This window comes from Dermacentor variabilis, chromosome 9, assembly GCF_050947875.1.
Source record: "Dermacentor variabilis isolate Ectoservices chromosome 9, ASM5094787v1, whole genome shotgun sequence".
NCBI lineage: Eukaryota > Metazoa > Arthropoda > Arachnida > Ixodida > Ixodidae > Dermacentor > Dermacentor variabilis.
In genome coordinates, this window is record NC_134576.1 from 104,460,535 (window position 1) to 104,604,713 (window position 144,179).

The 144,179-nt window shown below is 46.8% G+C and overlaps 1 protein-coding gene across 1 annotated transcript; it reads right to left on the minus strand.

Annotated features, from left to right (window-relative positions):
* Positions 1-16,945: 16,945 nt before the first annotated feature.
* On the minus strand, positions 16,946-107,388 carry LOC142557207 (uncharacterized). Its single transcript, XM_075668897.1, has 13 exons — positions 107,039-107,388; positions 82,360-82,539; positions 43,819-43,960; positions 41,723-41,973; positions 40,320-40,620; positions 39,449-39,627; positions 37,842-38,018; positions 36,908-37,087; positions 34,309-34,488; positions 29,048-29,180; positions 27,993-28,276; positions 21,646-21,727; positions 16,946-17,058 (listed from the first exon to the last, which is right to left on the minus strand). Exons 1-13 carry the CDS (start codon positions 107,127-107,129, stop codon positions 17,049-17,051), a joined length of 2,190 nt encoding a protein of 729 aa, XP_075525012.1. The 5' UTR covers positions 107,130-107,388; the 3' UTR covers positions 16,946-17,048.
* Between the last annotated feature and the right edge of the window lie 36,791 nt (positions 107,389-144,179).

Here is a 144,179-nt window from a genome sequence, read left to right on the forward strand (position 1 = left end):
TAAAAACTGTTGCGAGAATTATAGATACGTGCGCTGTTTCCCATATATTATTTACAGGAACGCTTGACGGGAGTGTTAAATAGTACACTAAATGGCGCTTTTGCAATAGCCGCACAACCGCTGCTACCGTGAAAAGGACTCGTGGTAAGTCAGTAATCCGGCATCCTGCAATATGCTACGGGCGATTGAAATAGTAATTGTTAATGCGGCAAAATAATCCCTATATAAAGGATCACGTGTGTTTGTAAGCTTGAGTTCCTGATTAGATGAGGCATGCTAAGTATTATTCCATTCTCGTAGCGCATTATTGTTAAACCACTTACTTCACTGTGTTCCATGCTCACTGTAATAGCGGCTTAAATGCGTTTCGTGTACATTACCCAATGACCGCACTCACCCAAGCCCTCACTTCATGATATTGCGTTATAAACGTACATCGACAACGCAACTTTTTCGCTGTACTTGATGCCTGCTGCTCCGAGCGTTGTTCCTCTCAGACTACTACGTGGACGCCGGACAGCGGATTAAGCGGGAATTATAGGGAATAGATTACCGACACATTTTCTACACCAAGGCACGCACGTCGTCAGAGGGACTATTTAACACCGCCCGTGAAGAGAACCGTGTATTCGGTATACCTAATGTAACCGGTAGTCTGTTGGCCCCTTCCAGCGCTGACTAACTATCCATTGAAAATTTAGCTTCAATGACATTTCTACCATCTTCGGAAACACGAGAAGCGTGCAGCTGCAGAACAAATTAGGAATTTTTGAAGGCTTCGGCAAGTTCAGTCAAGTTAACAAAATGTAAACTTCATGCGAAAATTATGTACAGGAAAGTATGACATAATGACTTCATGTTAGGCATACTTGGAAAGCACAGATTCAGTCACTTGAAATATATGTTTGCTCGTAAAACATTCTGACGCAGACCGAGATTAAACACTCCGACGTTTAGCTGTGAACTCGTTTTAGTATTGAAACACCTTGCACGTATTATGTTTAAACATACAGTAAAGGTCCAATCAGAAGTGTTTCAAATTGTTTGCGACATATTTTAAACGTTGTTGCCATCGCTGTTCTTGCTTTTACAAGCAAGGGAGCGTAAACGCAGTCTAGAATATCAGACAGTAGAGACTTTTAGCTTGTACGCTATTCCGGTAAACGGGAGCGGTTTGGGCGGATTACCGGATGGTCGGGGCGTAAACGTGAGCGGCCGGAGCGGTGAAGCCGCCTGGTGTTGTAGAGCTCAACCAGACAAACGCATAGCTAAAACTGCAGTAACTCGCCATATCCTGCTTCGCCACTCGTGCAAATTTTTGGCAGCGCCGTAATCGTGAACACGATTACGCCACTGTCGAAAATTTACGCCAGCAGCTAAGCAGAATATAGTAATTAGCTCTGTGTTTGTGTGGTTGAACTTTGCGCCACCAGCTGGCGCCACCAATCTGGCCACTCACGTTGACGCCCCCGATAAACCGGAAATCCGCCCGCGCTTGCCCGAATACCGGACACACTAAATGTCTCTAATTTTAGCTTGTCCGCAAACGTCTTACCGTTCGCGATTTACCGTGTCACCTGAGAGGTCTACGGCAGCAACAACATTAGTAGCTACGCCTTCTGGCGCGGAATTCAGCCATAATGTACACAACAGGCCTCCCAGATTGGGCAGCGCGTGACGCCAGATCACGGAGGCCATGCACGCAAAGTAGCTACAACCCATCAAATTCTACTTAACTGCTGGAGTAAAGTGTTGGTAGCGACATAGCAGTTAACATGCAGTCGTTTGTTTATGGTTTTGCTTCAGCAACACGCATGTGACAAAAAAAAATTTCATCATACACTGTTAAGGCCAGAATACATGGAGCGAATATGCGACGAATAGTCGGCGTTCGACGCCCGGCGGCGTACGCGCGACGCGCGGCGGCGGAGAAAACGTCGTTCGCCGCCGATCCAGCTGGCGCAGAAAAGTTCGTCAGGCGGCGACGATACCGGAAGCGGCAAACGAGCGGCGCCCCAAAGCGAGCCAATCAGGTCTCACTATCCGCCCCGACTTCCGGCTAGGCTTCCCCGCTTGTCCGTGTATCCCGATCCCGCTCTATCGTTCACGCCGGTCTCCCGCTTTTCGTATTCATGGCATCCAAAGCGGCGCGGCTGGAATTTAACAAGTTAATAACAGCCATGGTTAGACAAGCTCACGTGCGCTACTTTCGGGTCTGCTTGCTTCGGCCGCGCGCGCGTTGAGCCACAGAACAGAGCCGCGGAGTTGGAGGAGCCGAAAGTTGTTTACCCGCCCAGTGTTGCCACAACGCATAGCATCGCCGCTTTCTTTAAACTACATCGGCACATGAATGTCTCAAACACATAAAAAAGACTAGAAATCATTTCTAAACAAAGTTTTACGCGTTTTTAGAGTGTTCCGTAATTCAAAAGCGATAATAATTGTCGTTAAAGTTTTTTTTTTGTCAAGTGTTTCACGACAGCGCATTTGCCTCGTCTAGCCACACTGATAACAACGCAGCGACTCGCCGGCGGCGGCCGGCCTGTCTTCGCTCCATGTAGCGCAGCCCGACGAACATACGGCGTCGCGCCGCGGCAGACTTTGTGCCGCCCGAACTTCGTCGTGAAAGTTCGCTCCATGGATTCTGGCCTTTAGACGATGACCAAAACGTGGACAACGTGAATGCAGGAGCCAACGTTTCGACAAGTGGACTTGTCTTCTTCAAGGCGACGTACGCTTTCCTCGCCACAGTGTATGGCGAGGAAAGCGTACGTCGCCTTGAAGAAAAGTCCACTTGTCGAAACGTTGGCTCCTGCGTTTACCTATATACTGTGGCGAGGAAAGCGTACGTTGGCTCCTGCATTCACCTTGTTCACGTTTTGCTCATCGTCTTGAATTTCCATCTCCCGCATTCCCCGTCTTTTCCCTGGAATCATACACTTTGAGTAGGACAAAGCGTCACAAGGTGTTACCAGCATTGCTACTCGTGTCCGCGGCTCCGATAGCCCGGTAAACGTCAAACGGTAAGAAGATTGCGACAAGCTAAAAACTCTAATTAGGTGGTGTGATGAGATTAGGAAATATGTATGTCTATGGCGCTGTAAACTGGCACAAGACAGATATAATTGGATATCGCTGATGATGATGATGATGATGATAACGAAGCTGTTTTAAACGTACGGGCCCACACGCTTATCATAAAATGCGTGCCTCCGCTACCAAACGCACACAGCGTATTTTGAGGCGTAGAAGCGTAGAAGGGTGATAGTACGCATGCAAGTTTGCCCTAAGCACACTCTCTGTTGGATGCATTGATACCTTACTAACGACTTACCTATAGACAGCAGAGGTTGACAACAGCATAGACTGCCAACATTGACTCCAGATCCGTGACATCATCAGTGATTCCACCAGTAACGGCAATTTCGACTCCTTGATGAACTCGTCTGGGTAATCAGCTTGAAGCAGGTACTCCTTTTGTATACAGTGTGATCATTTTTAAGTTTTATGAAACTTTTTAAGATAGCCTTTTGCAGAAAACGGAATTCTAGCCCTTGAGCTTGATTATTCTGAGAGGCGGGCATTAGTTACTTGAGAAAACGCATTTTACGCTAATTAACAAAAACTCGCTACTTATATTTCGAATTCATTGCTTTACCGCACATATTGCAACTTAATTATCGTAGCCGTTGAGTTTGCAAGGCGTATCCACGTGTAATGAATTTCCAGAATGACCACGGTTTTGAGATATGCGCCATCAAATTATGCCCTAAGAAATGCATTGTTGCTCCACTTACATATATAGAAACTTTATTGAAGTGAAGGGCTCTATTAGGAGCAAGTGGCTGGTACCCTCAGTCCAGGGCTGTTGTTCCACTTAATTTCTTCAATACGACGCTCTTTCATGAATCGAAGCACAAAAGTAACTGGATGGGAAATATCTCGAAACTGGTGTCACCCTGTAAATTAATTTCGAGTGGATACGTCTTGGTAGCTCACCGGCTACAATTTGTAAATTGCAATATGGGTCTTAAAGTAATTAATTCACAAGTTAAATATTGAATTTTCCTTAATTATTTGAATATGTCTTTCGATTTCTCGTGCTAGTATTGTCGCCTCTTCGAATAAGGAAGCTGAAGAACAAGAATTAGGCTATCTAGCAGAGGCGATTTTTAAAATTTCAGCAGAACTTAAAAATGATCACCCCGTATAACATACTGCGCTTATACAGAGGGGTGCAGGTAGCCTGGCTACTCCCTTTTTGCTTGAATTTTGTTGCAATCATGCGTCGTCCCATCTTTCGACAGCTTCACAATTTCGTCAACAGAATTTAGTTTTCATAAGACTGGGTACAATATTCTTTCAGTCCTAGAAGGAGTCAAAATTTGTAAACATTACTAAAAGAGTGGGAGTAAGAAGGTATGCCGTAAAGTTCAGGGACCCTTGAATGCCGCACTTTACCTGCTTTGCGATGCACTGAAAAAAAGCAGGCCGCAAAAGAATGCGAGTTGTTCCAGTTAGGATACTGACCGGTGGCTTGTTTTTGTCGAGTTTCAAAGTGGCAAGTGGCGACAGGAATTATTGGATACTGCTTGCTTGTTTGGCTTGCTGAAGAAAGCATCGATTTGAATCAAAACAGGGGAACGAGCACTTGATAAATCTTTATGAGCGTCCGTTTGAAGTTGACCATACCGCTCAACAATGGCAGTTCCCACACGAATCCGGTGAAGTGTCACTTTTCGCATTTTCATAACGAATCATAGTGTTTCCAGCTCGCTAACATTAAAAATTGTAACCCGTACTAATGTAGCTGCGTCGAAACCAAGATGTTTCGTTGTTTTCTTAAGTCCTCCTTGGTGTCTCGTTTTCCGTACGAGCCAGACCAATGACGGACGTGTGAAACATTATCGCGAAATGTTCTTGCGTGCAAGCGACTATGCGTTTGCAGGCACAGAGCCATGTTTGAGGCCACTTGGCTCCTAAATTTGCTTTTTTTTCCGTTCGGCACTAGCAAAAAGCTAAGTTACCTGCTTCTTGTGTTTTGCATTCACATTTTATTTTGATTGTTTTTTCTCTCTTGTTGCGTCCAACACCCCTTTGATAGACTCAGCTCAACTCACCAACCTGGAAGTCGGATAATCGGGGTGGCAAACGCATTTTTGCCAAGCCAAAAAGTTGAACCGGCGCCCTTTCCACGTGTGTCATATATCGCAAGCTCACATCAGCCATTCTAAATGACTTTGACCAGTGTAGATGCCAGCGTGTGCTGTTGTCGCGAAATAAGACCGATGAGCGAAGAATGTGCTTGATCGAGACTTTGTGTATAATTGTGAATAACCCTGTTCTCGAATTGTGACATTGTTCGTAGAAGATTGCGTAAGCATGGGCTACGATAAGATGTATATATTTGCGAATCATACACAAAAAAAAACAAGAAACCCGTATAAAGAAAGCTAAAACAAAAACATCAGCCTGTTGCCTTTCTTTGATTCGAAGGTTTGTGTCCTTGAAAATCGCACAAAGGCCCTACAAATTTAACCCACTCAGCACCGCCTGTCTGCAAGCACATACTCTGGCCCCATCGAAATACACAAGGTGAGTGGCCTTTTAACTGACTTTTAAAAAAAACTCATTGACGACCTAAGTGCAATCCTGTCTCCACACAATGATGCTGTTCAGTGCTTATGTCATTGTATCCCAAGCATCAAGCCTCAAGCATGACACATATCGCATTCGAAATGCGAAATATGTCGCTAGCTCATTTCGGTGTCACTTCTCTTATCGCACAGTTCAATAGTGGGGGTAAAAATAAGAATAATGAACAAGCTGGTTGTTACTTGCGCATGTGCCACAAGTTGATGCAAGTTTTCTCGTCCGAACTGCTGCTGGCGCTCGTTAAAGTTAAAACCAGCGGAGGTCCACCTTTCACGGGTTCGACAGCCTCGAGGCACAGTGGAATGCTACGCTATAGGTAAGAAAACTTATTCTGAGCTTGTTGACGTTCACTTCCAAAGGCCGCCTGCATCCTGAGTGATCGTCGACGCTCCCCTCGAGAGAATGTGTAGCGAGCGCCGTATTTGGGCAACCATCTCCTTGCGTGTCCGTAAAAAAAAAAAAAAGAAAAAAAACAACTTCATTGTTCTATCCGGTGCATGTGTGTGCCTGTAAGGTTGGAAAAGCAAATGAGAACTTTTTTTTTTTCTTTGTCGATACGGGCTCGTTGGTTGAGACAGACGTGTTTTAAAGTTCGTAGCAGACACGTTTCGGTGTTCAAACTTTTCAAGTTCAATTATAACAACGGCTTTTCGCTGACCACTCTGCCCGCGCGAAATTTAAAAAAGAATACAATTGCGCGGTTCCCAAACATAGGCCAACGCACCACACTTTCGATCAGTCTCCGACCATTGTCACCCGTCTGCCTCAACCCATTAGTACTATTTGTCGCCCTTCGCGTGACCAGAATGCCCCAAACCGGCCTCCGTAATCCGCTTGCCGTTTCCGCGAGCCTGCAAACAAGCATGCCGCGTGCACCGGTTTGCTGCTGCCGCTAAATGCTGGCGGGCAGGGCCGCCGCCGCCGGCCAGAGATCAGCAGTCGATTGACCGGACAGCCATTACCGGCCTTGCATTTTATTTATTTTGCTCGTTCGTTTGTTTTTTGTCTTTTCGCCGGCTGGAAAACAGTCTCGCATCCCGAGCACGCCGCGGAGCGTCCTGTGGCCGCACGTTGTCCCTAACGGCCGTTCCGAGCAAAGAACGTCGGCTTGATAAAGAGAGCACTGGATGAGCAACCCTCTGCTGCGCAGGCATCGCGGACGCAGCGATAACAATGAACAACGGCGGTGCAGAAATGAGTTCGTTTTTTTCCTTATTTTTCGTCGAGTACGAGCTTTTGTTGCTAAATTGGTCGATTCTTCTTATTTTTCTTTTTTTTCTTTTTCGTATTGATGCAGCGAACCTATACTGAGGAAAGAAATAAGCACGCTGTTAATAGCGAAGTATGCAAAGCCATTGAAGGAATGAAATAAGCGATAGTAGCATGGAGCTACACATAGGCTTACCGTTTATGCATGCCGTGTTGAGCCTCGTTACAATCGGGGGGCATTCTTGCAGCTTTAGACTTGACGCCACGATGTCCGCACTACTGATTTTAAAGCGCTGCTTAATCGCCCAGCACACTCGCAGTATGTTGTGATCTCACTGCTGCACTGTTCAGCATTGCCCGTCATCGCGGTTTGATTGCAACATACTAGTACAAAAGTGAACAAACTTCTTCTTATTCGCATGTTCTTATATTCGCATGAAAGAAAACATCGTGAATGATGTTGAATTCTAAGAAGTCGAGTCACATCTGATTACAAGGCTGCGTACTTTGAGACGTAATACGGAAAGACAGATAATTTCTTTCTTTTCATCAGTTTTCCAACTGTTAAATGTATTTCACCTGCCCCTTGCGGCCTCCCAAGTTGGACGCCGAATCGCGGCGGCAGCGCAAAGACAAAAGGGCAGTATTCCAACAAGACATCTGCATTCCGTGCAGCGAGGCTTCGGCGTCGATTACCCGATGCGGCCAAGTCTGCAGCCTCTCTCTGCTGCCTGCTAATTAGTTGCAAAAGTTGTCAGCACTCTTATGCAATGCTGCATGTGAATCAATCTGCCGATATTCCCCGCACTGTCGCCAATGAGCATCGTCCGAAAGCACCAGTTCGCTGGATCGAATCCCGGCCACGGCGGCCGCGCATTTCGATGTGGGCGAAATGCGAAAACACCCGTGTACTTAGATTTAGGTGCACGGTGAAGAACCCCAGGTGTCCCAACTCTCCGGAATCCCCCGCTACGACGTGCCTCATAATCAGATAGTCGTGTTGGCACGTAAAACTCACTAATGTAATGTATATTTTTTTTGCGTCGTGTGCACAAGGACCCAGGTGAGCAAGGCCATTGCCGACCACGTGAGCCCACCGCCTTTTACCTGGTGTCCCACAGGAAGCCTTTTGGCAGGACAGATTTTGCGGCACTTAGTAAAGCCTATAGCATTGAGAGCGGATTTTTAATAATGGGATGCACCACGCACTTGACGGCTGCAAAAGTGCTGGTGCTTCGTGCACAAGGATGGTGCTCTTACCCTCCCTCCGACACATGGGCTTCAACCAGACGTTCTACTGTTACTTGCCACTGTGTCCTCGTGTATGTTATGTTTACTATTTATGAATAGGTCGTTTCATATGTAACCATGGTCATTTAGAGCAGCGTGCTAGACGCATTTTCAAGCAAACAGTTATAACATTCACTTATCTTTTAGTCCTTTCTCTTTTAAGAAAAGGATCGATAATTCCAGAATTTCATTCACGCGCTTTGATAACACCCCGGAATTCGGGTACATTGCGCATCGTTACTCAATGGTTAAAGCATAAAATGTAACAGGAAAATTGCAGCATAGAATTGCAGCACATAATGCTCCAAATGTATAACTTGTGTAGCCCTTCTAAATTTCTGTGCTATTTTCTGCTATTGATGCGCAAGGATGAATTTCTTCTTAGCTTTTTTTTTTTAAACTTACATGTTAACTTTGCAACTTGGATCCACCGTTGGTTCTGTTATTAATACAATGGTGAAAATCAGAGCGATTGTGTCTCAGGCATAATGAAAAAGGGGAACAGAGAAACGACAACAAACAATTAAATGGTTGTAAAAACAACTTCAAGAGGTTTCGGCTTCCGTACGGAAACCGAATCCTCTTTAGGTCTTTTGCCCTTTCATTCTGGTTCGGCGTTTCTCCTTTTTTCTTTTCATTATGCCTCCTCCTCACCAGACGAATTATCGTCGAACCATTGATGTCTCAAATATGCGGCCACGTACCGGCAGTCCGAGCGCAGATAGTTGTACTAATGAGTGATGACCCCGCTTTATTTTAGCGCTGTTCAATATAAAGACAAGAAAAGAAATTGAAGAGCATGCGAATAATTTCGGTACGTTGAGTCATTAGCGAGACATGTATGTGTGCAGCTATATATCACAACACGCGAGTCTGCAATATCTCTAAGTGTCACATTGTATTGTCAAATCTATGCAAACTCATGGTCGCTACTCACCGTTAGTGCTCGCTCGTTTTATTCAAGTCGCCAAGCATCTGTGGAGACAACACTGAGGAACATGCTTATATACGATTGACGAGCATGTGGCAGAATATTTTCTCCTTCTCGTCACCGTAGTCGACTCAAAGAGCACGTAGTTATGGCCAGAGCGTGAGTTGTTTCAGTATTGCACTTTATTCATCTCAACATCGCCAAATAGTTCATTGGTTTAGTGGTTTGTGAAGCGCAGTACTTCTATATGGCATACTATATACAATGAAATGTCACAATAATGTTCAATGGTTTATATACAAAGCTTTGCTTAGCCTTAAGGTATGTTGCGAAAGCGGCACTGAAATGTTACCCGATCTTGTTCTAGAGGCGGGACTTCTCAGCTTGCACGTGGTAATGCCGCTCGCTTCTGAAAGTGAAAACAAAGTTTGCATTACTACAAGAAAAAATAATTGCGCGTGCACTAAAAAAAGAGGGCCCGGCAGTAGCTAGCAAGAAGTATGCAGGATTTCACACACTTTCACGTGATAAAACCGGGCATGCTATAGAAATAATGGAAACAGGGATGAATTAATGATGCCACGAGCGTTAAATAGGAATGCACAATGGAAAGCACCACATATCGCGGGGTCACTCCAAACTGATTGAGGTGGCATTAGAGACTTTTGGCTTGTACGCTATTCCGGTAAACGGGAGCGGTTTGGGCGGATTACCGGATGGTCGGGGCGTAAACGTGAGCGGCCGGAGCGGTGAAGCCGCCTGGTGTTGTAGAGCTCAACCAGACAAACGCATAGCTAAAACTGCAGTAACTCACCATATCCTGCTTCGCCACTCGTGCAAATTTTTGGCAGCGGCGTAATTGTGAACACGATTACGCCACTGTCGAAAATTTTCGCCAGCAGCTAAGCAGAATATAGTAATTAGCTCTGTGTTTGTGTGGTTGAGCTTTGCGCCACCAGCTGGCGCCACCAATCGGGCCGCTCACGTTGACGACGCCGCTAAACCGGAAAACCGCCCACGCTTGCCCGAATACCGGACACGCTAAATGTCTCTATTGTAAAGGCGGGTGCTAAAACACACAAATACCACGTCGGAGATAGCTTCTTCAGCCTCAGATGGGTGTCGAAGGTAACATAAACGTGCTGGTAAACTGTGAATTGTGACACTCTTCGTTTATGTGGATAGCGAACTTCTTCGCCATGTCAGCAAGGCGTGCGCATGGTTTTGACAGTTTGTTAGTACGGTCTACGAACTTATCCTTATCCCTCATCATTCACGAAAAGCACACCAGCACTTCTGCAGTACTTAAGGCGACACGCTTGAGTACCCGACTGCGAACACAGTGCGCCTAGTCTAGTATGCATGGCCCGTATGAACTTAAATTTCTCTATTTCTCCCTCTTTCACTCTCCCTCTCCACGTGTGGTAGCAAACCCCTCAACGTCAAAGTCAACCTCCCTGTCGTTTCTTCCCCCTCCCTGTTGGACAAATTTCATTTTGTAGCCAAGATGTTCTTCTTTCGTTTGTGACATATAACGTCCAATACAGCAATTCCGGGGCTCCTAAGCAACAGGTCTGAGGTGCAGGTTCACCTCATCGTTTTCGGATATAGTCAGGACCCGGCTGTGGATGGTTGCGGGGTGAAATCCCGCACTGAGGCACTGAGGAACCGTGCGATTGTGCACAAACATTCACCGCAAGTAACTATTGCCTGAAACGAAGAGTGGTCATTCACAGCGGTCAGCTCGCTTTCCAACTCACAGTGGTGTTTGTTTCTTCTTGTCCTGCTACCATTGCGCCTGCAAAGCATAAAAGATGGCGTCCGTGCATTTATACGGTCACTTCCCCCTCTTGAAGTCTCTTTGCCTTGAAGTAATGATATGCGAAACTTGCATATCATTCAGTCATCGCCAAAACACATGTGGAACTATTCGCCACTTCTCTTTTTCGGGGTGCTCATGAAGAACGAGAAAAAGTGAGGTGATCCATAGCGCTATTTAAAAAAATAACATTTTTAAGCTTGATAAAACGCAGTTCAGGCTTTACACGAGCAAATACAACTACGTGCTTTGGTGCATCCGTAAATTATTACCACCCTTGCTGCATTTCGCCACAGCCTGTCTTTAGGCTGTAGTAACGTTCCGCGTATTATTTCACAAGGCATCGCTTCAATGTTTTAAATGCGGAAATGTAACTCAAGCATACATGGCCATTAGCAATTGGAAACAGTCTTCCCTTGTGATAAGTAGAGAAAGCATTGACTCACTGTGCCTCTGGTAAGGCTAAATCTTGCGTACGAATTTACTCATCGTGAATGGCAACACAATGCCCAAAGGTTTAACGTTACCAAAATTCGGAAGCGTGGCTTCATTCCCTAAATTCTGGTCGATAACTACGCAAGTTAAGGGGGGGGGGGGGGGAATGAGATGAAAGGTAACCGTGATCGGCGTGCACTCAAAAGTATACGTCCTCTTCAGGTGTTGCATACAGATTTGTCAAAATATAACCAAGTCAATAGCTGAAATTTCATAATAATCCGAATGGAACCCTGCAGGACAAGCCGCTGGGTGTCTGCGTGAAGACGATTAGCTTGATAAATTCGAAAAAGCACGAAGAAATTCGGAACAATCATGTCCAAATTATGTGCGTGAATGTGTAGTATAGTCGTGCTCCATAAATGTATTTCACATTAGCAATAACATTTTTCAGTGATCATTGGATACGCAACATTAATACTCTACCACAGAAGCGTCGAGTCCGTAGGCTGAAAATAACTTCATGAATGACCTCAACACTCAAATCGCTGCTGAATCACAAGTCGAAAAGACAATAGATGAAACTCGAATAAAAAGAATGCCTTCTACAGAAATCTTCAACATGAAAGAGCATGAGAATTGCGAACTCGGCTTCTTCATACATACTCGTCTTGCGCTAAGCATTCTGCGTGGCTGCATGCACTAAACACCAGCGGCTGTGATTCTGCTTTCCTAAAAAAAAAAAGGGGCCACCTTGTAACATCACCGTGTCATCGTCCGCTATCAGATTGCCCATGACGTCATTTTCATCGTTCTCCGTATTACGGACGTTGCGCGCAAGTTGGTCGTTTCACTTGTCCTTGGAATCTCTAAAAACGTCATTGCGCACTGCGTGCGATGGCTATCTGCTGTTCTTTTACAGTCGTTATACTTCGACAAGCATGTCATCCATGGAAGCCATAAGATTGCTTTCGTTTTGTGGCTGCCGAATTTCGAAGCAGGTTTTCACATGACAAGATGCGAAAATATGAAGGGCAGGAGTTGCCGCCCACGGAATGTAGTATCACGGCTGCTTTTTTTTCTGAACGTCACGCAGAGTCATTCCATAAATCAGTACAATATAGTATACTTGCTTTCAGAGTATAGATACGTTATCTGAAAGAAAGTGTTCTTTGAATACGCGCGCTCTTTTCCTTCATTTCTCGCAGAGCAGTGAGACGGCAGCACTGTCTATAGAGGGCGCGGCTTTTTCCTTCTTTTTTTTTTCTTTTACGATATTGATCTGGCTTGCATGAGCGGCGCTGGAGAATGTTGAACAGAAGCCTTCTCGCGCCATCTAGAACCAATTCCGAGAATGATGGATTAATGCGCAAATTATGAAACGCGTTCAGGATTTCTCAATTTAAAAAAAATAATATCATCGAACGAAATGTCAATGCAAGATAGGCTAGGCTTGTCGGTCATATTCTGTCGGCATCGTAGTCAAAGTGTCATTGGTGGCCTGCGTCAAAAGCACTGATTACACGGGTTCTTGTACGCAATGACATGCAAGGTAATGCGATCTATGCAAAAAAGAAAAAAAAAGCTCTTCCGTCAAAATTCAGGCATTATGTAGGGGCTCTATAGTAAAAAAAAAAAAAGAAGCACGAATGAATAGCTTTTTTTTTTTTTCAGGAAGGTATTACCATTTACAAATACTGCGGCGAGTGAATTTTCGACAGCCAAGAAAACGCAAAAATCCCAACATGGACTTGCATTCAGTGACGAAACAATTTTCTAGTCTTGGCTTTCTCTGAACACATCTTCATGCGTAATAATAGCGATTTAAAACACGTGCTTCTGCCTTGCCCATATGCATTTCTTATCAAAAGTACGAAGTAGACGCTGTTTACCTTTATTGCATGCCATGTTCGCGCTTTAGACAGTCAGATAAGAAAATGAATGCCACGTAGCTCCGGCATCAGTTAGCTTTAAATGCATACCTAGATGGCAAATGACAGACAACTTGTAGCACTCGTGTAGGAACTGAGCTTTATTACAAAACATAAATAAACGAAATACACAATTGTAACGCCAGCGCTGAAATACAACTGTACATACAGACAGAATTTATTACCTTTCTCATTAGGAACAAACGCCCAACGAATAAGAGGTTTTGTTTGCAAAACAAAAAAAAAACAAAAAATAAAGAAAGAAATCAGAGCAAATGCACTGATCCTAGCCGGACGGCTTAACCCGAAAGGAAGCTATGCTTTCGCAACTTTAGAGTGGCCAGCTTTACGCTAGTCAAGCAGAAGGACAGAATCCTTCACAATGGTTATCTGCAATGTTAGCAGTTGCTTCCAACAGTGCCCTGCTTTTGTTCCAGTCTAGATAAGAAAGGAGCATATTGAGCACTCGTTTACTATGTACACGCTCGAAACATTTTTGTCATATACACTTAAGGCTTGGTCAGTATGCGTATGATTGAAGCTGCAGTCGCTGCAGCAGGAAACTAAAACATTAGCGAAGTAAAAGCTTGAAAGGAAAGCAGCCCCAAGATAGATGTGTAGCTGCAGTGTGAGTCAATCACAAGAACTTGATATGTTTCTGAAGAATGCCCCCAATAAAGGAAATTCATTATTTCTATAAAAAAACGATGACATCACCCCAGTTTGTATTAAACTAAGAATATGGTAGCGCTAACATCCGTTCATTATATTCTATTCGAGGAAAGCTAGGAAACAGGAGGATTTTGAACGATGCTACAGCTCTCGAAGTTTGTCGAAATCTTGCTTTTTCTGATGCTGTTATGCCAAATAAACGATAGGCCAATCTAAATGTTTCCATTAATAAAAACTAACAAAATACAATGTGAAAAAAGGGGCGCATTCCCGCATTGTGTGTTTACGACTATTCTAAACGGCAGAATAATAAGGCCGCATGGTTCCGAGATCATTGCTCGTAAGCAAGGACACATCTTACAGACAGACTTACTCAGCGCCTGGAATAATGGCAAAACCTCGATGATAGAAGAATACGTGAGAATGGTGTATGACAGAATAAATACATGCGCGAATAAATAATACGAAGAAGACAAAGCCTCGTTAAGTAGGCATAAACATAGCGATGTGCTCACGCGACAAATACTAGAAGAAAAATAAGCATGGTGAAGTTTTTTGTTTTCGTTGTGTCCTTTTTAGATTCTGAACGCTTTCTACGAGTTGCCGTTGGCGTATGCAAAAAGATGATGAGCTTTTGTCAATGCCTACATCTAGGAGGCTGAAGATGCCTGTAGTTAGGCGACCATATGTCTGGTCCATTCATTGCTTCCGTTGCAGTAATTATTGGAAAGAAGTATAAGTTGGACAATGTTTCCTGCACATAGGGTCATGCCTCTCCTAACATGTTCATCAACTAATGACTCCAACAATAGTGACGGCAGGAACAGCCGCTCTTTTGTAACTCATTTCTGGAACTTTTCTCCCGGCGAGCTGGGAGAGACATCTTGAGCCTTGATGATTTCGGGTCATATTAATTCCTTTAGCATTTCTATCATAATGAAACATGGATCATTGACTGTCACGTGTCTTCCTGGCTACTTGAAATCTTGCTTTACATTTGCTATCATGTTAAGAAAAATGTCAATAATTGTATCCTCTCGCAACTAATTACTGTTACACTGACAACTCGTCAGTGTAACACGCATACCCGAACAACAAGGATATAATAAGCACTTTTAAGGCATGAGGACAAATACGGCATTGAGAAATTAAATACGCACACACGCACATGCACGCATCTACTTTCGTCCACAACACCAATACCACGCACGTCTTGTAAAATTACACATTTTCGGCACTTTCCATGCCTATGTCCAAACAAAAAAGAAAGGGTAGGAGAGTACATCTCACACATTCTTTGATTAGAGAACCTTCTAGACAGTACTTGATGTGTCAGAAAACAATACCACATTGGAGTTAATATAGTTCCTATGTTACTGTAAACTAAACAGCAAGTCACCAATATGTGACGTGAAAGCCGATCAGCGCGACATTCCGCTTCGCACATAAACGATCCTTCCACGTGAGATAACGTGCCTGTTGAACTGCCTGTTCCGACGCAAAAGAAGAAGAAGAACAAGAAGAACAACAAGAAGAAGAGGAACAAGGAGAAGAGGAACAAGGAGAAGAAACACCAGCACGTAAGAATTTGTTGACAGCCACTATATACTGCTTCTCAGAGGGTGTGTGCAGTGGAACTGTAATTCATTATACAAAAAGGAAACCCCTCTGCGACAACCTACAATGTAATGTACGTAGTCAGAAGGTCACGTTGCGCTTGAAACCGGCGAACTGCCACCAAGCACTCTAAATGAGCAGCTTAATAACACAAAACAATGCGAAGATCGCTTGCTATAGCTATAAACAGTTGTGAAATTGCATTTCACAATGGGCACATTAATTTGAAACGACGATTCAATAAATAAAAAAAACAAATCATTTTCGGTTCTCGGCTACAAAAACAAGTAACTTCATCCTCGTGCAACACGTACAGTTTTTTAAATAAATGTTACAGCATTTGTTTTACCTCTCGTTTCCGCTAAGAAGTGGTTTTGTAATTGACTCAGCTCACACGTCAGATGAAACGTGAGCCACCTCAACCCAACACACACATGCCGGGTTCTCTCTTGCCTTTGTTACGAAATCGACGACAGTGTTAACACTGCGCTCAAGCAACTTGCATGACGAGAGTCGACCGAGCCGCAATGTAATGAAGTTGAGTCACATACACGAAATTGAAATTTTCGAATAGCTGAGCTCAAGATTACGCTGCGATCTAACTAGTGTAATCAAAATTTCAGAGCATCAAAGAGCCTTTAGCTAAAAACGTAAGCTATTGCTCAACTTTTCGATAGTCCAGTCGCATGTGAGCCGAAGTAGTTCCGTTGTGAGAGGCAAAAGAACCTTCTGCGAACGACATTCAACACGCTCAGCATTCATTCAGCGACAAGTACCACAAGCTTGTTCCTTCTACGCGCAATGTGCTTCTTCGCCATAGTCATGGCGCTCTGTGTTTGAGAAACTGTCCTGATCCACTATTCTTTTTTTCTTTCTGAACCACCGCCAATGCACCGAGAAGCACAAGACCCGCACATCTCGGACACACACACACGGGATGCGCTTACAAAGGAGTGCTCGCAACACGTCTGCGCAAATTTCTAGGCTCGTGGCCGCCATTCGCGAAGCCCGTTCCACCACACAGAACGTCTCTGCCGAGAGTGAACGTCCCTAGTCCATCGGTCGTCGGCGGCCACAATCACCTCCGGTGCGGCCGACCGTACAGCGCGGCCACGTCGTTCACGGTGATCTCGTTGGCCTCTCGGTAGCCCTCGAGGGTGCGTGACGTCACGTGCGGGTGGTCTAGCGTCTCGATGCGCGGCGCCTTGTGGCCCGCGGCACCGGCGTCGTAGCGGAGGTTCTCCCACGCGCGCTTGTAGTGCCTCTGCAGACCGTGCTCGGCGTAGGCGCCCACGGGAGAATGTTCCAGCGACGAGCAGCCGCTCGAACCCCCGCCACCCGGCGGCATCTTGGAGCCGCGACAGCGGTCGACGCCGTCGCAGTCTCCTCGCCTCGCACTGTGGTGTGAAGGCGGCAAGATCGGCCCCGAGTTGGTTGGTTGCGTCGGTCGCGTGGTTGTGAGAACAGGGGGCGGGGGGTAAACACCGATCTACCGAGACCTGTTAGCGTGCGAAAGTGGAGAGGACGGGAAGGAGGAGGAGGAGGGCACACAGGCAAACCACGAAGGGTCAGTGAGGGTTAATAAACCTCGGCTACGCGGGGCTGGTAGTAATGCCTCTCTGGACGAAGCCAAACAACGCGCGCACCGTTCGTGGTTACACGAGAACGTGCCAGTTGACGCCTTTGCCAATCGGTAGTAATGAACGTCTACTATCCGCCATTGTCCGAAAACCTAGCGAATCATGCGACCCAACTAAGTAAAAGAAAGAACCCGCATTCGAGCTATCCAACAGTTGTGTATAGTTATCTTTATCATATGATGAACACAATGACGATGGACATATTGATAGCGTTTGAAGATACGTTATCAAAAATTTATTTAAAAATAGATCGAAGATGTTGCCATCCACAGCAAACAGAATCGCGTTCGTGTAGATGCTGTGCAGTCCTATACCGTAGTTCAACTCAAACTAAACTAACTTCAAACTAAATTTGGATGATAAGTGGAATGTGGAATCTTGTGGGTGAACAGGCTCAGTAAGCACCGACACAGGAAAGCAAACATTTTGTATCTGCTTGAGCTGAGAAAAAAAATATAGAAGACAAAACTTCTCTCTTCATTTTGCTGCAACGTTTTTTAAACATCTACCACCGAAAGTGCCCGGAGATCACCGCGTATCTGACTGAAGCAACATTTAGAGCCGAAAAATTTGAAATCCAAACTCAACATGGACGTGGCGCATTCTCGCAACCTATGTTCAGCATTTGTTCCCGATTTTTATCGAAGGCTTTTCAGACATTGTATCGAAGCTCGGTTGGTTATTTAAAACACGCATTCTAGATTCTTAGTCCCAGCGTTGTCATGCGAAGAATTTTGACCTGCAACACGTTGCCGTTAGAACAGTCACGAGCAGCCTCCCACTCGTTTCTCTACACTTACTCTTTCTGCGGTAAGCTGAACAAGTTTAGTACGTATACCATGCTTCAAACGTCTTATACCATAGAGCAAGTTTTCGAATATAATGTGATAGAAATCAGCGGCTCGGAATAAACGCAACTTTAGAAAGTTTATTATTGCCAGAGTTGCCCAGACAGCCTACATGGCATCGATCATCTTATCCAAGCGCTGTATCGAATTTGATTCACTGGCACCTACTCAAAAACTGGTGCTCTATCTGGCAAAGGACTTGAGCAAAAAGAGGGCCAATGAATCCCCATCAGGTAAAACGCGAACATTTTTTGATGAAACGGCCAGTGAACACTTTTCTTCCCTTTTGATGTTCTGTCATGTTCATACATCATAACCAGGTGTTCTAAGAAGCCTTCAGTACAAGCTTCTACAGAAGCACAAACACTACGATGCATATGAGCTGGTTTCTTAGAGCAGTGTTCTCTAAATGCAACGCACAACAGCAGCAAACTGTACTTGTCAATGTTTTTTATGAAACAATTTTTCCCGGAACCCCTTCCACTTCTACCCCTCCAAACACTCAAACGTTCTCTTTGCTGTTGCTTCAAAAATACCATATGTCAAAGGCTGAACGATGCAGATAAAGGGTGTGCTATTGGGTTCAGTGACAGCTCTACAGAGCTAGTATGACATTATTTGAGCTCTCATGGTCTCTTTCAAGCTTTCGAACAAATCTTCTGACAACGATGGCGGATGTAGGTATGTATCGCCGCTTTGGAGCAATAGTGCACAAAAATTAAGAGAATCGACATTGTTTGGCTTTGTGGCAAAATCACCCAAGTTATACACTGGCCATGTCGGCATTTAATCAATCTTAACTGTATATCTGTTTCCTGGTGCTGTGCTCTTTACACTATGATGCATGCCACTATGCAAAAGTATAGTATCTGCATCAATATTATGATAATGTAGAAAACATTCAGCAGCAGCTTTTTTTTATTCTTTGATGTACAGTGAATCTCTGCTGTTTGTTACAGCACTTCGAAAATCGAATTCGGCAGCTTCTAATTTTGTCATCATCAACATGAGATCAAGCGTTTTGCATTGTGTTAATCAACATAAAAACACTTCAAAAAGCAGTACTGTGCTTAGCACGTGTCAGTGTCTTTACTGCGTCACTAGAACAAAAAAAAACAGGCAACCGTGCTCAAGACAATCAACAAGGTTGTGCAGTGCCCTGTGTTAATGTTTCGTGTAGCCTGCCACCCATGCAAGAGGTTGCAACAGGGCATGCAATGTTCCCAGCAATGCCATTTTCAGGACAGACATCGTGCATCAGGTCATCGGCGTTTTCCCCAGCACATGCACACATATGCGAAAAAGTAATACTGTGGTCACGTATTCGGTTCCAGTGACTGTACAACGCCACCGCCGTTTAAACTCTCGAGGCATGGTCATGGTGACGATAAAGTGACACCACTGCCCCACGGAGTGCTGAAAAGTCTGCCTTGGCCTCGGGCAGTTCGCGATTTTGATCAGTTAAAGTCTTCGTTTACAGACAAATGCGTTTAAACAGTGGTAGCGTTTCCCAGCCACTAAAGCTGTTGTTTGGAAGAGATAGAAATTTGCTGTTCCTTGATGTACTAACATCCTGTGCAGTCAGCAAGTAAAAGACGTAATAAATAATCACAGTATAGCCAAAGTACCTTACGTCAGGGTCACGTTATCTAAATCGCTTAAGTTTTTAGCGGCAGCGGCAGTACGAGTGTTTGATGGCTTCCACGAATGCGTCGCGTGATAGTGATTGAGCTGCGGCAAACTTTATGCTGCAGGGCCAACAAATAGCATTCTCCGAAAATTTCTAGTTTCGGTTTGCCGCACCATGTGTTACAAACTAGTCATAAAGCACTAAAATGCAAACATCATGCAAGAACACTTCGTTTTTCTATACTTTCCATATGAACTAGTTGTATTAGTTTTCATTGGAGATTGCTGCAAACTTAACTTTTTACATATAGTCGCCGCGGTGACACAGTTACTTTACTGCCGCTAAGCACGCGGGGGCTGTTTTTGATTTGCGTCCGTGTGGTCGGGTGCTTATGAATGCCAATGGCGAAAACACTCATGCACGGAGATATCAGAGCATGCTAACGCCCGACAGGGGGTCAAAATTTAGCTCTTCTATCTCCGCTATGGCGTCTGTAATACACGCGGTGTTCCTCGTAGACGTTAAAACCCCGTTAATTAAATTTTGAATGCCACGAAAAGATGTACTTTCTGAATGTTCCATAACACTTCTCAGAAAAACGTTTCACCGCAATTTCGCCGTCAGAATGAGAAATATTATGACCGCAGTACAACACTTTTTTCTTCTTCGTTTTTTATTGCGTGTCTCTATGGTTTGTGCAAGTGCGCTTACGTCAGTGTGACGAGACCTTTCTTTCATGGGCAAAATATAAAAAAAGAGAGGACTTTGATTCACTTCTAGGTTTCCGGCTGCACTCTAGCGTAATCGGGTCGCGTAGCATCCAAGTTGCCGAGCGCGTGCCATAGAAGCCGAGTGGACCATACACACTCCGGCATTCAAAGCTGGAGAGGACATGAAGTTCCACGCCTCCCCGTTTCCTTTGACTGACTCACGCTGCTACGAGTAGCCTGGCACACGTCATGGTATCGGGTCTCGCGCAGCCATTGAGACCCGTCTCTCGTCACCGCGCACTCGGATCCGAATCCGCAAGAGCCACCCACGTAGAGCGCAGATCCTCTTTCTATCTCCAAGCGTAAAATCCGGATAGTTTTGTGCATCCGAAGGAACGAGAGCGTTTCACTGCTGACACTGGCTCATCCTGATAGATCGCACCTAGTGCAGATCTCTCCCTCACTTGCAGCCAGCTACTATCATTACCGCCAGGGGAGCGTCGCCGCCCATTCAACATACTGATAGAATATTAATTCGTAGCTGTTACGCCGCACACCTTTTCGGAGACGTGGACATCGGCCACTGACCGGCACTACGGGTGATTTTCTCGTTCACTCCATGCTTATCTCGTTCACGAAACTATCGACCTAACCTCTTTCTCCTTCACTGTCACCCGAAATGATAGTTCGTTTTCTTTCTTTCGAGTTGTCGTTTACGACTTTCCGTGTACTTATTTCGATAACCATGCTAAAATATACATTGGCTGAGGAAGTAAGTAACTCATAACGAACTAATTTATACCTATACATGAGCGTATTCTTCCCTTTAATGAGCCGTATCGGTGCTTACGTTTTCTACGAAAGTACACACTGGTCCGAGCAACATGCTACGTGGCACCGGTGGGTGGATTGACCTTTTCTACAGAGCTTACGTTTTTAACAGAAGTAAAAGCATATTATTCAAATAGTATTAGGTTCTGACATTTCACGCGGCCTTGTACAACCTCAACAGCTATCTAATTACGTCTTAAACCTGGACATATGCCAGTTATATCTTGGCAACGTATGCACAATCTCCTCAGTTCACTCAAAACACCATGCATCTGCCCTGATTCCACGGCAGTATGTAGGGCAGTTCTACTTTTGCTGAGTTCTCGCAAAGTGCAACTGTGCAGTGAAGCGTGCCGTGAACCAGGTTCTTGTCGAGTGGAAACTGGTAATGAAAGTGCAAAATTCTAGTGCTGGCCATTCTACTTACCGTCGTATGACGATGACGACGATGGTGATGACTGCAGCGAGGACGACAAATCCTCCAAAGACACCCAACGCTATGAATCCCCCTGAAACAAAATACAACAGAATAATTTAATACGGCAACAGCATGCAAAGAAAGGCCTGATTGGATCAGCGCTTGTTGATATCCCTTCGAAAACTCCACGATTATGTGCAGTATGACCCAGTCTCAAAACGCACACCAGAGCGGTAACCACGCAGGCACAGCAATCACACTTGTCCAACATTACCAGAAAAAGAAAAGAAAATAGAGTCTCATATGAAGCGTCAGTCAGAAGTTTGAATTAGTTCGATGTTCGTTTTAAGATAGCGCGGTACTATACACTTTCTCGGCGTAGGATCGATTATTGGAACTGGAACCACGACCCTTAAGACGTCGTGTTGTCACAGATGTTGCATATTTTACTCTTTCCTTTTCGGCGCAGAAGTTCCCCATAAGGCTGCTAATATTTTAAAAGCCACCATTTCACTAAATTTGAGGAGACGCTGCCAATACTTGCCACACCGGCGAGTGTTGATGCCAAATTTCCAGTGCATCGTCAATGAGTGTGATTTTTGTGTCCTTTCTCACATAGTGAAATACTGCTCGCGCTAGGACTTATCTATATTTATGACCAAAGAAATGCAATCTGCGAAAGGCCTAATTGACTACATTCGCCAGTAGAGACCCTTTAAAATTGTTCAGAAAAAAAAATGTTACCCACATTTTCTTCTATGCAACGTATGACTTGAAGGAGCTTTCTTAGAGCACGACACAGCAAGCTGTCCACAGACAGGGTGTGTTTTCAATTTTGTCGGTACTCGTGTTTTCTTCATTTAGTTTATTTTTGTTCTTGATGATTTTTTTTCAGTAAAAAGAGCACGCCTATCAATTTAAAAAAAAAAACACACAACCCCTTTGCTTCGAAGATGCTTTTTTTAATCTTCAACTAGTGGCTGTCCTAGACTACAGAAAAAGCCGCATATTACGCGATGGAGGAAGGAACGGAGAAAACAGAATCCAGAGTACTACAATTATGGACATAGGCAAATTCCACTATCACATCAAAATTCACCGTATTGTTGGCTCTAATTGGCCGAAAGGTCTACTATGGCCTCTTCGATTGGCTCCAAATGCTGCCATTATATGATTCAGCAACGTTGCCGAACTTCGCTTTGTCTAGAATAACCCCTTCGGCCGAAAGTGCCGTTTGCGCTGATTTGGTAACATTTTGCGCTCTTCGCCTTCTGAACTACAGGCACACCGAAACATCGCAGGAAACGGTCAGGTAATATCCTCGCATGCGGGAATCAGTGGTGGAAAAAAAGGGGATATACGGCTGTGTCAGTGCGCAACTAGAATATGCTGACGCCATCCGGTGGAGCTTCCGCCGTAACTGTCATGACATTTTTTGAAAGATAACGGCAGCGTTCTTGTGTCAACGCTTGCCTTATCATGATGCGCCAAGGCAGGCTCACGCGGTTCATAATCGCTGACAAGGAAATTTATTCACCCGCAGGCACGCTTACAACTGTGGTATGAACGAAAAGTACAATATAAGGTACAGCACATGTAATACATCATACTTGATGTAAACAAAACAGATTAGCAAACGAAATACTAAATGGTGTCTGCTTGACACTAGCTTTGCCACACAACAACAACAACAACAACAAAACTCATTACATCGTCCACGCAAAAGCATTATTGCCAGCCTCGAATTTATTAAAGGTACCCGGGGCACATACAGATACAGTCTGAACTCGGGCAACATAATTGAGCATTATTCTGGCTGTAGAAAGATTTCGCCTCGGGAGACAGTTATGTACCGCGTAGACCAGCGGCGAAGAAACTCGGCTTCACCGAGTTTGAACAACTGTTCTTCAAGATGACCCCATACTATCACCCGTAGTTTCCGCATTCTGGGGTACATTGCTCTATTTGACTGCAGAGATCGTTCGGCGATGTTGCGGAAGCACCACAAAACGTAGCTAGCGCTGTAGTAGACGAGACTCGCAAACCGATCTTGGCGCTGTGGTGGTCGCGCGCTGGATATTCCGAACATTCTTGCAACTAGCTTCCAGAAGGTGCGTGCTACAACGCAGTCCTTCACTACATGCGCGTTGGTCTCTGTTTGTGCGCAATATGTGCATTTATCATTCGCTACCATATGCCAGCGTTCAAGCCTGTCTGATATTGCCAATGAAAATCCTTCACTTGAGAGGGCAAATCAGGTGAAAGCACGGCTCTCCATGTTTGTGTAGTAGCTGTCCGTGGAGGTACAGCTGTCTCACACAACATTTCACAAAGCCTGGAAACTGGTGTCACACGCCACTTTGTAAGTCTTAGTTGTACAAGCTGGCTTTGCAAGCGAGCAACGGCCGCATACTGCGGTGCTGGCGTCACCGCCGTCGGAAGCAAGTTGCCTGTACACTGCGGCATAAGCGTTCGACGGTAATGGCCCAGCAAATAAAGGAGCAGTGGCCTACCAGGGTACTCATCGTCATCAAGTAGATCACATGTACTCTTAGTGTACAAAAGCCTACCGAATGTAACTATGTACGGCAAGCTCCATCCTCCGCTGGATTTCGGCAGACGCAAAAATTGCTGCGCTACGTATTGCGACTTGTTTAGCCAGAACCATGAGAAAATAAATGAGTTTACTACTCGTACTGTTGGTGACGGTGGGAGAGCTACCCTTGCAGCAAACCACAGTTTACTGCACAATACGTTCTTAATGAAGAAAGCGCTTTCTGCCAGCGGCAGTGGCGACGCAGCCACTGCTTCCGACTGTTCTTTAATGGAGCTGACAATGTCTCGCCACGTGTGAGGTGAAACACCACTTGCACAAAATTTGGTACCTAGTATTTGCATATGCTCGGTCCGTTTAATGTCCCCTGGTAGCGTAATTTCGGCGCGGCCTAAATTTAATGCTTCAGATTTCCTCATATTCATTTTGCCCCCTGACATAGAAGCATATTGATTATAAATACGAAATACCTCTACAAGACTGTCCCCATCCTGTAAAAACAAAGTGATGTCATCCGCATACGCTGATACTTTTATGCACCCGGTTCCCGGCATAGGAAGACCTCTTACGAGCGGGCTCTCGCTAAACCGCCTTAACAACGGGTCAATCGCAAGCACAAACAATATGGGTGACAAAGGACAACCCTGCCGCACTCCCCTTGTCACATCAAATCTAGGTGTTAAAATGTTATGTAGTAGCTCAGCTGTTGTTCGCGAATACAACATCCGCAGGATGTCTACAAACTCTTCAGGGAAGTTATAGCATCGTAAAACCGCAAATAAGTACTGGTGTTCTAAGCGGTCGAACGCTTTGGCTTGGTCCAAGCTAACTAATACTCCTGAAGCTTTACGCGCTGTTATGTATTGTAAGATAGCACGTGTTAAGTTGAGAGACGAAAATATACTCCGACCCGGCACGGAACATGTTTGATGTACACTGACTATTTTCGGCAATCATACCTTCATGCGATTTAGAAGAAGGGTTGTCAATATTTTATAGTCTGTGTTGAGCAGCGTTGTAGGCCTCCAGGATGAGGGTTCTGCAAGGTTGGAGTCTGGCTTTGGCAAGAGCATTACGCGGCCCCGATTAAACGATTTAGGAATACCTTCCCGTGCAATAATGCCGTTAAGGAGCGACACTAAGGCAGTGCCTACTTCCTCCCAGCAAGAACGGTAAAATTCGACTGGTAAGCCATCTGGACCGGGTGTTGATCCGCTGTTCATAGATCGTATAACATCAAAAACTTCTTGCAAATTTGTTGGAGACAATAAGTTCTGGCCTTCTGTATCTTCCACTTGAGGTAGGTTAGCACAAAAGTCCGACATTTCTTCACTCAAGAGCTCTGCATTGTAAATCTTTTCCGATGAAAATGCATCTGAGAACCAGTCCCAAAAAATTTTTTTCGATACCTCGCCTCGCACCGCTCTCTGTGCCATCTTCTATTATAACCCTTTCAATGAAAGAGCTGCCATTTTGCCTCTTGCTGGACGCACGAGCCAGCCGCAGTACCGCGCGCACGAAAAAAGAACGCATGCGCGCCATCCTTCAAGTACGCCGGGGCTCGGTTAATTCAGAAACTTGACACCGCCCCCCAATGTGTGAGCGGTGAATTCGCCGTTGCGAAACAGCAGCGTACGCTACCGTGGACACCTTTCGCCTCGCTCTAGACTGTGTTATGGCATTGCTGTTGTTTGCATGCAATCTTTCAACGCTGCGTCGTTTCTGCCCGGCAACACCACTCGAATTCGACAGTTGTTGCTTCTTCCTCTTACGTGTTCCAGGTATGTTCGACTTTCCGCTACACGGCAGCGTACCATTTCGTTTTGCGAGTGAAGTTATTTCTGAGTGCGGCCGTTTTCTGTCTGCTACCCGCAACACGAGACTGAACGATTCCAACGTGTAACGTAAGTTCGTTTTCTAGCAGTCAGAAAGTTAGAGCGCAGCTCAAGACATGTTAATGTCTTGTGTTATGACATGTGTTAATGAGCACGCGAGACGTTGCCTGGTTCAGGGATAGAAACGCTTACGCATACCTGAATAGTTGGGTGCGCACATGTAAACGATACCCTATATTATACACATAAGTGTCCAGATTACGCACGTAGGAAGCGAAACATCGTAACCGCGCCCGCGTCTACTCCAGTCACTCAATTTCTTCCGCGAAGGCAACGCTGCAGAAACTGTCAAAGCACGACACGGAACGTTGAGAGCTAACGCGCCAGACGCCAAGCTAGACCGAGGGTTCCCTTATTTGCATCCATTTCACTTAGAGCGCATACAAATTGGCGAGAGCTGTACTTACTTAGCACAGCCACAGACCGCATACATTTACCGAGCACTGCACCTAGTTTTTCAGTAATTACGCATGCATCGTTACGAGGACAGAGCCTCCCCGGAGCATTCAGCTAGTTTTTTTTTATTTGCCCTTAACAATAGTTACTTCAAATTTTATCCTCCATTTACAACGGATGTGTAAATCCGGCAAGTGCGCTTCCCCGCAGACCTCTCTTGGCCTAACCAAGATGGCGGACATCGAGCTGGAATCGCAGTAGGTGATTTCTAAAGTGTGGTGGCCATGAAGTTTCTTTTTTGTTTTTTCAGCTCGGCAAAAAAAGTTCTGGTGAATGTAGTCCACAAAACCATAGCCCTTGGGATCGTTTTCAGTTAATCAGAGGCAGCCGTTGCTGGGGCCTGGATCCGGACGTGGTATTACGGGGCTAACGTGCCAGCCCATGACATCATTGCAGCCGCTCCGTGTTCTCGCATCATCTAAGCTGTCAAACCTCGTGTCTCAGTTGTAACATTGCGACGGGAGGGGGTGAGGGAAATTTTGGTTAAGGCTAGTAAATTTAGACGTTTGAGAAAGCCTGCTTACGGCAGTTTTCGATATTGACCAACTACTTTCAGACCCACCCGTATCTCTTGTCAAAAGGAAGACTGAAACTACATGTGTATATAGTGTTGAAAGTTATCTCTTTTGAATAACCATTCCAAAACATGTTTTTTTTTTCTTGCTGATACAGCATGTTACAAACAGTGCTTGCTTTCGCAGTGCTGGTTTGGATGATCTGTGAAAATGATCATTCACTTTACAGCGTTTTTTCATTTATCCAAAGTTTTAAACAGCTGCTAGTGTTGTTTTTTTCCGCAGGGGCTCTGTTGCTGTTATTTCCAATTTACTGAAAAAAGAAACTGCAACACCGAAACTTGCGTCTAGAAAGCACACTATCTTAAAATCGTAGCGAAGAATTGCAGATCTTAAAAAAGACATTAAAAAAATTTGCAACATTTCACATTGGTAATTGAAAAATAAATCACTTTAAATGGCCGAAAAGGTGAACGAAGAAAAAAAAACGGGAACTTAGATATACACGAAGCCATACAACAAGTGTTTGGCTCGCCAATAGAATGAGTAAGTCTAATGAAATTCTGTGTTAGCGCTAACTACTGTATTGGTATGCTTGCCGCGGTTTTACCTTCCCCCTTGAATCATCTTCCTGTGACAGTCGAGTAGCACGCCGCTCATGCGGCAAAAATATTCAGTTCGCTTCAGTGACAATCTTCGCAATTCTGTCGATGAGAAATTCCTTCAAGGAGCGCTCGGGACTCGTCCGTTTGCGTAGAAACTCGTTGCTTATAATGTGCTGAGTAGTGGCGCAGCGTTCAACTTAGGATAAAGGCATAGAGTGTCGAGCTGAAACACGCTCGTATACATGCGGCAGAACGCGCGTATTTTTTTTTTTCAGCATTGCGAAAATGCTTCGCAAGTGCTTGAACGCACCGATTACGCAAACGGCCTTACCCATGTTGAGCTTAGCTCCCGCGCGTGCGGCCGAGTCCTCGCCAAAGCCACTGTGGAGGTCCGGCGGCGCCAGCACGGTCCGGTGTCCCGACGAGCCGGCCACGTCGTGGTCGGCCGGCCGGAATGCCGGCCTGCGCGGCGGTTGCGAGGGCGTCGTGGGCTGAGGTCGCGGACGCTGCGTCGCCCGGACAGTGGCCGTGGCCGTGGGCCGAGGTGAGGCCACTGTGGTGGTCACGAACGTGGGCCGCTGATCGGGACGGTCGGGCATGAAGTCTGGATGGAACCTGTGGAACCGAATGAAAAAAAAAAAACAGACGGGGGTTGTTTTAATCACGTGTCCTGCGGCTAGGTATTTCGGCATTATTCACACGGTGATTGGGGCAAACTTTTGCGTTGTTTTCGACACTCCGTTGTGCCGGACCACAAGAATAAGCGCGCAGCCAGGTGCTTTTCCCGTATGGCGATACTGTGTGTTTAAAGTTCTGCAGCAGTTCAGCTGCAACCTTTGAAAGAGACCGCTTAACGACGTCCGTGACACTAGCCCCTGTCCGCAAGGTCGATACGACTCCGCTCAATGTCATCGTATGTGTAATCCACATTTGAACGGGTTGTTCTTGTAGCACACATATATTCAACCCGTTAAGCGAAAGAGAGCAAAATAGGAAATCTGCTTTTGGGAGCAAACAAGTGTTCGCAAACGCTTTGAAAATTGTGGCAGGCGCTACCTGACCGCATCGCTTGTGTCCATGAACAAATGCGATCTGGGAAACAATACTTCAAGAAGTCGTATCATGAAGTGATTGGCAACTCACATCGGCTCATTGTCTGGTGGACAGCATTTCCATATGAGTGCTCGCGATACGAGTTCTACCAGGTGTTCGACGCCATGTGCGTTTATTCTGCCACCGTCACCTTTCTTCTCCCTCTTCCCTGCTCCCTCTTATGTTCTGACATCATCAGTACAGTGTAGTGTAGCAGCCGAAGTAAAGGCTGATCCATAAAGTAAGTTTCACTCTGAGACAAAAAAAAGAAACACCTGGCCGATGACTCCCTACCTTGTCGGCACGATCATGGGGCCCTCGCTGCCACCTGCACTGTGGCCGTTGATGGAAGGTGACGGTGGCGGCTCCTCGGTAGTCGTTGTGGTCGTGGTCGTTGTCGTCACAACAGGTCGTGGCGTCGTTGGCCCTGCGCCGTCGAGTGAGTGACACATTAAGCAGAGCCCTATAGTATATAAGTCGTCGCAATAAATCTACTTGTCATAGCCTTGTCGTGACGAAGCGTCAGGCTTCTCACAGGGATTTACGTCTCAACAACAAATAATTCACACTTTGCTCTAGCATGAAGAGTAACTCAAAGTCCACGATAACGAAAGCCCGAGATGGCGAAATTCTCACTACGAGGAAATATTTCCGTATCCCCGCAAATACCCGTAGGATTGAATGGATTTCCCACTTCTCGGCAACGAAGCATCACCATTACCTCATGCCGCATTAAAGAAAATTTTGCGTAACATTAGTTATAATGTTATTTACCTCTGTAACACTAGCAGAGTTCTCAAAATTGATGAAATTCACTTTCTGTCCACTTTAATTGCGTAAAATATTGCTACAGCAGGCTTGCATGGCTACCGTCAGTTTTGTTTACAAGAGTATCAAGGCGCCGGAAGCGATTTAAGACACTGGAAACACGTCGTGGCCGACATCTTGCTTATCGATTGCCCGTTTCAAATGAAATGGCCTCATCGCCACTAATCTTTACTGACATGTGAGAACAATTATAGTGTGCCATGCGTACGTATAGCACGTGGCTTTGTATGCGTTGAAGTCAATCTTTGGTGTGCAGAAAAAAAATGCAGCAAAAATAGATTCCACGTCCCGCCAACGTGGACTCCTTTTCGGCGCTTTAGATAGTGGCTGCCGCATGGCCTGCCACACGAATGACTGAGATCTGGGACCGTCCGATGATACGGCCCCTGATTCAAGCCCGCGGGTTTCGGTACCATTCAGGAGGCATTGCGTGAGCAGTTAGCGTCGCCAAATGGAGACTTGCCGAAAGAGGTTCGCATTCTCGATCAATAAACCTTGGGGGTACGATCACTTTGGCGAGATGTTGTGGGACTCGATATCGGACGCGTCGACATCTACGGGGGACAGTGTTCCCAGCACACGGGCGACAGGGTTCCTCAAGCACCGCGCCCATACAGAACGCTTGCCACGGAAGGAACGCTGTTTCTCCTAGATGCCGACGCGTCTGGTGCCGAGTCACACGCAAGATCTGCATCCACGAAAGTGATCGAGGACGCTGCTTTACGGTGGTGCCACCATGGCTCACGACGGATGAGGCGCGCACTCATATGCTGTCGGCGGTGCGGTTCTGGGTGGCCTCTAGCAAGGCTTGCAAAAGTACGGTTACGTAATTTTGACGGTAATCTTTCCTCTTTTAAGCGCTGTGCCTGTATGTACCGTATCAGTTCGCAACAACACAATTCTCTGGAAAGCACAATTTTTTCCCCTTTACCATCGGTTTTGTTATTGCAGGATTTGTTGCCAGTTAAATGCGTAAGCATTTCTATGCCCACCGAACGAGGAAAATCGTCCTTCCGTCAGTCACGTGAGATGATCGTTATCAAGATGGAGCCCGCCGAAGCGAGCGAATTGACCTTCGTGCTGCCTCTCGATTCAACGCGAACTAAGCGACGAGAACACAGCGCACACGAGGCTATCAGCGCTCGGTGCACTCTTCCCCCTTCGCAGATCGCTTTCAAGATAAGTGTCGCGCGGCCGGCCACGCCATACACAGCCGGGGTACGGTTCAACACGGTTGATAAGGGTTCGACGCAGATGGATAAGGCGCGAAAGAGCGATAACGATTCATAATGGTCGGAACATCATCAGCACACCTGGAGCCGGCGCCTGCACTGATTTGCTTGCGTCATCAATTGACCTTGCGCCGCCGTCCGCAGCAGTTCGTGTCGCCGCAAAACTGCCGTTTATACTGGTCGGATAAAGTTACATAACATTGATGACACCGAGATGCGTGGAGATAAGCATTGTGTCACCGGCTCACGCATACTTAGACAACTCCCAGAAGAGTTTCTGCGTTAATTTTTTCGGTATAGGTTCCATGAGAGTTTCTCAATTGAGCGAAAGCATTTGTTGTAGATTTTTTTTGCAGGTGTCCGTTACATAACCGAAAGAGTGGACGTTTGTTTTGTTGTATATGTTTCGCTAAAGATAAAAGGACGAATTTGGCTGAAGTCAAAAATGAATTAGCACCACCGCCTCTATTGAATAAGGACGGAGAGACTTCAAAGAGGAAAAGCGTAACAATTTCGAAGGTTTTAAACCGATGGAAAGTGATTTCAAGAGCCAGCGGCATCATAAGATAGTTTTTCTGTCGCTCCAAAGGTCGCACCTGTGGGAAGGAAGAAAGAATGCACGCAACAACGCGCATTTTTCCAATTACGTGTTCACCTATGATGTGTGCGTCAACATGCATATCCCATATTCACGACATCAACAACTGCGATCGTACCACTTTGCACTCCTCCACGACCTCATTAATTCTTCATTCTCCTTCGTTCTCCTTCGTTCTCACGACCTTCATTCTCCAAGTCTTACGGGGGCCAAACAAAAGGAAACTGCAGCTTGCCGGAAGGTAATTAGCATATGGTGGACTCGTAGTCTACAGCAACACATAAAATTTCAAGTACCCCGTCGTATTCGCACTTGCCTACTCTCGAATTAAATCAGGCCGACTATTGATTCTGGCAAACGCGAAAGGCGCTTTGTAGACTTTTGATTCGTTAATATCTTATCATGGAGGGAAAAAAGTGTTGCTGTCACAGACAGCCTGTATGCATACGTCTCACCGTTTTCATGCAACTGCACGTGCTCTTCTCACTTTGAAACTTCCACGTCTTGTATGCTTTCTCGAAACAATGGAACTTGTTTTCGGTAGGGTGCTCGTCCCAGTTACCTAGGCGCTGTCTTCGTGTTTGACTTCGCTGTCAGTCGGAGGCGCGCTGCAATTTTTCACATAACTCCTTGCACTCGACTCCCGAGTGCTCCCTTTGTAAACAGAGCGCGAACTCCGCAAGTTTGCTGTAATCGTGGCCGCATGCAAGTTTTTCAGCGGGCAGGAAGAAGACTAGGCGAAAAAAAAAAAAAACTTCCCCAACACTTCAGGCACCGGCGATTGCCTTCGCTCTATCGTAAGGCTGGCGCGCGCATCTCCCTAAGCGCATTGTTCCTTGGAAGACGCTATAGCAACTCGCCTAACTTCTTAGTCAGCCCGGCCACGCAACCCAGAACACGGTTGCGGGGAGACTTTGTGTATATCTCCGACGCGGTGCAATGTGCGTTCTTTTTTTTTTTTTTTTGTATCTCGACGTCCCGCTCACGCGAGATTCAAATCAGGTCTCGTCTTTCTTCCTAACAACGCCCCACACCGGCTCGATGGGCGAGGGCTGAGAGGACGGCGAGAATGCGAGCCATCCCCGTTGGCCGGAAGGAAGCGGCCCGGGAGGCTGCAGAAAGCAGGCAGGAAAGGAATGACGGAAGCGGCCGGTGTTGCTCTCGCAAGCCGCTTGTCTTCGGCTCGAGTCCCATGGTCTGGTTCGCTGGCGCCTTCACTGGGCCACGGAGTGGCATTTAATAGCGGCGCCCAGAAGCGCCGAGCTTATCAGAGCGTCCCCGACCGCTGCCTCTTTTCAGACGACAGCGCCAGACCGTGGAGCGGTCCGACACCTGTCGCCTTGGGGGAGGTCCGTTGTGCAGAAAAGCTGCGCGGTGCCGTAAAGGCAAAGAGGAAACGAGAGACGGAAGATGTCCTTGTTCCGCGCGTGGAATATCTGGTGGTTGTAATGTCGTTCCCGTGGTCATTCTTACGCTCCAGTCGCACACACAAGCTCGAGAAAAAAAAGGTTTTAGCTTGTTTGTAGACGTATTAGCGTTCATGGAAGAGCAGGTTACCGAAGAAGCGTGAGGCAGTATTAACACTTGCAGTGACATCCTGTGACGCACGACATAAACATCACGACGTACAAAATAAACGCGTTAGAAACGTGTCTGTGTTGTGCTATATCGATATTACGCTGGAAAAGTTTGTTTAGGAAATGAACCAAATGTTGACGATTAGGCAGTTTTTACTCAACAAAGCAAGATATGGTTGGTCACTACAACACTGGCTTTTGTGTTCTCTGCGGTTACATTCTGCGTAACAAGATAGCGCTAGCAGCGCGGCTGCTCAAGTGCTCACTTGTTCACGAATTGCGTAGTTAGTAAACAATTGCTAGAATACCCACCGTTCCGGCGTACTGGCTATTGGCGTTGCGCTAACCCCGAGGGACGTGGGATCGAGTCCCGGCCACGGTGGCCGCACTTCCACGAGGGTGAAATAGAGAAACGCCCGTGTACCGTGCATTGGGTGGACGTTAAAAGAATCCCGGGTGTTCAAAATTAAACCCTAGCCCCCCTCCCCGCCAACCCCACCCTGCTACAGCGTGCCTGATAATTACATCGTTGTTTAGGCACATAAAGCCCCAGAGCTTAATTTTTAATTTAATTGTTAAAATGAACAACTACCCGCTCAAGATATTCTATTCACGTGCGTTTGCTTCTCTATCATTCCGTGATGAATAATAATAATAATATTTGGGGTTTTACGTGCCAAAACCACTTTCTGATTATGAGGCACGCCGTAGTGGAGGACTCCGGAAATTTTGACCACCTGGGGTTCTTTAACGTGCACCTAAATCTAAGCACACGGGTGTTTTCGCATTTCGCCCCCATCGGAATGCGGCCGCCGTGGCCGGGATTCGATCCCGCGACCTCGTGCTCAGCAGCCCAACACCATAGCCACTGAGCAACCACGGCGGGTATTCCGTGATGAGTGATGCGTATACGGACAAGCTTAAGCTCTTTTTCTGGCATTTTAAACGCTTTGTTTTCAACGATTATTTTTCTAGACCTTCCTTAAACGTTTCTTCCGACGTCGTGCACGAGTTCGCTGTGCCAAGAGTCACCAAATGTTCTCTTTTATTTGTTTGACGGCTTTTCTCTAGGCATCTGCTGCCGTCTGCAGCCGAATTGCCGTCGCTGTTGTAAGACCCCTCTGTTTGTAGCTAATAAGCCCGCATACACTTTTGCCGCCGGTGCAAAGCCGTCTGCAGTGCGCAACATGTAAAACCAGCACTTTACCATACATGCTATGGCACGAAACGCAATTGGAAATGGCTTATCATGTAAAACTACACCATTTGCCGACTGCTAGACAGTAAAGTTTACGCGGAGCTGCGGTGGAAGTGACTCACGGAGGCAGACGGCCACGTCTCCCTGCCAGAAGCCAGTGGGTCCGCAGAGCAGGTGTGGGTTGCCGCTGAGCTGGTAGCCCGGCTCGCAGTCGTACTCGGCCACCGTGCCAAAGACGGTCGAGGGGGCCGAGAGGCGAACCAGGGCGTGCGCAACGGCTGGCGGAGGTCGGCACATGACCGCTGCACAAGCGTTACAGTGGGATACAACTTTTTAAGAAAAAGCAGCTGGCAACCAAGGCACACGGACCGCGCAGTGTTGTGTTACTCCGTTAACCAATCGCAGAAGCAAAGTCGTCGCCGTGCGACGATTTCAAAATGGCTTCGTGCTTGATAACTCCGAAGCGTGTGCTGAAGAGCCTTTCACCTTCAAAAGTCCTCGGTACAGTTAGTTTCATTGCTGAGCCCGTTTTACTCGTGAACCTTCACTACCAACTTAAGTGGAACTTGACAGTAAATAGTTGCAGCGAAGCAAGCGTTTAATTTCAGGTCAATAAAGAGTTAGGCTTTCGCCATTCCACTCTAATAGACGGCTGAAAACGTATAAAATTACGCGCTTATAATCTTACTTTTGTGGTTACCGCCTTATTTATGTTACAGGAAAAGTTTGAATTACGAACTATTTGCAGCCTCGCGGAGGAATAGTAATGGGTATGAGGGCGTGGGCGGGGCATCACTGCAGAATTAAGTTGTATCCGACTATAGCGAGTATATTTTTTTATCGCAGCAGAGGCAAACTCCGTAGCATTTCCCAGAGGTGGCTTCAGTGAATCGGCTTGTTGGCTTGGGTGTTTTTATGCGCAGGGAGCATAAAGCATAAACAAAGTTTTCGTCAACTCTTTCCACGAGTCCCTCGGACAGGGAGACAGTTTTGCGAGCTTATGAACGCGCCTAATAGATGTGGACAAAGCAATTAACGAGGCACAATTTTTTTGTACACGTTTTTAAAGCGCGTTTACACGCTCGCAATGTTCAAGCAACTCTCCAAACTACATAGCTGTGTTGACAAAACAGTTTCCAAAACCAAAACACGCGATTCTGCGGAGCGTACGGTGTTGTGGAATGCTGCATGCTGGTTGCCAACATGGAAACTGTTATTGGGCCTATTTGTCAAGGTCAGCATTGTAGTGTCAAAACAAAACCACTACGGGCCATAGTTTCAGCGTGGTTCGGAGCGCATCACATCACCGACTAACCGAGACGTTTCTTTCATCTGGTTAATTGAATTGTTTTCTTTTTCTTGCAGTTCGTGTTGCATTGCTTTCCTTTTTTTTTTTGTAATTACACTGCCATGACGAGTGACGAATCTGCTGTGAAATGGCTTTTTGATTATGTGCATGTACAATTCATGATGTCATGGCCCGAAATATGCGATTTTTAGCGAAAAATGGCCAAGTGGTGATGAAGACGATATGCTGGGAACATTGTTTTTCTCTTTCCAATGTCCATATACGCCGCATTCACATATTTATTAAATTGCAGCTTTATCTCCTGCGGCAATGAGCCGATGATGTAAATTTGACCAAAACTTCCATTTCCTAAAGAAACATCAGCTATCAAGATTATGCTTTGCCTAGCAAAGCAGCTTTTTTCTTGCAACCAAAATGCTTCACTAATAAGCTATTTGTCATGTCTTTAGGAGTAGCGGCAAATGGAGGCGCATTTATCCTCCTTGGGATATAAAGGGGTTAGGTATTGCATTTAGCGTATGTGTCAAAGAATTTTGCACAGGAGCAATTTGCTGACCACTCAGTTCTCTAAAAACGTCACTATGACTCCAGAAAGGCAAAATTATCGTTAAGATGGCTAGAAACTCGCGAAATGTAGCGCCTTTCTCGCTACATTTCGCTACAACCCCGGTACTGCTGTGTAGGCGGATAAAAGGAGCCCCGTCAAGGACATAGCGACTTTTTCCATTCTCCTCAGCCGTGTGAAAATGAATACATGTCTGGAGTACAGACTCGGATACAGACATGATCCCACAGCTCTAAGTCAAATGATATTTGCGGGAATCTCGCGTTTAGTGCCTATCGCAGTTTGATTCGGCGAGCAGGCACGAAGGGAGTAGAACAAAAGAAAGCGGAGACGTGAATCTCGCAAGCGCTGTGGTCGTTCGCGCATGCTCGCGCGAGATCAACAAACAATTATATAAGCAATGACTTAGTGTAACACGAATGCTATGACACATACACAGCTAAAGACTTGTAGTATTCCGTTCTGATTACCTAAAGTCCCTAGAGGTAGGCCGCGGGATGGAATCCCGGCCACGGCGGCCGCATTTCGATGAGCGTGAAATGCGAAAACACTCGTGTACTTAGACTTAGGTACAGGTTAAAGGACCCCAGGTGGTCGAGATTTCCGGAGCCCTCCTCTACGGCGTGCCTCACGATCGGAAAGTGGTTTTGGCACGTAGAACTCCATAATTAAATAAAAGGTCCCTATATGTACCCTTTCATTTCTAAGGAAAGCTTATCTAGGAACTTGCAGGAATCCATGCTTTCTCATAATTAAACAGCGTGTCGGTTTTCCAGCTAGCTTTTCTGTTTTGCTGCACAGCGAGGTGCGCGAAAACAGGACATCGCCATCTGGGCTTCAAACGTACGTTCGCATCTGGGTGGCGGTCCGTTCCATCGCTGGTCGACGTCGCACACCAGCAGGCTTCGGCCAATCAGGACGAAGCCCTCGCGGCAGTGGTACTCGACGGTGCTCATGTAGTGCCGGGTGCCGTTGACGAGATTCAGAGAACCATTCGGGATGGGTGCCGGCGGTCCACATTCGAGGTCTGCGTGCATCGGCAACCGACATCGTCAATCACTCGTACGTTACCTCTTCTTCAATCACTTCCTCAATCAATCATTCGATGATTCATTAAAGAACTGGCTACTGATGACCACGATGCACGCAATGTAGCGGCGCATTCGTATATACGCTCCCTTTTTCTCACGAAGCTTCCGTAACATCAGCCTCCACAGTGGGTAGCTGAGCTACATCGGGATGTTTTTGTTTATGGCACTTATTGCGGCCTTACCGTATCCCGTTTAGGCTGGAAAGTAATTTTTATACATGCGCTCTTCCTTTGTTGCGTACTCGTGTTCTGATGCGTAGAGCGAATCATAATAAAATATAAGAAGATGCCACGCAAAGGAAAGCAGTTACTATGCACTCAGGATGCTCAGGGCCCTTTGGCTAGTGATACGCATCTGGGTTAGCATCCAGACTACAATCTCTAAACTAGGCGTACAACAAGTGCGAATAACCACCTCGCCCGCCGCACAATTCTGTCCTTCACTTCAATGCCTAAGGTCGTCGAAGATTACTGCATTGCTGTCTGTAACGAGATAACAAGTGCTAGTCATAGAGATCACCTATCATTTGTCGTTCGTGGTAGACATTACCCTCCGAAAATTTTGAGCGCTATAGCTATACAACCAACTTTTTTTCGCAGCGTCTTTTAAGCGTGCAACGCCACGTGGGCTTACTCCCCTGCGCAGTCCTTTGCATAACTGGGTATAGGGACACGTTTCTGTTGAACTCACATCTGCATTTCGGCGCAAACTCGCTGTAGAATCCGTTGCCCAAGCACGTCCTGATGTTAGGACCAACGAGAAGGTGTCCAGGCGCACAGCGGTACTCGATCACGGAGCCTACTTCGAAGTTCCGTGCTAGCACGGTTGAGTTGGGGGGACGCTGTGGCTTTCCGCACGTGGTAGGTCCTGAAAAAGGAAGTTTGCCCGCGGGTTACACACAACCGAGACACAGAAAAATATCAGCTCCTTTGCAAGAACGCCTGCGGTTAAGAGTAGTTTATCACATATGTGAGGCCAATGATTTAGCGGAAATTTCATAAGCTCCTTTTCTCCTACTTTCTAGGCTGTTTACATTGTCCTGCTTCATAACATACTATGATTTCGGCTTGAATTTTCTCCTCGTAATACTTGTGCAACAATAATTTCCTATTACCTCATACCGCATCATTATACTGGCAGTGAAAGTATATGCCAGGTCAGTCAAGTAAGCCACACTAAACAATTCAAGCATTATCCGTTTCAGTGCGTAGTACGGACTCTTTTCCCCGCTCTACCGTACTAAATTCAAGCAGCTGTGGTCTGAACCTCCACTGGAAGTTTTTCCCGCTCCTTAACATTTTAAAGCTAAGCTCTCTTCGCCTCTCCCTCCACCGCCCCTTGCGGCTGCTTACCGCTGTCTTGCACAATAGGCCGGCACCGAAAATAGTGAACACCGGCACAAAATACGGTGTAAACCGAGGTGTCCGGGTCGGCCGGTGACGTAGGTGAGCGCAGACGTGAGTTCTATGAGAAGCGCGCCGTAATCGTCATACTGGGGGTGTATTCTGGGGTAGTCCACCTAGTGGACTGTCCAGTTCGGCCACTGCTGATTGGATGCAGCTGTACAAGCGAGAAAGAGGAGACGAGCGGCCCCAGCCAATCAGCAGCGGCCGAAATTTACAGTCCATTAGCTGGACTCCTACAGAATACCCCCCCCCCCTGTAGTCGACATTCTGGCTCTTAATTTCGTCGCCTTCGTTGCTTAAGAGAAAGCTTTTGCTCGGGGCCATCTCCAATGCCGCCTATTCAAAAACATGTAAAGTGCAAAAACGTTTTTCTGAGATAACCCCAGGACCGTTTTTAATGAAAGTTGTTGCATTTGAGAGAGAAAGTGAAATTATAGCGACTATTGGAAGAGGAATTTCGATTTAGGTCCCGAGTTTCGTTGCAAGAATTTTCAAAATTCGATAGTTTGAAAAAAAAAATAGAAGCACGGAGTTTACAAGTTCATAGCTCTGCATCAAGAACAAATATCGCGCTCCAGTAAACGGCAGCCATTAGGCCATTGAAAGCGGACAAATTCGATATGTCATTTTATATCTTACATGAATTTGTTACATTGTTTACAAGCGTTCTGCAAAAGCTGCATTGCCATATTATTAATTTTTTTAAGATTCATGCGTGACATAAATTTTGTCCGCTTTAGATGTACTATTAGATATAATTCACAGAATTCACTTGGTAAGTAACTCTCGCAGTATATTCATAAAACGAGGCTCCAGGCTTTCGCTTAATTTCACTCTCCCGCCATCTCGCGTGATAAAGGTGTGAAAAACTTGATAAAGGTGTCAGCTTACTGTGTTGGCAGATAAAGTTCAGCGGCAGATCGCAGTTGGTGTTAGACCACAGCCATCCACGGTTGCCGTCGAAGCGAGAGCAGTTGTTCTCCAGGATGGAGTTGCTGGGAGAATTCCAGAAGGATATGGTCACCTCACGGCCGTTCAGCCAGCGCCAGCTGGTCGGATCATGTGGGTCTCTGCGTGTGTAACACAAGAGAACAAGATGCAAACAAGGCAGAGGTCTACTGGAATGCGGTGACGAAGTGGTCAACTGAACGAAGGCCTGAGCAGTAATGGCATCTGAAGATAACATCTTGCTCTCTTAGAGCGACCAACGGAGGTCGATCAAGAGATTGATTGATTGATTGATTTTATTTCTAGTAAACATCGCCAAAGGCTGAAGACGCCACAAGCTGGAGCCATGGCTGGCTTATGCTTGCGACATTCTTTGTTCTACTGCTGTTGGTCCCTTCCAAAAAAAAAAAAAAGACTGTCCTTTCCAGAAGAGTCTCCTCACAAACGACTTGAGACTGCAGTGACTAACAAGTCTTGTGCGCGGTTGGAGCTGCTGGAAGAAAATAACGCTGCGCCTGGAGGCCACACAGACACGACGTGCCAGCTCCATCCACAAAGCCGCACTGAACTTTGGCTCGCTGTCACCGATCTCGATGCTTTCCGAGACGCCTACATGAGACATCTACCTCCCTTATCAGGTCACGGAAATGGCATAACGCAATTGGCTGGCACATCTAAAGAAATATGTATTTGAGTTGAAAGGCTATGTATTCCACTGCATTCTTATGTTGTAGCCGACCATGCTACTTCAAGTAGTTCACGAGACACCTCTCTCCTTGTTCGTATTTGGCAAGGGTGAGCATCGGTTACCCACCTGTTGGCGCCCATCCAGTACTGGCCCGACTCGGTGTCGTGCCTGTGTCGCCGGTAGAGCTCCCAGCTGAGGAAACCTTGGAGCGCGGGGCTCGTCTCGTCCACGAGCGAGCCTCCCCGCTGCTCGCAGAACCGCCGTGCGGCTTCGAACGGCGCCGGCTGGTTGTTGTAGAAGGTGTAGCACTTGCCGTGGTACGTGGCCGCCGAGCCGAGCGGCTGGTCGCGAAAAGACGGACACCGCTCGACCGGCAGCGCCTGGTCCGTGTACACGAACACCTCGCACAGCGACAGCGGGCCCAAACCTGTCGAGTGAGCGAGCAGTTTGCAGGCGCGAAAACAGTCAGGCAAGTCTTGCGAGTTGGCAGGAGTTGTATAACTCCGCGTGTAACTCCGCGTATAGCTTCGCGGAGCTCGAAAACCCTGAAGAAACTGGAATAACTGTAGCGATCTTGCGCACGATCAGATGTGCACAATGAAGGTTTATTGTGTTGGGCTGCTAAGCACGAGGTCGCGAGATCAAATCCCGGCCACGGCGGCCGCATTTCGATGGGAGGGAAATGTGAAAACACCCGTGTACTTAAATTTAGGTGCATGTTAAAGAACCACGGGTGGTCCAAATTTTTGGAGTCCCCCGCTACGGCCCGCCTCATTATGAGATTCTGGTTTTGGCACGTAAACCCCATAATTAAATTTTTTGAATGGAGATTAAGAAAGCATAGGGCAACACAGAGATAATTGGGAATCATAGAGAGTTCTTCTTTCGGCAGTGAACGTAACATAGGTTGATGATGGTGATGGTTCTATTTAGTACACTGAAGACTGTGTGCGAAAAATACAGCAAAAGCCGGTGAATGTTTTAGTTTCGAGTTTTTCTTTCTTGCCTCCTTTTTGGTTTTGTTCAAAAAAAGAATTCTCATTAAAAAAAAAGTAAAGGCCGCGCGGATAGTTGTGACTAAATAATTGATTCCGGCACTTATAGGTGTCATCGCTCCTCTTAATAAGGAGCTGACTTGGGCTTGGAAATTAGGTTTTAAACCAAAGACAGGGCATAACAACTAGGACAAGTGGGAAGACTCGTCCTCAACGACGTTTCCAATATCAATCAGTACCTTTTATTTTCTTCCAACAGCTGCACGTCTGAACCACCAGGCTAGCCAGAGCTGTGTTCCCTGTTAGAATTTCAGCGCTACCGACAAGCACACGGCAAGCGTCTCGCGTTAATTGTGTGCCCTATATTTCGTCCTCGTTGATTCTTCACGCTGAAATTTCAGCACGAATACGTACGAACTCGCTCCGTTTACTCGTTTACTCTGTCAAATATCCCCTCCTTCACCTTCGTCAACACCAGGTGTCTCGGTCGCGAAACTCGAGCTGCTGAAAGCTCACTTGGTCAACGAGACTCACCTTCGAGATGTATGCTGACGAACGCGCCGGGCATGGGAGCCGCGCACGGCAGGAACAGCGGCCTGCCCTCCTCGAGCGAGCCCGTGAACCGGTTGCACACGGGGTTGGCACCCAGGTCTGGCCGGTTGTTGCCCACCCGCACCACCACGGTGTTGGCGCCGCCAGCCCCGTCGGGACCCGCGGGCGAGGAGCGACCCCAGTCGATGCGCACCAGTTGCACCACGTACGGCTCGAGGAGGTTCACGTACCACCTAGTTTAATGGAAAGGCGAAATACGCGATGCCTCAAGGTCAACGGCAACAACTCTTTGCTTTAGCTAAGTTGGTTATAAATGAGCAGTCTGTACTATTGAAACTATCTTAAAGCTGCAGGGGCCCTCGCATATCAACCCGTTCCCCCCCCCCCCCCCGCGCTGCGGTGGCTCAGTATAGCTATAGCATTCTGCTGCTGAGCAGGAAGTCGTGGGTTCGACTCCCTGGCATTAGTTAGCGCGTTTAAATAAGGACGAAAAGGAACAAAAAAACGCTCGTGTGTTACACATTTAGGTACGCGTTAAAGAGCTCAAGTTATTCAAATTTATTCCGAAGCCTTCCCCTACAAGATCTCTCGCAGCTCCTTTGTCGGTTTCAGACGTCTCTCTTTTCCTTCCTACGGCGTAGGGTAGCCAACTCCTTGCCTTTCCTCTCTCTCTCTCGTTCAAACGCAATAAAACATCAAGCAATGGTAAAGGAAAAGGTAAGCAAACGTAAGGGTAAGGTAAGCAAGTCAAGGGCTGATTATTGTTTATTTTCCACACTTCGCCTCCGAGGTTTTTCGGCGCGCCGGCCCGCCAAATCTCCTGGAGGCCATGCCGAGAAACCACGCTTTCTGGGTCATGCGTCACTTTCGACAAGCAGTAATGGCGCCGTTTTCTTTCTTTCTTTGGCTTTCTTTTTACACTTATCGAAAGCGCCTATTTTGGCAAGTCTTTCGGGGCGCATCCACTCGTGTTCAAAAAGTAAAGCTTTGGCATAAACGCCGTCCTACGCTTTATTCGGAACTAGGCTTCTTACGCTGACCAAAGATTTCGTTGCAATTAGTATTTGGCAGTAACAAGTATTAAAGAAAATGAGGAAGAGGCCGACGAAGGACACCAGCTTTCTCTATTACCGCGAAAACGTTAGGTGAGTTCACGAGTATCTTCTCGTAGTTCCTTGTTAGACACTGGTACACAAGTCAAGAAACGCAGTTGCACCTAACTCCCGCTGCTTATTGAGGTACAACAGGCATACTCCTATCAGAGTCCAGTCTCAACATGTGCCTCACGCAGTACATGGAAGACAATTACAGAATACGCGAATATGAAGTAATGGAGCAGTATGTGCGCTGCTTATTTCTGTAATGATAGACGCGTATGCTGTACAGCAGATATGGTGTATCCTTGTCTCATTCACTTAGTTATTGGGCATTTACATGCACGTTCAGTGCTAGCGGGTGGTGTACCAGCCGTCGCATGCGAGGAAGTATAGTCGCGCCTCATGCCCAATTCTATAAGCAAAATGCTTGGGGAAGAAAATGCCTGTACATAAATTACGCAGTTGTGTTCGATAAGTAAGATTAAATTTCGCACGAACAATGTCGGCCCTCTTGGTGTCCTTTGGTTGCATTGTTGGCATAATTGAATCAATTCAGTTATTGTTATTTTTCTTTTGTTATGAAAATAAGAATAGATGGTTTACACGTGTCGCAAGAAAGACCTTAGTTAAACTCTTTCTCTCCTTGCTTCTGTTTCTCTCGTCTTCTGCTGATGCACAATGTCCTTCTCACCTTTCGTTTTATGTTACCAGTTAATGCCAGCAGTTTTGAACTGGTGACAATAAGGGATATTGTAATTAAATATTTCTAGCACACTTGAGAAACAGAACCATGTAGCGTGAATACACTCGGTAGCCTGTCCACTGAAGCTAAAAACAAAGAAATCGTATCAGCGTCCTTCTAACGAACTCTATCACGTTGCACCAAGAGAAGAGATCCCACAGCTGATGCAAAGGAGAGTGATCCTGCTGGTGAGTGCACCCGAAAAATTGTCAAGCCCTTTGCGCAAGCTGGTCTCTTACCAGGGTGACCGTTCTGGTTCGGTAAGTGAGCAGGTGTCCGGTGTGAAGAAGGCACTGGTACTGCCGTCAACCGCCTTCTGGGGCACTCCGCCGGCCACCGTTGAAGATTGCAGGGGGGCCTTACCAGCGGCAACGTTCAGCACTGCGCGAGAAGCATGGGAAAATGTATTAGTCAAGTCCGTCGGCGTGGTTTTGAAAAGGCTCACTAGCAGAAAGACTGCACTAAATAGAAAACTCTTCGCACGCACAACCACACAACGATGCGCGGTGGCAGAAGAGACTTGTTATACGCTGTACCGAAGATGAAAAAGTTACCTATGATGGGTGCCCTAGCTAATTTCTGTTACCGAGAAATGTGCCGTTTCTGAATGAATCGAAAGGAAACGTTCAAAGACAGCGCGATTATTGCTCTACAGGCAAGAGTCACAGGTGTTGGCGTGCTGAAACCAAAGTAAACAAAGTTAAAAGAAATGACCACAGCAGCTGATGATTCGTCCGAACATTTAAAGAAATGGGATGCCATTAAGTGTGGTGAGATAAATCGCTGCGCCACGGTGTATTACGGCGAAATTCTTAAGTGGCTCCTTGCGATTGCTCATACCCGAAAAAAGCAGCGTCTAGTCTAGTGGGACAAAAAATATCAGCATCGGGAATCGCTCACGGACGGAGTTCACGGACGGAGCCGCTCTCACCACTGTAGCGTCGGGCGCACGGCCTGGAAATCGGGTCCGGCCCTTGAACGGTGCTTTTGGTGGAGCGAGTAATGTGAACATCATAACTGCATATTGGGTTTGGATTCTCAAACATCGCCCATATTTGCTAAATTTTTCGGCGTTACATCGGCTGTCGTAGCTGTGCTGTCCACTTCCAAGCTAGCTGTACGGTGATAGAGAAGCCGTGCCGCCGGAAACAAGTCGACGTGGTTGCCGATTCACATGCACAAACGTACTGCACGCCAAAGCACGTTTGTCGCCGTCAAAAGCAGCGTGGTTGTTGTGTGGTGTGTAGCGGAAGCGTGCGCGAATCGCAATCGCGAAAGCTGAAGTTAAGCGTCCGTCGACTTCGAGACCATCCGTCATTTCTGTGCCAAGACGCGGAAGTAGCGGAAAGCCAGCGTAAGTGCGGAAGCCACCTGGGCGTAATGACCGATTTCTCCGCACATCTAGCGAGTGTGAGCACATGCGTGCGTGTGAACCTGTCCGATCGCGAAAGCGACGTCGTCGTTTACGTGCCATCAGACCGCCTATTAGTAGTTTTGCTGAAGGCGTGGAGCGCGATAAGGGACCATCGTTGCGGCCGTTCCTATGGAGGCTGCTTGACCGGCTCCCCTCGCTTATTTTGACATCGCGGGCAGCGAAGTGCACGGTGTTTGACTGAGTAGCAAGAATGCGGATTGCATCCTAAACACCCTCCCATGCACTGTTTCACAATATAGAGCGTCGATTGGCCCGCAAACTTCTGACCGTTTACGGAGTACCGGGTTAGCGGAGGCGTAAACGTGAGATGATGATGTAGGCGATTTATTAGCATCGCCTTTGAATTTGGGTGGCGCCAATTAGACACCTAGGCTGCTTGGTTTAATCCCGTACGCTATACATGTTTCTTATTTTAAGGATTTTACCTTCTAATTACTTTCTTTCCATTTACGTAAATCTCCATGGTATGGTCTTTTATGTTTCCATTCTTTGCATCCAATTCGCTGTCTCTATTTCTAATAAAGATGTTTTATATATCTCTCTCACTTTCGTTCTGACGAGTCCTGGTTGTCTATTTACCCTGTACTTCGTTGCCAACTTTCTTGACGTCGTCCTGCATTTTCTGTCTACGTTTCTCAGGTACATATACTTGTGGACTCTAATCGACCATTTAATTTGGTCTATGTTCCTGAGTATTTCTTAAAACTTAACTTTTGTCTACACTTCTCTTGACTTCAATAGAGGCCCAACCCATGTCACGCTGCACCGCCTCATTTCTGGTTTTACCGTGGGCTTCTAGGGCCAACCAGCCTACCAATCTTTGGTTAATTTGCAACCCCGAAATGATATCCAATTTTAAGCACAGAATGAAATTTGCGAATGTTAGCGCTGGTACCATTACTCATTTCCAGATTCAACGCACCGCCTCATATATATTGTGGCCCCAGAGTGCTCTGTTTCATCATTGCTGCACTCCACTTCCGCTTTATATTCAGATTATCGTGGTGGGCGCATCAGTAAGTTTTTCCTTCGTTTATGCATAGGCCTAGGTGTTTATACTGTGACTATGGTTATGATTTGCTGTTGAATTGGCACCGCGTAGTTACACGTCTTTTCAATAACGTTTCTAATTCCCGACGCCTGTGTGCTGAACTTAAGGCCTAGAATTCGTGGGCGGTCGGCTTGGTGTCGCCGCCTAGGGGCGCAGATCCCAACCAGACAAACGCAGAGCTATATTGCAGTAACCACGTATATCCTGCTTCACTGATGGTGTAACTTTTCGGTAGTGCTAACACATTGGCTTCTGAATTATTTTTTTGTTGCCAAGAGCATTCAGGGAACACAAAAGCGTGCCTGTAAGGCATTGGGGTTCGATGAAGCGCCACAATACTTCGCTACAAGCCTTCGGTAGCCCGGTATTACGCGAACGCCATGGCGCATACCGGTATACCGGACACGCTAACGCGTTCTATAAACGTGAGCAGCCTAGAGGCACTGGAAGAGCGGCCGGGATGATGGCGCAGAGTTTAACCAGAGATGACATATAACTCTTATTGGAGTAACCCCGTATAATATACTGATCTGCCGGTATACAGTATCGGCAACTACGTAATTATTATTAGGAATACTTCAATATTTTTATTACTTTCATGTTTGGGGGTTTGACAAAGCGTCACAAGATGTCACTACCGGCGTTGTTGCGCAGTTCGTCTTTAGGCATCCTGTATCCTGTAAAGGTTCATCGGTTTATGTGCAAGCTAGAACTGTCCAATGACATCGCGTTGAAATCGAACCACCGCGCCACACTATGAATCTCAAAACGGCCAGTAGAGAAGGACTGGATATGGCCGAACGTTGTTTACGCGAATGATATATTTAACATTTGTGCCCCATTAAAGGGTACGAAGTTTCATGAGGGAGAAGCAGAGAAAATTTCCCTAAATGGCAAGTATCGGCGCACAAACCCGAACCCTTAGTAAACACGGAAGACAACACTAGCGCAGTCACGGGGTGGCACACCGGAAATCTGTCCTCCCGCCCCCAATATGTTTGTGTTAGAATGCGGCACGCCCCGGCCACGCCCCCTCCTTTCCCCTTCTATCCATCGATGGTCAAGTGCGTGTCGCTATCGCTACAAAAAATTGCTGGCTCCGCCCCAGGAGACAGTGCTGTTCGTAGACAAACGCTAGAATTACTGTATATGGCTTCCTATTTTGGTAGCGCATACACTAACTCTAACATATTGATGCACATAACTACCTACAGAAGTAATTGCACGAATCTCTTCACTTTAACTGCATGGAGCGATGCGCACAACCAAATTGACGCAATGCTCTATTAGAAGGAAGATATAAAGTAGTTAAGTAAAAAATATTCATATTGGCGGCATCGCGATAGAACGCCCTCCGATTCATGAAACATAGCGAAATCCATAGACAGGAAAAGTACAGCTGGTCGCGATACTGAGTGGCACTGTGTCTCACTAAAGTGCGCAGAACATGACCTCCGAGAGGGGGGCCACGCAGGTGCCTTTCTTTCCATGACAACGGAATTGACCGACTGTAATATGCCTATCCACGTAAGCGCGTCATACCCCACAAAATGTCCTTTCCTTGATAATTATTTTTCTTTGTATATGAAAAAATTGTCTTAGATAAGAACATTTCTGTTCTGTCATAGTTGGCCACATCGTGAATAGTGTCGCCACAAGTGCTGCTGCTTGCATCAACGTGATTTTCCCGTATTACAGTACGTGTACGTCTACACTACGAAAGTATTCCCCCTATGGAAGACTTTCCTGCTCCATATCTACCTTAAGTATAGCTCGAAGTGAAGAAAGAAACGGAATTATTGAGTTACGCACTAAATGTTTCAGTATCGGCCCTTCCTGTCCCACTATGCTCATTCCCAACGTAAGAAATCTTCGTTTACTTCCGAAGGACTCGTCGCTTACCTCTGCCCTTCAAGTATTCGCGCAGTATATTGCTACAAAATGGTTCTCTTTATTTATTTATATTTCCTTAAGTTTACCACGCTGCATGCTTGTTTACTTAGACGAACGCATGGAGGCCCTCCTCATGCATAAATTGCAGCAGAATCGTAATATTTACAAGTCTTACGCTTCCTGTCCCACACAACAGCTAGCTCGTGGAATCTGCAACGGCGCTACATAGACACTGTCTCCCTCGTGCTCTTCTTTTGATCAGTGCTCTTAACGATCGACACCGCGGGGTCGTATGCGGTTACGACAGCGTAATTTAAGTTGCCTTGGGGGTAACGACGACCTCGACTCGCTTTAATGTTTTTTTTTTTCTATTGCTGTCTCTATCTTTCTCCTCCAAACGACAGTGGCCGCGACCGCCAGCCTCACCTTCTTTCGTCTTGAGTGAAGACTGAGCAGAATTCCTACCCTGGCGAACGCACCAGGGAAAACGATCGAAGCGCCGCCAGGGGCTAGAAACATTACAACGAGGTCGCTGCGGGCCTCCCCCATAATTGGCATCGCGTTTCTTGTTTTCTTACTGCAGCCATCCCGCCCGGTCGAGTTGTATACGGGCCGCGTACAGGTCATCGCCGAGCGGCCCGGAGGGGTGTCGCGCGAGAAATTCGCGGCTTGGTGCATTGGCGTGTTGTTTTCTCGCCGCAGGGTGGCGTTCCAGTTGCGTGGTTTGAGGGTCAACGATGCGTTTCAGCCGCGCAGGCTCGTGCACTTATGGCTATGTTACTTTAAATGCTTGCAGTGCTTAATACAGTGGTTAGTGAAATAAACAAACATGTCATGCGATTCTGTTCGGTCTCTTAGTTACTTAGTTGAAGCTATCCGGCTAGAAAGATTTGTCTATAATTATTAAACAGCAATAGAATTATGAGCCATTCCCCTCTGCGAAGGTCATTGAGCAGCGAAGCTGTTTCATGTGTCATTATGTGACAATCAAAATTATGTGTCACGGAGCTGACACATAATATTAAACTAAGGTACGAAGTCATTTATTGTCTTGATCGGTGGTCATTATTTCACTCGCAGCTACGATCAGTCTTTGATGATGTCAAATCCATGCACGTACGGCGCTGGGAGGTCGATTGGGCCGGATTGGTGTGGCATCACCAGGAATGTCTGCAACACGGATCGCGTGCACCACTCTCTTTTCGGTAACGAGACATCCACATTGAAATCACCGACAACAGGGTTAGTGTCATCCTAGATAATTCACGCAAAGTGAGTAGCCATGAACCTTACCGAACTATGAGTCATTGCATTTTTGCTTGCTTGCTGGGGTATGAGCCATTGCTCACGGGGGTATGAGCCATTGATGATGGCTGTTTTCGACATGCTGTTCTGTAGGTTGTCTGCGTGCTTAGAAAGAATTTAAGCACTCTTCGCTTCACTTTGCTGAATGCTTGTCGCCTCTGTCTTACGGGGCTATGAGCCATTGCATTTTTTGCTTGCTTACGGGCGGTATCAGCCATTTATGATGGTAGTTTTCGTTCATGGAGAACAAAAATGCACGGATGCCTAGCCATATACACCTTCCTTGTAGAAATATAAGTGGCCTGGCTTGTGTGCAATTGCGTATGAGACCGCAAGAACCTTCATTTCATCGTTGATAAATTTTCATGAATGAATGAATGAATGAATGAATGAAACTATAAGTAGGCTGCCGTCAGAAGCAGCAATTGAAGCGGGAGGTAAGGCACCAAGGCAAGTATGTAAGCTCTCCCATGTAAGGAAGGACCTAATTATGAAGCGACAAAGAATGAAAGCGTCCCGCTCAAGAGATGAGATAAAATTCGCAGAAATCTGAAAACGGATCAACAAGGAGAAAGTAAGGTATATCGGAAATTATAGCGTGATAAAGACTAAAGAAGCCGTAAAAAATGGACGCAGCCTGAAATCAGCGAGAAGAAAACTGGGCATAGGACAAGCCAAGACGATGCACTGAAAGATAAGCAGGGTAATATCAGTAATTTCGAAGATGTAGTAAAAACAGCGGATGAATTTTAAACTGATCTGTATCGGTACCCAAAGCAGCCAAGAAACCTCCATTCGAAGTATTAATGGACAGGCTACAGAGGCTCCTTCCATGCCTAACGACGAAATTAGAAGAGCCTTGCAATACACGAAACGGAGAAAAGCGGCAGAAGATGCAATAAAAGTCAATTTAATCAAAGATGGAGGAGACATCATGCTTGAAAAGCTTGCGGCCCTTTATGTGAAACATCTCACGACTTCAAGGGTCCCAGAGAACTGGAAGAATGACAATATTGTACTAATCCAGAAAAAAGGAAGACGTTAAATAATTGAAAATTATAGGCCCATTAGCTTGCTTCCAGTACTGTATAAAATATTCACTAAGATAATTTCCAAGAGAATCAGGGCAACACTTGACTTTAGTCAACCAAGCGGACAGGCAAACTCCAGGAAGGGGTACTGTACAATGGATCCCATACATGTCATCAATAAGGTAATCGAGAAATCTGCAGAGCACGATCAGCCTCTCTCTATGGCTTTCTTAGATTACGAAAAGGCATTTGATTCAGCAGATACCAGCAGTCACAGAGGCATTACACATATATATTTCAGGCTTCTTGCAAACATTCCAAAGCTGTCTTAAGTCCCCACATGAAAAGTAGAAAGATACCTATAAAGAAAGGAGTCAGGCAAGGAGACACAAGCTCTCTAATATTGTTCACTGCATGCTTGGAAGAAGTATTCAAACCACTAAACTCGGAAGGCTTAAGAGTGAGGATCAACGGCGAATATCTCAGCAACCTTCGGTTTGCAAATGACATTGTCCTGTTCAGCAACACTGCGTACGAGTTACAACAAATTATTGAGGACATTAGCGAGAGTGTAAGAGTGAGGTTGAAGATTAATATGCAGAAGACAAAGATAATTATCAATAGCGGGGCAAGGGAACAAGAGTTCAGGATCGCCAGTCAGCCTCTAGAGTCTGTGTGCGTTTACCTAGGTCAATTGCTCACAGGGGACCCTGATCATGAGAAGGAAATTCACAGAAAGATAAAAATGGATTCGAGCGCATACGACAGACATTGTCAGCTCCTCACTGGAAGCTTACCATTATCTACCATTATCGTTGAAAAGGAAGGTGCACAATCAATGCATTCTACCAGTGCTGACATGTGGGGCAGAAACTTGGAGACTGACAAAGAAGCTCGAAAACAAGTTAAGGACCACTCAAAGCGGTATGGAACGAAGAGTGCTAGGCATAACGTTAAGAGACAGGAAGAGAGCGGTTTGGATCAGATAGCAAACGGGGACAGCCGGTATTCTGACATTCAGAGAAAAAAATAGAGCTGTGCAAGACATGTTATGCGCAGGTTAGATAACCGGTGGACCATTGTGGTAAGAGAATGGGTGCCAAGAGAAGTGAAGCGCAGTCGAGGACGGCAGAAGACTAGGTGGCGCGATGAAATTGGGAAATTCGCAGGCGCTGGTGGAAATCGGTTGGCGCAGGACAGGGGTAATTGCAGAACGCAGGGAGAGGCTTTCGTTCTGCAGTGGACGAAAGATAAGCTGATGATCATGACGATGATGATGAAAAATGCACAACAGCGCTGTAGTTTAGAGATGGCGTAAGTATTAGACAATGTTAACAGAATTCTCTCCTTCGGAGGCTGAGGTTTGCAATTGATTACGCCGCTAGAGACTGAAGTTATTGACGTCAGCTATACTGCTCGTTTCATGAAATTCAGTTTCATGAAGTTACCCTTCTTTCCAATCAGTTTTGTCAAAGGCCGTATCATCGAAAAAAAAGGTCGAACTCATATCTGACCAAGTTTTCTATAGTCGTGAACTCCTTGACATCAAGAACAGGATTTTTTTTAGAGAAAGTGTACGGTCTACATTTGGTCACGCGTCCCGTAATACTTAAGCGTACTACATATATGCCTTAGTAATAAAACAGCGGAAGAAGAGCGGAAAGTTGTATAGAATGGCAGAGAGAATAACCAGGTAGTTCTGGTCAACCGCCCAACTCAAGGCTAGCAAGAGGGACAGAAATAGGCCGAACCACAAACAAGAAAGTGCCTGTACAGATAGGGTCTCAATGCGAACAGCAGTATGTGCGTAGAAACAGGCCAGTGGTGGTTGTTCGTCACACACGACAATCTGACGTAAGGAAAAATATATTCGGGCGATGGTTGCGAACGTCTACTGCGAGAAACCGTCTTGCACATGCGGGAGCCTTCCTTCGGTTGTGGTATTAGGCCCGATTGACGCTCGAGCCGTCCATCACCGCAAGCCGCACCGCACGCGTGCGGTCGCGCAAAAGATTGCACGTATCGAACACTTGTGCACAAATTTCGGTTTACAATGTGTAAGGTATACACTGTGCACATAGTGTAAATGGTGATTTGTGCACAAGTGCTGGATACTTGCAATTTTTCGCGCGACCGCAAGCGTGCGGTGCGGCTTGCGGCGATGGGCGGCTCGAGCGTAAATCGGCCCTTACGGGACCTCCGTGCAAAGCCCACTACGCATGCACAATAGAGAATTTCAGTGCGTCCAGTATTCCGGCAAGCCCGGGCGGTTTGCCGGTTGAGCTGGGGCGTAAACGTGAGCGGCCAGATTGGTGGCGCCAGTTGGTGGTGCAAAGCTCAACCAGACAAACACAAAGCCAATGGCTATATACTGCTCAGCTGCTGGTGTAAATCTTTCACAGCGGCGTAATCTTATTCGCAATTGCGCCGCTCCCGAAAATTTGCACCTGCAGCGAAGCAGGATATAGTGGGTTACTGCAATTTTAGCTCTGTGTTTGTCTGGTTGGACTCTATGCCACCAGGCAGCTGCACCGCTCCGGCCCCTCACGTTTACGTCCCCGCCCATCCGGCAATCCGCCCCAAACCACCCCCGTTTGCCGGAATGGCGGACATGCTAAAAGTCTCTCTGCCCGATTCGTTGTTGCGGCCGAGGCACTCACTTCAGTCACTGGTGACGACTTCGCGAAATTCGGCCGCAGTTTTTGTGTGGTGCTAAACGATAATGAAGAGACTCAAGCCATGTCGAAAGTGCGCCTCATCTTAGAAGTGGCGCCCAGTAATAAGCAGCTGTTGTCATGGAGCATTTAGATTCGCAGACGGGCAGGGCGCAGCGACGTTCGTGAGTTTGCTCGCCTGGTTTACTCTGAACTAACGACGGTGGCGAAAATCCAAGTGTATACTTTCATTTAACCGAGACATTCGCTGACGGCCGCCGATAGCTGAGCGACGTAGGGGGTGGCGTTAGTGCTTCGCTTACTGCGACATTCGTGAAAAATAATTCATTACCTGAAGAAGCATTTCAAACGCTGCAACGGCGATCGGGAAATTTCCCACGGCGCGCACCATACGCCCACAACGTTGAACTTTCTCCGACACGTACCTCCTAAATCTGAGGATCTTCAACCCACTTTGTTTGCTGCGTCGAATGATTTCAGTAAAACGCACTGTACAGTCGTCCATATATCCGCCAAGGGCATTTGAGGAACATATTTTTTTATTTTGCTACTATAGGTACCTCATTATCCCATACCCACCTAGCATACACATCACCCTTCATACGCCCCACATCGCCTACAAATCTCATTGCACTGGCTTCACGGTGAGCGAGGAAGACAGATTCTTTCTGGCTTGCTTATCACCGCGCTCCTGTTAGCCTGCATTGTCTTTTTGGCTATCTCAACTGATCGTCTCGGATACGTTGTTTTGTATAGGCCGTTCGTCGAGGCAACCACAACCGAACCACGAATAGGCGCTTCGCTGCGGCAATAGCGAACGTGCAGCACCAAGATACTTCTAGTCGCGTGCCCTATGAGTCAACACTGGTTAAGGGGGAAAAAACATGCTTTCAAGTTGGTTCAATGTAGGGGATGTCCTGTTAAACCAACTTCCAGAATAGTGTTTGTAAAGCGGGGAACATTACTGAAATTCGGCGGGCTTCCCTTTTGATGAACCCTCGTCTTTCTTGCCAGGTAAGTTGACAAGGAAATTTATTCACCCGTAGGCACGCTTACAACTGTGGCATGAGCATAAAATAGAATATAAGGCAAGCGTGCGATCAATCTGTCGGAATCTGCTCAAAAATGGTGGACTGTTTATTCAGATGCAGCACGCCTTACAATGACGCCCGCATGAGATTTCGCGAAACATTCTTTGTGGCTCGAGCCTACAAGTGATGCTTTTGAGTGAATATCTTCCAAATTTTTTCGACCTCTAGATTCTGAAGAAGCTGTAAGAAGTTATTCTGCCCTACGCCTGTGTCTATTAATCTAATAGCTAAATTCTCGTTAGTGACGAGCAGACAAAAAGAAATCGGGACCTATCGCCGTACTCACCGAAACGCCAAGGAGCGATGTGATGGCGCATTGAGCACCCAGCCGCGTTTAGCAAACTTCTCGGGGCCTTGCGAATAGTGATTTTAGTGGCCGTATCGAATACAAGCTTATCCGTTCTGGACACTAATCGAATCAAATATCATGACTTTCAGATAGATTTCGATATGGAGCAGACCATGTTTACTTTAAATATAAAACGACCTTTACATCCTACAATATTCTCAACGTTAGCAAGTTTCCGCAGTTAGGTTACACTACGTAAATGGAATAGTGTTTTGTCAAATAGCACAAATGGAGCATTAGGAGCCAATAAGTGGTTACCGTATTTACTCGTGTAAAGCCTGCGCATCCACTTTGGAGTGCGAACATTTGTAAAAAAAAAGTTTCACTAAGTGTCACGCTCATACACCTACTCCAGTTAATTCCCGCAAGCCTAAATTGTTGAAGGCGCTCTCCAGAAAGAGCCCGAACTGTGCAGAAATGCACAACTTTTAAGGCATTTGATGCGGACGCTCGAGAAATGGTCATGACGCCGCCACACACTCATGTCCTCGAGCGAGCCGCATCTACTGCATACGACCACCGTTAAATGCAATAGCGCCATCCGATAAATAGAAATCGCACCATGTTCGGAGCCATGGTAGTATATTGCTAAGTCTCTAATGACCCGTTCACACTGCGTCGTCAGGTGGTTACGGCGAGAAAAGAATGTTTTGGATTTGGTGTTCTGGCATGATACGGAGGCGAAAGAAAATGAAGGAATACCAGAACAAGAAACAGCGTCACTCATAACTAAGCTTTCACCAACATTCCCGGCGACCATTGGCGATATGAAAGAAATGCTTTGTGAATTCAACCCCATAAGTGCCGTTGCCGTTGGCCGGATGTCTTCGACAATACATATATGCAAATCCAACGCCCACGTTGGAATCTTTGGTAAGCGAAGCTTTAGTGAGATGGTTAATTAAATCTTTACAGCTTACAGCGATGTGTTCAAGGTTGTTTCCTTTCATGCTGTGCAACGTGCGATTTCACTGTGGAATGTTTATATTTATTCACCACAAAGGTAACAGTTTCATCCTCAAGCAATTTTCACGCTTATGCACCGCATCGCTCGCAAGGCATAGGAAAAAGAAAGGAACACTGTGCGCTTCCACTCTGTGAAGAAGGATGACCAGCGAAGCTGCGTATGTGGGCACTTTACTGGCGAACTGCGCCGCCGCCACAGGTCGGCCCGGCATTGCACAATTTTCGGTATCGGCCCATGTATGGGCAGTGCTTAACGCCTATTTCACCTCCGCCGCTGGTCGACCCAGTATTGCACAATCTTCAGGATCATCCCACGTATGGGGAGTTTTGTGTCCACACACAGCCATGATCCGGGGGGAACAAGCCCCTAACAGCTTCGCTGCAATTCGCTGTAAAATGGGTTACGTCTTTGTGCTTCTTAATTAATTAAATAATTACGGCGGCAAACGCGGGAGCAGTGGCACAAGCGCGTTCGCGCTGAGAGGCGCCAACGAGCCAGCTGGGAAAGAAGACGACGACGCTGGAGCCAATCCCTGATGATGATAGTGTTGTGGCTACTTATGGACACGATCCTGGGGCAACTAGCCGTTAACAGCTTCGCTGTAAAAATGAAACTCCACAACAAGCGGATGCACAGAGGGAAACGTATCAGTAGTGATATCACACGGAAGAAAGCGATGTATGATGCTTGTCAAGGAAAAAGTGGGGATGGCAGGTGTGTGTGCAGAGAAGTACACGGTATCGAGCGAGATTCACAGATTCTGTTATATCGGGATTACGTAAACCACTTTGCGTATACTTTCATATAGTGTTTGCATAAATGTCGGCGAACATATCCGCCGAGATAGCAACCGACCGAACAGGCAGTCACGACAAACCCGGGGAAAGCAGGCGAAGAAAGTTTCGCTTTAAAGTCAGAACATTTGGGGAAAAAAGGGGAAGCGCGTACCCCAATTAGGGTTATGGTCCGGCCAGCCGTATCTTTGTGCGAAGCTACTGTAGAAGAAAGTCTGACAGCGTACTGTGTTGCGTGCAGGGTAAAAGTTGCGGCGCATACGGTGAGAAGCGTGGTTGACGTGCAGTAGGCCACAGCATTGGCGTCGACAAAAAAAATATATATAGGGCACCCGGTGGTCCATGCAGAAAGAGGAGATCGTAAGAACAAGAGGTGGCTACGGAAACAATGGCGTTCACATCGCTTTCTTTGTACGAAGAGATCAAGGCGATCCCACACGGCCGGAAAACTAGAACTCAAGAACACTTCGCCCCGTGTAAGGGCCGCACCTCTTCGAAATTGCGATAAAGCAGTGTGGTCCTTATTTGCACGAGTGTATGTTACGGTAATATATATTCGCGCAAGGGCGGCAGTATAACGCTCGTCTAACGGTGCGAATAATAAGGCACCCATTGTGATCGCGTGTTTGCGGCATTCCTGCGGGTGGGATCGGATGTTCGCCAAGAAAAGGACAAAAAAACAACAACGTGGACAAACGAATTAAAGATACATCTGGGGAGCTTTTTCCCTTCTTGAACACTCGGGTTTGCATCGGATGAAACGTTTCTTCACACGTGAAGATGCGCAGGAAAGAAATATTAGTCTACCTGGTAAGGCTTTCTACGGGAAGTAGAATTCACTTATGATAGCGAATAGCCTCCTTAGGCTCATTCGCTAGTTTTAATGGTCAGTGGTCGTTTAGGGACAAGCTAAAACTCTTGAATTTAGTATCACAGCGTGCGTCCTTTACTTATTAGCAGACTCGGTCAACTGATTATGCATTTGTTTATTTCCCGCTGTTATATACCGACCCTTTTCCTGGCATCACTCGAGTTCCCCTACCACATCCAATCGCCGTCGCATTCCAATCAAGGTACGCAGAAGCGTGTCTAACACGTTCCCGGTCCTGCCAGACGAGTTGGCGATCCCCATCTCGTGCGCGGCGCGTCAAGCTATTGTCTCCTCCCCTGCTTGACTCTTCCCGAAAGTGCAACGGGAGCCTGGCGTGGTTCCAGGTAGTTGATCTTGGTCCCGAAAAAAGCTCTTTTGCAGCTCTGAAAGGTCGTTCGAAGAACCACCCGACTCCTCCAGCTGAGCGCTTGCAGACCAGGAGGCAACGCCGGTGACATGTCACCCGTCCAACAGTGGAGCCCTTTGAGGAACCCCATCTGCTGAATGGGACGGCATTTGCACGGAGGCCTACCATTTGAGGAAAATGACGACACCTGAGCGGGCTCGACGATTGACCCAAAATAACGTGACCCCGAAGACCTAAGAGGTTAAAAGCGAGAGACGGGAAGCAGATGCATGCACTCCTTCATTAATGCATTTTTTCGTTTTTCTTGCCACGGGCCGCAGCGTCCAATCTGCAGCCGGCCGTCTGACTTTATGACTGTTAATTACTTTGTGTTATTAATGTAAATAATCTAAATAAACCTTCAGTTTCATCTCAAAATACTACTCGATGTCGGCCACCTCCCGCACTCAACTGCAAGATCCAATACTGCCCAGCTGGAATTTTGTACATTTATTAGACAAGACTCACCTACAGATTTCATTGCAGTATTACCTAGAGGGAAATTTGGCGCCACCGTCTAGAGGACTTTCTTAACGGACGTGTTGCCGCCTTGAAAATGTCGGGGTGGGGCTGCGCGAGGCTTTGTCTCGGAGGTGGCTTCGCACGGGAAAGGTTTCTTAATATAAAATCACCTTCACTAGAGGTTCTGATTCCGCCGTAATGCATCGTTCAATAAACTTTACTCATCTACAGTTTGCAAGCGCGGGTGCAACAGCAAGATCAGACGACAAACTGTCTCACAGCACAGCACAGTGAGCGCAGGCTTCGTCGTCTGTCCGCCATCTTTAGAGGTATGCCGGTGCTTTTCGCATTTTGTATAATTGTGCATCCAAATATAGGTTTTCATGATCGAGTATAAAGTGTTTTTGGCGTGTGCGTGTGTGCAATATTGTGGAGAAAAACACCAGTTTACGTAATGTTCTTGAAGAGGATCAACCATTGTGACACACGGAACGGTGGTAGCCAGGCACGCCATCAAGGTGTCTTTGCTTTCCGAAAACGTTGCCAATCCGAAGTCAACAAATCTAGGCGTATATCCATGCATGCAACAGCAGCGCAGCGCCACTCTGTTTTTTAGTATAAGAAACGCAGCATGGCCTTTGAGATCGGCTGCGGCTTAGACTATCGCGTCCAGTGCCCTGAATGCAGCTGTTTGCATTGTTTATAAGTTAGCACAACCTGGTCATTTGTGTGTTCTAACCTGCCGCGGCTACTTAGTGGCTATGGTGGTGGGCTACTAAGCACCAGGTCGCGGAACCGCATCCCACCCACGGCGGTTGCATTTCGATGGGGGCTGAACGTTGAAACACCGGTGTACTTCGATTCAGTTGCAGGTTAAAGAACCCCAGGTGGTCCAAACTTTGGAGTCCCCCACTACGGCGCTCTCCATAATCAGGTCGTGGTTTTGGCGCATAAAACCACACAATCTATATTTTTTAGTTTTATGTTTGACTCTAGTTAGCATCCATGTATGAGCGAATCTGCGCGGATTTCAATGTGTATATTACAGGTAAATGACTTTTGGTGGTTCAGTTGTGTTATAACGTGCCGGAAGAGCGACCACTCTCGCAAAATCATGGCGAGTGGTTAGAGTCAACGCTGTACCACTGTGCTGCACGAACATCGCGATGCCGTAATAAAACTCGTTGTCTCTATGACTGGTGCAATCTAACGATGTTTACATTGCATCAAACGAGGTCTATTGTCACAACGCAGCTACGCATAACGAGAAAACCGAGATTCGGCACGCCTAAGCAATAGCAATGCAAATGCGCGATGCCAATGTGAGAAGAACTAACACAAAAACATAACTGGCATCACGAACCACATGTGTTACCTAGAGCGCACAATATTGAGGCTGTGCTCCATTACTGCATCTCTTTTCTACTCGTGAACACAAGGACCGACGTTTAAAAGCATGCAGACTGAAATGCTATGCGCTCCAGGTATGGCGTGCGTAATAAGCTTTGCGCGAGCTTTCGTGCAGCCCGCTGTGCCGACGCGCACCGTGTATGTAGCGCTACAACCTGAAGAGGAAGCCGAAGTAAAGCGGAGACGGCAAACAGACCGACTCAGGAAGGAGATATCTTAATAGCCGGGAAAGAAGCCACAACCTTGCGACGTGCCTCGCGTGAGAATTCCGCGTATACCGCGGGAGGACAGGCCCCCGACGCTGCCCACCTTTAGATGAAACGTCGAGATTGCCGCAGTGTCAAGGCCAGACCAGATAGTGGAATCGGACTGCGGCGCAGACACTTCTTGCGCGGTGTGGATGTCGCTCTTGTCCTTTTTAGTTTCTTTTTTTCTTTCTCTCGCCGTTACGCGAACCGGAAAGAAACATAGAGGTCGTCGTTCTCTAACGGCCCGGCTGTTTCACTTTGTGATAGAAGTTAAAACATTCGGAACTCGTTTCAGTGTGTACCTGGCGACGATTAAAGCGGACCTGAGCGGAGGTTCAGAGGCGCGCTTGAAAAATATGCAAGTCCGGGAATCTGGCTTCTGCAGCAGCAGCAGGAGTCTGCCCAAACGCGGTCAGTGGGACACAGCCTAAGCACGTAGCAGCTTTTTTTTGACGAATGTTGACAGAAACGACATTGTCCACCTTCTGGCTGACGCGTATAGCCATGTTTTGAGGCACAAAGTTAATTTGTAGGTTACTGCGAGGAAGTGTGCATCCGAATGAAAACAGATAAATGCTTCAAAAAAATTTTACGGGTGCTTAAGCTTCGCCTTTAAGAGTGGAACGCGATAACATTCAAAAATCCGCATATGCTTGTCCCGGCAAAGGCAGCTTTCTTGCGCCTTCTGGATGATGTTGCAAGGAACCAAGCGGGCTGCGCCGCTCTGTGAATGGGAGAAACGCTGGTAAAAGCGTTTGTGTTTCTGCATAACAGAATTATGTTTTCTGGTGTTTTAAAGGTACAGTCCGACGCTATCACGTCTGTAGGGTGTGTTCAGGTCGTACTTTACGATTTTTCTACGCATTTTACTTCGAGGAATTCAATTAATTCAGTAACGCCTCTGCACCCCGCGGAGGGCCGGCGTGGTTGTCGTCTGGAATGATTTGTTCGTGAAACGACGTCCGACGCAAGACACCGACACTTTTGCACCGACTTCTTTTGCGACGCGAGGGGCCCTTAACGCTGTTGTGTTAATATGCGCAGTTTGTGAATGCAAACTTTCCTTCAATAAGCACGAGGGCCGTCTAAGGGAACGATAAGAAGAAACGAGAGGATTCTAATTACTCAGCTTATACCCCTCTCAAGCGGGCAAGTTAAGTGCACTTCCAAGGAGTGCACATCGGGCACTTCAGTGACACTTTAGGCTGCGCGGTGCTTAACGGAAAAACAGATGCACTCGCACTGAAAAAATGGCGACAGACTAAAAGCATGTTTTTTGAAGATGTGGATTAAGATAAAAAACATCTAAAAAGCGATTGTTTTAGTTTCATTGTAAATAAAAAAAAACAATTGTAATCTATATTTACTCAACAAAAAACGATAGTATTTTTATCATGAGTGTTGCAAGTCAAGGCCGACCAAGACGAATGCCTAGCCCATCCAGAACAAGATGGCGGCGTGCGACGAGGCGGCATTTGATCCTGCTGGAACAGAATATCAGCGACTTATGCTCTGATTATATCGTTAAAAGCTGTTCAACAGCTAGAATTAACGTATGTGCCCTTTTTCTATGCATTACATTTTGTACCGTCGAAACGGCTGGCGGCGAGGCTACGTACGTACTCGACCAGCGAAGTGCGTCTCGTGAACGCACTCCGACCGGAGTGCACTCTTCTGCGAGCACACTCAGCTTGCGACGTTTAGATTTGAAAAACCGCACTTAGAACCGAGTGCACTCTCCGTAAGTGCACTTAACTAGCCCGCTTGACAGGGGTATTGGACTAACCGCACCGGAGTTTACTCAGTACCAGAATACCAGGAACGTATACGCGGCGGCAACAGTGCTGGCAGCGACGTATTGTGACGCTGTTTTCAACATCAAAGCGTTGGAAGCGCCGTGGTGCTTCGTTTTTTTTTTTGGACTGTGTCCGTCGAATGGCTGCGTGCTTCACACTCCCAGCGATCGTGCCGTCAACTTCTCCCCTTGTTAAGAGGAAGCTTAAAGCTCGGGTGCTCCTATCTAAATACATGTAAAAGGAGAATTCATTTTTCTTGGCAACCACTGCACCAAATTTGACGAGGTTTGTTGCATTTAAAAGAAAAGCTTAAGATCTAGTGACTGCTGGTTTAGAATTGTTGAGTTAGGTTGTAAATATTTTTTTATAAAAAATTGGCAAAAATTGAAAATTTTCAGAAAGACCAAACTATCAAGTTTACAACTCTGTAACTCGACAACGAAAAGTGATAATACAAGTGCGTGAATTGCATTTAATAGTACATTTAAAGCGGACGAAATTGATATGTAACACATGAGTATCAAAAAATTTAATAATATGGAAATACAGCTTTTGCAGAACAACGTAACATATTCAAGTAAGATGTAAAATGACGTATGGAATTTGTCCATTTTGAATGATCTAATGGATGCCGTTTACAGAACTGCGATATCTGTTTTTTTGGTGCGGAGCTATGAATTTGTAAACTTCGTGCTTTTATTTTTCTCATACTGTCGAATATTTGAAAATGTTTTTAGCTAAACGGAACCAATAAATCAATATTCCGCTCCCAACAGTCACTAGAATTTAACGTTATCTACCAAATGCAACAAATTTCATTAAAATCGGCCCAGGCGCTATCTCAGAAAAACGTTTTTTTGCGTTTTACATGTATTTGAGTAGGCCGCGTCGGAGTTGGGCCCGAGCTAAAGCTTCCTCTTAAGCGTCGTGTGTTCGACGCGTGCGGGATATTTCTTTTTAGCTAAACCCACCGTGGTGGCATTGTCGTTTCGATGCCGAGCACGAGGTTCCTGGCTCGATTCCCGGCTGCATTTTGATGGGGGAGAAATGCTAAAAGCTCCAGCGTACTCTTATTCAGATGGTAGTTCAAAAAGGTTGTCAAAATAATCCAGTATCCCACTACGGCCAACTCTTAAAAAAAGAAATGCTGTCTCTTTTCAGTTACTACCTAGTTCTCACAGCATTCACTACCTTAGTACAATCGCACTTCGTAGCGGTGGAGCTAGTAAGTAGCACTATTGACTGAACAAGGTCAATTTTGCGGGCTTTCTTTGAGGCTTGGAAAAAATTGGAGCTTATGGAGCAACAGAAAGCTGGATCTGCAAATTTTCGATGGTCTACAATTTTCTCATTTGACGCTTTTGCTCTGAAGATAATTATTCAACAGCTGAGTATTAATCGATACCTAATCACGTAATTAGACGAAATACAAAAGAAAATGTTCGATTCGCTCCAAGCGAAGGCAAACATTACCTCGGTTCTGTACAGCTACGGGCACTTGCTTAGTTTTCAATTTTGGCTCAAGTTACGTGGGACGCACATTATATTCTAGGCTGCGTGCTTGTGCTCTTTGAGGACGCTCTCATACATATTAAAGGAAAACAAAAAGCAACATTGGGACAGATAATAGCAAGCCACCTGCGATTCAGCGAATGACGTCATAGTGCAGCCGCGCCGCAAGCCGCTAGATGTTCGTGTCGTCTGCTAAGGAGTATTTTTTGTAATTTGTATTGCTGCTTCTTCCTTTGATTCACAACGCTTTAAGTCGTCTGCTACCGACTACTCTTTTAACACAACATTTATATGAGTGCTCGCCTCATGTCCTTGCCGGAATTGCTTCTGTGTCATTTACTAATCGTTTTTAAGAGACGGAAACTAATATCTCATCAGATATCGCTGCAGTTGACATTTAAAAACATAACTAAGACGTGTCTGCGTCGATATTATTTCGCTTTGATTTCTGTTATTTTTGTTTCTTTCTTACTTTTTGCTTGTTTGCTGGCGTGAAAACTTCCTCGATCGATGCAAACACGGCGCCTGATGCGAGTGCAAGGACTGGCCATGGCGCTGTATGCACCAACTTTTCTCGCTGGAAGACACAGTCTGCAGTAGATCTTTGCCCTCTTGTCGCACAAAAGACGACTTCCGTCCTACAGCGAGAGGGTCAATGGCACGCGCAAATTGTTCTCGGCACATTGCCAGCTACGTCCGCTTCAAGCGATGCATGATTTCTCCCATCAGTCAGATACGTCATGACGAATCAGTGAAACGTGTTTTTCACTCAAACCAATCCTTCCGTTGGCATTAGAGTCGCCGAAGCAGTTCCGCCGTTCCATCGGTAGCGCGATTTTCACAACAAAAGTGCAAGAAATTTGTTTCAGTCATCTGGGGCAACACGTACTAATCTTGACGCGTGCCTAACGGCACAGTTACATTGATTGATTGAAAACTTTATTATTCCACCGAACTGGGGTGCCCGCCTCTTAACCTACACGCAGGTAGGGGGGGGGGGGGGGGCGAGGACGAAGCCGTCCATGCGCGTTGAGGACGGTGAGTCTACAAGGCCTCAACGGCCAGGCGGATTGCTCGACGCTGGTTTTCAGCCTCGCTCTGGAGCAAGGCCTCCAAGGATTCTCTACTGTCAATGTTCTCCTTGGCCCCTGGGGAGCCAGTACACTTCCATATTAAGGCTACAATATTTCTGCTACGTCAAATTACAAACGACAAAACAAACAAATAATACAGATTTATATCAAAAGAAAGAAAGAAAGAAAGAAAGACGGTTACCGTGGGGCGAAAGAGAAAACCAAATGGTACCGATCGTGGCTGAGCGTGCTGCTTGAAATTGTTCAGAAATTGTGGAGCCCTGATACAGCACGTATCCGCCATTGTAAGCTTACGTTCAGCTCAAAATAAACTCGCAGGTTCGATAGGAAGTGATTTAGATGTGAGTGGCGTTACCAGTAAAGCCACGAGTTCTTTTCTTGATTATTATTACCCAGCGTTATCACAGAGTCCTGCGCGACGTTCCTGTCGGCGAACGTTCTCCAAATGCACGACAAATAACTGTGTACTTGAATTTTTTACTCATACCTAAAAAAAAAAAAAAGATTCGCTTCTTTGTAACGAAATTTCCTGCGTTCTCAGCCTAAAGTTATTTCGCGAGAGCATTATTGCGTGCTACATTGAGTGCGGGTGTACAATCCGCAGTTCTTAAAGAGCGTGACCGTTGCAGAACTGCCAATACTTTATCATTTTCTTCCTGCGTTTGCTCGGGCGCATATTTCTGGAGGAACGCCAAGCACTCACAGCGTCGACGCAGCCAGAACGCCGTCAGCTTACGAAACTCCCGTTGCTGCGTCTGGTTTCACAGAATCGTACCAGCTCGGGTCCGCCACCACAATACCGCGGTATTTAAAAGCGTCGTTGCAAACCAGTGCTTTCCTGCTACGCTCCGGCATTCAAGTTCGCGCAAGCGCACTCCATATTCGATAAAGCACAAATATAGTATGCAACACAAATACGCTTTCCCACTGTGCCTTTGAGGCTGCCGGCATCGTCTGCGAATGTGAGCTGCCGAACAAGCAGCTCGAACTGCCCCGGCGCGCGATTTTCAAAAATAGTTTCGCGTGCCGCATTTCAATGCGGGTAGTCTGCATACCTTTATCTTCCAAAACACAATGCAGCTGAACGTGCATCAATGACTACAATGCCGCGCTATTCGCGTACGGTCAAGCTTTTCCCACTTCTTATAGAAACCCTGTCCTTGCGCTCTGGAGCACTATAACAATAGCCTGCAATTGAACAAAAAAAATTAAAATAATGAGGAACATCGCCAAATGTGGAAGCACACGCTTAACCTTGTATTTGTGCTCTGAAGCGGCCATCGTTTCGCATGACGTACTATAACAATGCCCGCAATTCTTCAAGAGAAAAAAAAATAACGAAAGGAATTCGAAACAATGTACAGTCCTCCGAAATGCGGCTAAGAAGTCACCGTTCTGTTGGGTTAGCGAATGCGGACCGAACAGCGACGATTAACAAGGCATAAAACGCGCATCCAGGACAAAGTAGGAAACGCGGGTTTATACGGTATACGTATACCTCCCCATTGCGTCAGGACGTGTTTGGGCGAGAATTCCCCGGCGGAACAGGTATTTCGTGCGGGGAGAAGAAACGCGGCGTCCGCAGGATAGGTAGTGATCGGGTAAGGGGGAGGGGCAGAGGGAGGGGGGGGGGGTTGAGCAGAGTAAACGAGACGAGCAAAACAAACACCCAAACAAAACAGCTCTCATATAAGCGGGCCGGCTTCTGCCGCCGTCTCGATGTATGTGACCCGGAACGCCGGTTGCTCGCTTCCTCCGGGCTATCTTCGTCCCGCTCATTTTGAAACCTCTCGCTCGCGTTTTGCTTCGGCGGCGCAGGTGCGCGTTCGCTTCTCCAACTTTACTCCGTTTATTTTATTTGTTTTTATATCTTCGTGTGGCTTCCACGCCGGGCGCTTGTCATTGTAGAGGTTGGTAAATCGTTTCCTGGGGGAGGCCGGGGTAGCTTGCTCGCCTCTGAACGGTTCACCAAAAAAGTAAGCTTTTTTTTTTTTTCCCCGTATATGTGAAATCTTAGGAAGCCATAGGCCTGGAACTCGGTGTTAAGAAGTCGAAGCAAGGGAAAAACAAATCGAAGGGTGCCTCTGTATAGGCCTAAGTTATCGCACCTCGAAAAAATGAAAAAAGAAATAAAGGAAAGAAAGCAGAAGTCTAGCATTGCTACAGGCAGACGAAACCGAGACAGACGATCAAACAGCGTTGCTGCGTCGTTTTTGGTGTTTTCTGTAACGCCTCTGCGCTCCTGCTTCGCCGCCATTTGTACTCCTGATGCTCTATTCTGCACTGCGTGCCAAGAGCCAAATAGAAAGCCGAATAGTCAAGCACGCGGTTTAGCGAGAAAAAAAAACCGTAATAAATGAAAAGAAAGCCTCAATGTGGCGCAACCCTACGAAGCGATTCCGAGTGTCGCCTTCCCCCCCCAAAAAAAAACACACACACCTCCATCCGCCCGCTCGCAACTCTTGTTGTCCCGCAGCTCCATTTTCGGTTTACCGGCCAACACGCAACGATGTATTGCAGCTGCTCTGGCCGAAGATAAAAGGGCAACTGCGAAGCGCAAAACTTTTTTTTTTCGCTCCTTTTGTGCGAAAAAAAAAAAAGGAATGGCAGCAAGTTTACAACTTGGTGGTTTTCGGTTTGCCATGACGGGCTCATGCCGCTTCAAAGCTACACGGCTTTGTGTGTGAAGGTTTTTCAGAAAAAAAAAAACAAGAATGGCGAGACACCAATGGGGTAAAATAGGCGAGCCGCGGCTCCTCTATCGTCTCTTTGCAGCACGGTTCTTGGTCGAGGCAAAACCGCTCCCTACGCAAAGCCTACTTTGCGTGTATTTGGCGGGCACCATTTTCAAGAATGTTTCTTATCGTGTTTCGGCGCTTAAGGTATCGCGGGAACGATCAACCTGCAATGGAAAGAGACGCTCTAAAATCGATTTTCATATGCGGATATCTCACTTCGAAAAGAACATGACAGTTTTTATATATGTAGCTATTAGCCTTGGGTCCTTGCAACGTTGTGTTTCATGAAACGTCAAGTGTTTGCATCTGGACTTGCGATATACAAGTTGTCTCCCAATCTGAGCTTGAAGGCGTGACCTGGACTGGGCTACATTCGAACCCGCATAAAGCGAACTATTCTCTGTGTCGAACATGCGGAACTGACTGAACGAAACTCGAGTGAAAATAACTCCCTCATAACGAACTGGACATTGTTTGGACGCTCTTTGTAAATGCAGCTGCGCCGGTGCTCTGCCTAAACCAAGGGAACTGGATTGGAACATGTCCACGCAATCTAGCTCATCAAGGATGCCGTTCTAAGTGAAGCTGAGAAACAGTTTTCGAAGCACTGTAAGGAATTACAACTTATACTACGTGTAGTTTGTTCTAAAGGAATTGTATTATGTACGTGAGTCTTTCTTCCAGCGGAGATAAAAAAAATCAGTGCATCACGAAAGTTCAAGTTCGTTAAAGGCGAGTTTCGTTATGTCGAACAACTACACGATATCTAAGACATCGTGTCGCACTCGACGCGCAAGCGTGTTCGTTATATAAGTGGTTTCGACGGCAGTGAGGTGAGCTTTTAAACGAATGCCCAAACCCACTTGATTCAACCCGGCAATTCCCACGACGGAATATACTAAGAGTGATTCTCAAGTCACCCACATGCAAAATACTGGATCACGACAGCCGAAGGAGACAAGAAACACAGGCTTGTCCAGTAGTTCTAACAACGGAAAGGATGACCACGCGACAAAGTATATAATACTACGTCATTACTGTGCCATCGTAGACGGCCTAGTATGATGAGCGCACAGCTTTTCAAGCTGGAACGGCAACGCAAAGCGTGAAGAATTTGTGCAGTTCCTATGGTGCGGTGTCATCTCAATCACGATGACATTTTACTGACAAAAAAAAAAATTGCGGCACGCTTAAGCTTCGCTTTTTAGAGTGTAACCCGGTGGCATTCAAAGATCGCTGACTGCTTCTCACGCTTCCTGGCAACTGCACATTATGTACCCGTAATGTTTACCGGAAAACGCTGGCTGAGAACGCTATTCACGGAGGCGAGCTTTTTCGAGAAACGCGGCCTCTTGCGTGGGCCGATCCCGCAGTTGGTGCACCGCCTCGCCGAACCTCAAGCAGTAGCTGGAAGAAGGGGTTTGTGTTCGAGTTTCCGCGTAACAGAATCACGTTTTCTCGTGTATCCAAATTAGAATTCGACGCTATCATGCCTGTAGGTTGTGTGTAAGTCTTAAGTTACGAATGTTCTGATGCAATTCATCTTGAGAAATCCCATGAGTCCAATAACGCCTATGCGCCACGTGGTTGGTCTACGTGGTTCGAGATTCTGCAAGTCCTAAGTTGATCCGGTACGCACAACGGACCGCTCCGACGGAGCGTGACGTCCAAGCGGCTCGTAAATACGGGCACGCGCAAGATCCAAGCCGCCACCAATACGGGAAGGCCCCCCTAAAGACTGAACCGTGAGCGCAACAATTCGTACAGGATATTGTTGCCCTGTCGCATGGCGCACGATCCTTCGAAGAAGCACACTCGACGAGTTGTTCTTGCATGCACGCAGAAAAGGAACGCCTAATGCACGTGCCCTCGTACAGTCATTCTGTTCTTGGCGTGCCCCATGTCACGCTGCCTTTATGCCTTTTTAGTCTTTTTTGCCCTCCCCCTCGACGTCATATGCGTACGTCTGTGCTCGGCGCTTAACAGCTTTGTTTGCCTGAGCTCGACCAGACGAGCGGAGTCTGCCGCCCCGGCGTCGTGAGGCTCAGTCAAGGGGAAAAACAGACGTTTCGCTCGACCACACGACAGACCACGCGCCGAGCGGTCCCTGTCCTGCTGCCGAAACGCTCGGATGCACCCCGGACGAAAGCCGTTTCCATATGGCGGCCACCAGACAATAAAAGAAAAGTGGTGGCAGCGCGAAATGTGCAAATCGAAAAAAAAAAAAGAAAACGAAAATTGGGCGACCTCCGTAGCATCAGCGCCGGTCAGAAGAGAGTCGTCGGACTACCTCTCCTCCCTTGTATTGCTTATTTTTGTTACGACGCTTCTCTCTGCCTCTCTCTCGCTGTCCGTCTCTCGCTGTGTTTTACTTCACCGGCCGACGTCCGTCTATTGCAGTACCTCGTTTCTCTGGACGTACTACATCGGCAATTTTCTTTCTTTCTCTCTCTTTTTTGTTTTGCTTCTTGAACGTCGCCTCGCTGTCACCGACGTAGGGCGTGCCATTGCGGTCGTGACTGCTTGGCGGAGGCGGAAGCAGCCGCTAGGCCGCTTCGTGGAGCGCTAGCGCAAGACCCTGCAAGGAACTGCGTCCATATGAGTACATTGCCATCCGGTCAGTGTCCATTACGGGCAGTCTGAATCTTTACATATATATATATATTAGTCTTGCAATTTCGGCCGTCTGGGCATGGGCAAGTTCAAGAACGTATCATTTTGGGCGAGGAGTTTGGACGAGAGGAAATTGAGAAGCAAATGTACTTTTCGCGATTCACCGTACAGTGCGGAAAACTACGCAGTAAAATGATACGGTTTGCGGTGAAAGTGGAGGTATGAGCCAAACAGATTTCATGTGTCGTGTTTCGTTTGTTTGCCAGTTGTCTTTCTTTTTCCACCAAATTTCTCAACGATAGTCGGTTGAACTGCGGCTTTCACGGCAACCACCCTATTTCCCGACAAGTTTTTACTTCTGCGTGAACGGAGCAGACGACAAGAATATATGCGAGCAGTCGTTTCAATTCACCCAACTGCCGTCGGGTGTAGATTGTATTGGACTATATTGCGGTCTCGCCGGGTTGCGAAAGCACAATGTCATCTTGTTTCTCTCTGTCACACTCTCTCTCTCTTTTCCAATCTTAATTGATACAATAACGTTTTGTATCTCTTACTCCGTCTTGCCATGGAGGACCGTATGTACGGTAACTGGCAGTTCTAAACCACACAAGTGTATCTGGTTACATCTCTTGGACGCCGTGAGTAACTTAAGATGGCACGATACACACTAAAGATGAATTGGTTAAATTGAATTAGTAAATTACATTTGCAACACAGGAAAAGGGAGTCTCGAGTTTAGCGGAGAATGCGCGAACAATAGTGACAAGAGCCGATGTCATCACGTAGTTTCCGCCACATGCAGTTCTCCGTGACGTCGTAAATTTCGGCAGCATCCATTCGGCACTATGGAACTGCTTAGTTGCGTACCAATACAGAAGGATGACAATGCCGTTTGGAGGAACTGAGAGTTCAACGTCGCAGCTTTTTTTAGGTGCAGCAGCTAGAAGGTTGAAGTAAGCGAAAGTACTTCGGCACTGAGAATACTACACAGGGGACTCAGCACTGAGACGCAAATTTACGAAAAAGAAATCCAAGCTCCCAACATAAAGCGACAGGAATGTGCGCGCAAGCAGATAAGCCTCCTGATGCTGTAGTTTTCTGCAAACCCTGTTACTCGATCAAGGGACACTCCGTCGAAAACACAAATATTCTTCACGTGCCTCGACTAGCGGAACCAGCCCATCCATCCGTAAGGTCACATTCGCTATGAACGTCGTCCTGTTAGCCAGTTCTTCCATCGAGACTATTCAAAACCAGAATGAGGTCACTGTAGCAGTACAGGTATGCACGCAAGGTCATCCCGCCCACGTTAGTCTTCAAAAGGCAACAATTTTTTATACATTTCGTTTGCGCATTCTTTTTGTTTAGTTTTATTCTAAAGGCTCCGGACGTATCTCGAACACTTCCGCGATTTTCCTGTGCCGAGAAGCTTGACGTTTAATTCGTCAACTTCCGACGGCTGCTCGCAACCGGGTCGAACGAAGGCCTTCGACTCGGAAGGACCGTGCGTCCGTGGTGCGCCGACCTGGCCGGTGCGTTGAGTGACAGCTGCTCGTCCTTGGCAATGAGTATCTCGAGAACGGCCGCCAAAGGCACTCCCCCACAGCCGCTCACAGAGCCACCTTGCGATCTTCGTAGGCAGGAAACTCGTTTCGCCTCGGTGAATGCCGGGCTAGACGCCGCAAGATGCGGAGTAAATTCGCTGAACATTTTTTTTTTTTTTGAAGCGAAGCTTTCTTTGCCACTCCCCCCCGTGTTTGGCGTTTCCGCCATCGCTCCCTGGTCGGCTACAGATGTGTACGTAGACAACTTGGGCTACTTGGTATGGGGCCCAATAGACAACTTTCCGTTAGCTGCTGTTTGGGCCAATCAAGCAACGTGACTACGATGGAAACCTATCCGTGCAGTCGACTTTGGCCCTGGGTATGTGCAGCTGGGTATGTGCAACTGAATATGGGCAGCTGGGTATGTGCCCATTCCTGGCCAGTTCGCAGAATGGATGTGCCGTGATGTGATACAAGAGACATGAAAGCCTTAGATGTATTCAGATACGTGTCATTTTTCTCTGTTTATACACCTATAAGCATTATTTTTTATTATTATTCTTCGCCCTGGCATCAAGTGCACTACAAAAATTACTAGATAATAATAATAATAATATTTGGGGTTTTACGTGCCAAAACCACTTTCTGATTATGAGGCACGCCGTAGTGGAGGACTCCGGAAATTTTGACCACCTGGGGTTCTTTAACGTGCACCTAAATCTAAGCACACGGGTGTTTTCGCATTTCGCCCCCATCGAAATGCGGCCGCCGTGGCCGGGATTCGATCCCGCGACCTCGTGCTCAGCAGCCCAACACCATAGCCACTGAGCAACCCCGGCGGGTAAAATTACTAGATAGAACTGTGGGTGGAGTGTCTAGTGGTGCTGCAAATAGGACGCGTTTCAGCCTGCAAGGAAGTGACTGGCATTTGCCCAAAACTTTGTCCATTTTCCCTCACACGACTTTGAATTTAATGAGAAGCTTTAAACAATCCGCAATCATTGGACATGTGCGCTGAGACTAATTGTGTCGCTTTGTTTATAAGAAAGCTGAGTGCCTTGAACTTCGTTAACGATAAAGTGTAACAAACAACAGCACACGAAAACTGGATGACTACAAGATGGCACAGAAAGTGCAGCCACCTTCGCGCAGACGCTTACAAAAATTAGGTACGAGAAGATGGCGAGAATACTGCCCGTCGTTGTCTCCGTTTACTCCAGTTCCCAGAATATGGTCAGTTGTCCGATCTTTTAGTGGTCCAGTTACCCAGAGCCATCCCTTCCGAGCCCTTGCCGTAGCTCGAAGCACTCCGGAAACATCTGTTGCTGACGAATTCTGTCAACCTATATCCAGACCAGGAATTCCGTTTACTTGCCTACAATTTGCAAGTTCGACAACACTAGCAGAACAGAAGGTTCGTGCGTGCTTTGTCACAGCATCCTCAACTTGACTGAGTTTAAATGAATTGAAATGTGCTCTTCTGTCGTGCCGTACAAAGACAATCGCAGGCCCAGAAAGTCCAGCAGGAAGAATGGCTCTCTTGGGGAGATTTAATGATATATGAATAAGAGAGACTTTTCTAGATTCATAGAAATTAGCTCGTGTAATTCCAGTACTGAAACCAGGAAAGACTCCCCTTTGTCTTGACTCCTACCGACCCGTCAATCTCACAAGCTGTTTTTCCAAACTGATGGAGAAGATGATAGACAGTAGACTGCAATGTTGGTGTGAACACAGATGTATTTTCCAACTACACGACCGGTTTTCGACAGATGCAGTATTAGACATTGTCACATGCGTCAAACATGAACGAATTGGTGGAAATGTAACAGTAGCGGTATTCTTAGACATTCAAAGAACACTCTACACTGTAAGTCACATACACGTCCTTGCTGGTATGTTAGAGCTTGGCCTACACGGTCGAACACTGCGATGGGTACCAAATTTCTTGAAAGAATGAGGGTTCAGTCTCTTCACTACTACAAGTTCATAACGCACTCATAAAACAAAAAATTGCTTACTCGGAACCTGTTCTCCATGGTTTATCGCAAATTTCTGAGCAATGTCTTCAACGTTTACTGACAAGGGGGCTGCGAGTGTGTCTTCGGGTTCCGCAGGCTACCTCGAGTTCTCTAGTAATTGCTGAAGCTCGTCACCCGCCATTTCCAATCATACGAAAGGTTGAAACATGCCGACATATTTATCGCACCTTCACCCAACAGAGAATCATCCATTAAACCTCGCGCGTATCGAAAAAAACAAAATCAAAATTCACGATGTTGTTTGAGAACATAAAGCATTAGTACCAAGATTTGAATTATGCAGAGTGGATGTTAGTTAGCCTCCCTTGATGTTAACATGTCCTAAAATAGAATTGTAGGTTGACGGGATTATATCTAAGAGAGACATGTTCACAGTAGCCACACAACAACTGGCACTCTTCCAAATTTACTCATTGTATCCTTAGTACATCCACGTGTAAACTCTAAATTAAATTAGAGAGAGTATCGCAGGAGTGAAGCGGCCGATTTACTCTTCAAAGCATTGTTTTACTCTCGCAAAATGTCGAGTGGAGTGAAATGTATTGTTCACTCCATCAGCAGAGAAAGAGTGAAATGTGCTTTTCACTATGTCCTTCTGAGAGAAAGAGTACAATGCCCGTTCTACTCTTGCGTCAATAGAGAACAAAACGTAGCGTAAGCTTCTGCTTCAACTGTAGGAGGCTGGCCCCGAACATGACGACGTATCACTACCGCACGCTGAGCAAAGAACACACCGTTTTGTTTCTAAGAGGACAAACAGCCACAGTTCAAAGGAACGTGGAGCGAGCACTCTACTTTTTCACCAGGAGTTGCTCCACCGCGTGCGTGCTCAACATCGCGGAACAGCACATCGCCGGAGTAAGGTGATCCGTCCAGCGAGCAGCAACGGAGGCCATCCAAGGGAGATCGTGGGTCAGCCATCTCGCGTCGCCGCGAAAACACGACAGTCGTTCATCATTCGTTGGATATAACAACAAATCATCCACGGTAAGTGAATTCTAACTTAGGTGCGCATTCTGCGTACATGACATTCTATCGCCAGGAAGTCGTCGCGGCGCTTGCCGACGCGACTGACAACGGACTAGGCATGCGCGCCGTGTCTCGATGTTAATCGAAAAAGCCAATCGCTGCGATAACTGCGTGTGATTTCATCACTTTCATCCGTAAGAGCTTCGAAAATCGCAAACGCTGCCAGAACCATCGTATGTGTAATAAGACGTGAGTCGAGAGGACGCTTAAAATGGTTTGTTCCACCAGCCCATGATTCCGAGCCTATGCGGAGCTTGCTTAGCGTGTGTTTTGTGTGTTTGAATTTATTCACTTTGGCGGTCTACTGTGTACGGAACGCTGTTGAAATAGGGAGTCACATAACAGAAGGCGTCATTTTGCTGGCGGCATGCTTTCGTTATAAATAAGCCGCGCGCTTGACGGTGCCTCGCCAATGGGTAATCTGCAGCCACTGAAGTTACGTGCAGCGCCAGTGCTAGACAGTAACTTTACCTCATGCATTCAGCTGCATGCTGCAAGAGGTCAGTTGGGCACGTTATCTTGAACTTACTGAAAACGCATGAGGAACTCATGTTTTATGCTGAATAAAGTATAAACCCCATATAAGCGATCTTGCGCACGACAGCTACACGCGATGCGATGGAAATGGCTGGCGCGTTCGCTCGTCGCCTACAAGTCGTACTCCGTGCGAGCGACGATATTGAGCGACGCCTCCCCGGTGTTGCCAGTATGAGGGTTGCAAATACGCGTCAAAACTAGCATGACGAGTGTTTTAGTAATTTATATTGATGTATTTTATTGTAAAAAGCAGCAAAAATATTTCGGAAGGTCTTGCAGTAGGTTCTTATCCTTGCACGTATAAAAATCAGATCGTTCGCTCGTTCCGCTTTGAATCGGTAGTATTTGAGCGATGCAGTTCCGGCTTTGCGCTATTGGCTAGTCGCGCGTAGCACTTCCGGGCGACGAGCGACGAATTCTAGATTTCCAGAACCGAGCGATATGTTCAAGCGACGGCCCGTTTTGTCATTCGTCGCCGTCGCGCACTAAATCTCCTTCATGGGGTTTAGCCCTAAGACTGAACTGTTTTTGTTCATGTATTGAAATGTGATTATATGTCTGATTTTATGTCTCCTGTTGCGGTTTTCGAGCACGGTGCGAATCTGAAAGGGTGCTTATGTCTACGAACTCGCTGAATTGTCAAGCAGCGAGATATGCATCGGCATCGAATATAACGGCTGCTGTGTTGAATTACAATTCCAGGGGCGCTTTGCATACGTTTGTTTTGGACATGCCTGTGCATTTGCTAATGTGAATTTACGTTTCAGAGTTGTCAAATGAACAGCTAAATCACCCTTCCTCTGGGGGATACAAGCACAATGTGCGCATCTTGCTATATACTGGATGGCAGATCAATATGTGTTTATTGCTTTAATATTTTTAGTGTAGAAATAAAGCCTTAAAATAAAACGTTGCTTTAATTCCGTGTTTACCAATCGTCTGTCGTACACAGAACAAAGAGTTGGTCTAATAAACTAATAACTGCGGTCTAACTGCAACTTTTACATGCCTTCAACAGTATAAAATGCTAGATTTGAAACTGCAGCATAGTCGAGTCTGTCAAAAATGAATTCCATTGCGCCCCTCATAAATGAAAATAAGCGCATGCCTTTTAGTAAGCTTAGGTGCAGGCCGCGGTGAACTGTCTTGTTAGTATTGAAATGTGGGTAAGCTTGCCATAACAAGCCTTGTTGTCCTTCCTTGTAGGCACATCCAGTCATATCTATTGAACTTGAGGACCATATTTTTATCCCTACTGAGCATCAAGTTCGAATTACGGCTTGAGCAGTGGCGCAGCCAGAGATGGTGCGGGGGGCACACTGGGCACGTGCTTGCGATGCGTCACAAGCGGTGTTTGCGACACACCAGACTAATGACAAACTTACGACATCTGACAATTACTAATATTCTATTTATTGGTAGGACTATTTTAACATTGGTGCTAAACGAAGTTGAACTGTCGGTTATTTATTTTTTATTCAAATCTAAAAATTTAAGTTAGTTTAGCAGTTGACTGTTGCAGTGATTTAGATGTTTCGCATGCATTTCAGTAGGAAGACTAAAAGCTAAGACTTCCTTTTAGTGCCATGACCTTACTTTTCGACTGTCTTGATGTTGTTTTATTTACACCGTGTCCTCGTGTTGAATTTTGTACACGATATTTTTCAGGCACCCGTTTTATATAACGCAAGAAGGCAGCTGCAAGGACACAAGGATGTCAGTCATCCCAGCGCGACTCCCCATAGTGCACAGGAGCGCACGCCGAAGAATCAAAATAAATTGCCAGGCAATTTGGACGAGAAAACTAGAATGTGGGTATATTGTACCATTTGACTCAACAAAACTTCAAGATACAGTATGTCACACCAAGATGAAAATATTTACGTGCTCTAGGGAGTCATCTTAATATGGTATATTTATGTAATGTCTCCGATGGGAAAGTCAAAATCAAGTATGCTCTCTGGAGTCAAACACATAGGAGCAAGTGTCATTGAAAAGTTAGAGATGGGTTTAAAGAAAGCTGATTAGTTTTGTGAGAAGTGACTGCTTTTTGTCTTGCCTCTCAACAGATATATCCATGTGATAAAAAATAGTGGTACGATGAAATTGCATATTTGTTTTTCGACATGATACATACTTGCAATGAGCACGGTGCCTGTGTTCACTATAAAAAGGAACAGCTCATGCGTGTTTAGGTGCTTGCATACATTTAACAGCTTTAATAGCTTGCAGTTAACAACATGTGAATGCAAGGTTGCAAATGCAAACCACTGTCATTCTGTATTTTAAATGCTGACATGAAGCAGACAGATTTTCATGCCTTAACTTTCATCTAATTTTACACCTAAATTTAGGAATATGGCTTCCTTTTAGGTTCCAGAAAGGGAAAGCGTTGGCTGAAGATTATCCCATGTTAAAGAAGCCATTATCGTTTACATGCATGCTCCTGAAACCAGTTCAACAGACCTGCTCATGCCTCCCGAAGTGAAATCAAGGAGCAATTAAAGCCTTTAACTGTACACCGTGGCGCACACCTTGTGTCTTAGAAGCTGGAGAGTCACTCGGAATTGAAAAAAAATGTAAAATTATGATTTCTCCTGTGAAATAGTCATACGATAGCTTCTGGCACTCATTTGGTATTTTGATTAGGGTGACTCAATGTACTTGCCAGCCAAGTATGCTAGTGGAGGAAGGGATGTGTTCAATGAAAAGAACTGAGAGCATCTAAGTAGAACACTTGTTCATCAATTGGTCGATGTGAACATATAGTGTTAAGCGAAAGCCCCTTAGTTTCATGGCTTCTTTAGACACAATTTTTATACGGCAAAATAAAATAAATAGAGCATTTTGCACATGGTAAATTTATGGACTTAAGATAGAGTGCACAGTGAGGCGATGTATTAATCTTCCCAGACACATATGTACTTGTTTTGAGACAGATTCTGTGAAGTGCTATAATTTTTCTTAGTTTAGCGCATCTTAACCACTTCTGTAGGAAAAACAGCTTTGGTTTCAGGTTGTTGGTTCATTGTGCAAGTATATGTATAGTCGCATGCAAAATCCACGTGCGTGGAAAGGATATGTGAAACAGGATAGTGCCTTTCTGAATTTATAATTTGCTTTATTTGTTCTTTTAATGGACTGCCCTGTCTGTACTTTTCTTACGTCGCCTTTGATGCATGGCATTCATCACATCTGATTTTTGATTCCCATCCGAAGCAATGCTGTACTTTAGTTAGATTGTATTTTCAACGAATCACAATATTTGATCATGTAATTATGCAAACTGCTCCTCAGAAGTATAGCATTCTTACCATAATGGAAATGGAAAGCTACTATATATGACAAAAAATTCAATGCGCAAGATTTTAATGCCAGTGCTCCTTGCAGTTCTATACTCATTTGCTACTCACTAGATAATATTTTAAATTTAACTATTATTTATTTGTGAGAAAGTGCAACGGATCAATCCTAACAGCACCAGGAAACTACTTTCGTGAGGAGGCCAACCAAATAGGAAATACGATACGCCTCTGTACTGCTTTGAGACCGGGCAGGATATTGCTGCAGAACCACGAGAAGACGTACTTAGAAACATTGTGGCTCAGCCCATACATGAATAACTTTATATAGTTTTATATAACTTTATTGCCTTCTGTATACTCGTGTGAGCATGTATATCTGCTTATTAAAGAAATAAACTGAAATTAAAAACGAACTCCACCTGAAATATATATAATTATTCATTATATATATATATATATATATATATATATATATATATATATATATATATATAAAGGCCTTCAGAAAGGAGCATTTCTTGCTCTGAAAAAGTTTTTAGATGGCACCAACAGTTTGGGAAAATATTAAGTGTCAGATGATCCTATTACGCTAAATGGGTAACATAAACGTTGTTTGGGGTTCAAAAGTGATTTATGTGGTGATCGCAGCTTTTACGCAATATGTATAATTATGCTCTGTACCTGCTGTGTATTACATGGGTTGTGTGTTTTGGCTGTTCAAAATATCTGACTTTATATATGCGTACGTGTACTGAACTCATACACAAAACTTTGCGATTCATGTACAGTTGAACTGTACATTTTTTAGTCATCCAGTGGTCTACTGAGTGTCATATGTTGTGTCACTAGTCTCCCTTCTTACGCAAATTTGTTTCCTTTGCCAAGTGACAAGGATCAGCCGGTGCCACCATAAAGGCGCCGACCTCACCTAATATTCATTTCAATAAAAAAAAGCGTGAACTGACAAGCACGAGGATTAGACAAATCCATGCAATAACCATTGCTGCCACTGTAGCTGAGTGATCAAAGTGCCAGATTTCTCTCTAGTGATTCTTGTAGGAAACTCTTTACTCCTGGCACTGGTTACGCATGCAACTCGGAAAATGCCAAGAAAAGGGCTCGCGTCCAACCTGTAGATCAAACTTACTTGGGGAGAAAACTTTTGATTGTCAATGGGAAGATCTTTTCTTCAGACTTCACCTTTAAAAATAACTGTGCTGAAACCTCAACGCTGGTTTGTCAGTGTGACGTCAAAAATGTCAGTCTTCCCTTGTATCTAAGCAGGTTTGGTGCAGGAAAATTTCTGCCAACTTCGTGAGGTTCAGTCTACGGTTGATTTACAACATTCAAGTACTCTGGCGATTAAGCGTTAACTGTACCCAAATAAGCACTGTCAAATCTAATAGTTCGCGGTGAGTCGGAGCCGTCAAACCGTCACATTTCATTGCGTCTTTTCTTGGCCAACCACTTTCTCGCGCGCTCAGAGAGTTCGCCGTCTCGCTATTCCAGGGCCGTAATTTACGAATTCAGCCTAATTTACTATATTCCGCTTGAGGTGTTATGCTACACTTGCATCAATGGTGAGAGAGAGAGAGAGAACAAGAGATGAAAGGCAGAGATAAACCAGACTAACTGTTCTGTTTGCTACTATGCGCTTCAATGAAGGGAAGATGGTAGAAAAGATTAGTAGAAAAGGAGAGAGTGCACGAGAAGAACATATCCGCACAAACAAAATACGATTAGTCTTTTACAGAGTCGCCATGCATTTACCAAAAGCAATTCGATCTGACCTCGGCTCGAACCAGGGTCCAATTATTCTACTTTTCGTATGTTGAAGGTCGTGTAGTTTGTCGAGCGCAGAGGGTTCTTTGTGCACTGAACCGAGATGATTCGGAAACAAGGTGCGTGATCAACTTTTTGTACCCGCAAACTCCACCATAAGCAGTACTGGCCATTCGGACGAGGAAGGACGAGGCATTCGCGAATGCTACTCCAAGCCACTTGTGGACACGCCGAGAGTTACGTCACGTCGTGGTAAGCGGTGCCGAAGGAGGAGCTTCAATTTCGTATCTATGGAATAAAGGCGTCGGTTTGCAGTCCATCGAATTCTACTGGGCCCTTGAAAGCCCTGGAGCAATCGTGCGGAGCTTTCCCGCTGCATCATCTCTCGACATCGTGACAACAGTGCCGTCGACACTGTCATGTGGCTGCATCTGCTTGGTCATTTCCTTATTGAACGCTGCAGTGACTTGACAGCCACTTAAATACGGCGATGTGTCCATTCGCCCCTGCGCAAAGGTAAAATGTGTCCGTGACAAGCTTCCAGCGGCATACACGGCGTGATGCAGAGAGTAAGCTCAGGAGGTTCTTTCTCCACGTGGAAAAAGACATGTAATAAACTGAAGGAACAAAACAGCCCCTGTCATAGCTCAGTCGTGAAAGTACTTGTCGCTGTACACGGGAAGAATGGATGTTTGTAAATGCGACTGGAAACCTGCCGTTTTCATTGAAACGAACTACGTTCAAAAGCTCGGAAACGGGCCGGCTGAGTACGTCAATCGGTTCGGTTACGCCGCTGCCCATCGACGTCATCGTTACAAAGCCGGAGTCGTCATGCCACCTCGCAACCGTTGGCTGACCTTCGACATATTCTGCGATTCGAAGCCGGCCTTACAATGTCTTCTGTCATCTTTTCGTCGCGGATCCTGTGAACAACTCGTGTCGGAGATACGAGAAATGCACTATCATATGATCGCGAAACGACACGACTTCGTGTTTCAGTGGCTGCCTGGCCAGTGCGGTATCTCCGGCAACGACCTCGCTGACTAAGCTGCTAGGAGAGCACACGAAGGAGCAACCCTTGTTTCTGTACCTTTATCGCGGACTGACGCAGCCCAACATTTAAGCAAGCTAGCGCACCGCATGACATTGAAGTGGCACACACCTGAATACACTCAAAATTGGTTGCATTCCTTCGATCCATCTATGCAACTGCGGCTGTTACGAGGGCTTCCGGGTAATAAGGAAATAATGTTGTTCCGCTTACGCTTGGGCGTCACATTCACCAATGTATATACTTTTTTGATTGGAATGGCTGACAGCGCCGAGTGCAATGCCTGTGGTGTCGAGGGAACTATAGAACGTCTACTGTGCTACTGCCTATCTTTTGAAAATGAAAGACATGACTCTGCACTGCTCTCAATCAGTTAGATAGAAATCCGTTCGCTTTGGGGGAACAAGATCTGTGGACCATGGCCTCGCATATCGGAGCTACAAAAGGCCACTAAAGCGCTGCTGCGATATCTAAAAGCTACCGGACTGAGTCAGGGTCTGTGATCCGGACTGAGTGACCGAATGATACACCCAGTGGACTTTCTCTTCTTTTAATCTTTCCGTCCCTTTTGCCCTTTCCACAGTGTAGGGTGGCCAACCTGGCTCAGTCCTGGTTAAACACCCTACCTTTTGTTTATCATTTGCTCTCTCTCTCTCTCTCGTCATAGGGCGCAGGAAAGCGGGATTTGGTCCTCACCACCACTGGGGGTTTGAACTACCGCCGTGACATGCGGCGGTGTGCAGGCGGCAGCTCGACGAGCTAATCGCTGCGCGATATTTTCATTTCATTTATTGACACTGTCAGCCCAACTTTGGGCTATTACAGGAGTGGTAGGTCACAATACAAGCAAATATATATATATATATATATATATATATATATATATATATATATATATATATATATATATGTTTACACGACAAATAAAATAAAGTATATTTTGGGGAATGCGCTGATAGTAGCACCATGCAAATACAGCATGTAATACAATACCCAGGTGTACACTATAACCATGAGGCCAAGTTATGGTATGCGTGCACATGTGCTTTTGACATATTCAAGAAAATCGCGTAACGATGACGTCCTTACTATTCAGTCTGATAATAGATTTCATTGTTTTATTGCTCTCGGAAAGAAGCTGTATTTAAAAAAATTATTGCCAGCAATTGGAGGAGGGATATACATACTGTGGCGATGACGAAAATAGTCACTAGGAGAGAAGTGAAAAGTCATCTTTATCAATTTTAACATGGCCATGAATAATAAGAAAAAGAAACTTCAAACGGGTCATACTCAGTTCTAGATTCTAGAGAAGGAAGTTCAGCAAGTTTACATAACTGGGTAGGAGAGCGCGTGTTTGACGACTGAGCGACTTCTTTCTAAGGGCTTCGCGCGACATGTTGACTCCGAGAGTCGTGGCGCCTGCGCATGTGATCTCGGTGGCCACAACATCCATCAACGTTAACTCTGTGCTATCAACAACAAAAAAAAAACTCCATCTTGAGATGGGGACGTTGTTGGCTGTAAGAGGGAGCTGCTCTCGCATTAAATTTTTTTTTTTCGATGTACGGAGGGATCGCTGGAATGCGCGTGCTCGCTCCCACCGCTTTCATTTTCAGTTTATTGTTATGATGAATTCACAGATAAATGTAAACTTAACCATGTTTTTTTAATGATTTGCATAGATTAACGCTTGTTCTTGTCGCTAAATGTATCGTTTTGAAATGCACAAGCACATTCACTCACCGCAGAAAGGCAGTCCGTCGGGAGCCCAGGTTCCATTGCCGGTGCAGACTTTACGGCCAGGTCCTAGGAGCTCGCATCCAGGGTCGCAGACGTACGTGGCCACTGTACCGGGGGCCATATCATCACGCGAGAAGGTGACAGTGGCGTGAGCAGGGCATCCTGGATAGCCGCAGGCAACATCTGCTGAAAAAAAAAAGAATTGCAAGACATTTTCGTTCATTAGCGTGTTACAGCCAGATATATTGGCGAATGAATGGAATCACACTTCTCGTTTACTGCAAGCTTTGCCAAACGGCATATCATAGAACTAACTTTGTTAACGCTAAAACATTCAAGATTTGTTTCGCGCCATTTAGTTACCACATGATCAATTGAACTTCTCAACGCGTGACGAAAATACAATATGGTTGACAAGCACGAGCGAATGCCCGTATTCGCGTATTGTATAGCCATTTCACATCTCATCGCAGATACAGGGGCAGCAATTTGTGCAGTTGATTGGATGCAGCCATGTGAGTCGAGTGCTCACCACCGTTGAAAGCTCGGTGTGCGCCAGATTCTTTTCCGACTCATAGATGGTGACACGGCGATATCTCGTATCTCTAAACATGACGTCGAAATCAGGCTTTCTCTCTCCGAGTCATCCTGTTGGGATAGGTTAGAGCTCAGATTACGCTGGACTTTCAACTAAGCGTCTATTCAATTAAAATTTAGTTGCAAGTCCAGTTCGGGCATCTCGATTGAATCGAACAAAAAAAAAACTAGATATCCAGCGTTCATCCTGCGCCCTCCCTTCTACCTGTGCTCGCTTCTTTCGACCTTGATAGAATCAAAGTACCGTCACTGAGTATAACTTTGTTTGACTAGGCCACTCTGCTTTTACATGAGGAGAAAATGCCCCGTTACTGAAAAGCGCGACGAAGTTTGAAACTCGCAGGAAACACTGATAGGAACGTTTTGCCTGGCAAGCGCCTGCCGCAACGTACCGTGTCACTATTTGCCGCAACATGCCATCATTCAAACTTCGTGGCACACTTCGTCACGGGGCGTCTGCATTTGACGTAGCAGGGGAGCGCACTCGGTTTCGATATTGCCAGGACAGAGCGTTCAAATTGGACGTGAATATGTTGAATTAGTCGTAATTTCATTGTTTAAAAACAAAAACAATGTGGGGGTGCACTAAAATGTGACAGCCTCCAAGTTTGTCATTTAGACAACCACCCTCAAGGTTCTAATAAAATAAACTCTAATTGATGAGTTAATCTTCTTAAAGCCACATTAACAGCGGCAGAGCACGTCCTGGTCGCCTCGGAATGCTTCTACAAAAACTCCGCGTTCGCTACGCTCTGAGCCTGCTTATGAAAAATTTGCAGTCCTACAAAAAAAAAAAAAGTCACAGGCCGGCGTGGCACACGTAGTACAGTCTCAGCGTAAGCTGTAGGAGCGGCTACGTAGAAGCTCCATAATGGGCACCAAGCACTACAGGTGTTCGCGGCGAAGTATCTTCGCATCGTTCTCACGACAACGATCCGTCCACCCGGCGCCGTCGGTGAGCTGCGGCTTGTCCTGCTCTCTGCACAGCGGTATGCTGAGCCCGATGCTAGCTGGTTGCAGAGGTGAGCTGTTGTAGAGATCTGGGCTGGTTTGGCTGCCTATCGGCTAATAAATTTCCGCGCAACCAGGCAAACAACGGCGCTAAACGATTTATTGAACGATACAGGCCAAAAGAACTTCAGTTTGGCCTAGTTGGTGGTTACTGCATATCATATTGACCGCAAATAAAGACGGGGACACCGGATGAGAACGTGTCGCTTTCGTGTTCTCTTCCGCTGTCCCCGTCTTTATTTACGGTCGATAGGGTAGGCGAAACTGTCCAAGCGAACGCAATCCAGTCCAAACGATACAGTTCAAGCAAACTGCTAACAATGCTGCGATAAGACAGCATTTCTTTTTTTCTATTGTTACAGTACACACGCGTGCCACTGCATATGCTGATTGCAACTCGTTTCAGAGCTACCAGAAAGTGGCGTTCGCACGTCCACTATTGAATAATGACTCCGTGCAGCTTTCTTGTAAGTGTGTATACACACGGTCTGCGAGATCAGGAACCACCACCTCTCCGAAGCCATAGTATACACTTTGTAGCCATCGCTATCGATGCTCCTGGTGTACGATGAGAACACCAAAATCTATCTCCTGCAGCTACTGCCCTCGTCTTCGCTGAGCGCCTCAAGTGTGGCCGTAAAACGTGAATGGGCGTTCTGGACGGTGCCGACAACTACCATGACGCACGTTTGCTCGGAACCATGCGTGGAGGGGTTCCAAACTTCCACTTTCGAGATGCGGATACAGACTACGTCTCGCCTGCACAGTGACCGGCTGAACCAACCAGCGCTGAAACGCCGAGTACCAACAGCAACGCCCTAACATGCAGCCCAGCGGGCGGGGGAAACAGTTTTTGGCAGCACAGGCTAGGTACTAGGTACAGGCTAGGTACACAGTTTAGGTACTACATGTGTCCAGCTTCTGGCTGTACTGGGAAGGGGCGTGCTAGAACCTATGAGCGCACGCGCTTCGCCAACGCGCATGGATATGGTCAAAGCTTGGCTGGACGCACAGAGCAAAAGCGAACGCTGGTACAGGCGCATGTGTTATCCAAAAATACCATTTTTGTGACCTCCCCATCAGATGGTATCAGCGTAGCCGTTCAGCTGCAAACACAAACTACCGTACCTCCTCCTGTCCGCTGGTTCCTCACAGAAGCAAAGTAAACGTGTTCGACGCTTACACGTGCTACAGTGGGAGTGTCTCTTGTTCATATTGGCAATGAATATGAACAAGGATGCTCATTTCGAGCGCAGCTCCTAGGCGCCCGTTACAATGGCGAGCGTCGGCGTTCCTCATAACTGAGCCAATGAGCACAGCGAAGGATTAAAGAGCCAACGCGGGGCGCAGCGGGGGATGAAAGACGGCGAGAGCGAAGAGAGCGCGAGGAGGGAAGCGGAGGAGCGTGGTGCAGCGGAACCACCAGTGGGAAAGCGGAGGGGGAGGGTTAGCCCCGAGAACGAACTACAGGGGCGCTGCGAGCGCCGCTCGCGTGACGTCAGGGCAAGGGCTCGCGCCTGTCGTCTGCTACTGTTCGGGCGTTGTCCGGGCGCTTTCTGCGGTGTTTTCGTTTATTCGCCCCCGTTCTCTCTGCTTGTATACTTATGGTGGTCGTCTCAAATATATGTTTACGACGTCTTCCTTTGCGAACATTTATTCAAAGAGCTAATTTCTTAGACAACCATGCAGCTCTCAAAGGCAACGCTACAGTGCCAGCCGAAGAAGCGCAAAAGAGCCCATTGCGGGTTTTTCATGCACGGATGGACAATCGCAAAAACATAGCATACAGGAATCCAGTTATGATACCATACGTGCCACGGTGCAACAAGTATGTCAGTAACGCTGGCTATATATGACTTCTACAACAGATACGTTGATTTTAATCCGCTAAAACAGGTTTGCTCACGACGAGTAGTTCATCGTATAATATCGAATTCATGCACTTTTTTTCTTCACAGAAGCACTCGGCAGTAACACGGGGACATAACTAATACTGGAGTTTAGATTCTACAAGCACCACTTGCTTCTTTAACTGCTTGTCAACATTAGGCGGTTCTTCCCGTGTTTATTTTAAGCGGCGGAAATTTAAAGTAATGTTAATGAAGTCTTATAGCTATTTTCACAATACAAATAGGAATGTACCAATATATATTTCCTTTTCCGTGATACACGTTCAACTCACTTCAGAAATTTACTGGTGCTTGTTGCTTGAGGAATATACATGACGAATCTGTTTGGCGAACTTGCACAAGCTGCTCGGCCCAATTTTTTTAGTGAAGTATGCCTGTTAGACCGCATGGCTGCAGCCAGAAAGAAGTCGAAGCGTCAATAATTAGTAGTATGGGACATATTGAGGATATCGAAATTCCCCGGTGGAGGGTTAGAAATGAAATGAAAGTATATGCAAGGCTTGTAGTGATTTCTTTATGAATGTTTGCGATTGGATTGAAGCAAACTTTATTTAGCCTGCAGTTGGGCAAGGTTCTCTTTTATGTACCGACGAAGCGAATAGTTATCCGTTTGTATAATTAAAGAACGCTGGATCGAGGCATGGTGCGACAGAAGGTACTTGAATTTTCCTTTTATAGGCAATCTAAGCTGCGCTATAGTAGCTCGAGAACACTTTAGCCATTCCAGTTGGCGCTGTAAAAAAATGCTTTATGGTTTGAATTCGAAGTTGTAGTGAACTAATGGGTTTCGCGAACATAGCGTACCTCGCCATACCGACAGTCGATTGCTACCGTTAGGTGATCAGAGGTGTGCCATATTGTCGATAAAGGCTACTGAGGGCCGCTATGAAATATTTCATCACCTTCAATTGATTCGCTCTCGATCTTAAAAACGAAACTTTCCTCTCAGGTGATTGCTACTATGGTTCTTGTGAATTAACTATGTACATACTCTACATGACGCGCCGTCGTGTTAGCAGCCATGAGCAATTCGTTTTTTGGAGGCCTGTTTCAGAGGAGGATGTAAGTAGCAGCAAACGTTTTCATAAGAAATGCGCGCCTATATTTTTACTCATTAATGAATGGCCATATTTGAATAGAACAACACACCAGAGTAATAAGAATGATGATGAAAGCTTCGCTGGGCAGTGTCTTTCTAACATCGGATAACATGCTGACGCCAATTACCAAGATTTTTCTTCCATGTAAAATGCAATGTATCTCATAGCTAAATACTAAGGGAATGTTAAATGTTTAGCGAGGCATCATACACAACTTCGCGTGTTGGATTTGCAGACATTCTTTTTACGCAAAATTTACGGATAGACACGGCGCATATGTGCAATGCAAAACCAGTAGACCTCTTTGACGCTACATAGCTTGCGATATCCAAGCCGCAAAGTTTCTCGACTCACGCGCTTTTGAAGAAGAAACTGTGGTTAAGGCATGGCAGCTGAAAGAAGCCGACGTATTTTTTTAATACGTACGGCTCGAGCCACCCATACCCCGCATACACGAAGGGAATGAGCGCGCGCGGCAGCCGAGCGAGCCGGAGCGAGCGGCGTCCTGGCCGTGACGTCACTCACGAGAGGGCGCCACTTCTAATTCTCGCCGCTAATGGTGAAAGCGTGAGAAGAAAAGCGTAGTGCCGCGCAAGACGGGCTTAGCGGCGACGATGGCTACGAGATGGTGCCAGAGTAGCCCGCGTCGTCTGCTCACTGATGACGCCACCGGTGCCACATATGGAAACAAAGCGCTGCATGAGCAGAGGTGCGTCGGCGCCCATCGCGCCCACGCGTCACCCACGCACTGTCCCTCGCGATATCCGGATTATCGAGACAGTCGCGGCGCACTTCGCTCCGTTTGCAACGTGCCGCACGAGACAGTTTGTCCGCGCCAGCAAATATATCGCGAAACGAAAACACGTATAAAAGCTCGGCTCAAATTTCGCATTATGCAGTATCGTAATAGTCGGTGAATTTATTTTTCGCCATCTTTTCGCTCACTTCAGTGCGGTATGCTTTCTGGTTCACTACAACGCACCCACAGAAGATTGATTGCCTGCACAGCGTGACAAGCCTATGGCAGCTTGCTTCCTCACAACAGCCTAAGAACTCGCATCCAAGCGCATCAGCTAGGAAAGGTCACAGTTTTGAATACTCCTTCTGCCGTGATCAAACTCGACATCAAACAGTTATCACGCAATCATTCCTGGTGTTTCAAGGCTGAGGTCTACTAGCGAGATGCAGCGGCTACCCGAATCCTGCGTACATTACGAGTCCCGCAATGGCCTGGCGCGTCTGAAGTCTAGCAAACCGCTACGTATGGGCATCATCGATCTCTGCCGAATTAGAAATGAACCCCACCTGAGGCTTGAGCAGCAGTGCTCAGAATTTTCTAAAAAAATAGAAGGTGCAGTGCCGCAGCTCTCGAGCATGGTGCTCGAGTGTATGTCCTTTAGCTTGGTCTGGTTGCCTGGACTGCGCTGAACACTGCACGAAACTTGAGAGAAAGGCTACAGACGTGGCTCGCAAAGCGGTGAAGGGGGACGCGCCGGTTCTCCGCGAACCGCTATTGTCTGCGGCTAATTCAATGATCCGGCCTTGTGCGCGCGGCCGCGCATTGCCTTAGACCGGTTCGGCCAGTGACCACCCACTACTTAGCTCAATGGATCAGCGAGTACAAAGGAGGCCCTCCCCTCTTATTTCGCTTGTTCGTCAGCCGCGATGGCTCGTGTTCGCGTCGTGGCGAACAAAGACGTTGTCCGGAGTAACGAGGTATTACAGGGAACGCACGTGCTGAAAAACACTGCCATCGGTTTCTCGGGAAGCACGTGTCGACGATCATCGTCTGCTTGACTTGCCTGCGTCTTTCTCCTATCGGAGGCCTCGTCCGAGTTGTTCCTCTCTCTGTCCCTTGTTCTTTGAGGCTATGTTACTCGGCACTCTGCTCACCGGCAAATGTGACGCTGCCGACATTTGAGGTTCAATTTACCGTTCGCGAAAACGTTCTGCGCATGCGCGAGAAATATAGTTACCAACCAACGTACTCTCGACCACCGACTAGTTCAATGCTGCATTGCTTCTATTCAGCACCTTTGTTATTTATACCACCACCAAATGCGTCTACTCCGAGAAGGTTCGGCGGTAGAAAAGGCTTTTGAATGACAGTAATTGACAAAATGGCTAGGTATGGTGTAACTGTGACAAAACAGATTCGAAGGAATTCTTCGGAAAGCATCTGTTCTGGCGCTTGTTCCTGGGGGGACCACATTTCTATATCTGTATTATCCACATCTATATTATGCTCATTTTTGGCATTAGAAACATGATTACATGATGTTCGAGAAAAGTGGTCATTTGCAGTTCATTATGACAAATGTACGCAAAGTACCATTGACGGTATCCATAACATCGCACATGTAGCGTTATGGCATACTTTGATGACGGCCATTCATTAAATTCAACAGTGTTCGACGTATGTCCCGGTTGTGGTGTTTTCCTTTGAAATCCCTATTTTCCGTTCACCTTACGAGGACTGCGAGGTCCGAAGTAGTCATCACTATGAAGAAGCAGCATAAATCGACTTGAACAGAGAGCTGTTTATTCGAAAAACCTAATTATAATAGACCCCGCGAACAGTGAATGGAAGCCTACGCTAACAAACTTCTTCAGGCTCCTTCCAACGGTCACAGTCAGCTGGCTGATCAACCTTGGCCCCTTCAGGGCGCACGCCCCACGCTCACGTGCTTGCTGCGATGGGCCGTAGCAATATCCCCCCCTTATCGTTCATGACGTCTACTTATGAAGAAGACACACGGCCCCGCTTGCGTCAACATGCGCACATCGTATGACCAGTCGTCAATCGATCCAGCATCGTCATCTAGAGGCGGCTGCCGACGCAAGGTCGGTGTCGGCGATCGGTGGCTTCTCGGCTATGCCAACAAGCTTAATTTTAGGTCAGCGTTTGCACTCCGGTCCGCTCAGACGCTCGCATCCTAACAGGCTGCGCACCGATGAGCGGCGCTGGCGCACACCACTCATGCCGGCAGCGGAAAGCGAAACGCAACGTTTCCTTTGCCGCCGAAACGCAGTGAGGGGGAACGTGACGGTGCGCTCAAACAGCGTTGTGGGCCTTACTGACAAGAGGGAACTCTGGTCTACGGGGCTTCACGATAGACTTTAGGAACGCCGCCCCCTACCGCTCCATAGTGCACGCCGTTTGTTTGTGGTCCGTCGCTATCTCTCTCTATCTCCTCCTTCCACTTTCTTTTTTCTCCCCTCTTAACCCTTCCCCCCTGCAGGGTTGCCAACTGGAACTACCTCTGGTTAACCTCCCTGCCTTTCTATACATTTTGCCCTCTCCCTCTCTGGTGCTAGTATCTGCTGATGCCACAAAAATTAATACGGCAGTTCAATTAGCATGGGAACGATGACCGGGTACTTAGGTTTGCACATACGCCTTCATTCTGGCTTAAAGCGGCTTTATTACTCAGTTTTGGTCACTGTCCAAGGCGAGTTTCATTGCCGAAAGAGTCGGCTCTAGGCTGAAACTCCCCTGGTTAGCCCAAATTGTATTTGTGACTCGGGGACGATGTATAATTGCGCTCCTTCGTTGCGTCTAGTGCAGCGTGCAGCTCCAGGCTTTCACACTGCAGTGACAGTCTCTATAGAACCTATGAATAGTTTTCATTGATGTCATCGTGGCCGCCATCTTGGGGTACCGGCATTCCCAGCACGCCGCGTAAACAAGGAAAGTAACAGCACGACAGCTCAACAGGGGCGTCTTGGACTGAGTAACAATCTCCTAACAGTGATAATCTAGGGAAAAGCAGTCGCTCTAAAAAAGCAAAACGATGTACGGAAAGCTGAGATGGTGCGCGGACGTCATCATGGCGGCCTTGTTTGGGTACTAGCACGGGGAAACGCTGCATTGGTGACGCCATGTGTAACCTATCTTTAGACGTCACAGTGAGCTCTCTTCAACCTCAGTTAATGTATGCAATTCTAGCATAATCTTTCCAGACAGATAAACCACGTTTAAAACAATGGCACATGACCGCAGTACTTTCGATGAAACGGGCTTCGTTGAAACGTAGCGCAATCCGCCATGCAACCTTTCTTCTGAACGGAATACGAGTAGCGTTTTCTTCAACTGCTACTTGACGTACAACAATAAGAAAATGGCGATATAGGCCTTGGAAAACAATGTTACGTCCAAAAAGACTGCTGCCGCCGCACAGAGGAAAACAGCCGAGACTACTGGCCTTGTTCGTCAACCGTATTTTCTAGTTAGAAGGTTCGGATGTGTGCCCACGTCTGTGCCATTCTCCTATGTGCTCAAATAATGGAGTAATTACAGAACTTCTCGCTGTAGATAACAATATAATTTATTAAATGCTGGGGCTTTACGTGCCGGAACCACGATCTAATTATGAGGCACGCCTTAGTGGAGTACTCCGGATTAATTTTTTGACCACGTGGGGATCATTAACGTGCCCCCCCGGCACGGGACGCAGGGGATATTGCATTTCGCCCCCATCCAAATTCGGACGCCGCGGCAGGGATTCGATCGCTCGGCCTTGTGTTTAGCAGCGCAAGACCACAGCCGCTAAGCCACCACGGCAGGTGCCGTAGATGACAATATGCAACCAAAATTTACGATGTGACCTTGTGAGGGTTTCTTTAAGGTATGCGTTAATTTTGTTTATATCTCTTGGCCAATTTGATACACTGACAAATTGTCGGCTGTGCCATATATATATGTGTGTGTGTCTGTGTGAGGTTTTCAAACTTTTTCTCCCGAGGATATCTTATACTTTGCTTCACCACAGAAAACGCAGTGTAAAGCGACGGCAGAAGCTTCCAATTTTACAAATAATATTTACCAAAAATAGTATAAACTGGGTTGGAAGGGCGGGCGAACACCGATATTGAATGGCCCTGAAAACAGATGATCAGGTCAACACCAGTACTAGTAACTTTGACTCAAGGTTACACTGCGGCGGACGCTCCGTTCAGAGGCCTTCAGCCTCGCTGCATCAATATTGTTGTGTAGTAGGCTCCTTCAGAGGTATGAAGCCAAAAGTCTACGCACCGACATGATGTATGCAAACCATTTTCATATATATTACCGTACTCTCGGCGCTCTCAAAGGACAATTACATGAAGAACAATTATTTGAGCTGCATTTGAACCATTTCATCAAAGCACTAATTCGAGAGTGTTCGTGATTTGGATACATCACAATAAAAATCCGCTAGTACCATGAAGCGCACTTGTAACATGGCACGCTAGAAAAGACACAAAACCGACAGTTTGGGGGCGGTGCGATCTTGAACTGCGTGCACCGACTCACCGTGACGCTATGTAATGCCGGGGTGCCAACCCAGGCGTACAGTTGTTTTTAAAGGTAAGGGATAGAGGCCCGGCTTGTACAGCCAGACAACATTGTGCTTTAAAATAAAGCTAAAACAAATTTCAAAAACTTTTACTGAGCCCCGAAGGCCCAAATACAAAAAAAAAATAATTTGAAAGTCATGATGCCCTACTGACGTACCGATGCTGTAGTTCCGGCACGAACTTCAATCAATCAAACTTGGCCTTTCACTACATTCTTATAATAGTCAACTTATTACCTCGAAATTAACGAAAATATAGTTTTGAATGATGCTTTACCAGTTTCGAGTGTTTTAGTGTTTGATTGTGTGGCCCTATTAATTCTCCTGGCACCTATGAGTTAGACGTGTTCGCCTACGCTTGTGGTTTCGCTGGTCCGGATGAGAACACGCCCGCAAAGCATGCCGCCTCCCGAAAGACTATTTCGGGCTTCCGCACGCTACGCGTATTCGCTAGCGTCTTTTTTATTACACCGTGACAGGTCCTCTTTGTGGTGGATATTTACGGCAGCAAACCGCGTTTGCATCGCCGCTTCCCCATATACAACGACCGGCGTCTAGCGCGTATCAAACGTGACATCACTGACTCTATAACACACCGCCGCCGCCGCCTCGGTGTTAGTAGACCGCGCGTAACGTTCGAACCGACCGCGGCGTAATGGTGTCTCGGCGCCTCCCACCCACACCCGTCCCCCCTCCTTCCACGCCCTGCGGACTCAATGGTCCCTGTACCGTGAACAGACATCGCGAGCCCGTTGTTGCTGCTCGATGACACCGTTTCAAGTACCCGACGCGTTCGTCGCGCCATTGTTTGCTCTCGCCGCGGCGTCGTGCAAACCCAAATGTTCTCACACACCCCGCGGGTTGCACGTCGCCGGAGGCGATGTCATCGTTTGCCTACACGTAGCAAGTGTAACGAGTGCGTTGCATGAACGTTCGCGGGGAGGGGGATGAGTGAAGCGGGAGAGTGGGACGCGCCGGCGTGTCTCGGTATCAGGGTCAATGGCGCGCGCACTCACTCGACGACGAAACCACGTGCTCGCGCGAATGACTTGACGTTGAGTGCGTGACGCAGTTTGTGGGTGCCGTTTCCGATCGGGAGACGCTCTATGGGTTCCGCGGCGCGAGTTTATTTCGGTTCCGCTGCTGTCGTCTTTGTGCACGCTATGAGGTTAGTTGCCGCACTTGTCTTTGGTCAAGAAAGGGTACTGAGCACCGCCTTAAGCAGACATTCGCGGTGCGCAGTGACCCCTTTCTACGCCGGGGTCTTCGAATGCGCCGCTCCATTGCCCGGAAGGAATGCGTGCGACATGCATTGATTTGTATCGCATGCGGCGACGTTGTGTAAGCCACGAGGAAAACGGCTGTGTGGATCGCGTGTGAACCGTAAGCCGGACGCGGTCGGATCCCTATCGATACGTTCGTCGGCGCCCTATCGCAGTGCTTGTTAGGCTAAGTCAAGCGTACGATGGCGCGCATCGTCAAAATATGCACGCGCGCATGTATACGGAAAGATAGCTAGTTTCTGGATAGGCACATTCAATGCACGAAACAATGCAATAGAGTTACGGACTATCATAACTAATTAATACGCGATGCAGAGAAAAAGAACTGCAACAGGAGGCGTGGTACCTGTTTTAATGAATATACTGAGGTATCGATCCTTTTCGATTCATCTCAAATACCAGCTGGATGTAGGAAGTTCGAAAAGTACCGAGACCACTGCGGCTTGGGACATGCACAAAGCATTTTATATATCGTATAAAACGGGCTTCATCCCCCGCTTTCTCCTGTGGCAACGACGATGAGGATGTTCGCCATCTACTCCTCGTATGGCCCAGACAGGCGACGCATAGATGGCACCTGTAGAGCGGGAGCTGCACTCCATTGATACGTGCCGACCGTTCCCACTGGGCGAAATTGCTACCCCGTCGGCCGGCTAAAATAACACAGCCAAAAGCAGTCAACGCACTGTAATCTAACCAAGCAAATCACTCTTAGACATGGCGCCTTATCGTCCGATTCATCTGGCCAGTTGTGTAGGAAAGGTGATGGAGAGCATGTTGATGACACGTCTAGAGTTGTATCTCGAACATTACGAGATATACCCTGACGCTATGGCAGGCTTCCGACGCGGACGTTCTTCTAAGGACAATGTCATAGACCTTGTCTCGTCCGTTCAGCATGAGAACAAAAAAAACCTCAGGAGGCTTTCAGTGGCGATATTCCTGAACGTTAAGGGCGCGTATTATAACATAACCCATCGAGCCACCCTGAATGGCTTGGGCGATGTCGGCCAAGGTGGCCCTGTACTTGAAGGACAGAAGTCATTTTTTGGGCAAACAGGGGATGGTGTGTCATCAGAACACAACACATACCGTTGCGTACCACAAGGTGGAGTCTTGAGCCCCACTCAATTTAACCTCGTGTTCATCGACCTGGTTCATTCTCTTCCGCAATCCGCCTTTTTCTTCCCTTGATCTCTTCGTTGCTCAAGGTTTTCTCTACATAAAAGTGCTAGCGTGAATGATGGGAGAGGGTGCCTCAGTAGTTAGCGCATGTGCATCATCAACCTATGCGCGCTCTTTTGTTAGCTGGTTCAGACGTGCTATTTGAAAATACTTTGGCTTCCCCATCAAAAGGTGCCCTGGACGTCAAATTTTCGTAAAAAAATACCAATAAAATATAGCTCGGGCGAAATAGGCACTGTCTGTATGATTAGAGTAACACGAAGGCCTTGTTGGCTGAACATAGCGCTGTAGCCTTCTACTCTGTCTATATGGCCTCCGAGATTGAGCGACGCGTGCACGGCGTCCGATCTCGGAGCTCATGCACTGTCACGCTTAAATCTTAATGAGCAATGGGAGATTACTTCACGAATAACATCGAACGAGCTTGGCGGGAAATCAAAGATTTCGATGAGATCCTGTAACTTAAAAGCTTACAGTACTTTTAGCATGAACATGAGCGTATAGTTGAATAGAACTGAAGTATGTCCTTGGGCTTCCTTGCCTTGTTTTCTTTTCTTTCTTTTTACGCCTATCTGCCGCCTTATTATATATCCGGTTGCTACCTGCACGCGGGCGCATAGAGGTCACGTGCCTGTATCTGCGGCTGCTTGATCGAGTGCACTTATCAGTAGTCTACAAAGGAACCTACAACTTGTATGCGTAACCAAACGCTCCGGATATCCAGACAAATTTTTTTCTTTTTTTTTTGTCAGGAAAACTTAGTGCATCGTTTAAAAAGTTGCCTATTACGTAGCCATGAGACAAAGCGGTGGGGGTGAGAGGGGTAATGTGCTCAATGTTTTCGGTTTAACCCGGCTTGAACTTCGAAGAATTTGAAAGTCGCCGCATGCTTCAACGGTTTCAGCGATCGTTTCCTTTACAGAGAAAATGTTAATGTGCGTAAGAACCAAAACACTGTGGGGTCAAATTGCGCTTCGCCTAAACATATTCACCTAAGTACCCTCTAGAAAAAAAAAAAGGTGTTATCATTCTGACGTTTCATTTAATAACGATTATACACAATAACCGCTATCTGGTGCATGGCTGATTAAAATGGTCGGCCATTTGACCTTTCATAATAGGTCGAAGAAAGGTCATTATATCGTTGTCGTCCTATTACGGGGACAACTAATAATAGGTAATGTTTTCGGTTGCAGACCATTTAAGCTAGCCCTTACGGTAACATTGTTGCCTTCGTATAGGCATTCAAAATGCGGGTTACAAGGTTTCAGTTACGGGCGGCTTCTTACGAAATTGCGCTGCCTTAGGAAACTGCCTCCTTTAACGAGACTCGCGAGAGCAGAAATGAAGAATTTTATTCATGGTGCGCTGAAACACGACTCTAAATTACTTGTACACGCGTCAGGAGTAAGGAAGGTGAGCCAACGAAATGGTGCATTAGACTAACGAGGGCGTTGAAAGTTTGGAGTCGTGTTGCAATGCATGCCGTAATTTTTTTTTTTCGCTTACCGATATAACCAGCGTCAAACTGTCAGCGCGAGAAGATACCAGGGCCACCCTTTGCAACAGTGACCGTGCCTTCACTTTTTTTGCTGCGTAGCGACTCGGGTGCGACGCGAGTTTGTTGACACGTGCAGTGCGACAGCCCAAGCCAGCGTTGACCGTTGCTTCCCTTGCGTTGCCTAAGAAACGTCACACCATCCTTGAAAGTTGTAGCGCATAGCGTCGCGTTATTGTGTGAACGTTTCTAATATTCTTTTTTTCTTCTTCTTTCTCCTGTTACTCCCTTTACCCCCTTCCCTCCCTGTCTTTCCTCCCTTTTTCTCTCTCTCTCTCTCTCTCTCAGTCGTAGTGTTTTGAGTGTCAGCGGTGAAGGGAAGCCAAAAGAAGAAGAAAACAGTAAATTACTTCAGACTGGCGATATAATATTTTGTAACTCTGTTTTCGTAATTTCTCAGTTAGGGGCTTGTTTACTAGAAGACAAAAGGAAGGCCAAATTTTCATACTTAAACTTCGCGCCGAAACTCCATCGCAAGTACGCCAGTGTGACGTCACGGATTTCAATTGGTTCTTGTATTTAGGCCGTTCTGTCGCAGCAGAGGTTCTCGAAACTTTATTTGTTGAGTCATGTTGGCTCGTTAGATACACTATCATTGCTTATTAGCAAATAACCAGGCCGCGGCCGACTTTGTCAAAATTCGTTAAATCACGACGAACTGATATTGGAGGCGTCGACACCCACTTTTCAATGTTCCATATTGAAAGTTGAATACTCAATGTATAGTAGTCAAAACTTGATGTTCAAAGCTATGTATAGAAAGAGCTATATTAAAAGTTCAATTGCCAAAATATCATTTTTGAAGTTCGATATTGAAAGTTCAATACTAAAAATTCGATATAGAAAGTTCTATAAGCAAGGTTTGATACTCCAAGCTCAATAGGCACTTTTCAGCATGTGGTACTGAGCCTTGCTTACACAGAATTACTTGCACTACGTCTGTCAAGGACTTTAAATAATGCTTGCACGATACAGTAACGAAATCACTACGGGGCGGCTAATTTCTAGGCTGATCAGTAAAAAAACTATGACGTATCGGGCTGGACGACTAAGCAAAGTTCCTAGTAATCGGTTAGTGTTTTAATCATGATTAAAGATTTCAACCGCAATTTATCGGGGGAAGTTAAGAATAAAAGGAGGTAAATGCCGGCGCCTGCATCGCTCAACAACACAGAGGACGACCGGCCGAACTTCATTGTTCTGACTGAGATGTTGCCTGTGGGCCCTTCATCACAGAATGCATACATGGCATCTGCGATTCAAGCCACAGGTGATAGTATCATGAATGACTTTCATTCAAAATGAAAATATTTAAATACTAATATACTGAACCAGGGAAGGAAAAATCCCTTGACACGTGGGCGTTTCTTCACTGCAGCTGGTATGACCGCTAATAAGCGGATCAACTTTTTACCTAGGGACCGTAAACAATATGTAAACGATATTCTTTGCCTGCGCTACTAGACCTTCGATTCCACCGAGTTATCTCGATGTGCAATCACTCCCACAGCGTAACTGACTAGTAAGTGTATTGAAAAATAGCACGGTTGGTCGCTCCGCAAAATGATGTGTACGTAATCACCAGATTCACTGAATTGTTAAATCCGATTAATTGATAATTTTTTTCATCCCTTTTGCCGCTGCACTTGCGATACTTGCAATTCAGCACTTGCGAATACACGCTCGTAATCTACGGGAGCACAGACGGAAACAGGTGAAAACGAATGTAAGTGCGAACTAATTATTGGATCACAAGGTGCCGACTAATCAGGTTTAATTTGTTTAACCGCGGCCGAGCCCTAGTGGAATATCGCGCCGCAAGAGAGAGGGAAAGTGAGACGGCGCTGCCAACACGTCCTGGTCCACACTCAGACGAAACGCGTTCGCCAGCGACAAGTTGCGACTTGTTTCGAATAAAAGAAGATATGAGCCACGCCTAAACTCTGTCTCGTAGTGGCACTGTGATGCCCAAAAGAAAGCAAAAAACAAACAAACAAACACGCGACCCGTCTGCCGCGTTCTTGCAAAACAATTCTGTAGATAAAGGCGAAACCGCATACGCGCGATTTTCGAGCGACGGCGACTACAGGTTTTGACGTCGCTTCCCGCGTCATCGGTTGGCCAGGCGAGGAAATTTCGCTTCTCTCCCGGAAGTCCGCGCGGCGACTTCCGCCGCGGACAGCCTGATTGCGCAACAACATGGAAGCAACCATGGCCGTCTAGTTATGTCCGAGCTCGCTCTTGCAATTTGCTCCGTGCCGCGACAGCAAAAGGCAAGTACTAGTAAAATCTACCATCGCTTTGTTTCATCTCAAGCCGAGAACGAAGTAACGGCGTTGTGTTGCCGTTAGTATTGAGATCAGCTTGTTTTGTAGCTGTTAGGACTGAGAAGCCACCCAGAGCCTCGAAAGTGTTCTCGATTTTTCCTCACCAGATGGCACCACGGCATTTCACGATGGCGGCATGGATTTCTACTGGCGATGACAGCATACCGTATCTGTATTTGTTACACCGTGGTTAGAAGATTGGCCGTGTGGTACGTTTGCGATTTTTTTACGGGCGCATGATTGTATCTCTTCGGACAACAATGGAAATTTGTGAGTACTTTATTTAGCGGTGTCCTGTCGATGTGGTTGCCTCACGCCGTGTCGCGACAGCGCAACGGAGCCTGCATAGCGCGTCACTTGAATACCGCCTGTATTTGGTTGCCGCTTAACAATGCGGACAGTGGCAAGTTGAGTATACGATACAGGCGATATCTAAGCATGATGGCGACTTAGTAGCGGACTTCCCGGAAATTCGACCTGTCTCAAGCTTGCGCATAAGCAAACGTTGACCATGCATTGTTCTTAAGTTATCGGGTGCAAAGTGCTAAATTTTGATGCTCTTTTTTTTTGTATAATCGTGGTGGTGTCAAGGCACCGTGACCGGTTCCAATACTCGGGCTTGGAAACTGTCTTAGGAGCAACAGTAAACTGACTTTCAAGGTAACAATATACTGAAACAAACACCTGGTTCCCTTTCAAAGGATAAACTCAGCGGAACAAATTTTGTAATTACTTCTCGACAATAGGGAAACGATATCCGCCCTCATAAGTCGTTGCCTTCATTCACAGCCCAGAGTTAAGATGGCGTGAAGGGGAAGAACTGTGAAATGCTTGGCACGTGCCATGGTGAAATTCATGAGTTATTTACCCATTTTTACGTATCACTGGGATAAGCTGCTGGAAAATAACACATAGAGCGAAAATCTGGATTCTACAATTTGCGAATACCGTACCTGCCAAACTGCGAACTTTAAAATTCGTGAGATTCTGTTGACACGACCACTGATTAGGGAAGGGGAAGGAGGAGGAGGGGGTAAAGCACGGATATGTAGAAAAAAAAAACAACTTGTCCTGTGCACACGCCTTTTCTGGGTTACGTACACACTTTACTAAAGATGATTTGACATGCAACAGGGTGTCTTTAGGTACCAGCGGCTTTTGCGGTGCCGATTTGGCCAGCATCCGAAACTTGTCTCGTGTAACGTTTCTTTAAGCCAGTACCCTCTTGCATCCTTTCACCATCTGGAGACTTCCAACGTCACAGGGCAACAGCATGCACCTCTTATGTGATTTATAGGGTCGGGGACTGATGAGCGAAACATGCTCGGGTGCGAAATTCATTTTCGTAAAGCTTGGCGCAACATTCGTAAAATTGGAAGACGAGCCCGAATTCATAAAGCTTACGAAAAATTCCGGACAGTTGGCAGGTACGGAATATGGAATACCTACAACGCTAATTAAACAATCCCTCATATATATATATATATATATATATATATACAATGTTTCCGGCAGAACCCATCTCACCATGACGGTCGACACTAATATGATTAGCATTCAAGCAATGTAGCGACCTACAATACTACTGAAGAGACTCTTATTTACCATCCGTAGGCTTCCCGCATTACCGCGCCGCGAGAGGTCACAGCGTGTGTACTCATTAAGAAGCCACATTGAAAGCTTCACCGAACGCGAGCCTCCCAAACGCAGGCAGTTTTTCCCCGCTGGAACAGGTGTTCAACATATTGACTTCGGATGAACTGCGGCACTATTGCGTAGACGTCTATTTCAGGTATGATTTTTTCTTTTCATTGCAAGATTCGCGATCGCGCGTTCTCGCTTTTACAAGTCGGGCATGCGCCGGTACAGTGCACCCGCAGCAATTCGCGGAGGTTAAAACGAACGAAAGATGCCATGACCAACGTGGGGAGAAGTATAGGGTGAGAACAACACTATAGCATTATAATGATTTTTCTGATAACTTGACAAACTTGATGACATGCGCGATTGCACACCATATAGAACACCTTACAAATCAACATGGTTCAATCAGTCAAAAAACAGCATTCAGCGAGTAAAAGCATTTTTGCAGATTGCATTAGCCCAAGATGCAATTCAATGGGTCTCTATTTTATAGCTCAAATCAGTTCAATGCCAGATTCCTTTTCTCAGGAAACGAAGACCACCGCGAACAGTACATATTTTCGTTATGAAGTTCAGTATTCCTGGATAACAACTAGTGAAAACTAAACATGCTCAATAGTACCATTTCAAAGCTGCCTAACTTGAATTATCGTTCTGTTTTTTTATTATTCGCCGGTGGGTTATCACACGGCATAACATTGAAAATTAAATTACATACAAGCGTGGGGGCCCGTGTCATGCACATACTGCCATAGACCAAATTGTACGAGCCATCGTTCACATTATTCATGTTGATCCCTTATCAACTTTACACCCCTAAATAGGCTTTCCCGCGGAACGTCTTAGTTCTAGGCAATGTATTCCAGCTGTAGTGCAGCAATGTTTGCAAGTCAAATTTTCGAAATGCAGGTGTAAGGTATCGGCACGAGGAAGTGTGGCAGAAACCTCATGGTTTTTTTTTTCTTCATTTGAATTATTTCTTAAGCCAGACCCACATGTGCGCGCCGCCGTTGACACCGGCGTCACCTCGCGTTGATTGTAGATAAAGGAACTGTTATTTCTCGACAAAAAAAAGCTTCTGCAAGCGAGCCACCTCGCACGAAATGGACGTTTCTCCCTCCCCTGTCTACTGACCTGTTTCGCGAACCTGCTTATCTGTGGTAGTGTGTGCATACGGGAGGAAGGGGGGGGGAGAGGCGAAAGCCGGCAGTTCATCCACTTCGAAAACACCTCCGCACTGGCCGGTAAACAAAAAATGGGGAGCCTGCGAAATTCCTGGAATGTCTCTTCACGCAGTTGACCAGGTGTGAGCCGTCACGGGCGCGGCTTCCCCTTCCTTTATTTCGTCGAAGACTAACAAGAACAGTCACGCTTTTTTGTAACGACCAGACGCCGGGTGACGCCGTTGCCTCCTACCCCGTCTAGCAGCCTCCCCTACGCCCCCCCCCCCTTCACTCACATGCACGGACACTGAACAGGTGCTCCCTAAAAGGGCTGCAGAAGTAGCGCCTGTGCCTCACCTCAATCACATCCCTACTCACCCCCTCCCCTTTCCGCGTCCCCCGTACATGTGGTTCCTACTTAGTTAATTTGACTTCCCGGTGGCGCTTGCGTTTGGCCAAACGTGTTGGCCCTCCAGATCAAAGCAGCCGCCAAATCGGCGAGGTTTCTACACAACTTTATTACTCACTTCCTAGACGAGATTCAAGCGCATCTCTGGTGAATCCTATTGACAAATTCCAAGCAGTCTTGTCTACACAGAACAGTGCCTCCTAATCCGCGATTGGAACGCGAACCGCGCAGCCGGAGCATAGTGCCTGAAAGCGTTAGAGCGGAAGTGTTCTACCGGATGTGGAGTTACCCAGGATACCCTGCGTGTGGTCATCCGCTTCCGCTGTTCGCTGCCAGCGCAGACGAAACATCCTGTAGAATGCACTCTCGCAAGCAGCAGCTGCAGCGTCGCTGTCTGGGTCCGATTCGTCACATGTATAAGAACTTGAGTTGTCCGAGGGGGAGCTGTCACTATCGAGCAGCAAAAGCAATGCCTGCGCCTCGACGAGTCCCCCAAGGCGTCCGCCAAACCCCGAAAACCACGATAATCATAGCGCCACCAAGTGTGGTAAGCAGTAGTAGAACTAAAACGTACGAGTGCAGCAAATACGTCACGCGAAGTTCCGGTCCACTCCACCGGTTTTTGCGGAACAGCTTGAACATCTCCACGGAGTGGTCCCAGCTCGAAATCTGCTCTAATCTGTAGTTGAAACACGGGACTCGCACTGTGACTCTACCGTTGGAACGCACTTGGTCCAAAAATGAGCGAAAAAATTATGCTGATCCCGCGCGCTCTGGGAATCGATGTAAGCGACACTTTCTGTGCCTGTTTGCTTTGATTGACGATGAATAGCGGTGATATTGACGGCGAATGTTTAATTTGTTCAACGTTCAGCCAAACACGAGAATGGCGAGTTGATGTTAAACGTTAGCTTGCGTGCACCACTGCTGTTTGTTTGCTAGCACGCAGAACACAGAGGGAGAGGTGTTTGCTGGAGGCAGTGTTGCGCCGCATATATGATAACCTCTCAGTGAGAGCGTTGAGCATCGCCTTTGCCTCACATGGCGTAGTGGCAGAAGTATTACACTTTCATAGAATTATGGGGCGGTACGTGCCAAAACCACAGTTGGATTAGGAGGCAAGTCGTAGTGCCTGTGTCCGGATTGATATTCAACGCATAGTCTTCTCTTCATGTGTCCCTAAATCTAAGGGCATGAGTGTTTTGTTTTTCGTCCCCGTCGAAATGCGGCTGCCGCGGTCGAGATCATATCGGCGACCTTGAGCGATGACATCGCCGCAGGGCTAGCACGAGGGCACAGAAGCGTTGATTTGACGTGTGACCGCTTCCGTAGTGGTGCCTAGACCCTGCGGTGCACTTTAATTAATGCGGCTCTGCTTCTTTACGTCCTGCATAAGTTGTCGGCTTGACATAATTGCATGGTGTTTTTTTTTCAGAAACTGCAGTAACGTACCCTACCTGGAACTTAAGTTTACCCAGTTTCCCCTTAACCGCTGTCGTGTCTAGCAGTAGCCGTTTCCTTGCTTGCTCTCGCCACTTTTTCTTTACTCCCCAATACCGCCCCACGGTATGGAAACTGCGAGCGAAGAGTGGCAAGGCCGTATCCCTCGTTTTACCACAGCGCCTATCCAACCATTCTATGCCTCCTCTCTCCCCACCTTCCAACCATTCTATCTAGCCTCCCTCTTCACCGGCAAGTTAGTCGAGAGGTAAGCGCTGCAATGCTTTTGAGGGCGTCACGGATAATTACAGCTGTCAATAGTCTAATCAGACGATGCCCAGGGAATTCCAGAGGGTATTGTGCACATTAGACGCGGTACAAAGGTCAAACGGGTTTCCCTCGTCTCCTTCCTTCTCTGCCACGCTCCTTCCAGGTATATACAAGCTCTGAACCCCCGACACGGTGTGCAAGCCAGCAGCAGCAGTAAAGTCGAAGGAAGAGGCAACTTTGCTTTAAGTTGCGCCATCTCCGCCCTTGGAATTCACCAGACTGCTGCGGCTGTGGCTAGCGCACTAAGTATGAAGCTTTCTCCGTGATTGTTTAAAGTAGCTGTGATCCCGCGCGCGTGCCGATTGTTACAGGTCACGTGTCAGTGCCTGCCCGAGCGCGAATGCCACTCGGGATGCGTCAACATGATGTAGTCAAATCCGAATATAATGGATCCGGATAAAGCGCATCATCCTCTAAATTGATCAAGTAAAACTTAATAACCGATGTTCATGTAAAAGAACTGTTTCATAAGAAATTCACAATGCAAGAAGGGGTAAGGCGTGCAAACACGGACACAAAAGAAGTGGACAACACGAACGTGTCTGTGTTGTCCACTTCTCTTGTGTCCACGTCTACACGCCTTACCCCTCCTTGTATTAAGAATCCTTACCAACTAGCTCAGCTTTCTATCGTTCTAAGCTTCATAAGGAACTATACAGTGGATTTGTTGAACTCAAAGCGTCCGCTGCCAGGTTAGTCGCCTTGCCCGACGCTTGATGACGCAGTTTTGGGGTATAGAAGTGGCCTTGAGCAGGTATTCACAATGTCGCACATTGAAAAACGCTTGCTGAGGAACACTAGGAAACAACAAAAAATATTGCCTAGTATACGTAGATTTGTTTTCCATAAATGGATTCCTCCCAGGCATCATTTGTCCACTGGATACGACAGATCCGTTATAAGGAATGCTTCGTTATAGGGTTCGTTACAGGCGAGTTTGGGTACATTAAATTTCCTGATATACGAACTATCTTAGCGCGTGAGCTATTCATTGTAACCAGGTTAGACTACAAAACGAGCCGCGCTGTGCTGAAAACGTCTGACACTCGATTAGTGACACTGACTCTTGCGATTCTCATTGTGACATATTATTGTGTCTTGCCAGTGCAGTATATAATCAAATTATCAAGCGGAGATAAAGGTACAGGAAGAGCACTGAATCTTTTAGCTAAGTTAGGCCAACCCTTAAAGGAAGGGCTATGGTGAATGTCCACTTTGATCAACTGAAACTATTCCTTGGTATTAGAGAGACTGCTTTGCAAAGCGTGGTGGTAGCTGTTGGTTTGTTTTCTATCAGCGCCAAGTAATGCACACGAGAATTTAAAAAGTACCCCGTGAGCATAGGCGCTTGCGTGCAGATTTTAAAAAATATATTATAGAACCAGATAACCTTCTGTATATTTAGTTATCTAGGATTATAACAAAATAACGTTGAGTTCCTCAGCGGCACAGCAAACTTTGTTGGTCGAATTCGCCTGAGCTTCATTTTCTTCGAGGCTTTAGGCGTGCTACTAGAATACATTTTACATGCATAAGTATTGCTCAGACACCATGTCAGCTTACCGATTAATTAACTTTCTCTTCTGCACTGCAAAACAAATTCGCACTGGTTCTTCAAGAAATTGAATTTTTCCGCATACGATGTTCTTTCTGAGAAAACCATAAACACTGGCTTCATTTGCCTCGGTGTGCCATTGGTAAACGATGTGACGTGGCAGCTTTCCTATTTACGTGAACTCGACGCGACCGAATCGAGTAGGAAACCGAGCTGGCAGTTCCCGACGCGACCGCGTCTGCATGCACGCACATTGCCACGGGTGTTTGTTGTGCGAATCCACCCACCCCTTGCCGAGCCGGGATGAATGAACTTGCCTCGGCTTTCACTCCGCGCGACATGCTAGCGTTTACACGAACTCGGCGACTCGTTTCCAGCTCGACACACCGACTACGTAAATGTTGCTTATGAAGGCACGGAAAGTGGGGCCGAACGTGACAAAACGCGTGGATGATTCCCGATGTTGTAAAGTAGCCCCGATCGATCAAGTATGGCCGAAGTAGGTGTGCCAAAGTAAAAACTGTTGGCTCCGCTCCCGCAAAGTCATTGCCCACTCAAGAGAGAGCTAAGAGTCGTTGCCGGTTTTCTTGCAAGCGCGCTCACACCTGCGGGGAAGCAACACAGCCTGCTGCATACATTTTTGATGGCCTCTTTTTTTTTTGCGCACAACAGGCTGTCAGGAGGCGAAGTCCTGCCGGTCCCGGCATTTCTCGTGAAAATAAGCTGGTCCGCATGCTTGAAGCGTGCAGTTAGTGCTTCGATCGCTCATTGTAGAAAAGAAGGAATTCTAAGAAAAAAAGAACGATCCCTGAAAGAGTCACGTGCAGGAGTGCCACTGTCCTTTCATCTCCTCCCTCTTGGAATGTCGGTATGAGCGTAAAAAATTTTCCCTTTTTCTCATTTCAACTGGCTCTCGACCAATGGGGTGCTTACCATTCCCCCACATTTACATTATCACTCCCCTCACCCCACCTCTGCTTTCGCTACGGCCTTTCAAGAAACTTCTCTAACGAGAAAGAAGAGGGCGCGTAGATTTCATCACTGCTTGCAATGCAGTAACAGCAAGAGGCAAATAAAGCCGAAAAAGCAAAATTAGAATGTGAGCGAAATAAACTTCTGTAGTTTGGGGACATAGAAATTAGCCTTCTTGATTACAACTTCAATGTGCGTTCCGATATTCCTCGTTAAATTAAGCGAAATCCAATGCATTTCATGAAATTTATGACAGATTTTCTCTCCCTACCTGGAATTTCGTTCCGGTACTCCTGTTCCGCTTATTTTTGTTAGCACGACAGCACAGCGCGCCCGCATGGATGCTTTCCCCTTTACGGACGTGCGCCGTGATCACTTTGTAAACACTCGCGATGCCGTTTACATCGAAGACGCGGTTGCATTAACGTTTGCATAGATGCAGCTGTCACCATTGGAGACCAACGAAATTCAGCGCCGCAGCGTCCAAAGGCAGATCTTCGGTATAGTGCGTTACCAGCGCAACATCCGCATAAGTAAGGGAAATCCGGTCCCGACGCACCTGCCGACCGGTGCCAGAGGTGAACCGTCCCGCGTTACCAGCCGGCAGACACAAACCTTGAGCCTCTTGAAGTTCCCAGGCTCAGCGCGAGCACCTCATCTCGCTGAAGGACATCCATTCCGTTGCACAGACATGCGTTTCGGAACGGCAGATCGCGTCGATATGCCGGGAATCGAGTGACCATTTAGCATCGGCCACCTTGCGCCCGCATGCGACAGGTGGTTGGACGCGCGCGCCCGCCGAGGAATACGATCGTCGCTTCGCTCAAGTCAACCTCGCGCAGCACGAAAGATGTCTCACCTTGGTTTGCCGATGCGGACAGCCGGGCGGTTGCGACGACAAACACGGCGGCGGCGAGTGTTATCCAAGACGGCGCGGTGACCGCAGCCATGACGGCGTCTGTAGCACACACGGACGACGTCCACCGGTTTCTGGAGGAGCACGTGGCCGAGAAGGCCGGCGACGAGCACCGTTGCGTTGCCGGCAGCGAGCAACCCGCAGCAACCCCCCGTAAGAATTCGTGACCTGCTCCCCGCGCCGCTGACGCTCCTTTCTTGTATTTCTTGGCTGTTTTTGGCTGGACCCTCCCCGCTTTACCGTTGCTTCCTCCACCAACAGGTATGCTGCTCTCGTTCTATCTCCGCCGTGGCGCGTGGCTCACGCCGGCTTCTCTTCTCCCGCGAGGCGGCTGCAGGTCCTCTGGGAGGGGGAACGTCACGGCTGACGTCACTAGTGACGTCTCCGGGGGGGGCCTCCGTGCCCAATTTGGCTGAGAGGAGGTTGAGCGCTGATTTTCGGGGGGAAGGGTAAGCGTTGCGAGGAGGTGTGGCGAGGGTGTGGGTTTTCCTGCCGGCGCAACCCTCCCCGTTTCGGTGCAGTGCGCCCACTCGTTGGGACGGAAGAGCAAAAGAGGACGTTTCGGATATCGTGTGGTTGCGCCGGAACGCTCGCGCCTGCGCTGCGTTTTGAATTGCTCCGATATTCTAATTCTTTTAATATGATCACTTTGAAGCTGTGTCAGAAGCCTGGTTGACTCGCACGGAACGCTTCGGTATAAGGAACCAGCTGTGATGCGGCCGAAACGTGGGACTAATTTCAACAGCGCAGCCTCTTCCGAGATCGCGTAACTCACCTTAGCCTCGCAAACGCTGCTCCGTACTAACCGCGCTGGATAAGGCGGGCGAGTCCTGGTTGCTCAGGTTTGTCGTTGCGCTGTGGTTGTTTCTTGGAGTCGGGAGGAAGCGCGCTTGTTCCTGACCCACTTCTGGGCGCCCGTATGGAGGACGACAACCTCCGCAGTGCGACGGCCGCCGCCGGTGTTGCTTCTTCTACTTTATTTTTTTTATGCTCTCTCTCTATCTCCCTCAAACTGTCTTCTCCTCCTCGGGTCTCGGCTGTTACCTTCAACTTGGCCTTTTCGCCCAACTGTCGCTCGTTGGGGTCGCTCGTCGGCTCGTGCGCTGTCATGACCGGGGCACGCTTTCTCGGCGTGCGGTGACCGATGCCCTCCGGCTTTTCAGCGATTCACAGTCGGAATGCATAATCGCATAACGTGAGAACGACGCGAAAGGTGCCAACATCCGGGACAAAGGGGCGTGATTGACTCGTTCCTTGCTTCGATGAAAGAAGCGGGCCGATGGGAATTAAAACAAAAATCATAACCACTGGGTGGTAGCGCATTTTTTTTTTTTTCGAGTTGCAGAGAGGTGGTGAAATGAGGTCGACGTGACTGGCTTCAGAGTCCGAGTTGAACTTCGTGTGGGGAGAATTTGTGGGGCTGCGCTTGCTCATTCAAATGACTCTCGCGCGGAGTTTTTCCGCCTCAAAAGAAGGAATGGCGTATCTTGCACCGGACCGACACCAGTGAGCGTTTGGGCACTTAGGTCGCGAAAGTATGGCAATCTCGTTTCTTCTTGACCTTGAAAGCCGCTGCAATAATGTCATGAAAGTACTCTTCACTTCGCAAGCACTGAGGTTCCGGAATTTTTTTTGCAGCCCTTCGGTTACTGTGATTGTTTTGTCCACATTCGAGTTTTTTTTATTATTATTAATTTTATAGAGCAGTTAATTCATTAGCGCATGCCTTCCAATGTCCTATAGACCCTTTTCGCCACGAACCCCTGGTGATCACGTGGTGACGCGTTCATTGCTTGCCTCAGCGGCCTCCGGTGCCTCCATCTTTACAATGGCTCTGTACAACGCCGCTTTGTCTCAGCAAAGCTTTGTTTCTGCTGTAATCGTAGACGATGACTGGTTAGACGACGTGAGGCTTTCGCCTCACGTAGCGCTTTCGCTACATGTAAGCGCTTTCGGAGCTCATTGCGGTTTGTCCAAACGGCACAAGCAGCGAATATGGTGCCTGTATTTAAAGCGGCGGTATAAACGTATTCCAAGCTGTCCGAACTATCTACTCATGAATTAAATCAGGATTAGTGTGCTTTGCTCTTCGTTTTTAATTTGACTAAAACTTTGAAGAAGCAGCTTTTCAGGTTTCTCAATTTGAAGAGGTCATCCTGCGGTTACTACCTGAGTGCTTATTTTCGGCCCAATAGCTCGCGGGTGGGCTTTTGCGACAGAGTAGTTCTTGATGTGCATTAGGCTTGCAACGTAGATGTTCTGTACTTCGTAATAGCTGACAGCAAAAATGTATTACCGCTCGTCACTCGCTTACTCTGAAGCGTCAGGAAACGTTCAGCTTCGAACATTCGTGTGATGTCGGTGCAGTCGCCGTCACTAATGCTTCGGCGCTTTGATTCAAGTCTGCGCCGATTCTTTTATTCTTGATACGTTGGCGATACAGTGGGCGCGAAGAGTTTGCTTGTGAGTTGCGGTAAAGTCAAGGTCGTTGGGCGGGGCCCTCTTCCCCTCCATTCTTTCAGGAGGAGCTCGCCCTCCCTCGGTAGGTCAAGTGTAGTACTGCGCCACCCATTCAACAGGAGCTGAAGGTGATTTTATTACCAATAGTGCCCTGTGCGGAACGATTACAACTGTCCAATTTTTTTATTAGTGATTTAATTGCGAATAATCTGTTGATGTGGCATTAACATAAACAGGAAAGCAGGCCTTGTCGTACAGCTGCATGGAAATACTCCGAAGCACTGCACATGACAGTACACCAGCATTGCTCGACTAACTAAGATTAAGATTCTTGGCACAGCACAATCTTCCACGAGCCACTTGAGCGTGAACCTACCTGCTCGGAAATTAGTGAAGGTTCAGCCTGGTTTCTTTGGGTTACCAGTTCATTTTCATTCATTTAGTTGTGCATAATGTGTATTCTGTTATGCCTAAGGCACATGCGTTCTTTTTTCGTTTTTGCAGGTAAGTAGCTGTGAAATCTTAAAATATATTATTGTAGTGTCCGCGGTGGTCAATGAAGCAAGACAACTAATGTTCTTTGTTGCAGTTAGCCTTATTTTTATACATCTTTAACCCTTTGCTTCCCAAGGTATTCCTGGAAGAAAACACTTCCAAAATGCAATTTGTTTTCTAAGTGTTTGATTGGATCGACCGATCATATAAATGCGCGAAATACACTCAGAATATATTTATTTGCAGAACACCTGTAAAAATTCTCTTAATTCTAGAGATAGTTTGATCGTATTTGACAAAATATAGAAATATCATGAGCGAGTAAAAAGGAAACTGAGGGACGCGGTGCGTGCGTGCGTGCGTGCGTGCGTGCGTGTGTGCGTGTGTGTGTGCGTGTGTGTGTGCGTGTGTGTGTGTGTGTGTGTGTGTGTGTGTGTGTGTGTGTGTGTGTGTGTGTGTGTGTGTGTGTGTGAGAGAGAGAGAGAGAGAGAGAAAACTACCATCATCTATGGCTCATACCCCCAAATGCACTGGCTCATACCGCGGTAAGGCAGAGGCTACAATCACTCAGCAAGGTGACGCCAACGGTGCATACATTCTTTGGAATCGCGCATACGACATACAGAAACAGCATGGGTTAAATAAAAGGAAAACTGAATACAACCATCCGATCCACTCTGTTGATAAGGCGCTCCCGCGTCTACATGTATTGCCTAGCACGTAGCATTCCTCAAATACATTTCCTGGTAAAGATTGCCGTGGCGCAAGCTGCTGCGGCGACAGCAGCTTGACTGTAGCATACGAAGCAGGGAGGGACATAACTACACTTTTGTACGTAAAAGAATTACATACCCAGCAACTTATAACGCGTACGAGGCTCTCGCACGCGTAATGCGAAGGCGCGGGATCGTTCCCCGCCTGCGGCAAGTTTTTTTTCGTCCCCTTTCATTGCCATTAATTTATCATTTCTTTAATTCAATTAGTAGACAAGTTTCCCTTGTGTTTTCCCCTGTGTTTTCCTTGGTGTCTTTGTTTGTTGGCTTCTCATGATATGATTAATAAAAATCGGGACTCTCGGGCAACCCCATTTCTTCGCGTGCTTATACAACGTGGGTCTCGTATCCGGCAACATTGACGCCTTCAGGTAGCATGTGCGTATTCATTGACCAGTGGCCTTCACCCAAAAAGGTCACGAACTCGTAACGCCTGAGGCAGAAAGGGTGCTCCACATCCGCCGCCAAGGCTTGTGAGTGGTGGCGCTGGCTAACACTCCCAAGGTTAGTTCTAGTAGTAATACATAAATACCCAAGAAAGTAGATGGGGAAACGGCGCCGCGGTAGGTCAGTTGGTTAGAGCATCACACCCGTAATGCGAAGACGTGCGATCGCTCGCCACCTTCGGCAAGTCGTTTTCTTCATCTGCTTTCATTGCAATTAATTTATAATTTCTTTAATTCAACTAAGTACAAGTAATTTACCCTGTGTTGTATTTGGTGTCTTTGCTTGTTTGTTTCTTGTGCATGGTGTGTGTGTGTGTGTGTGTGTGTGTGTGTGTGTGTGTGTGTGTGTGTGTGTGTGTGTGTGTGTGTGTGTGTGTGTGTGTGTGTGTGTGCATGTAAGCATGTGTGAGTGTGCGCGCGCTATACTGGTCGCCGCCATAGGAGCTCCCTCCCCCCCCCCGCCCTCAACTGTAGGCAAACTTGTTCACCCCATTCCTTAAAATTTAAGTAACTTTTTTTGAAGCCTACTACAGCGCACGTCTTACCTCTGCTTTTCCGAATTTTACAGTAGGAATGAAGCACGGTACATTAGCAAGGACTCACTTGCATTTCGGACAGCTGACCGCACAGTAGCAATATAGAAAGGGTAATAGTGTCGCATTCCTTTGAGGCAACGTGTGCAGCCACGAGGGAAGCGCCATCTCGTTCCTATTGAGCAAACTGTTCCGCGAAAATAGTCCATATGTCATTCTGCGAAGTTCCAGTAACGGCCAGGAACGACAATCACTTGCTTGAGAAAACTTTGCACTGTTACATGCATATCGTAGGATTTTTATTGTATCATTTCATACATCACCCGCCTTTGAACGTTGTAGCGCGTAGTTTCGCTTTACTGTGTGAATTTTCTCTTTTTTTTCATTTTTTCCCTCTTCTTCTTTCTCATTTTATTCCCTTTACCCCTTTCCCCAGCACAGGGTAGCCAGCCGGTACTTACACTGGCTAACCTCCCTGTCTTTCCTCTCCTTTGTCTCCTCCTCCTCCTTCATACATCACCGCGTTCGCCTGGAATATAATGCTAGGCGATTCGGCAGGCAAGCCTTCAGTTTTCGTTAGTGAGCCTGACTTTCTGCTGCTAACCAGATGCATCACTGGTCGGTGACAAACGTGGAGAACTACTTTAAGTCATCACGACAGACGTTGATTATCACTACATAAATATATCCGCAAGAAAATTTCATTGTCACATTAGTTTGTTCTCATTCATAACACCTCCTGCTTTTCAGGGATGCTCAACTTGTGTTGCCTGCATTAGGTCGGTTTTGTTGCTGAACCCAGAACGTCGCGATGACGTGTGCCTGATGAACAGCAAACTGTTGTCAGCGCACTTTTATTTTTATAACAGATATAGATACACTCTGCATTTTCTTTTTGAGCATACTCTTTCTCAGGTGCACGACACCACTTCATTAAGCCTACGTCATCACTATATCATATTCAGCCTCGGTGTGTCCACTACAAGACGAAGCCATCTCCTGCGCCAGCCTATGCAGTGGTACTACTGGCGCATGCCACTTCAGAGCAGCTGAAAATGCACTTCGCATCAGTGAAATGGTCCTTCGGAGCAAGTTTATGAAAGTGACTGCAAACTATATTGTGCGGAGCTTTTACAGTGGGCAAGCTTTGTGAAAGCAGTAAGTGATATTTCTGGTTCATATACTCAACGCAAAGACTAAAAATGAACCCCGCTCCCCTTTTTTCCTTTAATCGCAGTCCTTACGATACACTACGAACAACTTAGCTCTGGTACCTACGTTGCGTTTAAACTTCAGTGGCTTAGAAAAGCATGAAAGCACTTGGACACGCTATGTGCTGACTTCAGAAGCCTTTAGAGCACATTCAGCGTGATCTCGCGCTATAAATGTATTCTTTAAGATGGAGCACGTTGTGAAAAACAAGTATGCCGATAGTACAACATGGCCTAATATAGGCGCCCTATCTTTCTTTACCTGCTTAAATAAAATCAGCGAATAAAAGTTTTTGTCATGTTTGTTTCTCGCAAAGGCATTATCTCCACATTGTACTGATTCTTTAAAGCTAAGAGTATCGGTAATTTGATAAAACAAATGTCATCTACGCAAGGAGTTGCTTGCATATGTAGTTTATTTGGTTTGGGAGACAGTCAGCCAATAAAAATGTTTTTCTTTATTTCACGATTTATGGTGCGTATGTTTAGATTAAAAACTTGAGTGATCATTTTGAAAATAACTACGTTTTGCTTGATTCTTCAAGAACATTTCATTTCCGAGATAATTATCAAATTTAACACTCAGTATGATAATTTCGCAATCATAGGAGGAAGTCTAGACAAAGACCCCAACTATCCCGCAAAGATCCCCGCAAATGACGTAGCTTACTTGCTGGGAAATATCAGCCGATGGAGGGCAGTAGGGCAGCGCTCCTAAAGTCCGACAGACTTCTGGGCTGGCGTGCTACATAATCACCTACGCCACAGGGTGGGTTACTTTGTGGCGGATCTTTCCCCTCTGAATATTAAATTAGCATATTGATTGTAAAACTCGATGAAGAAACTAATCACCAACCAACTTTCTGAATTTCTCGCAAGAGCGTCCGAATATTTGGGTGGGCAGTCGAAAAACGACAACTTCAGTCGGGGGAAAAACAATTTAATTGCTTTTTTATAACGCCAGCCGCAAAAAAACTTACTTAATTTTGCCCTTTCTCCCGCCCCACAGCTCGATGCCCACGTCGCACGCCTTCGCGAAGTGCGTGACATATGCATGCGACCTTTGACTCTGCAACGCTGTCTGATTAGGCTGTGTCGCGCGGATTCAGTTTGGCGAAAGCGTTCGGGGAAGTTGCCGGCATGTCTCCCGCGGACCCAATCTCGGCCTCCGGCCACAAGTCTAGCGCGTGGTCTCAGGCCAAATCACCGAGGCGGCTTACTGGTCTGAACTTATACACTGGAGGCAACCTTGCCGCGACAACCTGCATGCGCGGCCGCCACCAGGTCGGCTGGCAGCGAATTTTCTCTACGGGCGTACGATGCAGCTAGGCTTAAAGGGACACTAGAGTTGTTACTAAGTCAACGTGGAATGCTTAAATCTCATTCTAGAAAGTTCGCAGTGCTTGTTCGGTACAAAGTCTTAGCTTACGAGAAAACTGCATCCGAAGAGTCCGAATGCGTTATTCGCAATTCAAATCTCCCGCCACCAAACCTGGGAGTGGTGACGTTGCATATGCCACCACTGCCATTTACTGCCGTGGGTGAACAAAACGGTGCCCGACAGACGGAGCTACGGCTTTCTGCGCAAGACGAACACGCGCGGCCATGCAGAAACCGGTGGATTCGCCGCTGCAGCTGTGTGTGGTCAAGTGTCGTGGACCATTCGAACATCCCGCGACACCACGTGGACGGGGAATTCTCTGCTGCTTGTGATTTATGGGAGTTTCGCTAGCCAGCAAAACTAGCGCAGCAGTATTGGATAACGAAACTACTGGAACATAAAAGCGCGGCCGGCGCGGAGTCGACCGAAAACGAAACCTTTCGACCACCCGCGTCGTTGTCAAGGTGTCGTTGTCAACGAGTTTTTTCTGCTAAAAGTGTAGTATAACTGGTCAAGAAGCATTTTCTTTAGTCTCACATTGCAATACAATGATGTTTTTCTAACGCGTATTTGAGTACTATAGTGACGGGACAGCATTTAAATGACGAGTGCCTTCCTCATCGGGCAAGTACTTGAACGTCCCGGAGGAGCCTCTAATCATGTCCTGCACTTACCTCAATTTCTCGATTACTGAGCCTCTGTTCGCAATAATATTGACGCCTTAAACATTCTCGAGTACTAATCTATCCATTTAGTTTGACCTAACATTTGCCTTTGGTGTCCCTTTAACCAGCGCTGCTTCGTCAGTAACCAGCGGTGGAAGTGGATATTTGGTGCGAAGTCGGCCAATATCTTATCAGCCGACGTATGTCATCTTTTAAAGCCTTGTGCTCGCCTCGCCAACATAACGGAGCTATAGTTGACAAACGCCTGCGAGATCGTGTGCGTTATGTTCGAAAAATCGAGCGAGACACTATATAGTATCGGAAACTTCGATCACCGTATTACATTGGTCATACAAAAGAGTGGCGCGGAGTCTTGGTGTAGGTCTTGCTCGGCGCCTGCGCGATCGGTTGCTGGCGACTGAAAAGCGTTGCTCTCCCATTGCCTAAGCAACCCGCACGCCGTCGGTTGCTTAGGCAACCCATGGCACGTAAGGATGACTCAGCGGTATATGATCCAGGCTCTACAGGGCAGTTTGACTCGGTCCATTGCGAAGTTAGCGCAGCTGCTGGATGACGCCATGACACATTGGTTGGTTAGGAGGAGCGGCGCTCGAGGACTAAGTTCCGTTTTCGAAAACCCGAGCAGCACTTTTGGCGCAGGTTGGGCGCAGATTTCTCATATTTTGCTTAAATGTAGCAGTGTGTAGCTGGGTGCGCATCCCGGCGCAGCGGCAGCATTACTGCCTAAGCCATGGCCTCCGAGATTGCTCAGTGTACACCACCAGTTCTCTGAGCCATGCCTATGCCCTACCAACTTCTTATCACCCCACAGCTCTCGATCACGTTTCCAGTACCTTGGTACGCTATTTGTTACGTTAACAGACCATCGGTTATGCGCTGTATGCGTTACATGCTCTTCTCAACCTCGCAAGTTTTGTCTAAGCCGTACGTGGAAATTAGCTTTTCAATTTTTTTTTATTTCAATACAAACTGCCGTATTCGTGTTTTTGCGTTGAGCTTATCACTGATTGGCTTTAAGTAGCACAATACTTGGCTCGTTTTCAAGCTCTTTTTATCTGACAAGCCTTGTATGATGCTATTAATTGTAGAATACATTGGTGGAATAACGTATCTTTCATTTTTCTCCACGGCGAACGAGATCGTTACAACGAGAAGCCATTTCACGCACCTGCACTTTCTGAACTGATTGAGGAGGGGCCGCGCAATAAAGCAGTATTGCGGTGTACGTACGACCATGTTCAATATCCCCGCCCCCCCCCCCCCCCCAGAAAAAGAAACGCTACCTTTCGGACTACAGGAACATAAAACACTTGTGCTGTTTTGTGTTTAATGTGGTGCTGTAACGGGTGCACTTTTCCCAGCATGTCGTTGAACCTGTCTATTGCGGCAATCGAAGAAGCGACAAGTCGGGCAACACCCCCCCCCCCCCCTCTCCATTTTTTTTTTTTGCGAGCTGCTGAGACTTCTCGCAACTGACATAGGGATGCCTTGCTGTGTTAGTTCTTCAGGTGCCGCGTCCGTCTTCCTGGCCATCGTATTAACGATTTCTCGCGGTGCGCGCCCCGAGTAGCTGTCATGAAGTAACGAGCACTTCTCACTGTACGCTGGCCTTCCCGCGAAGCGCGGTAGCGTTGGGCATTACTCATGCTTCGTCACCGTAGCGAAACGAGAAGCACTTGCCCGTGGTTCCCTTCGGACAGCGTCACGCGAAGGGCGATCATAAGCGAACAACTGAGGATTCTCTCTCTCTCTCTCTATCCCTCTCTCTCTCCTAGTTATTTTATTCTGGTTAGCTGCCTTTTCTCTCCCCCTCCCCCCCTCCCCCTGGTGCTGAGTCGTGCACCCTCATGGCTGGCAGGAAGCAGCATCTTTTCTCCTTCCTCCGAATCACTGCACAGCGTTCAGTGCAGGGTACTGATTTGGCGAGATGGAGAAAAGTCGCTTTCTTTATCGCTTCTGCTGGGTTGACAGCACTGATCGGAGGACGTGCTGTGGATTCCTTCGAGCCGTGACGGGACAAGGCTGACATATTGAAAAAAAAAAACGCTACTCACTTCTAAAGCCGGTCTCAAAGCAACCCATGAACTGTATGCAACAGAGAAATGCACTCTTCATATAAACTCGGTAATGAAGCTGGTTGAAACGCTTAGTCCGATGCCTCGCTGGCGCAACCCTTCGACGCAGCGTTGATGAAATCCACGGCAGGTGCTCTCGTACCGGTAAGGAGGGCGCTTGTGTCGGCCACGTGCAAATTTTAGTGTTAACTTTAGCAGCACGCGTAGCGTTTTCGCATCGCCTCACCATGATAGTGCGGCTGCAAGTGCCGGGAATAAAACCCGCACCCCATACTTGCACCAGTGCGTCATCTTGAAAGCTGCGCGCTTTTCAAACCCCTTCCGCTTTGTTTACCTTGCCCTTTTAACAGATTTCCTTCGTGTAAAAAATGTGCCGCTCTGTCCCCATGTGTGTTATGCCGGCTGAAAATTGTTTTTCCGGAGAGATGCTGCAGTAACGGAGAGAAGCGCATCGTTTCCTTGTACCCTTCCTGCACAAGCATGAAAAACAGAAAAAAAGACACATTATTACTTTCCTCTGTACTTTCCTCCTCTGTAACAGAAGATCCAGTGAGCTCATTTTTACATCACGTACTCGTAACAGCAAATACTGGTGTTGAGACTGCAGATAAATGCTGTAGCTTCTCAGCTTGACGAACCAACGTCCTCTTTCAAAATACATTTTGGCAGCATCAAAATGCAGCACGCACAAACAAAAGCAATGTGTAAAGTTCAGGCTTAAAATAACATTGCTGAAATGCAATAACCAAGAAAGACGGATCCCGGCCACGCCTAAAGAACATGCGGACCCCACGCACTGTGGGAATCAATGTACGTGAAGCTATTTGTGCTGTTTGGTCTGACCCGCCGTGGTTGCTCAGTGGCTATGGTGTTGGGCAGCGGAGCACGAGGTCGCGGGATCGAATCCCGGCCACGGCGGCCGCATTTCGATGGGGGCGAAATGTGAAAACACCCGTGTACTTAGATTTAGGCGCACGTTAAAGAACCCCAGGTGGTCGAAATTTCAGGAGTCCTCCGCTAGGGCGTGCCTCATAATCATAAAGTTCTTTTGGCACGTAAAACCCCATAAGTTAGGTTTGAAGAGCTTCGGCGTAAGATGCTCGTGGAGCGCGAACTGGACACAACGTCGTTATGAAATAGGTGGCCGAGTGTTGCTGTCAATTACATTCCCCATTCCATTTCGTGGAATTCGCGGGCGCCAGTTAGAATCGGTTGGCGCAAGGACAGGCCTTCGTCCTGCAATGGCCATAAGATAGACTGATGATGATGACCGTGCGTCAGTTGTCCGCTAGACAAGCATGCGTGACGCTTATTTTTCAGAAATCGCAGAAACGTACCCTATCCTTCCTTGAGGTTAACCATTCTGTCCGCAACCACTGTCGTGTCCTCCCCCAGTAGCATATCCTAGCCTTCTCGCGTCGTATTCTCCCTCTCACCCGCTCCCCCATTATATGGGAAGTGCCCCGATTCTACTTATTCCCCGCTTCCATTCGCTCCAGGTTGCAGCTTCTGCCAGTTTTTCGCAGGGTGTTCACGGATAATTAACGCTTCCGAAAGGGTATCCTGGCGACGCCCAGGGACCTCCAGAGGGCATTGTGGACATGCAACGCGATGCAAAGCTCCAAACGATTTTCACGCTTCGCCTTTCCTCCGTCACGCTCCTGCCACGTATGTGGACCCGGGCGGGTGCAAGGCCCCTTTGCTTGGAATTTATTCGAGATCCCTTCACCCATTGTGGTCACCCCCCTAGCCTGTTCCTCGCACGTGTGAGCAAATCGGGGAAACGCGGGCGTGAGTTCGGCGCAGCGGGGGAGATCGAGGCAGTCTAGCACGAGATGGCCGATTCCGAGCGAAGTATGAATGAAAATTAAATTCTGCTATTTTTGCGCACAAAAAATCCACGAGTTGATTTACGAGGCATGCCGCAGCTGCATTTCGGCCATTTCGAAATACAGCCTGCGCGGTCAGAATCGAACTTCGAGCTAAAACAGCGGGTCGATTCGCATTGTTTCCAAAATGTGAGTTGAATTTCCGTAAGTTTTAATAGGCAAGCGCAATCGTATGTCGCACCTAGAAAACGCGACTCAATACTCCGCGTATACATGGCTTGAACATAAGTAATCACTGCTCTCAAACAGCTGCCTATTTATCTAATAATTCCACAGCCGCCCACCGTGACGTGGAAATAAGCTAGGTAATTATGAACAAGCACGTTTTTCGTGAATACCTTATAACAAGGATGGCATAACTAAAAAAGATGCCCCGAGGCTACGTGGCTAGGCCGAAATCAAACATCAGCGGTACTTTTTATTGTGTTGAAATAGGAAGGAACAGCACCAACTAAGACGACCACGAGATGGAGAACGACACAGGAGGAGCGCCATCCTTTGTCGTTCTCCCTCTCGTGATCGTCTTAGTTGGCGCTGTTTCTTCCTAATTCAAGTATGCACCATCTAGCCCAAATGAATGTTGTCCTGAAGCATGTTTATTGCGGATCTGCAAGAAACACTATCGTCCCAAAGTGCGTGAGAAGCTTGAAGTATGGGTGTATATTGAAAAGCGGGCAAATCTGGAGAAACTTTTGTTCCCGCAAAAAACTGTTGGCGAAGAAAACATGGTGTCAAAACATGGTTTCGCGAAGTTCATAGACCTTGCTTTCAGCTCGCCGTCAGCAGCGCGTCTCATAACCGATAAATGTTCTTCCGAACTTTCAGTAGTCGAAATTGACGGTTTGCAAAAATACTGTTGCGCATGCGCGAACACGGCTGTCACGAGCGCCCTCTACATGGTTAGGTACAAGAAGCAGACGAACAACCAACGCAGCTATAGCGCGCTATGAGACGACGGTTTGTGGTAGTTTTGATCGCGGTATTTTCGTGAAAGGGCCGGCTTGTTGTGTTGCGTATTGTGCACAAAGTGTTTCACTAGCAAACGGAGCACGAGTTTATTTCGGTTTCCGTCCGAGAAGAGCTATCCGGCGAGGAAAGCAGCATGGATAAGCGACGGCCGGAGATGCCATCACAGCACACAACTTACTCGTTCCTCGCAGAGCCGGTTCTCATCGCGCTATTTGCTCCTACTGAATTGTCATATGCCAGCGCTGCGAGCTTATTTCGGCCTGCAAGCCCTTTAAACGCAGCCGCATTTTGCCGGAATAGGGAAAGTTCAAGATGGACGAGGACGGACAGCGCTTGCGAACGCGCAGTGGTGTCACTCAGTTGTCGCTGACATGTTGTTATACTAAACATTACAAAGTGATGTCGAAAGTGCGCCTCATATGACAATCAGCGCCTAGTACTACGCCACTGAAGTGATCGAAACACACCATTCGAGGGCAGTTGGTGGGACCGACGGGCAGTGCGGAGCGACCACCGTGCGACGGAGTTCGCCTGGTTCGCTCTTTTCTGCCGACGGTGTACAGATAGCCAAATGTATTTCTTATTTAGCCTTTTAATATTGATGCATGAGTTAAAGAGCTCGCAAAAAACTATCCGTTCAATTCCTAGCAGAAGCTTCTTCGTAACCGGCGACACCCACGGCCAGCGAGCTAGGCCTACCGTCTTCATCGATGGCAAGTAGTGCGTATACAGTCGAGAAAACGGCGCGTCGTTTGAGACATTCCCGTATTTGCCGTGCGCGAAAAAAGGACCGTCGTAACAAGTCAAACAGCTCCGTGAAAGTTTGCTTTGTTCCAGATGGGCCATATTAGTAGGATAAACTCTCCTAAGCGGAACATCACGCTCGGCGTGCTGACTTTGTCGGCAGTCGCCGATCGCTCGAGCCGGCAGACCTATCTCCCGGTTCTCGAAGCAACAGCCGACGGCGCTTGTAATGAAAACGGAGCGGGCCATGAAGTGTTTAGTTTCGGGAGTATTTTAGCGTCTGCACGATTATTTCGCGGTTAAATGAACGCAGAGTTGGTTTTCTCTATACTCTGTCGGCAGCAAAGAGCAAATAAGGCTAGCAGCCTTGCACGGTGGTCGCTGCGCGCGGCCAGTCTGCGAAACCAAGTGTGGACACTCGGCGACACATCGGCAGTGTGTTTCGACGACGCGCACTCCGCTCTTCGTTGAAAGAGTACATGTCGCTCGCATCAGTCCCATGCTGGCATCCGCAGCCCCCAATATACGATATTTTTAACGTAATCGTCCTTCAGTGCCGAGCCTCGATGAGCCTGGCGAATAGTGGCAATTATAGAAATCAGATATTGCCACACGCGATCAGTTTGAGTGGCACGCTTCCAGAAGTCGGAGGTCTATGACATGCACGAAAACTGGAACGGCGTCTTCAATTATTTTTGACGTCATGAACACAAGCGGTTGCCGCGGCAGAGGCCAGGCAGCAGCCGAGAGGCGAAACTCGCTCTCTAACCACATACTCTCGCACGCAGAGCACTGCAGCTTTGCCTGTTGTGCGCCAGGTGGCGCCCACTATTTTGCAAACCGTCCATTGACAAAATCGAATCCTACGTGTTCACTGGAGCCTCGGCCGAATTTGAGTGGCTTCGATGAAACTCGCTCGAACTCGTTGATAAGACAGACATGAATTCGTGGGTTCGATTCTGATGCGCTTCGTTTCTCTCCCTCACTCTCTCGCTATTTGACACAACCCTACAACACCACTACCTAGACAAGAGAAGGCCTGAGCCAACACCACTTAGACGCCTGAGCGCGCGGCGAGTGACGTCACGAGGAGGAGGCCGCGGCGTGCTCGGGGATATGGATTGAAAGAAGGGATCGCGCACTTACGTGCAACATTAACCGGAGCGCAGTTACATTTTTTAAGGCATAGTTGAACAGATGGTCCGCAGAGCACAGAGGGTGTTCTAAGATTATGTTGTTTATGCAAAACGATTTACGCGATGCCTTATTAAAAAGCCGGTCCTTAAAAAAAATGAAGTGATTCAACCTTAGAATTGAGAACGAATTTCAGGCACATGGTGACAGGAAGCATGGCTTATATTGAAAAGTCACAGTGCTGCCCTCTTCTTCAGAGTAAAGTGAACTCTCACTTGAGTGAACTTCAAGGGACCGAAGGAAATAGTTCACTAAACTGAACATTCACTAGACCAACATAAGACATGGCATAGAGAGTCAAAAGTTTGAAGCGCAATTCATGGAGCAAAAGACATGGCATCCATAGCGTTAGAAATGTGTGAAATTGAATTTGTACATATCTATGAAAAACACCCCACGTGGGTCGTTTGTGTGCACACGCGGAAGCGACGAGACTGGAAAGAGACGACGACCATGCCAAAACTAGCCCGTCGTAAAAAAAAAAAAAAAAAAAAACACAGACCACGTGGTTTGTGGCGTAACAGATCGCCGCTTTGCTCCGGTGGCGTTGTAAGCGCCAGTGATGTTACTTTGATCATGGCCTCCGACTATAAATGCTTGCTAGTTTTGTGCGGGCAATCTCGGAGGCCATGCCTCGTTGCCGTTCGTTTTCCGCGCCACCGCTTTGCCTCAGGGGTGCTATAGCGCTAGCGACGTTACATTGCCGCTGGAGCGGCGGTTTGATGAGGTCGGGCATCGGTTGCGCCTGCAGTGCAGTGCAAGCCTTGGTCCTCTGAGCGAGTTCGTTAAACTGAAATATTGACTGTTCCGAAATTAGTTTAAGTGAAACATTTTTGCATAAAATCTATAAAAAAACTACCGGGGATTTTTAAAAAGCTTTTAAAAAGCCGTAAGCTTCATTTTTTGTACAATAGACGACGCTCGCTATTTTGCAAACAGTCCATTGCGGATCCGTATGAATGTACTTGTTGACCACTCATTTTGTACCTAGATGGCAGCTGATGTTACAAAGCTTGCTATTGTTTTTCTTTTTTCATTCTGTATGTATGGCATTCCTCGCGGTCCCTACATACGTGGTACGTTCTAACAAACCATCGCATGCTAACCCTGTAAATCCCAAACAAACAGAATTTCACATCCAGGAAACCTACGATAAGTTGTTCACCTTTATTTTTTGCTGGAGAGAGCAAATTTCTACATACACACGCGCGCAACCAAGAAAACAACTGACTTGAATTCTCGGGTTTTACCTGCCAAAACCCCGATCTGATTATGAGGCACGCCGTAGTGGGAACTCCAGATTCATTTTGGTCACCAGGGGGTCTTTAGCGTGCCCCCAATGCATGGGACACGGGTGTTTTTGGATTTCGCCCCCATGGAAATGTGGCCGTGGTGGCCGAGATTTGGTCCCGCGACCTCGTGCTTAGCAGCGCAACACCATAGCCGCTAAACCACCACGGTGGGTGACAACAACAATGAACTGCTATTTAGGCTAAAACCTAACTATTTTGTAAGCAGTTACTTCTCTGTTGAACTAAACAAAACTAAAAAAAAAATTCGCTCCAGCATATCACAAACGCTAGTACATGCTATTTGTTAAGTGTTCTGCGCTTAAATAAGAATATTGAGTTATCGAATTGTGCATATCACTGTGTTGGTATTTTCACGGTCAATGCCTTTTTTTGTCATCAACACTAGAATATTCATACACTGCGTTCCCTATCTTAATGCCACTAAAGGATTCTCAGACACCATTTTGTTATTCTCCAGCACAAATTAATTTACATTTCCCTTACCTTTCCAATCCCGTTCCAATAATCCCCGAGCACGTAGGTTAAGTCTTACCCGGAATAAACGACCGAAAAACGCGTCAATTGTTCTCATTGCATCCAACCACCTGGAAGAGGACGCAAGTCTCCATCTGCTGCTACGACAGAAAACTCGACAAAACGATCAGAGCGGCTCCCCGCCGGTTTCGCGTGAGCGTTCTTTCGTGGGCGGGTTTTCCATCGCTTTCGCTGCACCTCAACAAAAAGGGGGTCATTGTACGCTCGGAACCCCGTCGCGGGCATTGGAGGGTGTGACGAAAGCGCGGAACCCTGTCTGGGTCTGAGACGATCGCGGTCGTGCTGGCACTGCACGTTGCCGGGAATAGGTATTGCGTGTACATTCTCAACGTTTCACCACTCTTTCTTTTCTTTTCATACTTGCGGCCACGGGAGTGGGTCAGGCGCGCCACGAGGCTTTCGGAAAGCCCCAAACTTCCAGTGTGCGAATTGGGGCCGCAAGAAACGAAATCGGCGGGTCCCATGCGTGAGTGTTTTCCCGCGTGCTTTAACCCTGACGTCATCTGCACGGCCCTGACGTTTCGGCAACTGTGTTGAGACGGGCCGCAGGAGTGTGTCAGCCGGTGCCATATCCGGGTTACACCCGTCTTTATGACTGCAGAGCTGCATCTCTTTTTCGCACGGGAAGAAGCAATTAATTATTCAAACGGCGGCATATAATGTTCTAAAAGTGCGCTATGGGTTAGGAGGGATGACAGCACAGGACAACGCTCGTCCGGCGCCGTCTTTCTTGTCCTGGTTTTATTTCGCGCTGCTTTATTATTTTTTTTTTTTGCTATGTCCGTCTTCGTTGTGAACGACAGAGCAAGATATACTGGTGTCAGCTCCGTTCCTGCGCAGTGTCCTTCACTGGCACAGCAGCTTGACCTATTCGAACAAATCTACCTTAACGCCTTCTTCACCAACATGTAGGTGTACAGTTACACGAACTCTTTGAAGTCGGGTCGAGTCGGCATGTCGAGCTTAAATTCGGCCGTCGAGTTCATGTAGACCCTGGCCGACTGGGCCGAGGCTGCGCCGACGAGGGTTTTGTCAACCAACCTGCAAAACAGCTCTAGCAGTAGCTGGATCTCGAAAGCTAGACCAGTTACTCCCGTCACACTCGGCCACAGGGTGACGCTTTGCTGAGACTTGCGCTTTGGCTGCGCCGGGACTTCGGTGGAGCTTTAACTTGTTGACTTACTAGTACTTCATATACACAGTGCTAAATCCCGCTAGACATGCCCAACTTTGATGTAACTTGCACTTTAGATGCCTCAAACAAAGAAACAAAGACCAACTGCGTGCATGGGGTGCTTGCCCAACCAACTTGGCATCATACATGATCCTGACTTCAAAATTTATGTAGTGAATGATTGGCGACGATTTGCAAAATAGTGAACTCCACCTGTGAGTGAGTGAGTGAAACAACTTTATTTTGTCCACTATAGATGTAAGAAAACTCCACGCCACCTGGCTAGGCCCACTCGGGGACCATCAGGTGGAACCTGACGGCCCTGTCACGAGCCCTCTGGACTGCCAGGATTTGAGAGGTCTGATCCTGGGCCCTAATTAGCTTCACCATTTCCTCTTGACTGAAAGGGGGACCGGCAGAGGCGCAGCCCCACAGGACATGTTCGAAGTCCGCATAATCACCACACAGAGGGCAGTCCGGGCTTGGGAACCCGAGCCCCGCGGCGCTGCACACAATGAACTCCACCTGTCGCAGAACAAACGAAGCTGCACCATTCTGCGTACGAGAGTATGTGGTTGGAAAGTGAATTTCATTTCCCGGCTTGTGCTCATGGTCTCTGCCGTGGCTGCCGCGTGTGTTTTTCAGTGCTGCAAAAATAAGGGAAGACGCCGTCACTCCGTTTCCGTTTTCGTACCTGACATGGACTTCCGACTTCTCGAAGCGTATACCCTTCAAATCGACCGTGTGCAGCAGTATGTGTACTCTTTAAAACTGCCACTGTTCGCCAGACTCATCGAAGCTGGGCACTGAAGGAAGGAGATGACGTCAAAAATATGATGAATTTGGAGACTGCCGACGGCAGCACGGGACTGATGCGAGCGACGTGCACTCCTTCAACAAAGAGCGGAGTGCACGTCATCGAAACACACTGCCAGCGTGTGGCCGACTTTGGTTTCGGAGGCTGGCGGCGCGTAGCAACCACCGTGAAAGGCGGCTCGCCTGATTCGCTCTTTGCTGCCCACAGAATATGGAGACAACCGAGTCCCTGTTCACTGAACCGCGACACAATTCTCCCTACGCTAAAAACGCTCACGAAAATAAACGCTTTATGACTAGCGGCGTTTTCATCGCAAGCGCCGTCGCCTGCTGCTTCGACATCCGGGGGCAGGGCCTGCCGGCTCGAGCAATCGGCGGCTGCCGACAAAGTCGGCGGGCTGAGCAGGATGCTCCGATGGGGAAAGTTTGCCCTACTAATATGGCCTATCCGCAAAGTTTCACAGAGTTGTTTGTCTTATTACGACGGTCCTTTTTTGCGCATGGTAGCTACGAGAAAGTTTCAAACGGCGCGCCGTTCTTTGGACTGGATGCATGCACTGACTGCCACCGATGAAAGCGGTAGGCCTTGCTCGATGACCGTGGGTGTCACCGGTTACGAATAAGCCTCTGCTAGCAACTGAACACACACATTTTTTTGAACTCTTTAACGCATGCATGAATATTAAGAGGCGAAATTAAAATACATTTGGATATCTGTACACCGTCGGCAGAAAGCAGGGAACCAGGCTAACTCCGTCGCAAGGTCGTCGCGTCGCGCAGTCTGTCTGGGAAACCAAATTGAAACCAACTTCCCTTGGATGACGTGTTTGAATCACTTTATAGGTGTTATTGTGCTAGGCGCTGATTGTCATCTGGGGCGCGCGTTCTACATCGCTTTAGAGTATTTATTATAAAGAGATGTGAACGACAGCTTGTTGCCGAGGTTTCGCCACCGTCATCGACGACAGAAGTAGTGCCTCGACCACGCCTTTCAAAAAATATAAAGAAATAGTAGAGGCGCTGAAGTCGGGGCAGCTGACCCAGTGTATAGCTTTTGTATCATGCGTATATTTCGGGACGTCTACGTATTTAGTATTGGCATAAGCTCACCAAGTGCCTCTTACATTTTAGATTGTTGGTATAGTCCTGCACGGAGAGCTAATGTGCCAATATGGACGCTTAATTTGACGAGCTGGTTCTTATCGTCTGGTAAGGTGAGCACCGCAAAATCTACAAACCGAGTGACGCCACTATGTTTTCTCAAGCTCTGTTCGTCCCCGTCCATCTTGAGCTTTCCATATTTCCGGCAAAATGCGACTACAGTTAAGCGTGTCTCGAAGCTTCCATGGCCGAAAAACCTCGCGGCGCGAAGAGAACCGGCTCTGCGAACAGCGAGGTATATATAGTGTTATATGTTGTGTCTTGTAATGGCGTCTCCGGCCGTAGCTTACCCATGCTGCTTTCCTCGCCAGATAGCTCCTCTCAGACGGGCATCGAAAGAAGCTCGTGCTCCGTTTGCCACTGTGAAGCCATTTGTGCACCCATGCGCAGCATAACTAGCCGTCTTTCTCACCAAAGTAGCGAGATCAAAACCAACCACACAACGGCGTCTCAAGGCGTTGTTCTGCTTTTCGTACCTAACCAACAGCCGTGTGCACACGCATGCGCAAAGTAACACACATGAATGGTTGATTTGATCAGAGTAAGCCGGAACTGTCACTTTCCTGTGACCTTAATCAACCTCCCCAACAGCACCGAGTATGCGATGAGCTTTCATGAAAGTAAATGTGTGCATGTGCAAAAATGTAGCATTTGAATCTCAGTATCTTTTTTTCATTTGTCAGTCGCCACACGACTTTAAGCCGAAAGTACAACAAAGACAAACCATATGCACAAACCGTCGTATGTCACCTGGTCAAAACCGTCAAATACTGCCGTTTCAAGGGAAATGGCCATACCGGTGTCATAACTCATTGCCGATTCAGAGGAGGAGGAGTCATATGTGAACATAAACGAATATTTTTGGGCGCACGGATATTTGAAACCATCAATTAACGAATCGAATACCACATATACGCGAGTTCGTGTAAGAAACGCAGCCAGAACTCAGATTAAAATTCGAAATAAAAAGAAGGGCGCACCCACATTGGAGCGAATCAAAATAATATGAGAAGCCATATTTTTACACGTTTAGCTGCTAGAAAAAAAGCGTCTCATAGTGGACAGGTGCTGCATCTATCCAAGCTAAAGGTTGTGGTGTACGACGAGCAGCCCCCGAAAGCGTACAGCTGCCACTACTTCGACGTAGACAAAAAGGAAAATACAAAATGCGCACCTCGGTAGTCCATACAGGAAGAGGTAATAGAAACGAACAAATTAATTATGAAACCAAATACGTTGACTCTTGTGTTACACAGAGATCATGTGGAAGGATTCTGCATGGCCGGAAAGCTCGAACCGAAATGGCTCGCCCCGTGTATGAGCCGCGCCTCCTCAAACTTGCGAAAAACATAAAACAAAACACAATAAGTGGGGGTTTACAGAAGTATATAAAATATTGTCCGATAAGATTTGGTCCTCGAATCCAATAGTAACCATTCGAAAAACAGAATATTTTATTGCGATAGTAATGATTATTGCAAGTAATAAATTACATGATGCAATAGACAGACAGCGAGTGAGCGAATCATTATTAGGAACGACCCCAAATTGCAGTAGGTAAGAGATCAGAAGTTTCTGGAAATGGTGTCTAATCGATAAATAAGCTGGATTGCACGTATTAATCAGTTATGCACTTATTTATCTATAGGCGCTTGAATTATACGGGCCCGCGGTGATCCTTTTTAAGTTTCATGGAATAAAAAGAAATCACCTGCGCCAGATAGCATAATTCTCGTCCTTGAGCTGGATTATATTCCCAGTGGCAGACATTACTAGCATGAAAAATCGAAACACTTATTAAACTAATTACAAAAATTCGCTAGTTAACTTCATAACTAATCACTTCATGGCACATATTGGAATTTAGGAATTGCGGCCGGTGATCTTGCAAGACGTATCCACTTGGAATGAATTTCCCGCATTACACTAGTTTCGAGAGATTATTTGCGAAAGTGTGCGACAAAATACCAAGACGTTCCAGTTACCTTTTTGATAAAACGCTCTTTTATGCATTGAAACACAAAAGTAAGTGGAACAACAGTGCATTTTTACGAACAGTTTGATGGCGCATGTTTCCAATCTGACGTCATTCTGGAAAGTCATTCCAAGTGGATACACCTTGCAATCTCACCGGCTACAATTCGTAAATTGCAATATGCGCTGCAATGTAATTAAGAAATTATTTAGCGAACGCTTATTGATTGATTGAATATGTGTGTTCATTTCTCGCGCTAGTTAAGTCCGCCACTTCGAATAATCGAGCTCAAGGACAAGAATTATTCAATCTGCCGCAGGTGATTTTTGAAAATTCCCTAAAACTTAACAATGATAGCCTTGTATATCGATGTGAATGAGGTTTGGTTAAGGAGATATTATTGCTGATAGCCAAGATACAGTAAAGGAAATGAAATACAGGGGGAGATCCCGAGGTCAACGACCGTAATCAGACCTCCTGTAAAGCGTATAAGTAAACATATAAACTGTTGCAACAATTAATGTAAAAAAATTAAAATATCGTACATAGCACTGGTTTAGGTTTAGCAGTACTAATGCAAATCAACTACAGACACGCTAGTAAAAAATATAACTATTATTACATTCGACTAACTACAGAAGTGAACAGAATTGCCAGGTTGATTCCGCTATAGCTGAAGCACAAATCTAGAAATATCTTTTTCATTCGAAATTTTGTTCCGCAGCTCTGGTGTGGGGAACGACGACTGCAGCTAGTACACAAGTTCTTCAGAAAAAAGGGCTGCTACTATACTGCAACCACCGAGGAAATTATAGAAATTTGAGGAGATCTCCATTATTTCAATAATATATGCGTCGTGGTGATCAAATCTGTTACGAGAATGTATTACATTGCATATATAAAAATAAAAAAATGGTGGCTCTCCCGTAATCGAGAGTAGATGTAAATACGAAAAGGCTACCGGCAAGGCAGGTTGGTTGGAGATGATACTAGCCACAATATTAAAATGGCTGTAGAGCACGTTCGCTACGGCACACCCCACCGCACCACACCAGGATATACTGTGCACTGGTTCATGTGGACGAAATAGTTTCCTCTCACGGCCAGAACCTCATTGCAATTAAGTCTCGTCTCTGCAAAACAGGCATCCGCAGCACACCGAACGTTGCCAGCGCGCCGGACGCGCCGCGGAACTCACAGACCGCTGGCGTTGAGAAGAGCACAGGCAACCCTGTCTCAGCGCCAAAAGATGACAATCAAGTGTGTATAGTGCCCTGTATCTGCCTTGTTAACGTCGCTATTAGAAATGACAAATAAAGATTCAGCGTACTAGAAGTTACAGCGTGAGTGATATTGTGAACAAACATCTGGAAGAACTCGGAAGCAATATTTTTTTGTAACTTGTTTCGACATTAGGTAGCGTATGTAATGCGGTCCTGTACAAAGTGTTGGAGGCTGAAGGCCAACCCTTCTTCCGTTTTTCTTACGGAAACGTTACATTTTCAGTGGTTGCCCGAAGTTTCCAAAATTCTCAAGGTGCCACACAGGCACAAGTATACTAGAAGACAATTCGAAATTGCTTACTTTGGACTGACGTACACCATTCTGGTTTTGGCATGAGGGTCAGAAAACACACGTTTTCTGCTCGCAGCAGAGAGCATCTTACCGCGAAGTTAACGAAAATTTAGTTTTGAAAGAGTGCTCGATCAGTGTAAATTTTTTTGGCACTTTTCTGTGGTGCCCCTTTAAACAGCGCCACAAGATGTCGCATTACCGTTGGTCCTCGAGTCGACGTCTTCTGGTAATAGCGTACTCGTCAACGTTTTCGTATCAAACCTATCTTAGACGAGCATACGAAAGCTGGAAACGGGAATGAAAATTTTGAGGATTATAAATATCTTTTTTTTTTACTTATGAGCAGTTGTTGAACAAGAAAAACCTCGGCGTTCGTCAGATCCTTATCGAAATGTTGGCTCAAGGGTGATAGTTCGGCTTTCCTCTGACCGTTTCGTCTCCATTTTTATGTAAACTTATTTTACTTCAGGTTTTTGTTTTCTCTCTCCCATTTTCCTAACGTTTAAATACAGCGGCAAAATTTAATGTTTTCGTTGCCTATAAGAACAAAATGAAGTATTCCGTACGTATATGCAGGGTGTGCCAGCTAACGTTATCCAAGCTGTTCAAGGAAAAATGCCGCTTAAAAAGAAACTGCGCAAGATACGATTTTAAAGATCTGCGCTGTTCGTTCGTCAAAAGCCTGACCCTTAAACGCCGATAGGTTATGTAATTGTAACTTGCACCACGCTTTCTAAATCTTTTTTTTTTCGTTGAACAGCCCAGCTAACCTTAGCTGGGACGCACGGTATATACGATATACCGTATATACCGAGCGACGTTGTTTACTCTTAACGCACGCTTGTAACTGAGGCAGGTGTATATTTGAGCGCCGGCCGATCTCGATGCTCGCTCGTCCCAGTCGCTGCCATCCAGCACGAGACGACAGGGCGTAGCACGTGCTGAGAAGGCGTCACCTCGACCCGATCTTGTTCACGGACGGCTGCTCGATCGCTGGAGGTGTCTTCGTGCACGGCGCCGTTATACGAAGGGCGTTGAGAGAAAATAAAAAGAGTGCGTCAGTGGTTTTCTGAGCGTCCGTGTAGCTCCGGGTGGATTTCCGTTTCACCCCAAACCCGGAATACACCGCTTCTCGCCGTATGTGATCAGTGCATGCCATCACCTTTGTCGCTTGACTTGACGCTGCCCTTTGACCCTGTGATCGTATCAGGACCCGTATTCGTGAAACTTCCGCTTCGCAAGAGGTGACTGTCAAATTGAGAGCGTTTGACACGTTCTTCTGGAGTGTTCAAAACACGTAGCGAAGAGAACGTTAGTAAAACACACACACAAGACAAGAAAAAAAAACGGGAAGTTTGGACAAGCCCCTTCTCACAGTGCATTACTTGGACCATGACCCTCAAGTTGTCCACATCAAAAGGCAAATATACTTTTAAAAGACTTTTAAGTGGGACACGGAGTTTTGAAGATCATTTGTGATAAATCGTGCTGTTCAGATACATGTGAAGTGACGAGATTATGCGCTTCACTGCGCACGGAACTGGTACTGAGGCTTGCGCTTGGACTTACGATCCCTTTACTGCGTGAATCAGCCTTACAATAATGTATAAAGACTTCAAACTGTTTATATTATGCGGTTATTGATATGGCCAGACGTCAGTGAAATCTCCGGTGTGATGGTGTTATTTTTCTTGGTTTTATTCAATTCCAATTTATTTTTTTACTTATCTTAACATTGTTGTTTATGTTTCTTTGTTTTTCTTTTCTGCTACTGCTTGCTGTATTTTTCTGCGGTTACTCCATTGTGAAATGAAATAAGCAAGGTGCTCGTCACCTCAGTCTCTCCACAGCCGTCCACGCATTGTCCAGCGTTCGGTCTCGTGCCATAGGTAACAGTGATCGGCGTGATAAAGGGACGATTCCACACATGAAACGGAAAACTAAAAACGGGGTACAGTGCTCACGTTGACGTAAAGTTTCGAATGAGTGACTCGCCTTATGAAGATAATATAATGAACTTGCTTTCTTTTTTGTGTATAGAAATACAGCTTGGGGAGGGGGGGGGTTCTCGCTGCAATCAGCTCAGCCATTTCATAACCACGAACCGATTTTCGGGTGTCTAACCTCACGGCACGGTGCTGTTTGCACAGCTTCTTTGCTTAAAATAACCGCTCCATCGGGCAGTATACAAGCAGACTGACAATGTTCATCATCATCGTCATCATCATCATGATCCTGGTTACGCCCACTGCAGGGCAAAGGCCTCTCCCATATTTCTCCAACTACCCCGGCCATGTGCTAATTGTGTCCATGTTGTCCCTGCAAAGTTCTTAATCTCATCCGCCCCCCTAACTTCCTGCCGCCCCCTGCTACGCTTGTTCATAATGCTCATAACGATGCTCATAACGTGCGGTAATTCGAATGAATGTGAAGCTTTTCCCGTGTTGCCACGTCTAAACTTTAGTTACTATGCAGCACCTGCGCCCTCCGTACTCTTTTTTTTTTAACTCGTCTTTGTCTCACCCTGTGGTTCGTTCCTTCTTTGAAAAAGGAGTACTGGCATCCTTGACTGACAAACATTTTTTTCAATAATGTTTTTTCCCAGGCAACACCTCGAACTTCCTAAGCCGACCCCTGTAACCCAGATTCTGAACTAGCAAACGGAACGACGAATCAAACTTTCGGCATTGGACGGTGTGCGTAACGCTGCGTCAGTCGGCCCTGCAGCCGTATTTCGCTTCTCGGCCGCGTATGTCGTATGCGTACTAGCACGCGGAATTAAGTCGCTTCTCCACGAAGGCGGCCGTCACCTTGACCTTCGCGCTACCGTCTCAGTCGGTGTGTCGGCGTCTCGGCTCTGCGCGCGGGGGCTTCTTTCGGGGATCCGCGTCGCCGCCTCGGGCCACGCCGGTTCCTGGTTTCTTCGCCCGCCACGGCGCTGAAGTGAAGCCGCGGCCACCGCAGTCATGACCGTGGAAATGTCACGGCTGTGAGCGCATTGTTGTGATTCCGCAGCACCATGCACCCACCCACCCTCCCTCTTACCTCACGCACTCCTCATACCCCTCTCTAGCATCCTTTATTGCTTGGCATAACGAGATTGGTCACGAACGAAGTAAAAAAAAAAGTAAACGGGGTACGACGCTGACGCAACTTTGACCCAGAGCTCTGCACGCATTCTTCGTGGTTGTTTCCTTTTTTTTTTGTTTTTGTTGTGTGCCTGCTTGTTCGGTATCCTTTTGCAACTCAACCCATCTCCTTATGCAGAGGGCGTGCTGTTTGCTCTGGTTTCGCGGCTGCAGCTGACACGTGGCGTTACTTATAGCTCGGGCGTGTGAAAACCCTTGTTGGCCCTGGCGGGTCTGACAAGCTGCGTTGGCCTTCTGAACGCTGACATACCTTGTTAGACATATTGTTCTTTTGTTTTGTCTTGTTCTTTTTTATTTATTTGCGCCGAAGCTCTGCAACTTCAGCGCGAGGGGAAGCATGTTCACCTTCAGTCCAAGTTGAAACCGCACAGCCTAAACAGAGCGTATACAGGACAAGATGTGCAGTGCTCATAAAAAAAAAAAGTTTTATATCGCTGTGACACATGACGTGACTAGGAAGGCAAGGTGGGCTGAATGGGGAAAAACGCTTGTTTTCAGACTTAGTTCGTCAGCTAGCCAAGCCCTTATAGGTGGTCAAAAGTAACCCGCGCTCCCCAAGTGTTCCGGCTCTCGCCGCTCCAGTGATTTCTCCGGGACGTTAACCACCACGATTCTATAAATCACAATTTTAGGCATATAGTTATGGTTATAGTAAGCCAATCTCGTCTCGCACTTCTGCAAACGTGCTCTGTCGGGACGAAAAGACTAAAAATAGGTCTATTAGTCCGCTCGACTGATAACGTGGATTACAGCCAATGTACATCGGTCAGCACGCTCTTCTTTTTTCAAGTGTCTGTAAGTTGTACTGTTTCATGCGGTAATGACTTCGCAGTTGGTTCACGGCCTTTGGGCTACTCGGGGATACAGCCACGCTAATGCACCCTTCTTTCATTCCCGAAAGAAACTGAGTGAAGATCTCTTCTTGCAGAGAGAAAACGTGCATAGTTAAGTTGTGCCGCCTCCCGCAAATGACCGTCGCAGTGTCTCATCTTCCCTGTTTACAACGTCTGCTATTCGCAAGTCGGTACTGCTAGTGACTTGTTGTGTAAACAGTACGGCAGCCAAACGCCATGGCAACTTCGTATTCTATTAAAAGACCCTGATCGGGTTTCCTCGCAGTGTTTATTTTTTGTGACGTAACAAAACCGAGGGTACGGAAGTATTCTGTTGCGAAACAATACTCAAATACCTGGCTCCGAAAAAAAAACTACAGAGGCGCCCTAAGGTCAAGACGTCTTAATCACGTCATTTGCACTGAAGCTTTATTGTAGTGGGTGAAGAAAGAGATAAATTAGAACAATATAGATTCCCCGCTACAGCGAGCCTTCTTACACAAGCCCCATTTTCAATGTAAACATGCACGTTGCTTTTAACCAATTTCCAGAAATATACTGCGTTTAATCGCATGGTGATTCCTTAGTGGTATAGCCTAACGTCATAAAAGTTTAAAGTGTCCGTGTCATTATAGGCGGCTTCAAGCTGGAGAAAAGAGACACTCAAAAGAAATCACGCCTGTTTTGACTGAACGATTAGGAATAGGGTACACCTATGGTACCGGTTACTACCACTCGATGGGGCTGAACCCCCTACTTGCGGGAAATGCGATGAGATTCTGACTGCGATCTATGTATGATGATGATGATGATGATGATGAACCTCTGTCAGGGCTCGCACCCACTAAGGGAGATAGGCCAACAATTGGGCGACAGGAGGCAGCTAATGGAAATCCTTATTTGAAGACTATAAACACAAAGTAACAGAAATGCAAAAAAAAGGAGACGATGCAATAACTACATTAGTATGCGAGCGAGCAGTCAGACTGTCTTAAAGGTGAAGGTATTACTAGAATGCAGAGAAGCAAAAACAAAACGAAGAAGCATTTTTCACTAGTATTCGACCATCACACTTTGCTTCATCCTGCTCTATTGCTAAGCTGTGAACCGCTGTTGAGCAACGAACGGGTTTTAAAAAAGAAAATAACCGATGTTAGCGCATTGCAAACAGGGAGAGAAATATCTTTATTAAAGAATTACGTGCGGAATCTCCTGTGGGAATTATTTAAATGTTGTATATAAGCATTTGCTGCCAATTATCTGATGTTTCGTCGTCGTATGCTGCTGTGTTTGGTGTAATTGCGAGCAACGCAGCGAAAGATTAATAAAACGGAGAACTGCGGTTGCACCACCGAAATGTTAACCGAGACCAGCGTGAGAGAGAGAGAAGAAACTTTATTATAAAGTGGAATGATTTATGTGGTTGGGGCCCTCAGTCCAGGGCCCCAATGGCTGTCGCTACCGCTCGTGCTCGTCGTATCAGGGCCAGCCAGACCTGAGGCTCGGAGCGACGGAGGATCGCCTCCCACTGCGCATATGTTGGTCGGGGGGATTGCAGAAGAGGGATATCCTTAGGTGGTTTCTGGCACTCAATCGTGACGTGGAACGTCGTCGGTGGTGCACCGCACCCTGGGCAGGTGGTGGGATATAAAGTTGGGGAGAACTTGTTGAGAAGGAGGAGGTTCGGATATGAGTTAGTTTGAAGCCGTCTCAGGGATACGGCTTCATTCCGGGAGAAGGATTTGGGAGGAGGGTGATATTGCAAGCGCCCTAGTCTGTAAAAGTCTAGAGTGTCCCGGTATGTGTTGGGCAAATTCTGGGAGGCTTGATATGGGTTGCTTGCCTCACTGCCAGGTGCCCGGCAGGTTAGCTCTCGGGCAGCCGCATGAGCGCAGTCATTGCCCGACAGTGAGGCATGAGCAGGTGTCCAAATCAGCCTGATGCGTGGTATTGAGGGATCTGGAATGGCGGGGAGCTTACGTGTGCTGGTGAGAGCGCGATTGGCTTCCTGAGACCAGCGCGAGACGACGACGAAGATGCCAGTATATGTATATAGTGTCAGTGTTCACTCATGTTGTATACGACGGTGCGTTTGCATGATGCCGCTGCTTCGTGGAGGATGAGCACCGACCGATGCGTGCTGTAGTACTTGATGTACTTGAGCAGTGTCACGTTTGGTAGACATCGTACGTAGAAGTGGTCGATGACGCTGCCACCAATCGATGCGAACCGTTATCAACTGTGATAAACTGTACTCCGGCTGCGGTAGCGTATGGCAGGGCGGTGCACGCCATATATCTTGAAAGCGATCTGCGATGGGTTCGCAGGCCGCCGAGTGCTGATAGCTTCGTGTGGTCTGTGTTCTCGCCGCTTAGTTCGCGTTGAAGCGAGAGGCAGCACGAAGGTCAATTAGCTCGCTGCTGCGGGCAAATTGACCCCAGCGGCGACGAATTCTAAATTAAATTAAATTTAAATTCAATTTGTATTCTTCTTCGGGTAGGCACAGAAATTTCGCTTAAACATTTAAAAAAAAGAACAGAGCGAATAGCCAGTGTATTTTCGCCTACACCATGATATGCTCTGCAGGAAATGGGATGAGAGGGTTATTCGCCCAGGTGAGATTCGTAGCGCAGTCTGTACCAGTGGAGGTTCTTGCTCCGATACTAGCTTTAGCAAAACACGTTGCTCCAGTATCGACGTCGTGTTCAAGGGACGTGGCGAGACAATAGTGCTGCTCGCAACCTATCCCTGTTACAGCGTTTTCATTTGCTCATTACAATACGCAAGTTATCATTTATGTTCACAGAGCACCCAACTACACTCTTAAGCAAAATTACACCCTTTGGGTCGTATCTTGCCGCACAGCAATAATCGCCATCTGTTTTGCTTGCGTTTCCTTTCTTGAATATGCTGCGCTCGCTACTTTCCTGTCCAGAATGCTCTGCAAGGCTGATAACGCTCATGCCGTTCGTGATTTGGAATTACCGGGCTCGTAGCGTTAGAGGAAGGAAATGCAGACAAGGCAGATGAAGATTATTGTTGTGTGGCGAGATACGACCCAAAGGGTGTAATTTCACTTAATAGTGTACTATCATTTCCACGGTTTTATTTCGTGTATATTTGTCGCACTTATACAGCGACTGACTTTAGGACCAAAACTACACCCATGTAATACATTACAATGGCTGACTTTAGGACAAAAAGTACACCCATGCAATACATTACAATAGAAATAGCACGTTAATATTACAATTCACACGTTTTGAAACACTGTCTTGGTGCTCTTTGGCCATAACTGGCACTTACGTCATTAAAATGCATACGTCATCATGTTTAAACTGAACAAGTGTCTTTTAAAATTATATTTTCGTTTTTTAATGAGATGACGTTTTAATGAAAAAAACTAAAGCCAGACTTCTTTTTTTTAATTATGCGCTGGAACTTCAGCGCTGGTACGTCAACGTGACGTCTTCGAATACAAAGCATCTTTATTGCGCGCCATTGTGGTGCAGTAAAAACTTACGGAAACTTTTTCAAGTTGTCTTCCACTCCTTCAGAATAAAATTCAGTATGTCTTAGCCGATGACAAATTTAATTTACAGGCATGAAGAGGTTTCGAAACCCATGACGTCACAGCGAACCAGTGCAGAAGCACCAAGGCAGCGCCCACCACCTGTCCTTCGATTTTGCTTTTGCTGCTTATCAAGTCTCCTCCCACGGTAAGGGCTTTTATTTCTCCTGTGTGTTTTTTTGATTACTCCTTGAAAAAATATGGTAATGATTGGGAGTCGCACAATTCATCTGGCAGTGACGTATTTAATGCGGCGGTACTTTCGAACGTATGCAACTGACACCGACACAGCTGTGTGATCGTAACCTTCGCATCACAAAACTGACCTTTGGCGGATTCGTCGCTCTATATATAATTCCGTCGATTCAGGCCCGGCTTTGTCATGGCGATGTAATTCTGTCGTCGTTCGCATGGGTCAGTTTCGGGTGCAGCGTGGATGCCTCAAATTCGACGGCGGCAATGGGCAGGCAGACCCCCCCCCCCAAAAAAAAAGAAAAGAAACATGCACCGTGGGGCAGGTAGGGCCCACCCCAAATATCCGTTGCTTTTCGTTTGTAAATCAAATTTAAACGAAAACTGCTGCGGCACCTTGAAAGGAGCTGTCCCTGAATGATGCGTCTGATGGAGCAGAGTTATACAAATTTTACCGTGACACCGATTACCCGAACGGCAACTTAGGATGTGTTTGCCCGCTTGCAGGGGCGCAAGGCGACAGCAGTTGCCGAGTATATTGTTCGGTGTTGTTTAAGTGCAATATTCAGCACTGCTTACGTAACATGGGTTGTACGACTGGGAATACTGTGTCAATGGGTATACATTCTAGCGAAGCAGCTTAGCAGAGTCATTAACTCAGACCTGATAAATGCGTCTTATTTTTTTACCCTGAATAACGACACAGTACTTTCAGCTTTTTTTTTTCTTTTTTGGCCTTTTTCCGTTGAACCAGCAGCACCATCTTTGCAGAAAAAAAATTAGGTTAGGCTAGGCTAGAAGCCCGGAGGTATCGCGCTCTCCTTGGTGATGGGTACGTCCTTTCAGAGTATATAAAAATTATTCAATTGTGTGGTTTAACATGCTCAGACTGCGAAATGTACTATGAGAGCAGAGCTTTAGATTTTTTCTTTAACTATGTGAGCAGTCCTTTAAGAGTGCACCGAAAGTACACGCCACACCAGCGCTCTTTCATGCTGTCACAATGCCGCAGTGCAGGCCGCGGGAATCGACTCCTCGACCTCCTGCTCAGCCGTCTGACGCCACATAACCGTTGATCCACCATGTCGGCTAAGAGCGTAAGTGCCATAGGAGTTTCACTTCCGGACACTGTGCGCTAACGTGTACGTGCCAGTAGAGAAAGAAGAAGAAGAAACTTCATTAAAGAATAGTCCGGCAGTTCTTGATGTGGTGCCCTCAGGTGACGGCTCGAAGTCCTTGGACTCGAGCGGCATCTGCGGCTTGCCGGACGGCCCAGAGCTGGTCTGCCAGCTCTGAACTTCTGATAGCCGCCTCCCAGCGGCGGTGCGCCTACGGAGAAGGTACCCAGCGGCTCCCGCATCCGGGGCGGCGTCGGGAAAAATCATTCTTGGAAGCCGGGTCAGCTTAGTGTATACACTCAGAAGAGCTTCACGTCAGGGAACTGTAAGCCTTCCCGTGTGTAAGCCGTATTGTTTACCGTGGGGCGGCCCCGTGCGGTGTCCAGGGAACGAGCGTTCGGCGTCATCCCCTGCTCCTATAATAGGGCGCGGATGTAGTCTGGCGTAACGCGGTCGCGCGCGGCGCTGCAGTTATTCAATGCACGCTGGCGGAAAGTGGACGTTCGGCGCAGCGTTCACGGCGACGCGAGCGTGAGACCGGTGGGGTTTGGTGCGCTCTGACGCGGCCGGCGCGGGAACAGGGACGTGTCTCATCTGACGCCGCATCCGCTAGACCTGAGTGCATACCACGCGCTATAGCTTCACTGGCCAGCAGCAGCATGCTGGCCCACAGTTAGGGTAGAGTATATAGGTTCGAGTACGCTGAAGAGAGTGCGTTTGAGTTTGTGCCTTCGCTAAAACGAGAGAGCGCGCTCGCTCGCCGCACATTTGTGCGCATGCGCCGAAGCAACAGCTGTATAGAAGATTTCATACGTATAGGATTCACGGGCGCCGCCATCTTGGGCTGTTACACAAACAATTGCTGTGTTTTATCCGACGCGCAGTGCCGTAATATGGTCATGAAACGCTGAACTCATTTACACAACTATCTTCATGCTTGCGAAACGACTGTAGTAACGCACACTTCGTCGTTGAAGACGGAAAAGAGCAGCGTTAACAGCCCAAGATGGCGGCACCCAAACGCTTCAGGTAAATGGTCTATACGCCGTCCTGGCCACGTTTCAACGCACTGAACTATATATACGGGGGGCCAAATTTTTTCGGCCATCCTGGCGTCGTCGGCGTGGCGTACGTATCCGAGTTGGCCGCGCCGCTTCCTGGAACGCCGGTAACACCGCGGACTGCATCCGCGCCTTTACAGTGGTCGGGCAAAGCGAACTGCTGTTGTCGGAACGAGCTCGTGGTCTGACCAGCAAGGCGCAAGGGCACGTAGCCCGCGCGCGCGCGTGCGCGCACGTTTCGGTGGCCCACATTCCTCGAGAAGACGCGACGCTTGACAGCGCCCGGGCATTCCGGAGCACCTGATCGGCTTTTGATCTTACCGCGATCCGATAGCCGTGCGCGCTTTAGCGGTGCGGCTGTCTTTGTACGTGTGTTCCGCGGGGTCGCGGCGTTCCGGTAATCTGCTGCTCCCCGTGTTTTGTCGACGCAAAAACAAGTGCGCTAACAGTGGCAAGAAAAAAGAAGAAATACTCGATCCATGTCCGGTCTTGTGTTTGTGCTTTGCAGAGTTGTGCGCGACGAATAGCCAAATGGCTTGTAGTTTATTATAAAGATTACTATATACAAGGGGAACTCTGCCGCTCTGGTCGCCGAGAGCCGCAAGTTCGACGCTTCAGCCACCATGGGAATGATGATGCGTATACAGTGCGCGGATTTGCACAAACTCGGGGCTTCCGGCTTCACACTGCTTTGTCCGGTAGTACATATCGCGTTATATTGAGTTTTATACAGGGTGTCCTATAGCTAACTTTAGCCAAAGCTTATATGTATGCGAGTGCCACGTAGCTGGACTGAACCAAGGTAATGCTGTTTGACGTCGCTTGGAGATACTCAAATTATATTTTCCATTCCGTCTAATTAATCCATAATAATGAATAAATAATAAGTCAACTTGTCAAATAATCATAATTAGATAAGTAGTGTCAATGAGAAAATGGTAGAGTGGCACCAAAAACTCCCGATACAGCGTTCTGTTCCTCAATACGTGCTAAATAAAAGTGTTTTTCCGAACATGAAAGTAGCCCGCGCATACACGCAAAGCGCCTCGAGCGGCCAGTCGCGCGAGAATTTCGCGTGCGTTTGCGGGCTTACTTCACGCTCGCAAAAACACTTTTATGAAGCACGTATTGAGGAACAAAAGGCCGTATCGGGAGTTTTTTCATGTTGCTCTACAGTTTTATCATTGACACTTTTCATCTAATTAATATACTTGAGAAAGTAATTAATTAATTGAGGCTAATTATTTAGTTAGGTGGAATCAAAAATATAATTTCAGTATCTCCAAGCGACGGCAAACAACATTACCTCGGTTCTGTCTAGATGCGTGGCATTCCCATATTTTTAAGCTCTCGCCAAAGCTATAGCGGGGACACCTGCTATACGTGCGACAACTAACTTTACTTATGCATGGTCATCGAAATTTACTGCTTTCATGCTTCTAAAAAACTATAGTTGCATGCTACGAAACTAACTTTAGAAGGATGAGAATATGGACAGCCTGAAGATCGTCCGAAGCTCATAAGGACGAATAATGATTGATCTTTAATTAGGGTGGATGTTATCGAATGCATAAAAAATTGGAAATGTAGAAGAAGGGGTGAAGATTAGACAGATGTACGTATTATGCCCATCGCTCCTCTAAGTATAGGTGATGGCGACCAGAAGGAAGATCGAAACAGACGTTTACCAAAACCAACACATCGGGATGCACTCTAAAGGTAGAATATATGCTCAATAAATATAAAGTCGTGCGACGCGGAATGGTTGTTGAAAAGTGCCTTCCTCCCTCCTATGTGATATCGACGTTAAGCGATTACTCTGCGCAGTCGTCGTAAGCTGCGTTCACTGGCTAAATGACATGTGTGTCGCAGACAAATATCAAACCGCCGCAGAACTTTACGCAATCTCAGACGTGAATCAGGTGTCAACGAACTTGCTTTTTGACCCAGTCAGTACTTGCCGCGAGACACTGTTGCCGTTAAAAACAAAAGGACGCACGCGAAAACAGACACGAAAAGACAGAAGAAAGCATAGACACGAAGACACAAATCACGACGACACAGAATACAAGCGCAGTATACACTAACCCTAGCCAAGCCCGTGTACAAATAAGATTCGTACAAAAACCTGCCAAGGACGGAAAGTACATTACCGGGGGGAAATGGGAGCCCGTACACATTTGAATCGCAGGAAATGAACGTGTCCGCGAGTTTGTTACCGCACAGTTAAGATAAAAAGCGACACTGCTCTAACACGGCAGCGATGGCGATATTGATCGCGCACTAACAGTTCTAGACACCCCGAGCGCGCACCCTAATTACCGCCCTGCTCCGTTTACCGCTCGACTCCGCCTGAAGAGATTGCAGGAAGTGATTCTAAGGTGCCTCCGCGACTCCGGGTCGTGCCTAAAGCGAGCAACCTGTGACGATGACGACAGGAACGTAAAGGTTCTGAAAATCAAGAGGAAATACTTTCTTCAGATAAGGGGCGAGAGTGCGTTTCTATAACAGTGGACCGCAGCCTATACCTACACTCTTATATATGCGCTGTCACAAAAAAGAAATCCCAAGAAGGTACTTTCTTGCGCAAGACTACTGTCACCCTCTGCCCCGGATGAACCTCCTCGCCCCCCTCCCTCCCTCCGCCACCACCTCGAGATCGAAGTCCCCTGTTGACTTTTATTCGCTCTTATCAAGGAGTAAACTTGCAGGATTTATATATAGGCTCCTTGATTCTGAGAATTCGTAATATCGGATTGTAATTATTATGCCGAGAAGTTCTGTGTTTTTTGTACGCATTACTATGATTCTTTCTCCTTAAGCGAGATTCATTTATCGCTTATTCATTTTGGTCCGCATTTCTTACATAATTTACTGTGCTGGAATTATACTGTATTGTTGTTGTTCAGACAATGTATAATGATGTAAATATTTAATGCACGTATGTTTCTATTGTACTCTATTCACTGTTGACAGTTGTGCGGGTGACAGGGCCCTACTTCAGGCAGGTAGGGCTTTATCCTTGCCATCGAACACCTGCACCGTGTCTGAAACAATGCTAAATAAACAAAATAAAATATAGGGGACGGAGAGCAAACTGGAACTGGAGGCCCGTGTTTCCGTCCTTGAAATGAAAGCTCTATTCGTTCCGGCACCAAGAACAGCGCCAATCATTGCTGAGAACTCCAGAGTCACGAGCTGCCCTCTATTGGATCCGAGGAGCATCGATTTGAAGACGTAGCGTCGCGTCGTCTTTCAAGGAGCATATATGCTGCAGCGGTCGCTGGTCGTAGCTGGCTGGTGGCATCCCCTGAATTCCGATAAGTTTTTGGAGAAAGATTGGATGAGCGAGTCAATACTGGTCGATTCAACTATAGCTTTGCACTTTGTTTGTTGTCGGAACAGGCTATAGCGTAGGGCCTTCTTCTGAAGTGCTTCCTCTGTCCCAGCCGCCGGTTGTTTGCGCAGGAGCCAGCGCGAAGCAAGCCGCAAATAATTTTCGAACCCTTTGTCCACGGGAGGCGGGTTCCTGTCTCCTGCACGTTTTTCGATTCCTTTGGAGTTGCGTCAGAGTCATGATGTTTCCGTGAATAGAAAAAAAAAGCGCAGAACATTGAATATGTTTGGCGACCTTTCCTGCTGAAAAAGTGGATAAATACAGTAAAGTAAAAATATTTGATGAATCTGTAGACTTCTGTCTCTATCTCTATTTCTTAATGAAGGCACTGTTCAATAAACATAGATGTTAGTGTATAC

Bases quoted from the DNA above. Each gene is read 5' to 3' on its own strand.
- LOC142557207 (XM_075668897.1), bottom strand. From the start codon at position 107,129: ATGGCTGCGGTCACCGCGCCGTCTTGGATAACACTCGCCGCCGCCGTG. The intron at 37,088-37,841 runs GTGAGTTCAACA...CGATGCACGCAG, and splicing joins GTTTGCGCCGAAATGCAGAT to ACCTCGAATGTGGACCGCCG. The intron at 21,728-27,992 runs GTAAGGCCGTTT...ATTTTGTTTCAG, and splicing joins GGGAGCTAAGCTCAACATGG to GGGGATTCATAGCGTTGGGT.